The following is a 136,601-nucleotide window of genomic DNA, read 5'->3' on the forward strand; positions in this document are numbered from 1 at the left end:
CACATCCATCATACCTGCTGTACAGAGGCACCTGGGAAGGCAAGGCAGGCAAGGAGGGGGTTTGCTTGCTGCCTGTAACTTGTGAACACAAGCCCATGGTGGCTCTGTTTGCCAGCTGTTTTTTTGTCAGGAAGTTCTTGTGACTACAGTTCATTTACCCTCATTAGTAAGATGTCTTCATCCCAGTTTGTAATTGGTGATATAAGCTACAGAAATTAAGGTCTTTCAGTACTGTCTTTTACTATATACAGCAGACAACATAAAATGAAGAGTGATTTCTTGGTGAGGAGACTCATCCAGGACTTCTGCCCTGAATTTATTGGAGGGCACTCACTCTGATGAACTTGCTGATGGCTGGATTGACCTGGGTCTGCTCAAGAAGAAAAATATGGACGGCAGGGCACTGTATAGATAGAGAAGCTCTGTGCTGATAGTGGTAATGCAATGAATGTCAGTATGCAAGTGATGGGAAAAAGACAAAATAACCCTGTGGTAAGGATGCAGAATGTAATTTTTTGAGTTTTATATCTTATTTTGAGTTATATAACTTAGTTTATTTGGGAGTTTAGACTACTCAATTTTTATTACATTTAATTTTCTGTTAAACTTTGCATTATTTACAATCTGTTTAGTGGTCTCTGCTTGGAGGCAAGAAAAACAAACCTCTCACCTCTTTTCCTTCCAAGAGCAGGATAAGAGGTACCTGCCTTTGGAATAATACATAAATGAAAAAGACTACCTGCCCAGCAGATGTGCTAAGAAGGAGAGCCTGGGAACCACTAAGTATAGCAGAAATGAGAACTAAAGCATACTATTTCTAGGCTGGATATTTTTTATTTGATCACTGGATTTACATGCCTTTAAGCCAGATGGATCTGACAGAATCAGATAGTCCATATGTCTGAGTTTAATTCATCAGGTTGCGCTTTCCCAGTTTGAAACCCTGCCTTGGAAGGTGAGAATCCATAATCCAATTGTCATCAGCTCACACATCATGCCAAGATTTATGGAGCCTCCTCAGACACTTATGCACTTTTGCTAAATCCTGTTAGCTGTCATAGTTGAACTCTGAAAAATAAGGTGAAGAGTAAAGAGTGGGAGAAGTTATTGTACTTCAATCCTAAACAGCATTGGAGAGTTTTGGATGTATGCAAAGCAGTTAACTCCTGAATTTACCCTTTACATTTCTGGAAGCCTTATTACACCTCAAGAGTCCTACAGATAGATGTAGCCTACATCAACTTCAAAATAGGAGCTCTATAGTCTGCACTGTGGTAGTTAACTGTCATGACAGTAGTTGCAGAAGAAAACAAAAAGAACTTTGGAGCTGGCACAGATAGGTTTCCCTATAGTGTCCTACTAGACATAGCTACAAGAGTGAGGTCTGCAAACCCTGCTGAATTTTCGTTGAAGCCCATATGTTACTTGAAGGGCATTAGAAAGAAGCACCTGTTCCTAGCTGGAGAACTTGATAAAGCACCTTAAGCCTACGCATGACAATCTGTATCCAGCTCATATGTTGGCAGATGGAGCTTTAAGCTTGCAGGGGGAAATGAGGTTGTTGGAAGAGGAGGGGTTTCTTTGCCCTGTAAAATTTTGAAAGTTGCCTTTGTGCTACCTAGCAAATTTTGCCATCACTTTGTAGAAAGTGTAACCAGTGTGCTATCTCACCAGTTCCTCTTTCTGCTGTGAATAGCAGTGGCAGTTGGTGGTCAAGGCAGCTGGCCTGGGACTTAGTGGGGTTACTGAGAGGCAATCACTGATTGAAGACTGGAGAGAAACCGAGACGGTACCTTGGGGGAAAGCACAGTTCACCTTGGCAGTGACATATGTACACTAACAAAGGCACTAACAAAGCAGCTTGCCATGTCCCGCCCCCAAGCAGGGCTGGAAAGTGGTGAGACTGAGCAAAGCAGAACCCCTCAGAGCTCACAGCGCTGGGCATGACCACTACAAAAGCAGGTTCATCTCCCAGGTGTTGTTCCATTTCCTGCATGTCCAGACCGGCCCTTTGGCGTTACTGAAGAAGCCAGCCTTAGCTAAAGGACAGTATTCATGCCCAAGGTTAAGTGTAAAGTCTATAAAGCATTAACAACAGGATTTAGAGCCATTAAGCCCTGCCATGTCTTGCATCCTGGGAGCCAACCAAAGCTGCAGCATGACAGCAGCAAAGAGAGTGCGCTGTTCAGTCTAGATCTTGCTTGCAGGAATAAAATTTTCCCTTTGTGCCCAGAACACAGAGTTTGGGATCTATTAAACTGAAGGAAGTGAGCGATGAAGAGGGAGGCAGGCTTTCAAAGGAAGTGTGTGGTGGGGTGGTAAAACTCGACCAGAGCAAGTATGTGATCTAGAAGGGATCAGGATACTGATTGGATCCACATGTCACAACAAAGAGTAAGAGAAAGAAATCTGTCTAAATGTGAGCAGATTGAGCTGCGGTATTAGGGAGACCCAGCATGTTTTTCACACAGATCCTCATCCCTCAGAAGTAGGAATTCAGCTCCATCTCTTTAGGAGCTTCCTCTTAACTGCTCTGAAGCCTTAACCAGAAGCCTTCCCCAGTGTGTTCTGCAGACTACAGGCTATTTTAGTTGGGGAAAGATAACCAATTGCCACAAAATGTAAACACCTCACTTTTAGTCAGGATTCAGTGCCTTCCTGTTGTTGCTTTTCCTTGTCTTTTCTCTCTCATTACTTCTGCAGGGCTACATGGTCTCAGGAAATGGCTGGAGGGCATGATCCCATTAGAAGCAGAGAAAGCACCTTTTCTGTTCAGTGGTAGAATTTTAGCCAGAAATTCCAGAGTTCCCTTTTTGCCCATCAGAGACAGTTGTATGTGAAAGACTCAGCATTCTGTCGCAGCATCTATATAGTTTTACAAGGTGATGTAACTTTTTGTGGTAGCTTCAGAACACTTACCCCCAGGTTTTTGTGCTTAAGGAATGGTTTGCCTGTCTGCTTTGCAAAGGCAGTAATGACTTTGCAAAACATGAGGCAGAGGAGGGTTGAGACTTCGGTTTCACTATGCAGCTTTCTCAGAAAAATGCTACCTAACTCACTTTGCTGATACTTGGTGGAGTAGCAGCCGAATTTTATGTTGTTGGTGTATATTAATGAAAAATATATCCCAAAGAATACTGCATTGTACGAGCCTCTGCACCTCTTTGCCTAGTTGCATGTGCCACAGAAAACTAGTTAGCTTCATTTAGAGCTACTGAAAAGTACCACATAGGAAAAGATTGCAGTTTTGCTTCTATTATTCTTGAACAATTTGAATAGTATCATTTGTTCATGTTCTGTGTGATTTTTTTAACTAAGAAATATCTGTGTAACTTGAAATTTCACTGCCCTTATTACTATTTTCACCAAAAAAAAAATAATACTGCAAATGAAAAGTACAGTCAATTAAAGAAAGCTTTGAAAAATCCCAACCAGTAGATTATTTTTTTTAATTGCTTTTGAAGCAATTGTGTTTCAATGAAAATAATGCTATAGGAATTCCATCTCATGTAGTTCTGTATATTTTCTGCAGAATAACAATATTTTTCTTGTTTCTGAAACAGTAGCTGAATGTCCTAAGAATCAGAAATACTGACATCAGTAAAATAATAATCATTAATATTATGCTGAATATCTCATCAGTATAGCGATTCTAGACATAACAAGTGGTAAAGTGTCAATTAAAAGGATGTTTTCTTTTCCTGTGTTGTTTTCTAAATCCCAGTATGGTAATTCTTTAAATCAATGCATTTCATCTGTTGAAAGCACTTTGAGAGATGGGAAGTTTACACATTTATTGTTCAGTATCTCAGCGTTAAAAGTAGTAGTTATTGTTACAGCAATGCCACAAACTAGAGGGGGAGAAATGAATCTTGTAATTACAGCAAGCCTTCTCTGAAACTGTCTGTCTTCTGGAACTTGAATGCTGGCATAAACAGGAGTAAGTTGTTCTCCTTGGGTTACAGATCTCTCCTATTAAAAAGGCACATGAGAACCAAGGAGGAAATGGTGGTTTGGGAGAGCAAAACAAAACCATTTTGGTCTTCCAGGCCTTCTGTACTCCAGCAACACAGCTTCCAGGCAGAAGCCAGTTCTCAGCTAGGAAACCCCTACTGATGCAAGCAACTTGTTTGGCCTGCCAGCCAATGAACTGAAAATTAAGAGCTCTCCTGTTGTGTTGCATCCTTTTTCCCCTCTGCTTTAGTTGCACTTTCCAATAAAACAATGAAATGGCAAGAAAGTGATTTTCAAAAACAAACTGGTAGCTATTCCACAGACGTGCATTAACAACACATAGCAGTGAGGGAAGGAGGGACAGGGAAGTGTATGGAGAGAACAGGTTATCCAAGGCAGTTTGGTAAACTCACATAGTGGACATGAGCCAGATTTGGAAATGTGCACGAGGCAGAAGGAAAACTCCCAGGAGTTTTGCCTGCCTTCTGTGAGTAGTAAGTTACGCATTATCAGGAGGTGGTGTAGAAATTCATGGTCCTTGTCTTGAGCTAGGCTGTTGTGTTCAGCAGCTCTTGGTCTGGGACCCTCATTGTCTCTGGAAGGAAAGATGACCTTGTCATTAGCAAGTCAGTCTCTGTGTCAGAAGGCCAGAGCTTAAAAATGCTTAAATGATTTGCAAGTAGGTGTTTTCCTGATACAGATACCTAGTACAGAGAGCTCCAGTTAAGAGAGTGTCTTAACTGAGCAACGTTCTCTTGAGCAGTGTGTTTCTGAGGAAGCAACTGAGCACCCTCAGTGTCTGCTGCTGCCAGGACCTGGCCATCTACACCTGAAAGAGAAGGATGTGGGAGCCATGGGTTTCGTTCTCCCTATGGATTATTAGTTTCTGACTGTTAATAGTGATATGTAATCTCTAAAGAGTATTTGGAGAGGTGGGCTGGGTAACGTGCTGGATTAAACTTTATTTGGAGAGATGGGATGGCTAATGTGCTGGATTAAACTTTAATTAATCTTCATCACCTATTTCTTATTGTTTGAGTAGGGCAATTTGGGAAATCATGTCACTCTGCTTCACGTGAGTATTTTTCTCTCCCCTTTAAAGCAGATCAATTTGACAGCTTCAGAGGCATATAAAAAGAAATGTTTGTAAGGCCTTGTCCAGAAAGGAACTATTTGTGTACCACCATATGATATGATTTTTATATTCCCCAGTAAAGTGCTGTGCTTACTGTTGAGTAAAAATTTTGAACAATTTTAAAGACATCAATACTAGTAGCAGTGCCCCTTTGAGGATTTTGTTCCTTTGGATGAATGAAGCAAACCCCCTAAAGCTTTCTGGGTTGCTTCTGCTGGGTCTGATCATAATGTTTAAAGCCCATTGCTGCCAGATCCTATGGAGAGTAGGGCACATCAGAATGATGCTTCTGAGCTGTAGGTGATGAAGAAGCTGTCTCTGTAATAGGTGGTGATGGGAGCCTTTCTTTGTTCAATTTAGTTAAAATCAGGCCCAGCTCTTCTGATGAAACGTGGAATATGGTTTTGGTTTTTCTGCCTTCCATAGAAGAACACACAAGAAGTCTCATGGTAATGAGGACCAGCTGCTGGAGTAACGAATTTTTATGAAGGGCTTTCTGGCAGCCACATTAAATAATGTCTGTAGTCCACATATCAGCTCTCTGAAGTAATTTTTATATCATCAACGATGCAGACGGGTGATTTGTTGCAGCACTGGCTGCCATTTAAAGTCATGGTCTCCTACAACAAAAGGCTCTTCTTGTCAATGTTTTTGAGTTTACAGTTTCTCTTCCACTCAGGGTGATGCTAGTACATAGAAGAATTATGAAAGGGAGAGAAGGGAATATTATTTTACCTTCCAGAACTCAGTTATAATATCTGTTTTAGCACAAGTTGAATTTCTTTACTTCTTACTACTAGTTCTAGAGTCCAGGCTATCAGAGTTCATCATACTTGTGGCTTCTTTGAAATGGCCTCTAAAAATGAGTGTCACCAAGAGTTCACCCTTCAGTGACTGATACCTCAGTCCAAATGGGCCCATATGATGTCATTCAGCAATACAGAAGGACAAATGCTGTTCCCTTTATGTGCACCACCTGCATGCCTTCAGGACTCACGATGGGAAAGCTCTAAGTGTTGTAGCAGAGGTTGTGTGCCTGTAAATGAAAGCTGAATATATTCTGTAGAGTGCAGGGGAGGTCTGTTGGCAAAAACTTCTGGAAAGAAATCCCATAGCACTCAAGCCAGTAGGTTCATTTTATTATAGGCATGTTATATTCTTCTCCATGATGTTTATTGAAATATGAATTTTGTGGGTTTCACCTCAAACTCCATGGCACTGTAGAATACCAGAATCCAGAGTAACTTCATTCTCTAATCAAGTTAAATACGTAAAACTATTGGGGTGATCATTCACTGATGATGATATAACCACCACCCACTTTTCTGCCATTGCTTTTATTTCAAGAGGCTATGTCCTAATGATACTCTGCAGCTTGTCTTGGTGCTGTGAAGTCTGGTGGATACAGTTGTAGAGGATGCTCATAAACATTCTCCTGTTAGAAACTGGTTTGGGAAGAGTTTTTCTTTTCTGCTTCTATGTTTTGAAAGCACACGGAACTCTGCGTGTGTGAGACGCCCTTTGGAGCTGTGGATCATCTGACAGCTGCATAGAAATAAGCTGAATTTGCACTGAAGGGCTTATCCTGTAGGAAACAGAAAAAGGGAAATGGGGGCCTAGAAGGAAAATGATGCACATACAGCTACATAAAGCACTGGTGACAGAACCAGGAAAAGAACTTTGCTCCTTGCTCTCTAGTTCATTAGAGGTATCAATACCCATTGGCAACATTATCTCCAAGGTTTCACTAAACATCTCTTCCTTCACCCCCTCCAATGTCCACAACCATTCAGCTGTGGTTTTCTGCAGTTCTGATTTATATCCTCTGCAGGGTGGACAAGGCCTATGATGTTTATAAAACTGCAGTCCACTAGTCTGTCACATACTCTAGGAAAACATATGTAATCACCTACCTGCCTTTGCTTTTGAAGCTGTTCAGTGCAGGCTTGGGGTTTTCCTATGTGGGTAACCCAGAGACTTTTAGCAGACTTTCATACACATGGATTTCACACTGTTCCTTGCTGGCGTTCTTCCTGTTTGATTGCAGCACGGCTGTGCAGAGCTTAAACTGCAATAAAAAGGTTTAGTGAAAACTGTACATAGTGACTTCTGATTTCCTCTTAGGAACTTAAGCAGTCCCCCTTAATTATATTCTGCAGCCTGGAATTTTGTTGTTGCTTTTGTGGTTGGACTTCTTTTCTAGCCAGTCCGTCCTTGTTTATCCAAATGCCCTCCTTCCCTTTTCCAAAGCATAATATTTGAGGGCATTTCTTAAGAAGAGGGAACCTTCTTAGAGCTTTGTGCTGCCTTAGTCAGAGTACTTTTAACAATAACCTCTAATCTGTGTGAACGAGTAACATGAAACAAGGCCCATATGTCCCTGCCCATATGCAGACAGAGGAAGAAAAGGCTATGAGAACTTGAAAACAGTGTTGACTGCTCAGCAAAGGCCAAAACCCTTTTGGCTTTGATCACATCAAACATTTGTGTTTGCCAAGAGAGGCAGAAACTTCTGTATGACTATGTAGAATGCCACCTGCTCATTTGGCATTGTGAATTGCATCTAAGCCTACTGCTAAATTAATCCTGTCCTCAAAGAATGTTATTAATTTTGCAGGAGGAAGTTCTCTCTTACATAGATTATCCTCAGCAGTCTGTACCTGTTTCTTAATTTCTTATTTCTTAATCTGAATTTAGGGAAATTCTCCCCTATGCTGGAAAAAGGAAAGTATAGGCCTTTTGATCAATAGAATAATTTATGGTTATTCTTCAGAAATAGAGAGCTATGCTGATATATAGTTGCCCATTCCACTAACGGCTAAAATCAATGTTGTATTGAACTTCTCTAGGTGGAAGCAAGTGAAAATTAATTTGTGAAAATATTTTATTTACTTTGAAATATGAAATAGAAATCACTTTAAAAAAAATAACAAAATCTTTTTCCTACATGGTCCTAAACAAACCAGAATAGATGTATTTTGCCAGGTGCGCTTTCTTGTGCCTATAACAAGGCCTACTACATAGGTTGTGAGAGGTGTGAGGGTGCCAGGGGTAACATCTCCACCTCTGCCTCTTCTTTCTCCCAAACAATTGACAGATGAGCTGAAATACCTTGATGTAAAAATAGGTTTACTTTTACATGCCTTTTGAGCCTTAAAAATACATGTGGGTCATACATATATGCTGCTTCTTATAGCCATGAAACTTGGATAAAACCAAATGAAGGAAACCTTTGATTTTTTGCTTTATAAAATTTATTTCATTGCAAGGAAACAAATATTTTCATGCTATAACATTTCTGACAAAATCTTTGGAGCTGGCAAATTGAACTGAATTGCTGAAAAATGGCAGGACAATTCTGTCTTTTGTTGCAATATGAAAGGTGAGTAGAATTTTACCCAAATAACCCAGAAGACTGAAAATTGTGGCACTGCTGATTTCCAGAGACATGTTTTCAGATTTCTTTTATAATAACTTCTGCATTTAATTGTTGTTGTGTTTCTGAATTCTGGCACTGTGGCTGTGTCATTGCTTAGGTACAAGAAAGAGGCAAGAATTAATTAAAAAAAACCCAATGATATTAGAGTCAAAGCCCTTCTTTTTTAAAAAATTAGCCTTCTGATTAATTTCTCCTAATTGCCTGTTGTGCAGTGGTGTTTATCCCAGGGTTAAAGTCAGAGGTGATGAGAAACATCTTACTTGGCTGAGGTTATGCTCTGATAAAGTACTACAGCTCTGCTAAGTAGACAACAATAAAGCAATAATATTTAAACAGTATTGTAAATCTGTGGAAGATACTGCACTCTTCAGACTAAACGTCCTTCCTTTCAGCCTGTGTCCTACATACCCGTACTCATGTGCTCTGTCTGAAGTACTGTGTTAATGTTTAATAAGACTGTCTCTCAGGTCAGCTCCTGTTGATGTTGACCATGTGCAGTAACAGTTTGCAGAACCTGAATCTTGGTTTCTGGCAAGGTGCCTTTCCTTTCTATTATGCCATAAGAGGGGGAAAAAGCAAACTGCCATTGAAAGCCAGTGAACTGACACGGCAGATGAGAGTTGCAGTCCATCATGTGTGTATAAGTACAGCTGCTAAACCATATTTAGACAAGAATTGAAGTGTTCACTGTGTATTCTGTTTCAAGAACGGCTGTTTTGAGCCATTTCTGTTGCATGAAGTAACATTTAAACGGTTTTCAAATGACTGTTACTTACTTAATAGAAAGAAATACTGAAGAGTCAAATGGTATCAGTATAAGCTACTCAGCCTGCATGGTTTCCTTTGAGACTTGTGTTTATTTTCTACCCATCAAAAGTATTAACTTAATGGCAAGTCTTTGCAGTTACAGAGAATAGCAGCAGAAAAAACATAAATACTCCTCTACGCCACTTTTTTTTTTTTTTTTTCAGGAAGGTCTTAGCAGATCTTTGTGCCTATCGAAATATATGTAGCCAGGGCTTTTACCTGTCACTACAGAAGTTGGTTTTGCTTAGTTTTGTGTTCTGCCTTGTATGTATGTCTTCCGTGGTGAGCAGTACCTCCTGCAATCTATGAGCCCAGGGGCTGTTGTTCCAAGCTTTCTGGGAGACATACCCCATGCTAATAAAGGGGTTCGAGGCTGAGCACCAGCTATTTTTCTCTGTTTGGGTGTAGTAAATACTCCGTTATGTGTGTGTGTACGTGGGGGACAGCTCCAGGAGGGTTTTATTCTGCAGAGCTTTGTAATCCTCCTCTCCAGTGGAAGCTGGAAGGGGACAGCTGAGGACACAGCAGGCAACCTTTCAATTAAGCAGAGAGAGCAGGAAATCTTCCAATGACACTTTTTTCCCCTATTGACCAGACAATTCGCAAAACTCAAAAATGTTAGGAAAAAGAGTAGCTTTTGCAAAAACAATCTGATAATCTTCTTCTGGGGGGAGAATTGAAAAAGACTTGAGATTTTCTACTTAGTTATTTCTGAATGTTAAAAGTTGTGTTGGTTTTTTTTTCAAGCCAACCTTTGTTTTCACATGTTGGTTAATTTTTTAAATAATTCAAGATTTTTAATTTTAAATTTATGCTTCTAAAAACGGTATAAAATATGTTTGGGATTCTTGGTTCATGAACATGCATGTTCTGGGGTGATCTCAAATTTGTGTTATGGCTTGGGAGGGATTTTTGACATACAAATACTTGCAGAATAGGAAAGCCATTCCTCATGCAGCTGCCTAGGTGCTGTAGTAATAGTTTTGAAAATGTGGATCTGTTCTCTGGAACGGAGGTCACCCACCAAATTTCTTTACATAGGCTGTCAAACAGCTTTTATTTGTAATAAATCTTCCTTTTACTTCACTGACCTGCAACTGAACTAACACCTTAAAAGTCATAAAGGCATTGTTTTCTTAGTTTTCAGGACATCTCTTCATTTTTCTTGTCTTTTCTGTTGAACTATAAGCCTATTTGCAGCACATAATGGTGGAAAATACACCAGCTCCCTTCACAAAATAGCAAACACAGTGAAATTTGTGTGCATACTTTATCCATACTTCAAAACAAAAGTTGTGGTTTGTGAACTCTCTGAATCCTTTGTGCACTGGTTGTGGGTAGAGATGACTGAACTCTAGCCAAAGATTTTGAGAGAGCACTGTCAAGTTTATTAAACATCTGGGAGGCATACCAGGTTTCCTGCAAGTCATCTGGTACAGAAGCTTCTTACTGTAACCAGCACTTTGAGGTTTCTCTTAAGAGCCATCACTGCTGCAGGTTAAAAGGATCATTTTCCTCCATGACATAGTCTGGCATGATTGGTATGGTTGGAAGTGACAGGAGAGAATGTCTTTCAAGCTAATAGATCATCCATTATACCAGAGTCCCAGACTGGCTACATGCTAGGCGAACACACAAGAGAAATAAACCAAGTGCTAGTATAAACTTTAAGCAAGCATAGTGGGATCATTTTCTTATTAAAATGGAGACTGTTTTGTCCTTGTGATACTTGCAGTACAAGACTATGCACTCCAAAAGCAGTTCAAAGCTCTGCAGTTCCAGTTCAACAGTTCAAGGACGGTTTATGAACATTACAAAATTCAGAAGGATTAGCCTTGGCTTTGGGAGGAGGTGGTTTATTTATTTTAATTTGGGGCTTTGTTTTTTGTGGGGTTTTTTTTTGTTTGGTTGGTTGGTTTGGTTTTGTTTTCTGAAGACTGTTTTTGTTCCATTTCTTGTAGCCCAAATCCCAGCTGTACTGCGGTACACAGAAAGACGTTCAAAGCTTCACTGGCCAGAGATCAGACCTCACTGTCTGGAATAGCAAAAGGTGTCAGTTCATCCACGTAGGTAATCTGTTGCTGCAGCCACCCTGCTTCCAGCAGCCTTCCCGGGCCCCAAGGATGGCAAAATTTAGTGCACAAGGGTTTTTTTGGCTGCCTGTGTGAATGTAGTGAGTCTACAGAACATTGTTATTCAAACCCTTAAACCTGTGCCGCTCTGTTAATGTCTTAATGCTTATTCAAGTGTCAGGGAGTGCTGGCAGGTGTCAGCGTAAGTGGGAGGCTGTCAATAGGGAAATTACTTACCATTCACAGGGTGATTGCTGCAGTCTGTCAGGTAGCCTTAGAGAGGATTTCAGGCTGAAAGGAGAAAGGGTGAGGAGGCAGAAGTTGTAAATGTTTCCTTGTCTTGAGGGGGTGAGGGAGAAGCCTCCAGCAACAGCAACCATAAATCAGTAACTAAACAAATAAAGATCCCAGCATCCAGCTTTGGAATAATGCTACTAAAGGAGGGGTTCAGGGCTGTTAAAGCTTAAGGCATGTGGCACTGAGAGTCCAAAGCATTTGCAGTTATCCACAAGGAGCAGAACCCAGATCACGTTCATCAGTGCTCCCATTTTTCCTGTATTCATACATCACGTGTCTATCATCAGACAGCATCCTAAATGAGAGCTTTCACCTTTAGATAAGGACAGTAGTTGTGCAAGGTATGTTGTTTCTTCTGGATACTCTGCCTTGCAGTTAGGCATACTTGCCAGTCTATGAGGTTCTGATCTCCCAAGCCACAGAGGACTTGGGATCAGGATCTGCTCTTGGTGTTAGGTGTTAATGTGCTACATCATCTGCCTTTGAAAATGCCTCAGTTTCTTTGTCTTGAAGACAAGGTGGAATATTGTTCAAATTTGCAGGTAGCTGTAAAGGTTTATTAATTAAAATACTTTGGGGAATATTTATGTAAATATTCAGGAAACAGTTATTTCACTCTTGACAGTTTATTCCTTTGGGGACATTTAAAGAGAGGCCATCAATAATGCAAGTGATTGCAATGAATCAGTAAGTTCTCTTAGAGATAAAAATCGGGATTAAGGCATGCTGAGTTGGTATCGACTTTACCTGCATTCTATATCTCACAGATTGTAAAGGACATCATGCATCAAGCTACACTCCTTTTGACGTTTTTGAACTTGTAAAGTGCCCCGATAGTACTGGCAAAGTTATGTTCACTCAAAAGAAAACAGAGCCATTTGCTCCTTGTATAAATACTTACTTAAGGTAATCCTGACAGTTTCCATCATGGCTAGTGGTTCCACACTGCATCAACATCGAAGGATTCAGTGAGACTCAAGTAAGAAGGAGCCTATAAACTGTCCTAAATGAAAGAGTTGCTGCTTGTCCTTTAGAGCTTGAAGATGCTTTTTCAACCTAATTTCAGCCTTATCTGGCTTAATTTACAGATACCTTACTGTCATACTGGGCCAGACCTGGGGAAAGGTCAAGATAACCCAGTTAGATGCGATGAAAGAGAAAGTGAAGCTGTTTGCCCTCCTTAGACCAATACTGTGATAAGCCATTGGTATTTTCTTCACTGCTTGCCTCATGTGGGGGTTTCACAGGAAATAAAGCAGGACTTACAATGGACTGCCTCAGGACAGGTGAGCAGTGCTTCAGATAGACTTTCTTTGTAATTTGGGAGAGAAAATAAACTCTTCAAGGATGTCTGTTGTTCCTTTCTGTTCCCCCACCCAGTCAGTCAGGCTTAGCCTTGTCATTCTCAAAGGTGAACGGCTTTAAAGATCTATGTCCAGTTTCACACAGTGATTGTCACCCATTTAAACGATGGAAGTACCATGTCAGGCTCAGGTGTGTGAAATGACTAAAGACAGAGTTCTCTGTCTCTGAAGCACCGGCTCCTGGACTGGGATTCAGGAGTTGCATGTTCCTCTTGCTGGCCTGCCATATGATACAGGATTTGATACTTTCATGCCTTGCTTTGCTCATCTGGGCAGTGCTGACCTCCTTTGCAAATGGCATTGAGCTCCAATGGAGATGCCTCCGTTTGAGAGAGATCACCTACACTTTTTAATTTCTTCTGTAAGATTCCTCCTTAACTATATTATCCCAATACTCAATTTCCTCATCCAATCTTCTTTCTCTTCAACATACAATATTTGATCCTTCCACATTTTTGTCTGGTTTTTCCCTTCTTTTCACACTGTCTTGGTGCTAACAGGAAGGGCACAGAGAATATGGAAGACAGCTGTGGCACCCACTGCACAGAAGGGGGTCACTTCAGTACGAGTCCAGCTAAGCCATTGAAGCTTGGGACTGACCATGTTGGTCATGAGGTCTGTAAAAATTATGCTGACAAATTCTTACATGTGCTTGTAGGGCAGATATGTTTCAGAAATGAAGAGCTTGGCTGAATTCGAGCAGTTCTTGCATTAAAGGCAAGACATGAAAAGCAAATTACAGGGAGCATATTTCAGTTTTCAAGTCCCTGTCTGAGGGTTTGTCACAGAATGTTTTCCTTCAATAGGTATCAGTAACAAATAAAAAAGCTGTAGTCAACACAGGAACATGAACAATAACAGCAGATTTTTGTCTACCACCTTTTCAGAAGCACATAAATTATCTTATCTGAATTTTGCCCTAGCCTGAAGTAGGCACCTGCCATCAACACTTTTTTCTCCTATTGCTTAAATTCTGACAAAGTTGTAAAGAGCTAAAATCAAAGTCTCATCACAAAAAATGTTACAGGAAGTAGTGTCTGCTTACCAGTCAAGTGCCCTGAGTGCTTGTACATCCTAATCTCCACACACAACAGTTTCACTGTCACACCACGCCATCTAAACGTTGAAAACTGTGCTTGAATCCCTCTGTCAAATCACTGAAGTATGCGCATAATTTCAGACTTGAAGCCAAGGCAAGGTGTAAGTGATCTGCTGGACAGATACCTCTAATTTAAATGTTTACAGTGTGAATAGAATTAGAAGCAGGTTTTTGAAAATTCAAAGTGGTCAAGAGTTTGGTATCTAGTTCTGCAAATAATTCTGCCTGTGCAGGGTGTCTCAGTGATTTCACTGGGAGTTCTGTGCACAGCTTTAAATGTCTGCTAATATTGCCAGACTGATGCTTGCTTTCGCGTTTCAGACAATTGACTTCAAACTCTGAGTCCTTCCTTTCCCTTCGGTTGTATCAAGAGTGCTCTTTGTGTATGGGATTCTGCTGAGTACTTTTTGAAACACTACATATGTTGTGCGTTTTTTATGTAACATTACAGCGAGTTAAATGCTACTTTTCATTTACTTTGACTTTCCTCTTATTTAAAACCACAGGTTAGTTTTGGCAGGCATTAATAGCTCTTAAGTGATTTGTAATGTGTTTTTAATATGATCCTAGTTTGAGTTCAAAATTAATAAACATAGTGCTTAAATGAAACCTGATGTCTTTCTGCTTTATGTGGGGAAGTGCTACAAACCACAGGGTAAGGGTTGATGTATTTGCACAGCAATAAGTATTAAAATGAAAAAAGGATGTGTATTGGCTTTTTTCTACTAATTATTTGATGATCGTTTGGAGTTACTGGAGGCAGGGGCGGCTAGTTTAGCCAATGGTTTCACTTTACTCTGACCGAGAACTGTCCAGACCATTACTTGCTGAAACAAGAACAAATGTTCTCTCTTTATGTTTAAAATTCAGCATCACTTAACTGTTTTACAGACCGTTCTTGCATGACCTAACCAGTAAAAGATTACTGGGTAAACTGAGGAAAGTGGTTTCCGGTTTATCACTTGGAAGTTACGTGTATTTGGCTAGGGCACATAGCACAAGCACCACTGCATGGGATCAGGACAGAGACAGGCAGGGGGGTGGGTTGTTTTATCAGTAGGCAGATTTTTCAACCACATAACAAAAGTTAGTCCACAACAGAAGTTGCATAGAGTTAACAACTCTATTCTCAGTATTCCCTGGCTTGGTGCTTTTTCTAAAGCTTCATTTCCTCAAGTTGTCTGATGCCATTAAATACACTTTTTCTCCCTATTATTTATAACTTTTAATTTTTATGTCTTGGAGAAACACTGGATAGTATGATATGTTGATTTGAACCTTATCAGCTCAGCTGCTAGTCACCAGAAAAGTAAACAGAAATATCTTGGAAAAATACATTTTCATTCTATGCAAGTATTGAAATTTTGGGAGTTAAACTCCTGCTTCTTCAGCAGCTGATATTGGCATTGCTGTTCCAACCCCCCTTTTCTGGAGAGGGTCTGAAAGCCCAGGAGCTTGCTTACAGCTAGCCAGAACTGTAGTTTGTTTGCATACATGGGTCCAGAGATTTCCAGTGTCTACTAGATACAAAAATCTCTTCTCTCCTAAAATCCAGTTTGTTTTGAAGTAACACGTTCAGTTTTCATACTCAGATGAAAAATACAGTTTTATAGTAATAACAGAGATAAGATGGAGCTGTGGATGAAATTTTCCACAAGTTGAATACCTAGGCAAAGCAGAGGCCTGGTTTGCAGTCCAAGCCTGTGGTCTATATTTCTACCACGGTGGAGGGCTGCGTGTTAAAGCCTAGGTGCTGGGTTTCATGTCAGCAGATTGAGCCATGGGACCCAGGCCTGGTTTTTAGGAGAACATTGCCTGCACAGAACTTGTTTAGCGAGCATTGGTCTAATTGGTTTAATCTAGGTTTTTTAGGTTTTGTTTGTGCTTAATTCCTTTAATCTGCATTGCTGTTCTGAGCACAACCATATAGAAAATGGGAAGAATAAATAAGCAAAGCATCTGAGCAATGCAGACTGGGCATGTTCTGCATTTGAAACATTGACTCATAACTGTACCTCTTATATCCTTAGAATTTTTCATCTCCTCTCAGCTCTTGCCAAGTTACTCATAACTGCTTGCACTACTGTAAATGAGGCCTGAGCAAGGCCAAGCACAGCAGACAAATTACCTCGCTTGCTTAACACTGATACTTGACTACAGCCCACTGAGCTGTAGCATTTCGCAGTCTTGCAGCTACACAGCACTGCTGATTCACACACCCTGTTCGCCGCACCACCCATCACTCCTCTCTGTCAGGGAGCCCACAGGCTGCCTTCACTCTTGTTGGCTTGCACCAAAACAAACCAGGGTAAATGTGTCTGTACATGCTGTTACAGCCATAAAATATTTCTGCTTTAATCAGAGATCATGTCTGAGAATACCGGAGACAAGGGGAGGGAGGAGGGGGAACAAATGTTTGTCCTCAAATCTGAGAGGAGTGAAAGAAAAAAGGGAAAACCCTTTATCTGGATGAAGTTTAAATCTTTTCCTGGTTGTTTTCTGGTAGGTACGTCAACAAGAGTTTTCTGATGAAGAGAATGGTAGGGGTAAACAGGAATCAAGAAAGTTAAATAGTTATTGCATTGGGAAACCTGTCACAGAGAGGAAATGGAGTTAGAAACATCACAGAGCAGAGCATGAGGAAGATATGTAACACCATCCTCTGACATACCAAAAATGGGAGAAGGACCAGGATACGTGTGTAAGTGCTGTGACCTCTGACTTGTAACTGTGTCATCTTCCTTCAGGAATAACATTGGAATGTTCTTTTGTTATATTTGACGTTCTATGTGACACTGTACAAAGGGACAAAGTGGGCTTTTGTGTGAACCCAGAACTGGAAGACTTGCAAGTATTTTCTAGAATCCACAGTGAAATCACATGCGCATTTAAGCCCCAATTCCAGAAAGGGAGTTTTGTGAGCAAAGGCCCTTTGTGCAGGGGTCCCTTTATCATTAGTTATCTTGCCAGCACAATTATTTTAAAAACACATTTTTAAAGCATTTCTTTCTGGAGACTGAATTTAAAGAAATGTAAATGCAGGTAGGCAGGATTTAGTGGTGCCTCCAAAATCCTCCTGGCCAAAGGAACTCAGGTTTATGTGCTCCTTCTATGCTTATGTGCAGAAATAGCATCCAGAGGCACCTGTCTTTCAAGCATTTAACTACCAGGGACAGTTTTCTTCAGTTAGAGAAAGATCTGAGGCATGTAGCTAGCTTCACGTGTAAAGAAAGTACAGGCTCTGACCTGGCTGCTGCCACTCTGTTTGAAGATCTCGGTTGGGTGTTCCGAGGGGTGGCTCCAGGACTGGTGCCGGGTGGCAGTCAAAAAGGGAAATTGAGCACGGATGGGGAATTGCTAGGAGGGGATGGAGAGCAGGGAAGGCTGGCACACTGCTCTCCAAACCTGAGGTTCAGCTGCACCTTGAAGTGTGTGTGTGCAGCTCTCTTTCCTTCATCTCAGAAGGTTGAGAAGTACCGCGGAAGGCCGGTGAAGGGTAATAAGGATCGTCAGCGATTTGGACCCTGTTCATGGAGTGACTGGGCAGACCTGGACTTTTCAGCCTGGAAAAGTGGCAAGTGAGAATGCTGCGCAAGACATGGAGGAAGCTCAGAATGTGCTGGAGAGAGCATGTAGCAGCAAAGTGAGTGTCGCTCCCCGCAAGAGCAGGGGGACATCGGATGGAAGCTGGTATGAGAAGCAGCGGACGGTGGCTCTCTGAGGAGCTGTGTGGATCTGCGCAAGTCCTTTTCGAAGACCGTCGTGGATGGGCTGCAGGGGAGACTGGACAAGTACTGGAAGGAGAGACCTGCGGGCCACTGAAGAGCCCAGCAGCGCCGGGGCAGAAGCTCCCCTGCGCTGAGACCACCAGCCGGCAGCCTGCCGGGGGAGGCGTGCGCAGCCCCTGCCCGCCCGGGCGTACGGCCGCGGCCGGCGGCAAGGCGCAGGGCCGGCGGGGCAGGGGCAGCGGCCCCCGGCCACACGCGGGGGCGGTGCCGGTTTGGACAGCGGTGCTGCGACGCCTCCGCGCTGGTGTGCCCCCGCGGCGGCTGGGCCGAGCCGTGCCGGGAGCCCGCCCTGCGCCTCCCCCGCCGCCCCCCGCCCTTCCCGCGGCCCGGGGGAGGTGGCGGGGCGGGCCGGGGCGGGCCGGGGGAGCGGCGCCTCCCGGCGCTCCGCCCGCCGCCCGCCGAGTCCCACCGAGGGAAGCGGCGGTGCGGGAGCGGAGCCGTCCCGAGCCGCGCCGTGCCCCGGACGATGCGTGTCTGCGGGTGGTGAAGCAGCGGCTGGGGCCGGGGACGCCTGCGCCCACTTCCAGGTACGGTCCGGGGAGGCTGCGGTACTCGGATGTGCGTCCGTCCGACCGTCCGTCCGTCCGTCTGCTTGGTGGCCCCGGCAGGATGGTCTCTGCCCTCCTGGTGTTTATCTCCTTACTAGCTACCCAGTTCTGTGCTGGCAGAGCTGCTCGTTTCAGGGGGATCAGAATGCCGGGCAGAGAGAGAGACTTCAGCCCAGCAGAAAAGGTGCTTGGCAGTGCAGGTCCCTCTCCGTGTCCCCTTCCACGTATTAAGATGGAACAGGGTCCTAAAACCGTGCGGTGTGATCTTGCTGTGGCTGTAATCCTGGGAGAAGCTTTCCCCATTTTTCCTTATGCCCGTGGGTTCAATTGATGGCAGCTTTTTTGGATGGGAGGAGGGAAGAAGCATTCATTTGCCAGATCGTGATTGTAGGACTGCGTAAAATGGGTGTGTGGGTGGGACAGGTGTGTGTGTGTGTGGTGTCACCCAAGTGTGTTTACGAGCTTCTCTTTCGCTGGGCATCTGCTGCGTGTGACTGTTGTAGAACTTCAGACACCTGTGCTGAGTGAGATAGGAGCAGTACAGGGGCAGAAGGAGAGTAATGGCTGTTAAACGACCCAAGACCAATGTGTTGCTTGTCAGCTAAGTCAGCTAGGTTGTGCTTAGGCCAGACTGTAAACAAAGGCAGCCCTAATAACAAGCAGTGCCTCCCTGTCTGCTCTGTGTGTAAAGCTAAATACAGCACTGGGGGATGAGGAAAATTCTTTCAGCAGAGTTCCCCTGAATAGAGCAGAGGAGGGCTGACTTCTCAAAGGGGAAGAATGGCCTGAAAAATCAAGAGAGCCATGAACAAAGAGGTACTCTGTGCCTCAGTCAGCTATCCATCTAAACAAGGAGAGTTGAGGGGGTTGCTTTCAGTGAGATTGCAGCCGCAGCGTGCTGAGATAATGTGCCGTCTCTGGGAAATGGGGACTTGGGCAGGCAGGACTGGGTCTCTAGTCTGTCTCTTTATTTTGAAAGCCAAGAGCAGCATTGGAGGGATTGGTCCCTCGGGCTTATCTTGCAGCTTCCAAATGAGACGTCTTGGAGAGAAGCTGGTAATCAACAGAAAATCAGTGCTAAGTGTACTCAGGACAAGTAGCTAACTGGTGAGCTGTGCTGGAGAGACTTCGTAGGTAAGACCTAGCTCTGATTTTGGATTAGTGATAGGGATATCACTCCTTTAAACAGGCAGGACTGAAACAAGCCGCTGTAGGTTTTGTTAACTCTTTGTAAAAGAGGAAAGAAAGTACTGGTTTATGAAAGTGTTAAGCTCACAGCGGTGCCACACACTGAGTGAAATGGTTTTTTATATGGTACAATGAATCCTTTTTGGTTCATGTTCTTCATGCTTTCTTTCTGCTGAGGTTTTTGGGGACAGCACAGTATTTTATGACCTGTGCTCCAGTTGTATGAGTTATCTAAACAGTCTTCGGGGAATGCAGTGATTCACCGTACCTGTTCATGGTCTGCAGGGTGAGCTGCTGTCACACCGTGTCAGAAATGACAGGCACAGTTCAACACTGGAGCCCTATCAGTGAAGGAATGTGAAATGAAAAAGCTGAAAACATGGGAGTTTATTTTTGTAACTTGGAGTACTTAAAAAGTGATGTTTTCCTGGGGTGAAGATAAGAAGGAGCTGTGTGTGGATCATATTGACAGTTTGTGCTACATCACTGTAAGGGTCTGGTGTTATGATGACTCTAGAGCTGACAGAATTGTGTGGGTGGTATCTTTCTTGGCTACCTTTGACTACATGGCTACTTGGGCATTGGTGTTACCCTTGAAAAAGTGCTGCAAAGCTCCGTGGTTAAAATTTAGTAGAACTGGTACTCTCAAGCACGTCTGAGATGGATCATATGTGAAAGGGTTAAGTGATGTTTGGGACCAAAGGTGCTGAACTCTTTTGATAACAGAGGTGCATTGTGGCTCTAAACTTTTCTGAATATCAAGCTCTAGGTGTCTTGTGAAGAGAGAGGTGATGTGAGAAGTATTGGGTGATTCACACTCCAGAGATTTCCTATCTAAATCAGAGGGTTTAGAAACTTTTCTTTCTGCACAAGGTGGCAGTCAGTCAGCTAGTACTGATTTTAATTGGAGTGTCATTGTGATGGGAGCTCAGTCCAATCAGGCTTGTGGTGCTCACTTGACTCTTGCACATCCTTGATGTGGGTGTGTCGTTCTTAGCAACTGTGTCCCTGCGCAGTTTGTAGAGTTCCTTCCATTAACTGTGATCCTTCTCGCCCATTTGGAGAGATTAGTGTCAAAGCTCCAGCGCTGAGCAGGTTAGCTGTCATAGGAGATTTAATTTAAAGCGCAGTCTTCAGAAGACAGCCCTTGACTTTTGGAGATAGAGATGATCCAAACCATTTATTTCCTTTTATCTTTATGCAGTGTTTCTAAATGAAAAGCTAATTTTGCCTTTGTCTCAACATGTCCTCATTTGAGTGCTGTTCTGCTGTTCGGTAGCTGGTTGGGCAGTAGGGGAAGAAGCTGTCAGTTGGGAGAGGATGCCTGTGGTTCACTGAAGGAGGCAGAATTTGTGATTGCTCGTACTTAACCATCTTTTCCCAAATGTTAGTAGATACACAGGTGTACTCTGCAAGCACTGACAAGTGCCCTTTGCTTGGCGTGGGTTTGTGGGACTGGGATTGAGCCACATCATCTAATAAACACTTCATTAGAAAATAAGCTTGCAAACAAAAGTTCCAGAGTGTGTTTTGCAGCCGCAGTGAGGACAATACATAATTTACAATCAGGAGGCAAAGACTCTACCTCTAGCCAAAAGCTATGGCTAATTTCTCCTCTATTATAGCTGCTGTGAGTAGTAGTATTAAAAAAAACCTGTATCACTACAGTGACAAACGTGAATGGATGGTATTCAGTATGGCTGTATTTTTAATTAGAAAATGAGCAGGATCGTGGAAAGAATACAGCTCAGTCTTCCTACGCAGCTCTAGAATAGCAGTGCATGACTCAGATCCACGTATTATGGCTATTTTGGTTTTGGTTCATTAAAATGCGTCTTCTCCCCGGAGTAAAATGTTCCTCAGATCACCTGCCCCTCCCATGGGGTCAGATACTCTGCTTGCGTCTTGTCACATCTGGAAATGGGCAGAAATACCAGGTTACATGCCAGTAGAGAGGTGAGCCTGGGAAGTTGTGACTCTGCATCAGCCAGCACAATGAGACATTTAGATTCATAAGCAATAGGACAGAGGATAAATATGCTTGAGTCAGATTGGGGAGGGGTATTTTCTGAGGTAATTGCTGTCGTTGATAGAGGGCCTGGTGCTTTTCCACGCTGACCTGACAGTACCTGCCCATCAGGGCTGGGAGTTGATCCTTGCTTAAACATCCTGCAGGGGTTCAGACGCTATTAGCCCGTGTTTACAATGGTCCTTTCACAACCCAAGCTGGTACACGTTTGCTCAACACCTTACCTACTGTGAGTTGACTTAACAGGCGTAATTGTTTCGAGGCGAGGAGACGTTGACCCATCGATTGCAGAGCCCAAGGCGCCACCTTCAGTCGAGCGTGGGAACTGCTGCCGGGTCTTAAAGCCTGACACAAACCATTAGATGCAGCGTGTGAGGGGAACAGATTTCTGCTATGGCCCTGGCTAGACTAGGGGAAAAAAACCTCTTTTCAGTCAGTTTAGCTAGACTTGTCTTCTCCTTGATTTCCCAAGGAGCCAGTCAATCTGATTGGAGCCAACTGTTTTACAGGGCCCTCATACCTCAGACCCAGCTCTAGTCTAGAAACCACTGGCTGATATTCAGCCCAGGTATAAATGGGTGTGAGACAAGTATAAGTGATCTGGATACAGAGCTGTATTTGCTTGCTTAACTGCCAAAGTGGGACCATCCCTTTTTATCTTCAGCCTAAACACTGGAAGGTGCCTTTTGTGGTTGTTGTTGTGTAATTTTAACTGAAGCCTTTCAGTTACTAAATATCTCTGTAAACATCAGTAAAATTCTGTACTGTTCATTAAAACATAAGGTCTTAGCAAATGGAAAAATAGAGATTATGTGAACTGTTCGCCTTAAACCAGCATTTTTTCTGCATCATCTAGATGGAAAAAGAGGCATTTAGTGATGAGTATTTAGGTAGAATGAATTAAATTAAATTAGTACTGTTACTTAACACTATTACAGCTTGCTGTTGTGAATTATAAGTTGGCTGTCCATTATGATTATAAAAGGGAATGGTGTTCTCTTCTGAAGGTATTGTAGGTTTCACCAAAAGGCCAAGCATGGATGCCTGCAAAAAGCAACAGCTTTTGGATTCAGAAGGTGTCTTGCTTTGATGAGGTTGGAGAGGGAACCGTGTCAAGAGAGCTTCATGCTTAAGGCTAGTACTGTGCTTCTGGCATTAATACAGTGTGATACACCTTCTGCACCCCTTTTGAAAAAAGGTCTTGGAACTTAATGAAAGGAAATAACCCCACACTAATCCCTCTTTGTACTGTCAAGCAGAGGAATGCAGTAATGAGAAACTGAGTGACTTGACTAAAGCCACGTGAGGAGCTTGTGGCAGTCAGAAGCAGATCCAGGCTCCCAGGTCTAAGTACTGAAATGATTCTTTTTCTGTTGACTGTAGACAGATGTGTGAACAGTTCTTGATGAACCTGGTTATCACTGTGAACTAGTTCGGATCCACACTTAGCTACTGGCCGTGCAGATGCAGAAAGTTTATGTTTTGGCCTTGGGCACCTGAGGTGGATTAGGATTACAGAGGTTCGCATCCCTGTCACATAAAATGAATAATATTCCCCAGGGTTAGTGGGAGTCTAATACCACATTGAAATCAGTGATACTCTTTGATGATAGTGCAGGGGAAACTGCCTCCATCTCTATTAACATCATCAATTTTCTATTTCTTCTGTTTGAGGTACACAGGAGGCAAAAAGCATGCTGTGAGAATGATGGAGTGTCAGGATTCTGATTCAGTAGTGGGGTTGGCATAGCATGGATGACATCACAGGTCCCAGCTGTCCACCCCACCCCACACCCCGTTCCTGGACAGCTGAGCCACCATGAATCAGCTGCTGAATCACTCCATTTACAGCGTGATGTTTTGAAGTAAATCATCCCTGCTGCTTGCTTGCCTTAAAACTCCTGACTGAAAACTGCAGCAATTCATCAGCTGACTGATGAGCAGCCGCTCAGCTGTCCGCTCAGCAGTGCGGGAGGTTGGGATGGTAACCTCCTCAGGTCTGTAGAGCTCTGCACCTTGCTGGTGGATGGGAGCCCTGACGGAGCCAGTCTGCAGCTGGCTGAATAGAGAGGTGGGATTTTAATCTTTTATCACTGTAATATTTAAGAGCCCTCTGTTCCCAAGAGAACAAATGGCAAAACTCCTCTGTACTTCACTGAGTGCAATTAGGGGAATGCTGTGTACTTCTAAAAACCCCCTCTGCTTCAGTAAGTTAAAAAGCATAAGGCTTTGATAGTGTGCTTGTGTTTTCTTTGCATTTGATATAGTTGTACTCTTATTTCAAAGCTCTCAATTTTGCCGTCAGCAGTTCCAGCCAGCTTCTTAACACTTTGTGCTGGCTAGCTCATAGGCTGTCTGCCTCTCCTGATGCTATTTGATTTTGAACAAAATTTAACACGTAGGACTGTGGAGATCATACTCAGCTTGTGCATTGGTGTGGGTTTAAACAAAGTGCTTGGAAGTCAGTCTATTTACAAATTTTCCTAAAGGGTGGAGGGAATTTGTTTCTTAATACGGTCCCAGTATTAGTTGTCTATCAAAATTTCTTTGCTTTCAGTTCAGCTGTCTGCCCATAAATTTTGGTAGAAAAAAAGCAGCTTACATGTGTTGTCTGTTTTTTCAGGTGGATGGTATTTCATTGCTGGCTTTGGCTCATCTGAGGCCTTTGTGCATCCTTTTCCATTTCATTCATTCTGTAAATCACTCAAGCTTTACAGGAGTCACTATGGAGCATGAACTGAACTTTTCTAGAATTTCTAGTGGCTTGTGACATATAATTACTGCTGTGCTAATCCATCATGTCACTTATAAAAGATACTTATCCTCTATGGCTCATGTTTTAAACTTCTCCTCTAAAACCAGGACAAAAACCCAAGATATGGGACTATCAAAAAGATTTATAAGGTTAAAAAACCCCACATTTATAGAACAGCCTTATTTTGAACGAAAAATTGAATTTAAATGTTAAAAGGACATCATCCAGATGAAGAAATATACCATAAATTAAAAGATAACTTAGAAGTGAACTGAATAAGAAGATTAATCAGTCAGTGATGGAGCGTACTTCATATAGCATATTTTTTAATAATTGTGGCCTCCTCAGTTTTAACCTACAGATGGAAGTCTCAGCTGCATTGTGATCATGGTAAGGTACAAGTGTGTTGAGAAAGCTAGTATGTGTGGTGGTCTTTTCATATTCCATGTTTCAAGGTTGCTGCCTTTGTGTGTCCAGCAATACAGACAGATTGCTTTATATGTTTTGGTAGGAAAGCCGGAATACCTTGGCCCGGGTAATTTTCCTGCAGTTGGGATTTTTGCCTTGATGCAGTTTGCCTGCATGTACTTGCTTGGCACTGCAGCATTGCTGTGGCATGGCCACGCTCAGCATCGTTAGACTCGCATTGTTATTCCTGCCCCACAGAAGAAGAGCATAGGGAAGAAGGGGAGTTGATTCTTGGGGCTTAAGCCAAGGGTACATGGATTGACAACACATCAGCATCAAGAGGGACTTGTTTGTTTTGTTCCCTTTTTCCACCCTTGCAGATTTTGAGAAATTCAAGGCGTTCTTAAACTCCTGCACTTTTCCTAATGCTCCCAAGCATATGCACAAATGTATCCATCACACTTTTGCAGTTCAGTATTCAAGGACTTTGAGTGATTCAGGATCCACTAGTAAGTGCCAAAGTCCTCATATGTGAGTGATCAGTCAGCAGTGCTGCATGTGACCTTCCCACATCATCAGCTGGATCTATTTTTAGAACTAAGAAAGAGTTCCTTTGCATGTTCAGGAGGAAAATGCCTTTCATTGAAATTCACTTTCAGGTTTGTTCTTTGCTTACTGGGGTTATTCTTTTTCCTTTGCAGTCTATTGTTGCCTGGGTAATTTTTTCAGAACTTTAAGAAATTGTTCATCCTCTGCTGTTTTAGTGAAAATGAAGTATCTCAAGGCTCAGTCAGGTTTGTTATGCGTTCCTGAGGTCTTTGCTTGCCCTGCCAGAGTCTGCAATTCACTGGTCTCTGCTGCGTGCCGATGTATTTCTGCTGTTATGTTGCTGTCCAGCAGTATCACCTATGGATAGTTTTAGTCTCTGTTACTCTGTGGTGGATTCCTTCTGAAGTGCTCTTAACGTTGCTCTGGATTTCAGTCAGGAAAAAGCCCATGTCACTCCTCTTTCCATCTCCTATGTGAGTATGAAATACCATTCTGTACTCGGCCTCTTACAGGCTACAGTTAATAAGTATTTCTAAGGAGGACAACTTATGGGAAGGAACTGTAAGTCAAAGTTGGTGCTGAAGTCACATGGCCGTAATTGCATGGCAAATTCTTCATGGAAGAATGGAAACAAGAAGACTTGAACTGGGATAGTTCTGTGATCTTTGTTTCTGCAAGTAAGGTGTACGCAACACCAGTGTGGGAGTTTTTCAGATTTCTTCTCAATAGCTTAAGCGGTAGAATTTCACTTTTCAGTGCAAAAAACAAATGCTTTGTGAGCGAAGTAAACAGGCACAGGTGTATGGAATGCGACCGGTGGCCTCTTGTGTGGTGTGCATTTGTTTTGGGTAGCCTAGGTCACTGTGTAAAATACTCCACAGTTTTCAGAAACACTTAAAGCTGGATGTTGCTGGCAAGCACCTAGTCCATCCTTTCTTTCAAGATGTTAAAACCGAAGCTTGTTCTGACTTGCTCAGACTTTCCGAAGTTGGTGCAAGCTGTTAAAGATTCTTAGTCCTTTCCCCGGCAGTCTTTTGTTTTGCCATACCTCAATTTTCTAACAGTGGCCTTAAGAACCATGGGGGGTGGTAATCACCTGCTAAATGTGATTTGGGGTTTCTGACTGTATGGTGAAGCAGCTCTGAGGGGATGTAATTGCACACCTGAGGCTTGTATCTTCTATGAGAAGGTGTGCCTTGGGACTCAACAAATACAGTCACCGTTCCTCTGGTTTAGGGGTGTAGTATGGAAGATACCTGTACATAGCAGAGGAGCTGAAAGTGTTTGCCAGTGGCTTTAAAGACACCTTTTGTGGCTACTACTGAGCCCCTCAGTGGGTGTTCCTATAAAGGATATGACTATCCATATGGTTGCTTTTGTTTTATACACCTGACGTGCAGACTGAGCTCTTTAATGTAAATTAAAACAAACCAATGCAATTTTCCACTGTTGCTACTTGAAAACTTACCTTTTTTTTCCCTGTTGCTGAACGTAAAGGTTTGGACAAGCACTTGGCAGCCAGGAAGCTACATCTGATTCCTTTAGTTTTGCCAAACTGGAACTCAGCTCCTGCAAGGAAGTGGTGGGGTTTTGAGCACATTGTCTTTGGCTCTGGCGCTTTCTATTTACACTACTGTTATTTGGAAGGTTGAGACTTCTTTTTTGTCAGAGGCTAGTTAAAGTCAGAATTTGGACCTTAATGCCCAAGATGTCACGTTTTCCATAATGATACTAAATGCATAAAAAAATCTTTTCTTCCTCTTTCCACAATGCTGAGAGTTATCAACTTCTCTTTGTCACAGGAGAACATCACTGGTAGAGCCAGGAAATTATTGCATTGCTCTTTCCTTCAAATTGGTTCTTTAACCAAAAAAAAAAAAAAAAAAAAAGCCACTCTTTTCCTTCTTTAAAAAAAAAAAAGAGAGAGGAGAGAGACGAGTTTTCTGTGTTAGTGATAGCCAAACATTTCCAGAGCCCAGTTAAAAAGTTCCATTTTAACTCTGAGGATGTTTTTCACTAGAATCGTATTTCCTGTCTTTTTTTCTGATTGCTGCTTGTCAGACATTGTGTTGCTGTGGTTCATCAATATTTTTACATCCCAAGTCACTTCTGCTCTATATGTCAAGGCTTTGTGGACCAGATTTTGCTCTGTGACCAAATTTCAGTTCCGCTCAGGTTATTCTGAAGGCAGGGTTTGGTGTTAACTAAGCATGCTGCATTGTGTCTCCACCTCCTTATAAAATACAGCAAAAGAGTCAAGGTCAAGGTAATAAAGGAGTCCTGCTGGAAAAGCACGTGTTGTATGAATCATCCTGTTGGCTATGCTATATTTATCTCTGTCACACTTTGATATCATCCCTTTTCATCGCATGGAGAATGTGTCCTGTGTCTTGTTCTCTTACAAGCGAAATCCTCAGTGTCTGAACAGGGAGCATACAGAAAATCTCTTAGCTGGTACAACTTGATGTCTCACTGATGCAGAATTGAACCACCTCTGTCAAGCAGCTTCCAGAAATAGCAAACAAGTGAGCCAATACGTACCTTTTGGGGCTAGACTCTGGGGAATTTTATTTTATTGTTATAAATCAGTATGTCTACTAATGACCTAATGATTTATTTTTGTTTCCTCTTGTTGAGGCACTGGGAGGCTCTGTGTGTCTCAAATTTAGTTTTGTCTGAAGAAAGATCCGTGTGGTCCTGGGAGTAACTGTTGTGCTCAGAGTTAGGGGACTGCAAGCTTCAAACAGGTCTCATTCCCTTTGGGAGTTAGTTATTAGAATTTAAGTATTGCCTGCTGACCTGAAAAGTCTTGTATTTTAATGGGCAGTAATATATAGTGGGAATGTTTAAAATATGTTGAAGAAAAATCATTCTGTGATTCACACCTGTTCCAGTTCTCACTGTGCTAGAAATTAGTGGAATGGTGGAAGTGGAGGTTTTTCCCCAAACACTGTATCACTGATGAAATGAGATACTGCCTGAGTCTGCTTTGGGTGATGAGGGTTATATGAAATCAGAACTAATTGTGGACTAGGCTGGCTAAAACCACTGCAGATTCCAGCCTCACCCTGAATTGGGGTGTTTTGGTTAGTGCAAGATCTGGGTTGAAACAACTACTGTCGCTGGGTTTTTTTCTAGTGCCAATATTGATGTCAACTTGTTTAGCTCATGCAAACTAGCCTTGCTCACTTTCTCTGCAGAGTATTATCTGGGAGCCACAGGACTACAAATGTTTGGTGGTTGGCAGTGTTTACATGCTATCCACTACTGCTGCTTTGCTACAGTAGTTCAAAAGAGTCCTGAGTTTTGGTGCAAACAGAACATCTTTCAGCGCCAGTGAGCTGCAGAACATTCTGGATTTGTTCAGGTCTGCCATTTGTGAATAAAACATGGTAAACTTTACAGAGTGTGAAGACCTAGGAAATGCTGCAGAAGATTCCTGTCAGCTCCTGGAGTGTTTTGTTACTTAAACTTTGCTAGCCTTGCAAAGAGCCTGAAAAACCAAGAGTCTGTATCAGAATGCTTTATTGTTGCAGAGCATGATCGTGGTTGGGTTGCACCTCACCTGCCCAGTGGTTTGAACTCTCTCATACAAGAACCTTGTTTTGTTCAGTCCTGCACTTTGTGCTCTTATGCTGTGGCATGTGTATTTACTTAATTCTTCTCTTCCAGTTCATTGGGCTGGATAGAACTGAATGAAGGCAGGCTGAGAGAGTCAGGGCTGTTCAGCCTGGAGAAGAGAATGTTCCAGGGAGACCTTATAGCAGCCTGCCAGTACCTAAAGGGGGCCTACAAGAAAGCTGGAGAGGGACTTTTTACAAGGACTTGTAGTCACAGGACAAGGGGTAATGGCTTTAAACTGATAATGGCTTTAAACTAAAAGAGGGTAGATTTAGGTTAGATATTAGGAAGACATTCTTTACTGTGAGGGTGGTGAGACACTGGCACACGTTGTCCAGGGAAACTGTGGAGGATGCCCCATTCCTGGAAGAGTTCAAGGCCAGGCTGGATGGGGCTTTGAGCAACCTGGTCTAGTGGAAGGTGCCCCTGCCCATGGCAGGGGGTTGGAACTAGATGATCTTTAAGGTCTCTTTACAACCCAGACCATTCTATGATGATTCTGTGAATCGCTGGCTGAACAGCTGCATAGAGTGACTAATGTAATTTTTCAGACATGGAGACTCCTCACTCTTTCCTATTTTGATGCAGATCTCTTTTGGTATCTCACAAAGTGGAATAAGCCCAGGTCATGTAGACCGGGAGGCTCTCTTCACTGTCCCTCTCTGTCTTTGCAACCATTTTTGGCTCTGTCTTACTGTTTGCTTACTGAATCCCTCCATTTTGTGCTGGTTTGAATGCCTCCATTGTCCGGACCTGCTGCCAGCAGCAGCAAGTCTGTGGTTCTCTGTGTGGTGCTTCAGGTCCCCAGGAATCTAGCTAATAACTTAATAGCTTCTCATCTCCAATGCACTCCCTCTGAAAAGTCCTTTGTTTTGAGTGGTGGAGCACACAGATGGCCGCACGCCATTTATCTCCAGGCTGTCACATCACTACTTGTTCTCAAAATGGGGTGCCTTCAAAGACTGGTGTTCACTGAGGTCTGTGGCTTTAAAGAGCCTTTTCCCAAATAGGATTTGATACAATGGAGAGAAAAGCAATGGCATCTGCACTTACAATGATGGCTCAGAGGCATTAATGCTTTTCTCAGGCACACGTACATGCTCTGTCAACACACGAGCATGGCAGCCTGTGGATATTGTCTTCTCAATTTGATCTCCCTTGCCTTCCAGTTGTCGGGAGGATGGGAAGCAATATGTGATACCTTTTTGCATTTGATCTGTCTGCTCCCCAAATGTGACTGGTGCATTAGCACTCACAGCCCAGTAACTGCTGTAGTAGAGTTAAAACCAGCACATGCTTGTTAAAATTGGGCACAAACTTAGCTTGCAGTCAAGGCTATAAAACCCAGGTTCCTTTAACTGACAAGAACTGCTACTCCTAGAAGGCGAGGGAGGCAGGGGGAGGAGGGTATAACTCAACTCTCAAGTAATCAGAGAGATTTTATCTTTTGGTCTTTTCAGTACTCTGTCACCAAAAGAGCTCTTGGGTGGTCATATTCCCCTCACCACCCACCCACTACTCTGAACAGCTTGCAGCACTGACTGATCTTTTCCTTGGTAAGACATTGTTATTCCACAAGCACTGAGACACAGACTGTTGAAGAATTGCTTGATTTTTCCTTAAGTATTAAAATCTGAAGCTGGAAAACACAGGGCTGGATTTTTCACATTCTCACAGAACTTGGAGAGAGGGTTTAACAGATCTCTGGCTCTGCTCACATCTTTGGTATCATTGGTAAACTTGGACAACATTGGTAAGCAACTATACACAGGCATATTTTTCCAGATTTCTGTGGAGCCACTCAGAGAGTAGGTGGAGACAGATGTGCTGAAGTGTCAGGCTTTAGCCTGGGTCACACTTGTCACAGTTTAATTGGAAAAACTCAGTGCTGATTTACTAGGGTGGAGTTGGGAAATTGGAGGTTTTGATTGCAGTTACATGGCTGTCACGTTGCATAAGGAGACTGTCCTCACACATAACCTCTTTAGGGCTTCACTTCAGTCTCTCTCCCTCTGCACTGATGGGGGCTGCATCAGCCCGTGACAGCTCTGGAGTGTAGGAATCATCTTACATTGCACCTTCTGGTAATCATCCTGAATCTCTTTTGTGTGTCTCCTCAGGAAAGGATGCCACAGACACCTCCCTTTGCAGCTATGTTTGACAGCAGTGGCTACAACAGGAATCTGTATCAGTCAAAAGAGGACAACTGTGGAGGGCTCTGTTACCACGACAACAACCTCCTGTCAGGGTCTCTGGAAGCTCTGATCCAGCACTTGGTACCCAACGTAGATTACTATCCTGACGTAAGTCTTTACACCCAGCTAACTATGTGGCTAGGCCTGATGCATCTCATAAAGGGGAACTTTCACATGTGCAGCAAAAGCAAAATGTGTCACATTAAATTGCTAAGGAGGGGGTTCAAGAATGATAGCATAAACATGTGCTTCATGTGAGTGCCACATGCAGTAACTGACCTAACCTAGGAAGTCTAATGCTTGATTACTCCTGTTGTAAAGTGTGCAACCCTGGTGACTCATTTATGAAGTAAGTACCTAGTGTGGCTTACTGTTTGATGGATTGTATGTACCATTGACCTTTAAAAATCTGTCAGGTAAGCTGAGGACAAAGGTAAGACCACCAGCATGACAGGATGAATGCATTTAGTTTAAAAACAAACAGGTTTTATGTATATTTCCCATTGCTTATCTGAGGTCCACATGTATCCTGCAATTAGCAATTGAAGCATTGAACTAGTATCACACTGTTCAGAATCAGCACAGACTGGACATGAGAACAGGACATTTGTTATCTGAGAATTTTTGGCCTATCTAGACGCATCCGTGCATTGAGACATTTCCTATAATTCTTAGAAAACACAAATAATACCAAAAGATTAGGGGGGGTAGTTGGAGATGACTGAGGGATGATGAAACTGCATCTCAGCTCATTGAAAGGCTCCTGCTGAAGACATAACTCCACTTATATTCAGCTTGTCATAGATTTATTTATGTTTCCAAGATGGGATCTTTTTTAACTTGGGTCAGAGTTGATAGCAGCACAGGACTGTGCTTAAGCTAGTGCTTACCGTTAATTCTTAATATAAAATTTAAACATGTAGCAATTTAGATACCAGTTGGTCAAACATGATGATTTATTCCAAGTCCCTAGAACCAGAACATTGTAGAATCTTGTGGGTGCTGTAGATTCTTAACTACTGGCAGTATGGGGAGTGGAGTGGATGTTCTGAATATCCATCTCACAATGAGTTCAAATCATGATATATGGAAAATTAAAGCAAAATCAGGAGCCTCTTGTAACCTCAGAATGAGTTACTAAAGATGGCATGTGTGGTGAAATCAAGTCAGCTCAACAATCTGATCAACTGGCATCTATTTTGTTCTTTTTCTGAAGACTCTTCCTTTTCACCAGTAACGTGGTAGCAGACAAGATTTCTCGATTGGTATTCTAAGTAGCTTGGACTTGCAGCATTAATTTACTTCCATTGTTTGGCTATAAAGAGTTATGTAATCTGGTAATGGCTCTCGCAAAGGTTTACTGTAGAGCAAGAAAAGATGAGTTGAAGTTTTATTCTGAGTAAGCTTATAATAAGGCTGTGTGTAATAGGAGAGCTAAACCAGCCCAGCCCTGCCTTGCTTTGGTTAAATCTTGCATAACTTGGCTCAAACACGAATTTATAACACTGATTCTGGAGCAATGACAAGTGTTAAATTAAATGCTTACTGCTGTAGTAATAGCTCTTGGCACAGCCATGTGCAGAGTTTTCTTCTGCAGATAGTAAAGTATTAGGAACCAATCTGTTAGGAGCGCATTTTGAGAAAATATAAAACTGATGGTAATTTATCCCTTTCTGTGTCTTGTTTGCAGAGGACATACATCTTCACCTTCCTTCTCAGTTCACGCCTGTTCATGCATCCGTATGAACTCATGGCCAAGGTCTGCCATCTGTGCATTGAGCAGCAGAGACTAAGTGAGCCTGGCCTGGACAAGGTAAGACCCTCACTCTCGGGGAACTCCTCTTAGTGCCAGTCAAATATCTCTACCCTGCCCTCAGCAAAATAATCCTATTGAGGATACTCTTGAGTAGGAATAAACAGATTGAAAGTCTGATACAAGCAACTAGAATTTGACCCTTTGTTCACTGGCATTCATGGGAAATTTCTACAGTGCTTAGCCTGTCCTCTGTGAAGAGTGTTGCTGCTTCTGCAGTTTGTTTTACCAATACATGGGCCAGAAATAAAAGTGCTTGCTCTTAATGGCGTATCCTGCACTGGCCCTGCAGTGGTTGCTTTTGTTTCAGAGTTCCCAGCATCTTGCCATAATAATGCCAAAACACTGTAAAGACTTAATGATTAATTAAGCACATCAATGGGAATTACACTGACCTGTCTCGTATGCTTAAACTACAGTCTTGCTATAGTCTGTGGAGTGGCTTAGATTGCTGGCCCCTTTGCATGGGAATGCATGCTTCTTTGTGTGCCATGTCTAGAGTTGAGAGGGGGTAGGATGTGGATACTTGGATAGAACCTCCACTCCAGTAGAAAATGGAATGAATTAAATTAAGATATTGGAATAATTGCACTGCTTTCTCACTGTAAGGTATAGTGCGTGCATAAGGCTTGGCAGAGCGGGAGCTTATCACTTTCATTGTTGATAGTTAGCCATAAGTTATGGAGATACTGATAAATGTCTTGCACTGAGACACTCCAGATAGTGAGGAGAATCATTCTAAATATTTCCACCTGCCTGGGGCCTAATTTCCAGGTCTGTTAAGCCAATGAGAGTCTCTTCATTGGCTTCAATGGGTATTGGCTCTGGCTTGTAATCCAGTGCTGAATTAAATTAAGCTTAAAAATATATTGACCTTCACAGCCTTATGCTCCACAGTATCCTTCAGAAGGGAATTCTGTTTCCTTTGTATTAGGTATGTGTTGTATTGCTGTTACATGTAACCTTCCTCCTTACCATTTTCAAATAGAACCGCATACGAAAAATTGCACCCAAAATCCTACAGTTGTTGACTGAATGGACAGAGACATTTCCTTATGATTTCCGAGATGAAAGAATGATGAGGAATTTAAAGGAGTTGGCACAAAGAATAGCTAGTGGTGATGAGGTAAGTTGTCAGTGCACAAAGCTATTGGATACAAAGGCATTCCTTTAATGTTTTGATATTGCAGGTTTGTTTTTAACAACATAGTAAGGCTCTGGATGGCTAAGCTAACTTATTATGAAGGTGCTGGTAGGCAAAAAGTTCTCTCTGGTACCTAGGCCTATGAAGAAACCACACAGCATAAGCACATCCTTTTCAAAGCATAAACAAGGTTCACTCCATCCCTAAACACCTAATATAATTGCATATTGTGCAGACAGATGCAACTTGGTGGATGTTAGTATTTTCCATTGTAGTGATTCTGCTTGGAAGAAGCTGGATAAGATGCTGGGAAACTTTGCATATCTGAGAAAACCCTACTAATGTTGATAATTTTTTTCATTTGTGTGACTAAGGTGTGTTGGAATTGGGCCTCTGACCTGTAGGTCAATGGAAGAGTTATAGCAGGTTTGGGTAAAAGTTTATGAAAGAAGATTGGACCAGGAAGAATTGTTTTGAGCTTAAAGCATCACATACAGACTCAGAGGAAGTCTGTCATATTTCTTCCTCTGGATAGAGCACACAAGGAAATCACTTGACCTTTTTCTAAATCCTGGTTCTCAGGTGGAAGTAAAGTTTCACAGAGGTATTATGAAATATTTTGATGCTTAACTGATGCCTGTCTTATGAGTACTGAAATAAACTCAGCCAAATGCCAACACTTATATTCACTTAGAGGAAAGGCAATTAGCAAGGTTTCAGTAAACAGATCATATGTAGCTGGCCTAATACTAAGATTACAAAAGGCACTGGAACAGCTGGCATTTGGAAGAACTGTAAATGCAAAGAGCAATTGCTAAATGGCATCGTGTTTCTGATGTTCCTCAGGGGCTGGCGTTCCTTATGTAAGCTTTTGAATAATGATATGGACGAGGCAGCAAATGGCATGTTAAGAAGCATGTAGGTAAGCTTTACCAGAAGGAGTTGCAAGCACTGCCAAAGGCCTGGAAAGATCTTGAGTGCCTGTAAACAATGCTGGAAGAGAACCAATCTAAACTAAATTGGGAAGCTGAAATACATTTTGATGATATAACAGAGGAGAGGGACAAAAGAAGATGGGACGAGAGAGTGAGATGCAGTGCGAAATGCAAACGAAAAAGATACCAAATTCGATGGGCAAGCTTAGAGTTGCTCCAAGATAGTTAGAGGGGACTTTGGAGTCTGGAGAGGCAGTGGGTTTACCTTCACTGTGGAGATGCCAGGAGGCACCTTGCCCTGTTGCTTTGTTCCTGGGTATTCTTAATAGGAAGACAGGGAACTGAAGTTCAGTTCAAGGAAAAGGAATAAGATTGAGGACTCACATCCACTTGAAAAAAAAAACATTGGCACAAAAAGAGAGCGAACACTGTTTATCCTGGAGGAAGTTGAGTTGGTGGATGCAAGAGTGAAATGGCAACAGGGAAGAGTTGTCTACAATGAAGTTTCTGGCAATACAGACAGTTTAAACAGTGAAATCATCTATTGAAGGGAAAAGCAGATGTACAAACTGCTAGAAAATGAGCACTAGGAAGCAATCCTACTCTGGCAGCAACTGTAGAAGTTTTCTAGCTCTAGCTTTGAGCTTTTTTTTTTTACTTTGAGATTTCCTTTAGAAAGGCAAAGGGAAAGCAAGCATTGCAGTAAATTGACTTGTGTTATTGTGAACTGCTTGTAACAGTAAAATGGCAACTTCCTTGACCTTGCTTTTCTATAGACCTTGCTTAGATTTGTGAGTCATTGCCTTGAAGGATACAAAAGAAGCAGTATTTCCTGTTCCTGTTCACTACAGTTCTTCTACTTGTAGCTTCTTATTCCACTTCCCAAATTATTGTGCTCCAGTACTATTAAGAGCTATCAGCAAGAGTCCATCTAAAATCATTCACTACACTAACATATTGCTCCATCAAAAAAATGTCTTTGGAAAAACCTTGGTGGGCTTATTTCCACACCCACCCACCCTTCTCCCTCATTTTAATTCTATTCCTTCCATGTTTTCCCTCTCTATATCCTGATAGGGCATCACACACATGAGATATTTCTCAGTTGTTCTGATGCCTTTTACCACTTAACTGACCTTTGTTTCAAGTTATATCTTTGGAAACATTCCCATTAGCCATTGCCTCTCATCTCCTGATTAGTTCCATATAAACATTTATCAATGGCTTTTTCTATGAAACACTTGATGAGTGTATGCAGTCAGACCAAAACCACGTGCTGTATCCTGATGCCCTTTGATGTGCAGCCCAGCGTTGCACTGACCTTTTTTTAAAATTTTTTTATTATTATTTTTATTTTCCTCCACCATGATATCATATAGTGAGACTGACTGTGGGCTAATTCCTGATTTCTTGTTCTGGTTTGGAGGGTATCTGTGCCAGTTTGCCTTTTCTCTGGGGTTTTCCAGCTACAGAAGCAGATTGACCAGAATTAGGTGGTTCAACTTTTTATCTTCACCCATTTTCTCCCTGATCTTGCTGTCAGTTCTGGGTCGACATGAACCATAAATTCAGGCAAAGTTTATTTTTTTGCTTTGAACCTTAACCCACTGGCGTGATTTCCATCCCCACTATTACGTGAATTCCATCAGCAGCCAGAATTCATCCTGAAAACTTTAGATGTACCAGCTGGGCAACAAAACACTTTGTAAAGTTCTTTTACAAGGAATTTCAAAGAATTTGGAGGGAATGGGTCAGTAAGCAAGTCAGGGTGTGTGTCACCCAACACCTGTTTATGGAAGGGCAGCACCTGAAGTAATACTTCTGTGCCTTCCTGAGGAAAATGTAGTTCCTTTTCTTTAAAAGCTTGAGATCCTCCTAGTCTCTCCCCACCCACCCTGGTGAAATATTATGCTCTGTGTATTTGTCTAGAAAATCAAAATACATGTAAACAGAAAATAATTCTTTACCAAGTAACAACAAATTCAGCCTTGGTTGAACACAACTGACTTCAAAAATTAGTCTGAGTCAAGATAGTGCTGTTGTATTTGAGTAAATTTGGAAATCCATATAAATGGCAGCTTTGGAGGGAATGACGAATTCATTAGAATACAGGCAACATTCCTGCCTTGGACTGATCCCACTATGCTGTGCTGCTGGTAGGTTTTGGATGCTCCTTTTTTCAGCCATTTGGGTTTGCTTTAATGGCTTTACGATGGTATCTAGAATTTGGAAGAGTAACCACGCTGGGGTCAGTTACACAGATCTGTCTACTTAAGACTTGAGTCCTGCTCCTACTTAAATTTGTCACTCCTTTTAACTTAAACTGCCGCGTGGAAAGAAAAGCAAGATAGTTTTATTATCTTCTCCTTTTTCTCAGATTTACTGGAAGTTTTAACTCTGACTTCAGTGAAATTGTTCTTGATTTACTCCAGAGGGAAGCAGGCCTTTTTTTCATCATTGAATGAGCATATAGTGGTTTTTCTGTGGTCTTAGTCAGGAGAAAATAGTGTATTTTCATTTCTTGTATTTTGTCCAGTGATTGGTGGTACTTTACTTTTCATGCACTACATAGCGCATGTCTTTTCTGCTGTTCCTTGAGCTAACTGGGTCACTACTGAATCTCTGAGACAGTCAGTGTTTAAATCCTCAGCTGGATTCCCTTTGGTCTGATGAAATCCCAATATTGGAAACTCACACAGTAGAGCATATCTTCAAGTTGACCACACATACATATATCAGCATCAAACTGGTTTGGTGTCATGCAGACTTTTAATACTGTCTTCTTACGTTTTGAAAATGTCTCCCAATTGTTTCATGTCATGACAGATGTATCGGAAGAACATACAGCAGCTCCTCCAGAACCTGATTCGGAAGCTCGCCACTGTTAGCCAGTATGAGGAAGTACTTGCAAAGATTAATGCCACAACTACAGATCGCCTCACGGTTCTGAAGACCAAGCCCCAGTCCATCCAGAGGGACATCATCACAGTCTGCAATGATCCCTATGTGTTAGCTCAGCAGCTGACACACATAGAGCTTGTGAGTTGTTATACTTCGGACATGATTCCATCCTTCCCCTCTTTTTGAAATGCATGTTAACATAGGATATGACTTGGCTGCTTGTGTGCTTTATTTAGGAGAGACTCAACTATATTGGACCAGAAGAATTTGTCCAGGCATTTGTGCAAAAGGATCGTCTGGATAATGACAAGGTAATTGGAGCAGATCTGGAGCAGATCTGAAATGCAGCATTTACCATCCTGGAGCTCAAGTGCCCCATGAGCTGGAAGTGAGGTCCAGTAATAAATGAGGACCAGCAGAAACAAGCTTTATAGTGAAAATGCTTTAGTATTCCTCTTTAAAAATTTGCTGATACTTTCTCTTTCTGGAGGACAATTCCTGGAGCTCAGCCAACAAATTGATTTAAATAAAGCTAACGGAGAACTTAATCCTGTGAATGTTTTCTCCAGGCCACCTATGTGGTCTGCAGCTGGAAGAAGCTGAATTTAACTTTGGCTTTTACGTTACTCATTTTCAACATCCATTCTTTCTTTTAGTAAACTGAACTCTTTGCAGCAAGCTGGCAAGTGGGGCAATTTGCAGGTAGAGCACGCATCACAAAAAGGGGGCAGTGAGCTCTAGATTCATGTGAGATGAAGGGCAAAGACACAGTATTTTTAACTAACTTCTAGAGTTGTCATCTCCTTGAGTGCTGCTTTCAGGATGACTTATGTCGTCTTTACTCTGTAAATAAACTGTACTAAAGTCAGGCAGTTAAAACTTGAATTACTGTCCTTCCTAAAACTGACAAACAGAATAGAATGACTCAAGTTTACAATCTGATGTTCAGTCAGACAGTCTCTGAAAATTATTTTGTAGGTAGAGATCACTAAAACTGCTGCCTACCCCTTTTTAGACAACCCTGAGATGTGTGAGAGTCATTCCAAGACACTACTGAACAAACAACGCTGGTTAGGAAAGGGAGAATCCAATCAAAATGGTAGATCCGATCTCCCAGTTAGGATGCAGGATGTTAATTTGGCATCAACAACTGAACATAATGTGCCGAGTGAAATGATCTGGCCTCTATTTCCCATCTGCTCTTGCAGAGGTTGTAGTGTTGTCTCTGCTGTATCAGTGGGACAGGAGCAAGGACTGAAACAGTGCTCATATTCAAGGAAGCTTTAAGCAGATACTTAGCTTTGATTGTTTGCATAAGTTTATGTTAAGTCCTTAAAGCATCCCTGTAGGACTTACAGCAGGTGGGATTCCAGCATGCCTGCCTGAGTGCTTTACTGAGCCAACAGCTCAGGAAGAACTTACTCGTGCTCAATATTATCACTGCTACTTTCCTTTTAAGCTTTACATGACTTCAGGTAATTGAGTTATTCCTGGTTACTTGATAGTTTTTGGGGGTGGCAAGATGGAAAGCCAAAAGGTCTCTCTCAGGGAAAAGATTAAGATTACACTAAAATCTGCTATTCTTCTGTCTGCAGGGCTGCTACGGAAATCGAAAGAAGACCCGGAATCTGGAAGCCTATGTGGAATGGTTTAACAGGCTCAGTTACTTGGTTGCAACAGAAATCTGTATGGTGAGCTGGGGCTTTTTCTGCTAAAAGGTTTTATTTAATCTAGTTGTCTAAAACTGTGAAGCCTTTTCAGGTTTGTTGCCCCTTCAGTGCGCCCTTTGATTTTTCATTCTCTCAGCTCTGTACTTATTCACATGCAGATGAAGTCAGTGCAGAGCTGAAGAAGAAATAAGTTCCATATTTTCAGCATCATGCTTGTGCCTCAGCCTTGTTCATGTGACACAGTGGTGATGTTATGCTGGGTTAGCCCTTCTTGGCACAGAAGTGCATCTGCCTGTCCTTTCCTGTGAATGCCCCTTACGAATGGAGGTATCTTTTCTCTCCCTCTGTGCTGCTGTTCTTCGTGTTCTTCTTGGCAGAGCCTCTTTACTTGTTGTCCTTGCTCCCTACCTGCCTGGTATCTGGGTTGTCTTTGCTGTCCTGAGGGCTTTTGAACACAATAGTGTGGCTTCCTGTACATGTAAAGCCTAGTATGCAGTTGTGGTACATGTGGAAAGGACTTTTAACCAGGGTGGTGTTTCTTTTGGGGGTGGGTCAGAGTGCTGTTCTTCCTGCCGAGCGTAACACTCTGATGGCATCTCTTGCAGCCTGTGAAGAAGAAGCACAGAGCAAGGGTGATAGAATATTTCACTGATGTGGCACGGGAATGTTTTAACATTGGCAACTTTAACTCCTTAATGGCTATCATTTGTAAGTATGTGTCCCGAGATGTTTTGTCCCTGTTTGAATCTGGATAAAGGAAGCACAGTGCTTTATACAAAAGTCTCCTGCTTAGCATGCTCAGCAGTGTGAAGTTAGGAGGAGAAGTGGTGGACAATTGTTCAGTGTTATTGTAGCGTCATGTGTGTAAGGAATGATTTACTGCTGTAGTGTAAATTACAGAAAAAGTTTTTATTGCAGCTGTTCAAAGTTCTGAATCCCCACTTTTTGAAACCAACTTTAGTGCTTGATTGGAACAAAAAATCTTCATGTAATATGGAAGATTGATGTCTACCGTTGTTTCTGTTGCAGCATGAGTGTCCTAGTGGTGTAAAAATTCCACATCAATTTTAGATCTGATAGGAAAATATTGGGAATATTTTTTTTAAATTTGAAATGTGAAAACTTCATAAATATGTGTAATTTACAATGAAATATGTAAGAGACAGTGTTGAGAAAACTCATTTGCACTTTTCTACTGTATATTCATATTTTGTTAAAACCACGTTAAATAATGTCATATCATTTTTTAGAGCTTTCATTCTGTAAGAGATGTTGATTTTGTTTCCAAAGTTGTTTTTAACATTGGAATTTCAAGAAAATGATGAGTCTGATTTCTGAGTAGCTCTGTGGAAAATACTTGTTATTATTAATAGCTCCTTTGCTTTAGAAACACTTACTAGCCTTAGCTACTTGAAATATATATTTTTTTTAAATACTCCAACAATTTCTCTGTCTTTTATCAAGCGGGCATGAACATGAGTCCTGTGTCTCGGTTAAAGAAAACTTGGGCAAAAGTGAAGACAGCCAAATTTGATATTCTTGAGGTAAGTTTGGCCAATATTTGGACATGGGGCTATTAATAGCATTTTACTTTTCACTGCTGTAACATGCGAGTTTGGCTTCATTATGATATGTTTAATTTAGTATGTTTGTGCTCTTGATCGAAATTCTAGATGATGTAATAAAAATTGTTCAGCTGACTTGTGCTTTTTAGATTTGGAAGGAGGAAATTGAAGTAGTGTCAGGTTTTTTGAATTCCCAAACCCACCTCCTAAGAATTATTTTTTAAAAAAAATGTAGGTAACCTTTTGAAAGGGAGATGTATTTGAGAGGGATGGTGTGGATTGACCTAATGGAGTTCTGCCTTTTGAAAATCAAGTTGAGCTGTAAGGTGGCTGCCTTGCCCTTTCAGAGAAATTTGTCTTGAACTAATTGATTGCCACTTACCTTCAGGTAGCAGAGACCTTTGTCAAAGATCATGTAGGTGCAGCAGTGTATGAGTTTGTGATTTACCCAACAGATTATTTACCAACAAGTTATTATCCTGCTGTAAATGGAAATTGGATAATTCAGCTTCTTTATTAGTAAGATAAAGAAAATGTAATGTTTTGTATTTGACGCAAGCATGAAATGTTTATTAATATCATCAGGACAGTTGACTTGTGTTATGACAACAGATGAAAACTGGATGGCTGTAGCCGCCTCACACTTCCTTCACCTACCCTTGGGTGGGAAATAGCTTTCCTTGTGTTAAGAGTGCCTGCACAGCTCAGGAAGTTGCTCTTAAAATTACAGCCCTATTTCATTTGACCTTATCGTGCAGGCTGGACTTTGCTGGTTAAGGATGTGCTTTGTGAGCCGTGCAGTCATCCTAGTCCTTGAGGTGCAGCAGTCAGTCTTGGAGCAATGAGGTGGGGGCATTAACAGCTTTAGGTGTCTGATCTTACTTTGCCATTGCAAATGAATCGGCTCTGAGAAACCTGCATACTAGGAAGAGCCAAGACCACTGTTACCTTAGCTTCATGATTTTGGTTTTTGAATTAAAGCTGAGCTACCTCCTTTGCAGAGAGAGAAAGGAGGTCCATGAAGCCTGCCATTGCTTTCCTGCCCCTTCACTTGTATTGGATCCTTTGCTGTGCTGAGTGAACGTTTTTTAAAACAAAGTTCTCTTCTGATTGAACGAACAGATAAAGGGATACTGCAGTCCTCTAAAAGGCTGTATTTGTGGTGCTGTTCAGCAGACCTCTTGCGTTTTAAAATAGTTGCTGAAGTGAAAAAGAATTGTGTGTGGTGATGACACTAGCTCATTATTTACATTTTTTCATGCCTCGTAGCATCAGATGGACCCTTCTAGCAATTTTTATAATTACCGAACTGCTCTGCGTGGAGCCGCTCAAAGGTCCTTGACAGCTCATAGCAACAGAGAGAAGGTACGTTTACAAATGACTTGGCAGCAGGCAAAAATGAAGTGTGCTTCTTAAGTTGCATGGTAAGCTTTTGTCTTGGGATTCTGAATCTCATCAACTCTACCCCTGGTGGGCTTTCAAAAAGAATAAAAAGCTTCAAAACTTAATCCCTTTTTACTAGGAATGTCTAAATACTACCTGTAAGCTACAGAGAAAGTAAATGGAATATTTGAGGAAACCAGGTGGCTCAATGGAAATTACCATCTTAGGTCTGCCAGTTCAGCTTGGAGCTGACTGAAAGCTGCAAACATTAGGTGATTGCTTTGATTAATTAAATAAAATAAGTACATTGCCTCAGCTCATTTCTTTTTTGACAAAGAGCTTTATCTGACAAACCAGTAATACAGATAGAAAGGCTAAGGACTGAAATGAGGTTGCTACTAATTTGTCCTTCTAGCTGCTACTTGTGCTCAGTTTTAAGTGGTTTGTGGTTGAGGGTGGAAAAGCTTTAAAATTTACTCAGAAAAGGTATTCTAAAACTCAAATCTAGACAGAGCTTCTGTCTAAATTCTGTTGATTCCCCTTCCTGTGTACAGTTTTAGATAAGCTTTAAATATACTATGCATTTTTTTAGTGGAAATAGTGAGATGAATCAGGTGTTTGTGTACATTAAAATCCCCCTTCCAGTTTCAAGACTGGCTGTGAACTATGCCTTAGTAGAGGTGACATCTTTCTTTACTCTTTAAAATAAATAAGCCTTTGAGAAATAAACTGGATTTGGTCGCACATTAATGTAGAATCTCAGTTGTAATTCTTGTGGAAAGAAGCCAAATAGCTTCCTAGCTATTTGTAGTGTTCCTGCTTAGAAGCAGTTGCTCATCAACTGCTTTTAATATTAGAATTTCATACTATGTTTAATAAACCTGATCTTTGTGCTCATAGAATAAACTACCAGGAATGATGAAGCAGATCCATGTGCAGTCTACTGGTCTATATTGTTTTTATATACATGTAAATAAAAATGAGGATTATTTTTCTGAGTCCTAAGGATCTGTTTATGTACCATTCAAAGCACCAGAAGCTTAAATGTAAGATGCTTGCTTCTTCTCAGAGAAAAGTGAGTTTTAAGATTTGAGAGAAAGAACTTACAGATATTGAAATGGTGCAGTAAAGTCTTCCATGGAAACAGCGATAAGTGATATTTGTTTTAGCCCCAGCTGCAACAAGGATGTGCAGCTGTGAAAATTTTTATAGGATGCAGATTAAAATACAGACATTTTAAGAATGTGAGAATGCTCCAACATTCTCCAAAGAAAAATACTTTGATTTGTTCAGTTGGCAGGAAATTCTTCATTTTGAGCCAGTGAGTGCCAAGGTTCAATTTCTTGCATGAGTTTGGGGAATAGTAGTTTGAAAGCCATTTGTGCTGCTAGCCCCATATTTTCCGTGCTGTGCTTTAACATGCATCTCCCCTCATCAAGCAAGTTCCTGTCAAGAGGAAAAGCTGCACTAAGAGATACCCTGCAGGAATTACATGTAAGAAGTAGGCATCTCTGAGCTCTTATGTTGTGGAATCTGCAAGGAAGAATGAGAAAGTGAAAACAAGAGGGACATGACACAGAAATTAAATTAATTAGGCATATTGTTGTTCTAAACACGCCTCATAGCCACAGTTGACAAGCAGTGGAGTACCAACAGGTACTTTAATTGTGACCTTGAGGGAGCTACGTGCCAAGAAGGGTTCAAGGTAATGGAAGCAGGTTGGCACAAAGCTGGAAATAAAACCATAAGGATTAGCTTACCATCCAAGGGAGGACTTCCTTTATAGAGAAACATCACATGTTTCAAAACATAGTGAATGCAGAATTTTTGTGTCATGAACAGATCTTAGTCCTTGGTATTTTGCTTACCTTTTGTACCACTTGTCTTGTAGAGCATTATGTTTTGATTTCAGCACCAGACTGAGAATAATGTTGTTCTTTCCTTAGATCGTAATACCTTTCTTCAGCCTCTTGATCAAAGATATTTACTTCCTCAATGAAGGTTGTGCCAATCGTCTTCCAAATGGTCATGTCAATTTTGAAGTAAGTAGAGCACTGAATGGGGTATTGATACAGGGTCAGCTCCTTTAACAGAAAACTGAAGCAGATGATGGTTCAGCTTCCGCTGGATTCTGGAAGAGCAAAATTAGACTGGAATTTGAGTGTGTCTGTCACTTCTCACAGGAGCTGGGAGGTAGTCAGGAAAAAACAGTTTTATTGAAGATGGAGTGTTTATAGAAACCCTTTTGATATTCACAATTTTGTAGTGGGGAAAAAAGTAACAACTTTTTCTCAGTGCTCAAATCCATCTGAATATTTCAACGCACAGGTTTATTATACTGAATGACAAAATCATTCAAATTACTATTATAGAGCTTGTTTTTGAATTCCATATGTAAAAGTTCATCCTTTGTCAAGATATAGATGCAGTATTTTTGTACATGTAAGTACAGATTATCTCTGAAGAGACATGTGATAGAGCAGCAGTGAAGGAGCCCCTTGTCTTTCATTGTTCTTCTGCCTCCAATTTCACGCTTGTTATCTGACAGTGTGGATTACCCAATAATTTGTTTTCTGGTGCTTTCAGCTTTCAAGAAGCCTAGGTCACTCGCACAAAATTACAGTACGTTTCATTTGTAGATATTGGCCTGAATTAGCCTGTTTCTAAAGCTCTAGACTATGTGATGATCTGGAACAACCTTTTACTCCAGGAATCCATGTGCATTTGAGGCATGTTAAACTTCAGTTGAAAGAGTTTATCAATTAATGACATCAACATCCTGCATGGGGAATGTGTTTTTTTGGCATGAATTTCCAGCAAGAAAATGGAGCATTTCAGATTAACTAACTAAAATGGAATATCTGGATTTCAAAATTTCAGTATTTAGCATCTAGACACTTTTGATGTGAAAATTCCTAAGTATTTCACTGCAAAACAAAAATGAATGAGCATAATCGAAGTGAAAAGCTGGGCATAAGGAGTGGTATCAGCTCCTTGAAAAGCAACTGAGTGCAGATCATGATATACTATTTATATTCATAAATAACAATAATTTTACCAGGGTGGAGGGGTGGGGAGTCACCCCAGTTTGAAACAGAAATGTAGAAGTTAGAAGCCGAGTTGTGAGTCAGATCACATTCAATTCTAGCTTAAAAGCTGGGGAGAATCTAAGCCTTGGACTTAAAACCAGGATATATATATATTTAAAAAAAAAAAATTCTCAGGGTAAATAGTACTGTTCAATATATAGCATCTCTTCTGTTTTCTGTTCTATTCTGACAGAAATTTTGGGAATTGGCGAAACAAGTCAGTGAATTTATGACGTGGAAGCAAGTGGAGTGTCCTTTTGAAAGGGATCGGAAGATTCTGCAGTACTTGCTCACTGTCCCAGTCTTCAGTGATGATGGTAAGGAGCAATGGGCTTCCTGCAGGTCTGGTGTCACTGGCTGCTGCTTAGTTTCTCTCCATGTTAAGTTGTTGCTTCCTTACAGTAAAGAAAGACTTTGTCCTGAGGCATCTCTGTTGGGCAAGTAAAAAATGCTTTTCCCTTACAAGTGAGAGAGAAAGTACAATTTTTCTTTTTATGTGCACTTGGTCTGTAAGAATTGACATTATCGTTTTCTCTGAAATGGAATGAAAATATTGATTGGATATGTGGTCCCTACAAAATATCATCTGAAGTGTGTTTATATGGACTTTCCGGGTGCTTTACACTAAAGGGTGCTGCTTGAGAAAGAAAGTGGGGGTTTTGCTGGCTGCTTATAAAGCACCATGTCCCTGGGCTCAGTTTTTTCTTTTGAGTGTTTACTTTCACCCTTGTGCTTTTGCATTTTCGCTAGTTGTTTTTTTTCCCCCTCAGGGTAGTCTTTGTACTCATGCGCTGTTTGTTAGCCTTGTCTGGAGGTTATTATAAGCAATGCTATACTTCCTAATGGGATTCTGGAGCCCTAATCTGAGAGATAGATAATACAAGCCTGCTTCATTTAACTTCAGTCCACTCTCCAGGGAGAACAAATCTTAAAATGCCAGTAGGCCTAACATATTGTATTTGCTTCTGATTGCAGCACTTTACTTGGCTTCCTATGAGAGCGAAAGTCCTGAGAATCACGTTGAAAAGGACAGATGGAAGACACTAAGGTTTGTGTCAAAGGTTACCCGCATCAATAAGTAAAGAGAATGGGATACAGAGCAAGCATTAAACAGTTAAAACCAAATGGCACACTACGTGTTTCAACAGATGGGGCACAGCATCAGTGTAAATCCCCCCTCCAATATGGGACTCTTGGAAAAAAGAACAGTCTTTATCTTAAACCCTTTCAAGCCTTTTCTCCCTTAGGGGATGGGAATTAGAATAAGTAATTTTGTATCTTGATTTCTTGTGTTTGTCAGTGTAGGAAAAAATACTTTCTAAACTTCAAAGAAATCTCTACTTCCTTATCAGTACTATACAGAGCACTCTGGTTTCCGAGCAGACATTTCTGCAGCTATTGCATCCCTTTATGCACCCAGCCTTTCAGACAGGGATGAGGTTTGCCCAAAGATCACTCTGGGGCAAATGCATTGAGGAAACCAGGTAACAATGTAGAGTTCAGGCTAGGAAAAAAAAATCAGACAAAATCCTGGTTTTGGCTTTTCTTCTGCTGCTGGTTGAACAGCCTCATCACCTCTTTCATTTTACTAATTGTGGAAGGATACATGAACCATTATGGGAGTGTTTTAGCTTGTGCTTTGCCTATCAACTTTTTTCTAAAAAAAAAAAAAAAGCTGAATTCATGGCAGCAGACAAAACTAATCGGGTACATAGATGGAGACACAGAACTAAGCAGGTACATGAGTAGTCTCTGTTTTCACCCCTAAGCCATACCTTCACTTTAATATTAAAACAACCGATATCCCAAGGAACTCACCATTAGCCAGGTGTTCTTGTCACTGTTGCAGGCAGTGGCACATTAACACTTAGAGGATCCCATGGATATGAAATCCCAACTCTTCTGATCCACTCTGCAGCACCAGAGACAACCCTACACCATAGCCCTAAGGATTCTTCTCAGTCCATGTTGTTTTTTCCTGGCATACCACAAGGAGATGTAACAGTTCCATCTGATTAATCCCCGTTATTTTGGGGAGAGGACAGAAAGGGAGAGTTACTCACATCAGTGCACAGATACTCTGCATTACAGAGAGTCGCAAGATAGACGGTCAAAGACTCTGAGCTTGAAAATCTGTGATAACACAAACCTCGGTTTCACAGAATCCTTATCTGAGGCCCTCTGAAGCTGTCTGAGAAGATTTACATCATTCTAATGACTGTCTTTACTTATTTACAATTTCCCTCTTCCTTTCAGGTCAGCACTTCTGGGCAGAGTCTAGTGCACAAGATGGCTGCTGTTTCTGCTGTTGCTGTTATGTGGCTTACCAGGGGGCATGGCTTGGTTTGTTTTTCTGTACACTGAGTGGCATTCAAAGTGATGAAAAATGTGCAGTCAGTTGGGATATTGTGTCAGCAACGATGAAACAAGTTAACTCAAGAACAAACAGGCAGCTTCTCACATCTGACAGATGAGATAAAATCACAGCCCACTTGGCTGTGATTCAGGCTTAAGTATTGATTGAGGACAGCACTGACAGAATCCTTTGAAGAGCTCTATGCCACCTATGAATCATTTCACACCTGGATGGAATATTTTTCCTTGTCCTTTTGCTGCAGCTTGCTGCTACAAAGACACTGTAGAGTTGGTAGTAGATTATGGAGGGGAAAAAATCAACCATTCCTTTCAGTGAAACCCAAGTCTACGCTGAAGAACTGCCATTTCTAATAAGCTGAAGATAGCCAGGAACTTTGCCTGATCAGGATTGCTAAGAAGGGAAAGGACTGAAAACAACAAATTGGCTGCTGGGAAGAGTTTCTCCCCGCCACTGTAATGGTGGCTGCGGGTTTTTTTTTTTCTTTTTCCATTATGTTTTTGAGTTGGCTGCTGGTAGGCAAACTCATTATTATTCTAAGTTATTTTAAAAATAAAAAGTAATAAAAATCAAGGCTGTGGTAGAAAACACCTTCTACAAAAATATAGTAGCTGTATAGCTTGGACTATTTTACAGCTTCGTGGGAGGTTTTTCCTTTGTTTCAGTTGTTTACAACTAACTACTACATACTACAGATATTCTTATTTTTACTATACAATTTTGTTACTCTAATTTTCCATACTTGACCTTCTTATATTAGGTTGAATATGCTGACTTTTCTAGAATAGTCTTGGAGAAATTGGTGTACAAACTGCGTTGAAGTACAAAAGTATGTTTTTATTAAGTCATTTTTATAATTGCTTTTCTTGAAAGGATAACAGTGAAGAACACAACCCACTTTGACTGAAAGAGAAAGATGCCAAAAAGAAAAAAAAGATGAGGCTTCTTCTCTACTACAGCTGTGAACAAAACAGTATCCCTATGTGTTTGCTTTATGGATTATGTTTATGACTGTGAAGTAGTTCACTGTGTTACACATCTAATAAGTTTGAAGTAGCTCTAAATACTTAGTCTGTTTACCCTAGGAAGAACCCAAGGGGGGGGGGGGGGGGGGGGGGCGGGGGGAGAAACTGTAGCTGTAGATCACCCTGGATGCAAAATCACAAAGGAAAAGCACATACTTCACGAAAAAAGGAATTTGCAATTATCCTGCCACTGTTATTTAAAAAAAAAAAAGAATTAAAAAGAATAAATATGTCTATTTGTTGCACTGCATCTCTCGAGTTTTCAGGTAAGCTGTTTTTTATGTCTGTCCATGCCTTTTCAGGCAAGTATTTAATCTTTGAGGTCTCTAAGAACATGCTGAAATAGCCTTTGTTAACAGGCATACTGTCCTTTACTACAGCCTGTTTGCTGGTGCAAGGTGCTGGAAGTCACTGAGTTACATGTTCCATGAGCACCAGCACCAGGGCCTTGAGCCCTGATGGTGGAGGAGGATTCCTCTCTGCCTCTCCCATTCACTGAGTTAGGGTGAAGGAGAAAGAAGAGGGTGACTCTTTGAAAAGAGGATACTGCTTTTGCAGTTCACGGACTTGCCTCCCAGCTTTCAGGTGAGGTCATTCCCATCTTCCCCTCTGTGTCTTTCCCCTGTTGTTGAAGGTTATAGGTAGAAGTTAGTGTATATAAAAAGCTGGGGAAGATGGTGTATACCTCTTTGTCATGGTTTAACCTCAGCCAGCAGCTAAGTACCATGCAGCTGCTTGCTCAGTCCCCTGCCCCAGAGGGATAGGGAGGAGAATCAGGGAAAAAGGTGAAACTCAAGGGTTGAGATAAGAGCAATACAGTTACAATGAAAAGGAGGGAGAGGGGGAGAGGAATAAAATCCAAAGGGAAGGGAAAAAAACCCAAGTGATGCAGAATGCAGTTGCTCACCACCTGCTGACCAATGCCCAGCCAGTCCCCAACCAGCGATCGGCAGGCCCTGGCCAAGCCCCCCCATTTATATACTGGACATGACGTTCTATGGCCTGGAATACCCCTTTGGCCAGTTCAGGCCAGCCGTCCTGGCTGTGCCCCCTCCCAATTTCTTGTGCCCCTCCAGCCCTCTCGCTGGCAGGGCCTGAGAAACTGAAAAGTCCTTGACTTAGTATAAACATCACCCAGCAACAGCTACAAACATCAGTGTCCTATCAACATTCTTCCTACACCAAATCCAAAACAGAGCGCTGCACCAGCTGCTAAGAAGAAAATGAACTCTGTCCCAGCTGAAACCAGGACATTCTTCCACATCTTCTGGAAGTAGGATCATATGATAATAAGGTAATAAATGAGCTTCCATGATGCAATGTTTTCTCTCCTCATTAACCTACTTGTTTTACATTTTTAGTTCTAGGGAAAGCCAGAGGGTTGAACAAAGGGTTAACTTACCTGTAAAAATTACCTCTCTGTCCCTCCTGCACCATAACACAGTTTGACTGCTAGCTTGGTTGAGAAATGGGTTTGTTATTGATGCAGTTGGAATGAAGCCTTTGTAAATAAAAGGAAAAATAGCATTAAACAGCCTCTGTCCAAAGTGCAGGCTGTGTGGTGGCTTGTGGGCCAGCTTCTTGCCAAGAAAAGGCAGCACATAGGGGAATGATTGGTATGGAGGAGGAGGCAGGGTCTGCCTTGGCACTGAAGCTGGTCAGCAGGTGCAGGAGCCTGTGGCTGGTGCTTGAAAGGGAAATGCAAATTCCCTAGCCCCTGGCAAGCCAGAGGCTACTGCTGTAGGCATTAATGAACTCGGTGTTTGATGTTAGAGCCGTGTGAGTCTCATCGTGCATTGTACTCTGCTGCAGCCACAGTGCTGAGCTTTAATTTTTAACATCCTGAGCCACTGTCAGACTGTTGATCCGTTGGCTTGGGAACAGCCATTCACACCTGTCTCTAGGAAATGAGAGAGAAAATGACTGACTGCTCTATCACTAACCAGCTCCTAAAGGAAACATCACAAACTCTGAAATGAGGAGTTGCAAGAACTCATTAACTCTATGAGTTGAGTGTTCAGCCCGCACTGCAAATCTCAGCTCAGTGCTGACAGATGCTCAGTGCTTAATGGGGACAGAAGCAACACTGAAGTGTCCTGTATAAATGGCTCAAACATTACTTATTTCTTTGTGGTGCACTTTCTTCTTGTGGTGCAGAGACAAAACCTGTAGGTCTTATGGACCCCGATGAACCAACTTGTTCAAAAGAGTCCAGATGTCTGGCTAAGCCCGCAAGAAAAATACCTGTCCTTACATCCAAATACTTCCCTTTTCTCCTACTTGGATACAGCTTTGTGGCATCATCGTGAAAATGTGAATAGATAGTTGCATGCAATAATGTGCAAAAGCCTATTTACAGATGTCATCTCTAAAAGAGCAAGCAAGAACCTACCTCCATGTGGGTTTTGAGGGTTTGGGGTTTTTTTTCAGCCTTCCTAGACAGCCTGTTCTTGTTGGAGCTGAAACTGGTACTTGATCTAGCACTAAAAAGAACTCTTTTGGATAATAGACAAAATTTCCTATTTTTATTTTAAAAAAAAAATGCCAAGATTCCCATTCTTCCGGGGAATTTTCCCTGTCACTTTGGGTGGATTTTCTGGTACTAGTTGTGTGCAGCAGGACCCCTTGTGGGCTCGTTGCAGTATTTCTGCTTGGAAAAGTACTTCGGTAGTGCGCAAGTGTCTGTTTTTTCTCTTAGCCCCTCTCTGTCTCCACTTGGTCATGCTGAGCAGATTTTTCCCATGTAAAGGGAGCAGCTAATCCCTAGAGATGCATTCCCTCACAGCTGCATCTGTCCTGCTGCTGTCGGTCAGATCCAGACAGCCTGCTTCTACCAAGCAACTGTATCCTAACCTGCGCTTTATGGTCATGGGGTCCTGTGTCATCAGCTGGTTTTTAGCTTGAGAACAGGGCTGGTAAGGATTTTCAAGGGAACTAGTCTGTTTACAAGGTTACTGTTGTTAGGCATTTGCTAAGCTAGTGCTTCACACTCAAAACTGACTAAAGTTCAGTACATTTAGAAGCAAGAGTTTAGTGCCAGAAAGTGTATCATTTGATACCGACAGACACTTTGCCATTATTACACTGTGCTGCATTAAGTTGTTCTGGAATATGTTTTTGTCTTTCTCCTTTATTAGAAAATTTTAGCTATACTATGACCCAAAAGGATGTCTCCTTATAAGCCCAAGTAAATATACTGTCTTTCTTTCATGGCTGTTACTTTTCAAGAAGAAAAATGTAAAAGATAATGTGAATAAAGCAGCTGTTTTTTCATCAGTTATTTATGTAGCCAGAGCAATCTGAGTGCCAATGAGCCAATGACACTAGGGCAGGATTTTCTTCTTTCTGTTGGTGCTTTTCTTCCCTGGCCTGTGAAGTCCAGAGGTTGGAAGGGGAAGCAGTTCTTAGGTGGATTTCTAGCTGCAGTGGAAAGCAGCATCTGGAGCCAGTCTGTTCCAGAGGGTGACAAATGAAACAAAGCATCTGTGTTGGTGTTACAGCAGGATCCTCTGTAAGCACCCAAGCTTGGTCTTGTGGTCAAAAGGTGAAATAGCTTTCTTTAGAAAGAACCTGTAAGCTATAAACGAGTCCAGGGAGCATTAATAAATACTAGGGGTGGGGAAGAGCCCCTTGGTCTTTCAACTGCTTTTCTTTATTGTCTGATAACTCAATAGCATTTACATTTGGGATGCCTCACTGCTTTTTAAATGTGTTTTTCCTGGGAGAAAACTATATAGAAGACCATCACAAAGAGCTGTGGCTGAAAGTTCAATGCTGGTGATTCAGAATGGAGCAAATGATGTGGGCAAAGAAGTTCAAAGAAGCTCATCTTGTTGTCAAGTCAGACAGATCGACCTCCTTTGTACAAGCAATCCATCTATTGATAATGCTGTCTCTAACAGAAGCATGTTTTGAAGCTACAGTGGGAGGCATTAAAGCAGCCACCTCAATCCTTTGTTTTCTACTTAACCACAGAAGTAGTAACACATTCAGACAGCCAACATTCCTAGGCAGAGCCTTTTTTTTTTTCCTTTGTGTGTGCGACTGCAATAGAGGGTTTACTATTTCTCTAGTAATAAAGAAACACACTAACATTTTCTCTGCTGTGCCTTTCAGAACAGGGCCATCTTTCACACTTCTAATCTTGCCAACCTACCCAAAATTGGAAGTATGGAAACAAGACAGAACACGTGAAAAACTATGCTTCTTGCTGATCTTAACATATACAGGAGGACACTTTTTACTAGAGACTGGTAGAAAGTCAGAAATAATTAGGGCTGGGAGAAGTCAGTCATTTCAGAAGGAGTTGCATTTTCCTTAGACCACCTCTTCTCTGGACAGTTCAGACAGCTGCATTTCGGCTTTTCGGTAAGAAATTAGAGGAGGATCTCTAGGGAGTAATAGGAAAGAGGATCTGACAGGAAATGAATTGGCATCCCTTTCCTGAGACATCGCCTAATTGTGGCCAGTGGTATTGAATAGAGAGAACTGCAAGCAAACCAAGTTTAGGTTACAACAGTTTGTTTGACATGCATATGTTGAACTTCAGGTTTGCTGGCAAAGAGGCTCCACTTAGAAAATACCATAGCAACTGTCTTATAAAGGGAGTCAGAGATATGCTATATCTGCTAAACTGGGTAATATCAATCTTTTGCTTAAATGGAAATAACGTGACATTCCAACAAGAGTAACCTAATAATATGACAGCAGAAATTGGAATAAATTCAGAGCAATTATTAAAGAATATACTTACCAGTGTGGTTAGGTGATAGTTTAGAAAACTGGCATGTGAAACACAAGGAAAAAAAAGTACTGGGGTTTGTACATCATTATGTTTTACGGCAGCAGTTGCTACTGCTGCTGCCAAGGTAACAATCCACTCTGATGCTCACTATGAGCATGTTACCGTTTCCCCTTAATTTCTGTTTGAGCAAATGCATTACTTTTTTCATACTCATTTCTGTATGGCAGTTCAGAATCAGGCCTCGAGGAAATAGCAGGTGGTGTTCCTTGATCCCTGTGTAAGCCCAGCCAATTGGATAATCAACAGAACTATATTCAGAGGCTGTTTGCCCCGCATTAAAAAGTGTTTACAGCATTACATATTGTCAAGCAACATCACAGAGAACAGATCTCATTTGAAGACCCACCGTGAATTCTGAGGGATGAGCATTAAGGACATCTGATCTGCGAATCTCTGTTTCAACAGGTTTACAGTGAAAACTTGAAACTGCAACACATGTTGAGCTGTTTTCACAAAAGACTGTAGTGAAAATATATTCTGGAGAAATATTCACAGGGTATGTCATTATTAATTAGGTTTTGAGGAAAAAGGTAAATATATGAGAACAGTGCATCACAGTGTTAATTTTTTAATAGACAAAATTTTCCTTACAGGCCATAGAAAATAGAATATTTTCATCCCAGAGGTTGCTTTTATAATACAGAGCTATAGGACACAGTACATCTTTTCTTGGTGTGCTATTTAACACTTGTTATACTTAAGAAACAGTTGGTGACCTTCTTTAGAAGCAAAGTATTTCTGTCTATACAAAATTTCCATTTATATAACGGAAGCATATTTTATTCGGTTATTTAAATGCTGCTTTTCTTTGCAAAGAATAAAACTCTTTCCTTTTTATTAACTGCCTTGCAAAATAATAATGCTAGTTGCATAATGTCTTGGGAAGAGTACAGTTGTATATTTAACTGGTTTTCAATAATTATTTGTGACTATGTTGCCTAGTAATTAATTAGTATATCAGGGACTTGCCTTCTTTTAAACAGCTGCTTGGCCTCAGAGACCAAAAAAGAGAAAACTAAACAAGGGGAGGGAGACTATTTCAGGCGCAGTTCTCACTGGGAGCCTGGGACCTTGTCAGCAGGGGAGAAAGCCAAGTAACTGATGTCAAAAATGGTGTGCTCCACATAACCTAGCAAAATTGTTTTAAATTGCTTTGGCAGCTGGGTTGCTTGGAGGTCTGAACAGTTAACAGTGAAGGAAAGAAAGTGTTGCATTTCAGTTAGCTTCAGCATGACTGAGAGTGCATTTTCTCAGTGCAGTGTTATGCAGTTGTTTTGTTTATGTGCCTTATTTTTAGTTTACTTTTGCATTCGTTGTTTAAAATTACAGGAGCCCTCTTCCTACAGGGATCACGCAGAGGGGGGTGAATATTTCTCACTCCCGGGTGAGGAAAAGTCACTGCCTCTGCAGGTGTGACTGGCTGTTCCCCGTGGCTCTTACTTCTGTGCCCCTCTCCCTGTAAGCGCATGAGGACTTTGCTGGTTTCAGCTGTTGCCCTTCAAGCTGTGAATGGGAAACTTACTGCGGTCAGGTGAAAGGTGCCCTCTTGTTTATAAATGAAACAAATCCAGACATACGGGTGGGTGGGGATGAGGAAGTAAGACTGAAGGCCCACAGAAGAAATGTTTTGATTGTGTCTATACCCAGCAGTCAACAACTGCTTTATTCACATATTCTTCAACTTCTGCCGACACTTTTTAACGCAGCCCCCATAGTAGCTCCTTTCAACAGAGGAGCACAGGACTGGCACGCTGCAGGACAAGTTTCTGGGTGTTTTCCAGAGGATAGAGAAGTCCTGAGCTGGGTACGGGCAGGCTGCGAGCTGGAACAGCTCGGTTGTCCCGGGGCAGGGCGCCTCCGCCTGGGGCTGAGGGGGGCCGCGGCGCGCAGGGCAGCCCCGCCACAGGCGCGTCCCCCGGCCCGTGGATGGCTGCCTGAAGGCGAGTGGAACGAGATGGCATGGGGAGACGCTGCTGTCCCCTGCTGGCACGATTCGGTGCCCCGGGGCGGCCGTGAGGGGCAGTTTGTGAGGAAACGCAGCGTCTCCTCACGGGGTGGCCAGAAGGGGCGCGACCACCGCGGCGCCAGGCGCGCGGGAGCGCCGCTCGTGGCCGTTAGCAGCGGCGCCAGGCGGCGGGGCCGCCCCCTCAGCCCCCATGGCAGCGGGAGCTGCTGTCCTTCGGCCGCGGGGACGGTGCCCCCACCTCGCCTGTCGCTACACCCTCAGAGGACGCCATCGGCGCCGGCCCGGCCCCAGGCTGCCTGCGGTGAGCGCCAGCCCTGGGGCGACGGGGCCAGGAGCGGGGCGGCGCTGCCGCGCCCGCGGCGTGAGGGAGCCCCGCGGCGTGAGGGAGCCCCGCGGCGTGAGGCGGCGCCGGGGCTCACGTCAAGAGTAACGGTGAATGGCAGGGCATCGTTTGGTTCCCGTGGAGAGTGATGGGGAGTGCTTGGGAGAACAGGCTGGTTTCAGACTTGTGGCATGTGGAGCCGTGTCCAATGTCCAAATAAATCCAAATCCTGAAGAATTTGTTCAACTTGATTATGTTTTGGAGAAAAGAAGGGAAAGTATGGGAGTTCTCTGAGATCCTCCTGCGTTTCTAGGAACTGAGCACAAGGTGGATTTGAGATAATGCACATCTCTTGCGTGCTCACATACTGTATTCCTTATGTAGAGGTACAGCTCTGAGCATACTTTCAAAGACCAGCCAGTTCATCTCTATGGAGATAGGTCTAAAACTTGTGTTCCTCTTTGGGAAATAGCTCACCTGTCATAAAGATTTCCTAAGGTTAGTAATCTCAGTTAACATTCTCAGATTAGTTTTTTTACAAGTAACCCACGTAGGGCTTTGTTCTAGTTCTGGTGGTTTATTCCCAATATTACTGTATTTACTCATGTGTGAGACTCTCTTCTTAGAAGAACCGGAGGTATCAGGAAAATTAATTTTCAGTTTGAACATAACTGAATGTGGGGTAGATGATACCAATGGAAAACATGAAACGGGCAGAATGAGAAAGGCTCAGAAACTTTTAGTGAATTGAAAAGCAGGACAGACATCTTCTGGGGCAAATGAGTATACCAGGTGGAAGCCTTTGTGCCTTCCAGAGTCAGTGTAGCTTTTGTTTTCCTTATTAAATAGACAGTGTCACATTTTTGCCTTATATTGTCTACTCTATTAGTTCTAACTGCAGACTAGATTGGAGTTACGAAGAGCACTGGAGAACAAGTAGCTCATCTAAAGCTGAATTTGGTAAAACGTGATTCAATAATAAAAGCCAAATTTTCTTGAGCCCAGAGTAACATACTGCTGTAAATAACAGGAGATGGGTGTGTCATTACTATGTGAAAGTCCAGCGAAGTCAGACTGCAGCTGTAAGAAAATTCAGTTTCTGTAGAAGTGTTCTGTCCTGTAAATGTGTGTGGTCAAAAGGAGAGAGACCACAACAATGCTTGGGAGCAGTTCGTGAAAAGTGTACTTTCCTCTGGTTTTCTAGCTTGATTCTGAAATAGAACTCTTTCTATCATTATCTATTATCTATAGATATCTATCAAATTATCTATCATCTTCATACCTCACCCAAATGATCAAAACCATCATTGTGTGGAAGGGCCTGCTTATTTCTGTCTGCAGCATTAATTAACAAAATACAACTATGTTCCAGGAAAGGGGATTCTGAAGAGGCTTGTGTGGAAGGAGCTATGTTGTGGCTGCCGTTTCAGAATTCATACCTTGATTTGCATGGGGTCTTAAACCCAAACCAAACCACCTTAAAGATGTTTATAAGTAAGCATCAGGTACAGAGATGTCCCCAAAGATCTCTAAATTAAAAGTAATTGCAACAGGTACACTCAAACAACAGATCTACAGTGAGCTGCTGGAGCAGCAAAGGTGGTGTGCACAGGTGTGAGACATCTGCAGTCAATCTTTTCCTCCCTGAAGTATACTGAAAGTGGTCTTTGCCTTTCCCTCTGTACAGCAGAGCCTACACAGAAATGTAGGCAGAACCTGAGTTTCCTTGCTTTCCGAAGTTAAGGGCAAAACTCTCCAATGGACTTCAGCAGTGGAGCACCAGAGGCTGATGTGGAAGCATATTGGGAGAGGATTGATTGTTTCAGCAAAGGGCTATGCACAGCTGATACCACAGCTTCTTCCCTCTCCAGTAGCTGTTACTGTTTCCCGGGGTGGATTTTTGTTCACTGTGACAGTTCATCTAGGTAGCAGTAACTGAAATCAGTTTGGGTTTAATGTTCAGTCTCAAAGGATGAGCTGTTGTGACATTGGCACAGTAAGTTTGAATGAAAAAGAGAAATCGTGTTTAGGAAAAGGTTAGAGCTGAAATGCAAAAGATTGTGGAAAAAATATTAGGTGTTAATCCAGCCTCACTGGGTTTTTTTGATATTCAGACATTTTAGCATTGATGCTGTATATCAGGAACATGGGGAGAGGGGCAAAGTAAAAAAAAAAAATAAAAATATTTTACAACCAGTTAAGACCCATTTCAGAGCACAGATCTGGGTCAAGTGCAGGATGTAGAGCTCTTTGCAAAATGCAGCTATGAAATACTTGGTGGCCTGTGCTGCTTTTCAAACAAGGTGAAGCCGAGACCACTGTTGAATTATCCTGCATTTGCTACACAGAGTGTGGCTGTAAACCAAAGCAAAACCAAGAAAAGCAGCCAGCTCTGGTGAAAATCTACTTCTGTATTTTTTTCAGACTACAGTTTGTTTTCTTATGCATCCATATGAGTGACACAATTTGCTGTTGTTTAAGCCAGTTCTACCATTGCAAATTTACTGTTTACCCGTTGCTCAGGGTTTTGCTGCGCAGCTGCACTATGGGTCATGTGTGACATGGGGATGGTAGAGTAAGCAAGTCGGGAAAGCTGATTTGTCCCTCAGGTGTGGGGAGCATCTCTGCATGATGAAACATTCACTGTTATGCTGTTTCTAAAGGAGAGTTGTATCTCAAGAGTTTTCCAGATATCCGCTTCTGTTATAGGAAGCAAAGTAAGTTAATAGCTCTCACCAGCAAGCTCTCCAGCTTGCTTCTCTTGAGAATTCCCACAAGAGTCTGGCGTGATTACAAAGGTTGGAACTGAAACTAATTATTTCTGTAGCAGGGAACAGGGCATTTTGCTGAGATGGTTTCATATGCAGTCATGCATGGCATTTTTTTATGGTAGCTTTCCATGGGGTACTCAAACTCCTTCTTTAAGTAAGATATCGGACAATGATACCACCTGCAGATGAGACATACCCAGATTTGTTGTCACAGTGCTAAGGCAGTTGTCCTCTGATAAAGCAGCTCTAAAAATATTTAAGGAGGTCTCTCATGTAAGTGTCACAGAAAAAGCCTGCTTGGGAGTAGCCTTCCTGCAGAAGCAGCGAGTAATTGACGTCTTGATTGGTGATTTAATGGGTTTTGCTTGGAGCACTCAAGAGGTGCTCTCTGTTGATGCAATCTTCCTGAGTGTTTCCCTAGAATTAGGAATATTATATTCATCTCTCTTTGGGTTTTCTTTCTGACTGTGTTATCTGCGTTCCCCTCACCTGCCTCCTTTTTAATAGGCAAAGTATATGCCTGTGTGTTGCCTGTAGAGCAGAGGAACCTCCTTGTTCCTCCTCCTTGTCAGGTCATTCACTGGTTGTGACCCAGTTTGCCTGGTGCAATGGGAATCCTGAGCAACAGGTTGTTGCAGAGCCTAGAGGTGCCAGTGGCCAAGGATGCGATAGACATGCAGGAGGGACAAGTATCATCCTCCCTCCTTTCTCATTTAGAAAGAAATGAAGGCTGTACTGAAAAACATAAAATGTATCCAAGAAGAAGAGGTAGGGGACTGCAGGCAGCCTGAGGTGGTCCTCCAGGAGGGTCACACATATTGTCTGGAAATGCTGCCTGCTGCCAGCTCATCCGGGCTTTCAGAGGGGGGAGTAAAATGCAGTTGTCTGTGCTAGGCTGGACTGACTGAAATTGTTCTTTGCAATATGGAGCATTTATGATGCTTGCGGGTATGTTGCTTGCTCTGCAGATCAAGTCCCAAGCTGAAACAGCCTCCTCTCTGGCTCTGGGAACATTTGCAGAAGCAACGTGCAGTCTATTGGGTGAACGGCCTGCCCTTTCCTCTAAATACCCGGGAGCAGCAGGTCCCTGAAGCTAGAAGAGGGGATAAACTGAGTGGCAAGATAGAAGGGGAACAAAACCGAAAACAGATCCTTGCTGTAAAGCAGAGGTTTGTTTTCACTTAGGCCAAGGTGTAAGAAAAGCTTGTTCAGCTGCCATCACCGGCTCGACCACCAGATGTCCGCACTGAACAGAAAAGTGAAATGTAGCCCGGAGAACAGCTGGCAAAAGGAAAGGAGACCTAAGCGGCAGAGAGGGGAAGTGCAAAGGAACATGCAAGGGCTTATTGCCGGGCCTGGGCACACATGAGGCGGGATGAACCTCAGGCCCCTCTTGTCGAGCTTTCGTTTCACAGTCCAGGACTATATTCCTACCACTGGCGATGCTGAACTGAGATTGATCTCTTTGGAGAGTGGGAGGAAAAAGGGAGGTCCCTCCAGTTTCAGTTGCTGTAGGATGTGGTTGTGGGATGTGTTAGGGGAGCACTGCTGTGGTTATTTAACCTGGCTGCTCAGAGGTGGGTGCCTGTCTCGTCTGGTTACTTCGGCAGAGTGCAGAGGTGAGGGGTGCCCTGGAGACACTCAAGTTCTGTGGTGGGATGGGAAGCCACTAAGGACCTGGACTGACACAGCCTTGCCAAGTCCACACAGCAAATGTAGCCTGTGCCATTTCAGCAGTGTGGTGCCCAGGCTGGGCTGCAGCTGGTGCAGATGTCTTGGTACTGTGCTCCCCTAGTTCTGGAGTTAACCTCCACCTCAGAGCTTTTGTGCGTGCACACGTATGTGTTTAACAAATCTTCTAAATAAACTGCCTGAAAAGGTTAAAAGTATTTTAATTACAATTTTAAATACTCTTCCATCTATAGTGTTTTAAGAAATGCTGTCAGGTGTGATGAATTAAAGAAGCAGACAATTCCCTCACACTTTGTAACTTAGAAATTTCCAGTTACAATGTGTTTTTTCTGTTTGTGCTGTCTCTGCTTACGTGACCTCCTGTAGGACACAGATAGTTGGCTGTATCCCTGTGGGTCAAACAAGGCACTTTTAGCTTATATTCATTTCACTTTTTACTGGTTTTTCTTTTCTTTTAGGCTAACGGAAGGCTGCCACGCCACAGAGGAAGAAAAACCATGCATGGTTGTACGCAAGAGTCAGTTCTGCTAGTTCAAAGGAAATGAGCTGGGCAGCAGTGAAGAAAGCCGACATGGTGTTGTGGTTTAATCCCAGCCAGTAACTAAGTACCACGCAGCCACTCACTCACTCTCCAAACCCCAGAGGGACAGGGAGGAGAATCAGGAAGGAATATAAAATTTGAGGGTTGAGATAAGAACATTTTAATAATTAAAATAAAAGCAAATAGGGTGAAAAACTATAATAGTAATAATAACAATAATATTTATAATGAAAAGGAGGGAGAAGGGGAGATGAATAAACTCCAAAGGGAAGGGAGAAAAGTGATGCACAATATAATTGCTCACCACCTGCTGACCAATGCCCAGCCAGTCCCCAGGCAGAGATCAGCAGGCCCCGGCCAACTCCCACCGGTTTATATACTGAGCATGACGTTCTATGGCCTGGAATACGCCTTTGGCTAGTTCAGGCCAGCTGTCCTGGCTGTGCCCCCTCCCAATTTCTTGTGCCCCTTCAGCCCTCTTGCTGGCAGGGCCTGAGAAACTGAAAATCCTTGACTTAATATAAGCATTACTTAGGAACAGCTGAAAATGACTGTTAACATTATTCTCACGCCAAATCCAAAACACAGCACTGCACTAGCTACTAAGAAGAAAATTAACTCTGTCCCAGCTGAAACCAGGACACATGGTGAGTACACAGTCATATAGAGAAGCCATAGAAGGAACTATATGCATAATTAGAGACAGAAAAATGTGTGCCTGCACAACATGCTTAGATTTGTGATCTTGTAGTCTGAGAAAATTCTGCAATCTCTCTAAATTCTTTTTTTCAGATGTAGTAGTTATATTCCTTATGAGCCAAAACTTCTGGCTTCTGGTGGGGGGGGCATGGCAGGCAGGCTGTGGGTGCTACACCTGGACTGTTGTTGATCTGCTGGATTGCGATGGCCAAAGGACTCTGTTTTTCTGCTCTTCCCTTTGTCTCCACCAGTGCTGGTGTGTCCTGGTTGCACAGGCTGCAGGGTCCCGGGGGGGGAGGCGTCTCTTGAATCTTTGTACACAGGTAAAACTTTGGACATACTTAAAAAGCTCTGAGCAGAAGTGAGGCTGTAAATGCTCTAGGGCTTGTGGGAGGCTATTATAAGATAGATTAATAACTAGCATCAATTACCTTTTCAGGTCTCCAGCCCTGCCTATGTCTTCCAACTTAGAGCAATCCCTGTCACAGAATTAATGTATTTTTTTGCCCTACTTGGCCAGATTTGGTTGAAGGATGTTTGGTTGACATGGTTGAAGTGGAGAGAGCACCCATGCATTAGGTTGTGTCTCCCTTCCACTTACTTTCCTGCCGCTCTTTGTGTGTCCCTCTGTTTCAGCCTATGAATTCTGGTGGAGCAGCTGCAGTACAACACCCTGGGGAGGCTCACAGCCTGAGGGCTCCCAGGTATGTGAGGGGCTGCATCTTGAAGTATATCTGTGGTGATAAATCACTGGTGCCAAGTGGTGTCAGCTTGTAGGAACCTTGCTGAAAGTCAGCACTGGGGCTTCTAAATGAAAACTTAGATATTTTTGTACTGCAAATCTTGCCATTGCCTAGTTGGGCTATTTGTTGTTTTCAAAAGCATAGAGAGGGATAAGAGAGATTAAAGTATATCCTGAAGCTGCTGATAAATAGTGTGGCTGCAGTCCCTATTCACATGTCAGGTACCAGACCTTTTATTATTTCAAAGCGGGGGTGGTGATTTTTGGTTGCCTTTATTTCTAGCCAGAAGAGAGAGAACAGTTGTGCTGTCTGTGATTCTGATCTCAGGTCTCTGACAAGTAGTTCTGTTTCTAAAACAAACTTAGACAAAAAGCAAAGAAGGAAAATGGACTCTATTGTGGTATGACACAGGAAAGTGTAAGCTTCATTTCACTGTTTCATTTGACAAAGTTTTTATCGTTAAAGAAATGAGGCAGACCAAGCCAGACAGGCCCTGAAATCAGTGATGATGCAGTACAGACAAGTTTAACTGTTACAATCTTTTTTTTTCTTTACAGTGATAGAGCTTAGATGGTTTATGTGCTTTAGGTTTCAGTGTTTTTTTGTTTGTTAATTATGGGTCTGCTCCAAAGATGGTTAGTGCCCTGAGGTACTAGATGAGCCAAAACCACAAAAATACCACACACATGCACACGCGCACGCACGCGCGCACACACACGCACACGCGCGCACACCCACACGCGTGCACACACACACACACACACCCACACCCCCACCCCACCCCTTAGGGAATGCGGGGGGACACGACACTGGACATGACACCAACCCCAAACAAAACACTCTTTCTAGGATTACCATAGACAAATGGGAATGTTTTAGGTAGGAGCACATCGTCTAGACTAGTGATTCAACAGGCTAGCCACAAAATTAAGAACAAAATTCTTAGAATGCAGGAACATTTACCAAAGCATGAAAGAAGCAGAAGCATTGTTATTTTGTAATCCCTACCTGTTTGAATCTTGTCTACAATAACAAACCCCAGACATTTACCATCAATTTTGTTCTTCAAAATGTGAACTCTGCAGCAGCAAGGCACAATCTAAAGCCCCATCTTTTCAAGTTTCTGCTCCTTGATACTTCATGGCAATAAATGTCTCATCCCTTTTTTCTTAAGGGCCAGCAATACAAATGGAAAGGATTAAAAACAGGACACTCCAGTTGTGCTTTGTAGGTTTATTGCTGCCCCTGCCATTTGCAGATAGGCCAGTGGGAATTGCAGACTACAGGGCTTGTGTAATACAGTTGTACAGCTTTTTCTTTCAGTACATACTGTCCAGGAAAGACCAGAAAGCAAGAACTGAGTTGCTTCAGAGTGGTTTCAGCTCCTTGTCCCTTTTATGGTGAGGGGGCATAAGAATGCTGCTTGCGTCTGCAGGTACATCGCTCCTGCACCTTCTGCTTCTCCAGGCTGTCTGCTGGCACATTCCTCTGCAGAAACTTTGAGGGTGTTCAGGCAGTGTAGAGGAGCTCTGAAATGCCCAGGGCAACCAGGAATAGTGGAGGGCTTTGCTATGTACATGCTCTCAGAGTCCTTTTTTTAGGTCCTCCATGAGGCTGCTAGATCACTATCCCTTCTGCCCCTGTCTTCCCTTGGTGGCCATTCTCTTTGTCTTCTCAGCTTCCTTCACCAAGTCTCCCAGCTGATTCCTGTGCATCACTGCCAGTCAGTTAGCCAGTAGCCCCTTTGGGTGGGGTGCAGCCCTCTGCCTACCTTCTGCCTTGCCTTTTAAGAAATCACAGCCTCTTAAATCAGACATAAGACATTTATTTGGATCCAGGATGAGCTCTTTTACTAACTTCAGGTTGCACAGATGGTGGCTTAGTGAGCACATCAAAACTGAAGACAATGTATAATGCTGTAGTACATCTAAATTAGTAAGGTTGCTTGACATTCCTGTACAGAAGGGAAAGTAATCCCTCTGTTAGGCAAAATCTGAGTGAGACTGCAGATTTAGAGATCATAGAATCATTTTGGTTGGAGAAGACCTTTAAGATTGAATCCAACTGTTAACCTAGCACTGCCATGTCCACCACTATAACCATGTCCCTAAGTGCCATGGCTACATGTCTTCTAAATACCTGCCATTTAGTCATCATCTAAATGGATGGTAACTCTACCGCTTCCCTGGGCAGCCTGTTACAATGTTTGACAACCCTTTCAGTGAAGAAGTTTTTCCTAAAGTCCAATCTAAACCTGCCCTGGCGCAAGTTGAGGCCATTTCCTCTTGTCCTAGTGCTTGTTACTTAGGAGAAGAGTTTGACACCCACCTTGCTACAACCTCCTTTCAGTTGTAGAGAGCGATAAGATCATAAGGCAACATCAGAATGATGAGACATGTCCAAGGTCAAGCCAGTCCACAGGTTATGGCTAAGATCAAGTTCAACATTGCCAGGCTACTGGGAGGTTTCTACTCAGTAAGGACCAAGATCAAGCCAGGCTGAGGTCTGGATCAGGTACCTTAACAGCTGGTTATAGCTGTAGCTAAGCTGGAGGCTACTACACCACTGTACTTGAGAACTAAAACCTCCAGGATGAGTGTGAATAGGTATAGGTGTAGGGCACATAGTGGGGGTTAATCAGGGCCATTAAGGCTCATTAGTGTCCTGAGGGCCCCAGCAGCTTATACCTTTCAGACATCTGTTAGTCACTTCTGTGTGAGCTTGGGCAACTTCTTTCTCGTGTGGAACTGTTCTTCCACTCTCCTTGGTCACCTTGGCTATTGTAATTGCAAACTTTTAAAATAGGAACTGTTTATGCTGTGCCTGTGAGCAACAAGCATAGGAGGGCCTTCATCTTGGCTGAGTCTGCTGATAATGAAGCAGTAGTAGCTGTGCACAAGTGTGTTCCTGGTTGGATTCCTCCAAAAGCTTATGTGCTGTGCAAACAGTAGACATACCTCCTGGCCCAACACAGCCCCAAGACCATTTCTTTCACAGCCATGACTTCAGTACATTTTGCCTCAGGTGGGTTTTGCCACAGTGTTGGAACAATGCAGCACTGTGAAATCAGCGTGCCTGTGTCCAGCACCCCAGCTGCAGCTGTGCAAGGGTGTGTTCAGGGTTACTCTGAAGCTGTCACTGCAGTTGATACATGACACAGGTCTCAATTTATTAAGGGCTCAATTTTTGCCACTCCTAAAAATCTTGATGCAGGGCTGTTTCTTTGTGCATTTGAGATGAAAGCAGAGGACTGAGTGCTATTATATTGTTGGTTGGTTGTTTTTCCCACAAAATCTCAGTTTAACTATTTCAGTCATTCTTCATCTTCCTTAGAATAATCTCAGTTGGTAACATCCTTCATATGTGAACTGTTCACATCTTTTAAGTTCCAAACTGCTGTTGGAATCTGTAGTGGTATCTCCAGTGAGTTTTTTAAATATTTTTTTAAAAAAATTTCTAACAATGTAACTTACATGCCATGAACAGTACCAAAAAATCAGTAACAAGTTAAATGAAAATTTGCCCTTTGACTTCAGTGGAAATGGAACTTGCCCTTAAACCTGCATCAACAATAGCTCAGTTGCAACGTTTATTATCCAGAAGTTTAAATGAGATGATGCATCCACTGTAGCTGTGTACTTGCTGACTGTTGGGCTGCTGGTGAGAGAATAATTTCTGCTAAAAAAAAAAGGCTCCTGGTATGCAAACTGAGGGTACCCATTGCCTTTTTCACTTTGCCAACAGAGCAAGACCCCGTACAGCCCTGGTGTACTGTAAGCAGGGAGCAGTCTCCCGACTCCCAGCTGCATTTCTTATGGACTTTTGCAACAGGATAAGAGGGAGCTGACAGCCAGCCTTATGCTTCAAGGGAACCCGACTGAATTGCTGCTTCCCAGAGCAGCTCACTCTCAGAGAGTAAGCAGTTGCTGGGATGTGTTTTCTCATCACATGCTCCTCTGTTCACTGTAGTATTTGTGTTTCGAGGTCTTGAGTAGTCAGTGAAATACATGTAGCCATTATTTATTTATAATTTTGACTTACTGTCACTGAGAACTCCACTGGAAGTAAAAGAATGTGCAGCCCTTCTCAGGCTGGTCCTGTTAAAGTTTAAGAGAGCTGCTTCATCCCAGCTGTAGGCAGCGATTGTGGAAGCTCTGCTGAACCCTGAGGTCTGGTGAAGCCGAGAGAGGATTTATAGTTAGGCAGCCTGACGGTGCATCTGATGGAGTTGCCTGGAGTGTTTCATAGATAATCATTTGTAGACATTTTTCACTAGTGGGGCTGCCAGGAATTGCACGTAGGAGGGATACCAGCAAAGACTTTAGAGCAGGGGTCCTCAAACTACAGCCCACAGGCTGGGTACGGCCCCCCAGGGTCCTCAATCTGGCCCCCGGTATTTACAGACCCCCCCCAACCCCCGCCGGGGGTTGGGGGGGGGAACCAAGCAGCCACAGATGACTGGCTGCCGCTTCATCTGTGCGCCGGCTGCCTTTTTAAAAAGTTTGAGGACCCCTGCTTTAGAGACTACCTTTGGTATTTCTCCTCCAGCACTGGCACTTTTGATTAGCAATTTTAAGTTTGTGAGTGGGACAAGAAAGAATTTGGGGTGAACGTAGAGACAGTCTTAAAAGGAGAGGGCAAGTGTAGAGGAGAAAATTGGAAAGCCATTAGCTACAGGTTGGGGTCAGACTGAGTCTGCATGACAGCATCAGTCGGAGAGGTGTGCATGCCATCTTCAGCTGTTGTAAAATCTTTTCACTCATGGCAGGCCGCTTGGGCCTAACAATCCTTGATTTGAAGACACCTGTTTTGGATCACCATAAGGAGATGTGCCAGGAGAGAGCAGCCCTTGTGAAGCCTGTACTCTGCCAAGAGTCACCGCTGAACGGAGGCAGTGCTGCATTCTGGGGCGAGCCGGGCTCTCCAGTCTGGGTGAGGACAGACCCCGGGACACGCGAGGGACCTCGCAGGAGGGCTGGGCGGTGGTGCCGGGGGTCAGCTCCAGAGAGCAGGGATGCAGGCTCCCTGTGCAGGCGGTCCCGCCGGGGCCACTTCAAAGGGCAGGGGAGAGCAAGCTCGCTGTCAGCTGGGCCCCGCAGTCACCTCCGTGGGAAGCAGAACGGGCTGAGGAGCTCGCCTCGTCCCTGGCCGCCTGGGACGGGGTATCCGCCTCCCTGCCGAGCCCGACCCCGCACCGGCGGCTCCGCGCACGCAGCCAGCCGCTGCCTCTCCCCAGGCGGAGCGCAGCCCGGCGCCCCCGCAGCCCCGCACCGCCGAGGGAGGGGACGGGCGGGCACTGCCGCCCCCGCCCCCGCCGCACCTCCCGGCCGCCCGCGGCGGGCAGCGGCGTTGGCGCCCGCCCCGGCTCCGCAGCGAGCGCGGGAGCGTCAGCCCGCCCGGCCCGGCTCGGCTCGGGGCCCCGGCCCAGCCCGGCGCGCAGGTGAGGGCGGCCCCGGGGCCGCCACCGCGGAGAAGGCACCGGCGGGTGCGGGCGGGGACTTGGGGAGGCCGGGACCGCGCCGCAGCGGGCGGGGAGCCGGGGGGCGGCCGCGGCCTCCCCGGGGTGGCGCCGGGCTCCAGCGGGGCGCGGCGGCGGTGCTGGCCCGGCGGTACCGGCACCCCGCCGCCCCGGGGGGCTCCCGGTGTCCGGGCGGCGCTCGGCGGCTGGTGCTGGACCCCGGCGGGAGGGCGGGGGCATCCTCTTCGTCTGCGGTGGGGCTTGGGGCTACCCGGCTGCTGGCCTCGCTCTGCCTCTGGCAGACCCCTCGAAGGAGCGTGTGCGGTGCCCGGTAGCAAACACAGAGCATGCTCTGGTTTTGCCTTTTCTCATTACTTATGGCTAAGGATTGGTCAGACCCTGGGGGCATAAGGTTTTAAGTTTTCTGTTGGAATTAACTACTGTAATGCTAGAGTACCTGTCAGTCTTAATCCTTGATTCCTGCTGTATGCTTGGCCATGAGTTTCCTATGTTAGGAGCCAACGAAGGGCACCGTGTGGAAATAGGGATCTGTCAGATCTGACTGCTGGTTCCATTGTATGTTGACGATTAATTGCACATATACAATGGGAAGACAGAAGTTCCTAATGTTTTCTCTCCAGTGCAGTTGCTATATTATGAACTTTGATCATCATCTCTTTATGCAGTAAACCTGTTTCTGGAAGCCGTCTAAATAGTAGGGTTTTCAGTGCCCTGGGGCACAGAAATTTGTTTACATTCTCCTGTGCCATACAAATTTATTTCTGACATACTACCCTGTTAGTTATCAAGCTGAAGCACCAGCTGTCAAAGTGTATCCAGGAAATGGGAGCAAAAGAAAAATATGCAAAGTCACAATAAGCAAAACAGAGTTGGGAAGAAAGGAAAACTAGATTTGCAGTGTGAGCTACCTTGTCAAGTATTTCAATTCCAACCCACTGAAGGCTGCAAACCAGAACCAAATTGTGCATCTGTTAAAACTATGGTTATACTAGCTAGTAATAGCAAATTGCTGAAGCTTCCCAATTTATTTCTTGTTGCCTGATCAGTGTACCTTGTCAGGGGCACATTCTTATCTGGGTCCAATAAAATGGTAAAAGAGATTCACTTAAGCCACATCACTTGGGGTTCAACCTGAAAAAGTTGGACTTCATTTATGAGGCAGACTCACAGCTACTTTGTAGCCTACTGTTGGCACTAGCAGCATGATTGCCTAGTTAGTGCAACGGAACTTTTATAAAAATTATTAAAATAGCTTTTTGATGAGGCAAAAATCAGAGTGCAAGGAAACAATTTGCTGTTCTAAGGCAGGTATTTCCTGTGCTGTGGTCTTTTGCAATAGCAAGATGCGGTTGAACGGAGTTCATCAAGAGCCTGAGCAGGGGTTTTGGGAAAAGCTCGATGGGACAGTACAGCTCATTCCTCCTCTCCTGGTGGAGCTCTCCTTAGGCTTGAATAAACCAAACTGTAACCTGGCACTGTTGTGGCCCACTGATGGGATTTATAGGCAGGCATTACTCCCCAAGACTAATTCTGGAGTTAGTGATTGTTGAACACTAGACTCCCAAAAGCAATGCATGCGTATTTCCCTCCTCAGCTTATGCAGTTAATACAGCCTGACCTAAGCAGCACATACTTCCTTGCTCATCTTGAAATTATACAATAAAATTTACCAAAGATAGTGTCCAGGGAAGGAGGTAGGGTCATTGCAAATCTGCTGAAGGCTGCTAATTGCAGCAAGTGCTTGAAGCATAGGTATTCTGACAGAAGTTGAAACTTTTTTTTTCTGGTCACGTTTCACGAGTAGACCATGGAAGGGGGGAGTTTCCTGTGAAAGGTAATTGTTCCTTGACAGCAGTAGCTGCTGTTAATGCTAACAAATGTGAGCCAGTTTGAAATGATTAAGAGAGCTACAGGAACAGTGCCAACTGCCTGTTCTTGGTAGGAGTAAATTAGGTCTAACTTTGTGCTGCCCTGAATTTGTCATCAGCAAAAAGACAGCAAGATTGGTCAAACTTGCTGGAGTGATGTCTGTATAAGGAAGGACTGAATAAGCTAGGACCTGTCATTCTGGGAAAGAATTCAGGCATACGTTCAGGTACAGAGGTAGGACAGAAACTTACAAAATACTATGGAAAAGGTTAATAGAGGTAAGTCTTTGTGAAACTACTTTTCCTGACTTTGATATCCCTGGTTGTACTTGAAGAAACAAATAAAAGGAGGTAGTTCTTCATGCAAGAAGCAGACCTGTGCAACTCTTGCTAGGGTCCTGCCAGGGTCTGCAGATAGGAAGGTTACAGGGGTTAAGTAGGGAAATGGGACAAGTACTAGGGTTAGAGATCCCTTGAGGATTAAATGAAGTATATCAGGCTCAGGAAATCTGAAATGTCAGTCAAGCAGCCTGTATGCTCATCCTGTTGATACCCTTTCCCGGGCATCTGCTTATGGCCATGGCCGGAGATAGTCTACAAGCTAGCCAGACTCCTGTTCTGATCAGTATGACTGTCCTTTTATGGTCATAACCCTTAAAGTCATTTAAAAAAAAATATTATTAACACATATGCTTGACAATCACATATCCTTTATGCCAGGCATATATGCGCCCACCCCACTGGCCAAATCAGTTTGTGTGCTCAATAATTATTCTTCACTGGGGAAGTGACCCAAACTTTTTTTTCTTCTAAAAGTTCTCTTGCTTCAGTAGTAAAGCGTAAGCTTGTCTTCTGTCTGCTGTTTGTTTGTCTTCATAAGGCTGATAGGAGCTTACACATCTCTTCAACTCACAAAAAAGAACTGGTTGCCATCAAGTCTTTTGCTTTGTTTCCACCAGCCTACCTACATCTTCTCATTGCCTTTTACTCCTCTGACTTTCAGTACTGGAAAGGATGAAAACAATCAACTGTGTTTACTATAGTTGTCTATCTCAAAGTCAGCTGCCAGTTAAATACTAAATTCATTAATTTGCATTCAGGTTTTTTTTTCTTCTTGTTGGGGAATGAAATAAAACCACAAATTTATTTTCTCACCTAGGTTTCTGGACAAAATGGGGAATGGATCAGTGAAACCCAAGCGTTTGAGGCGGACAGATAGACATGTAGCAAACCTCTCTATTGGCTGTGCTGGCAACAATAAGTTTTTGAAGGACCCAGGTCTAGGCATCAATGTGATCAGTGGGCAGGCTGATGTTCTTTACAGCAGGGTGCTTGAACTGGAAAAGGAGCTGAAGAGAAAAGATCAAGAGTTGCAAGAGCGTCAAAGTCATGTTGCTGAGCTTCAGGAGCACTTGGCTATGCAGACTAAGGTGATAGCAGAACTCACCAAGGAACTTCAGAGCAAGTGTATACAGTTGAACAAGCTGCAGGATGTTGTTAGCACTCAAGGAGAGCACTCTCTTCAGCCTTCTCCATTTAAAGTGGCTTCAAGGATTCAAGCCTCTGCTGATAGGAGGAGAGGAGCCAAGGAAGGTGTATCTGCAGAGCCGACAACACAGCTATATGATTTGAACAGGCAAGCTACGTTTTCGTTTGAAAAAGCAAGAGTCCGAAAGGATTCCAGGTGAGCTCATTTCAGGGGGGTTATATGCTTGTGTTACAGGGTCCACTTTTATCACACTGATACCCTCTCCTTGTGATAAATCAAGATTCAAGTATTCATCTTTTTTAAACAGACTTTGTCACTGTGTGTGTTAGATGCTGGTTGAGTTTGTGTGTAACTTTAACCAAGAATCATCTGTGTCCCGCAGACTTGAAGATGGAGAGCGGTGGGTAGCCTCTGCATTTTAGTTGAGGAAATTAGTTAGTCTCTTTGGGATTTATCTTTACTGCCAGCTAAGCAGGACGTAAGCCTCTTCTCAGGTCTAGGTTTGACTAGTGCTTGCAGCTTAAGCTATACTCTGGAGCACTGATGAACAGAAGGCTGGATGCCTTCACGTGGGTTTGGATTCTTATTCTGATAGCATGGATGGCTTGGGAAGGAGCAGGTGGCTCCAACTTAGCTCTCCCAAATGCAGCATGGACACCAACTGTGAGTGTATACAAAGTTTTTCAGCCCAGTTTCGACTCAGTCTGGTGCAAAATATGAGGAAATGTTTTGTATGGTACAATTATTCTCTTAGCAGCTTCCTTCTGCCCTCCAGCTTCTGATGGTCATGGTGTAGGAACCTAATTTTACTTGTTCCTCTTTGAATCCAATTATACTTCTGGCCTCTACAAGAGCCAAAAATACCCATGGTCGCAGCTGACCTTGTGGACAGGGGTATGAGACTGGTATCCTTAAACATACCTTAGACCCTCTGTTGCCTTGCAGTGTAGACATAACCTGAGTATTTGTTTTAACACGGTGGTAGCCAGAATCTATCTGCACTTCAACCAGCAGCTTCAGTGTCTTAGACTTGTGAGGAGGTTTATTATTCTGTTAAGAATTAATGGCTCGTTTGAGGCTGTACTGTAGTAGACCTGAGAGCTGGCAGACTTGATTTCTCATCTGTCATGTCCAGCACTGCACATTAGAGGCTGTCTTGTGAACTAGAAAAGCTGCCTGAGTCACCATAAGGAGCTGAAAACTTTGTCTAGCAGTGTTTTCCCAGAGTAAGGGAACTGTATTTTTTATCACAAGTACCTGAGCAGTTTAAATAATTCTTTGGTTTAGAAGTGTTCTGTTGTAATTACCTGTCTTCTTGGCATGATCCTTGTGCTGCAGTCCACCAGATTGTTTTTCTGGAGTGCTTTCAGAGGCAGAATTGTAACAGCATTGAGGAGTGAACCAAAGGGAAGAGCCAGTTGATTAGCCAAGTGCAGCACAGACTTTGCCTTTCAGAAGAAAAACACATATTGTAGCTTAAATAACCTGAATGTAATGCTGATCATGTGATAGAAGCAGACCTAGAAATTTTCCTTCTTGATTCAGTGGCTCGGCACTTCTAAAAACATTTCCTTTTTTGTTGTATGCCGTCTCTATTTTCTTGTCTTTCTAAAAGATTTAGTGTAACATAACAGGGTAAAGGAGCAGTTCTCTTCCTCTCCCCTCCTTTCATCTCTTATAGTCTGGTTCAGAGATGGTCATCGTTACTGCTAGGGCTCCCATAGATTTATAACAACTTAGAACACACCATTCCTAAATTTATTCTGATGCATACTCCTCTGGAAACAACTGACCGCTTAAGCATGCACTGCATTGGCAGTAAGAGCACACCATTCCTCCCTTCTCCCCATTCCAGCTTTTCTGTGATTCTGCTTTGCTTTCTTCTTTTTAGTACTTGCACACTCTTGAATTTTCATTTAAATTCTTGTCTTCCATGATGGTCATTAAACTTGGATTTGTCTGCTAATTATTGTCCTTAAAGTAAGTAATTTGAGAGTGAAGTGGAACTCCTTATTTGTTTGATTATCTAGCACTAGGAAGTGTACAAACCTGGCCAGAGCAATTAGAATTAGAGAGTTGCCATGTGTTCTATACAAAAAAAGGAGTTGCTTCTCAAGCTTCAGTGTGGAACTAAGTAAAAACATTTTGGACATACAACCAAATCTTCAACTTTTAATACTAAAATATTAATTTAACATAAATATGTGACTTGTAACTGACTAAAGAACTCATGTCAGCATCTTTCATGGGAGTCAGGATTATGACTGAATAAAAACATACCTTGCAGCAGCCCTGCAGGAAAGGACTTGGGAATACTGGTGGATGCTAAATTCAACATGAGGCATTAGAAAAAGTAATTTCTAGGGTATCTTAAGTATTCAGTAGATCATTCCAGACATTACAAATATATTTTCTTGGACTGTTAAACTTCAACTTCATATTTTACCTAGTGTTTTTAAACTTCATTTTCTGCAAGTGACCATTTTCTAGCTTTAGCTCTTGGTGAGAAATGAAGTGGTAATCTTTCTGTGTTTTACATATAGGTCCAAGTGTGGTCCAGTAGTCAGGAAGACGATTAAATAGTGAAATATGGTCTTGTGTTATTGGCGTTTCAGCAGGTGGGGGTTTTCTTGTTGTTGGGATTTTTTTTAGTGATGCTTTCTATTAATGTTCTTTTTGCCCTAAGTAGTTAGGTAAAAGACAGTTCAGACTAGTTTTGGGTTTATATACAGTTTAGACCATCTCCAGGAGTTCATGTCTTTGAAACCTTTGGCTGTGGTTCTGAAACAAATCTGCCTTATTGATGGGTACATGTCATCCGCTTTGCAGTGATCAAAGTGACTTTGTTCAAATATCTTAGGCTTTGAAAGACTAGACATCTTGGATTATGTACAGCAAGTATGGGTGATGAGTTAATACATATGCAAGACACTAATGAACCCTCAGTTCCTGTGATGTGATCAATTTTAAAAAAACTTGGAACTCATACCCAAATGTCATGGTTTAACCCCAACTGGCAACTAAGTACCACAGAGCCACTTGCTCACTTCCTCCTACAGTGGGATGGGGAGAGAATCAGAAGAGTAAAAGTGAGAAAACTTGTGGGTTGATATAAAGACAGTTTAGTAAGTAAAGCAAGACCCGTGCACGCAAGCAAAGCGAAACAAAGAATTCATTTAATACTTCCCATGGGCAGGCAGGTGTTCAGCCATCTCCAGGAAAGCTGGGCTCCATCCCACAGAACAGTTACTTGGGAAGACAAATACTATCGCTCCAAACATCGCCCCACTTTCCTCTTTCTTCCCCCAGCTTTATATACTGAGCCTGACATTCTGTGGCCTGGAATACCCCTTTGGCTAGTTCAGATCAGCTGTCCTGGCTGTGTCCCCTCCCAATTTCTTGTGCCCCTCCAGCCCTCTCACTGGCTGGACCTGAGAAACTGAAAAGCCCTTGACTTAGTATAAACATTACCCAGCAACAACTAAAAACATCAGTATGTTATCAACATTCTTCCTACACCAAATCCAAAACACAGCGCTGCACCACATACTGAGAAGAAAATTAACTCTATCACAGTCAAAACCAGAATACCAAAGTATTTGTCATTTGCAAGTTAACATTTTTTTCCTGCCACAGCCAGCTTAATGTTAGCTTCTGCTCTGTGTCAACTCTTAGACCTGGACAGAATGCTTTTTTAAATTACCCTTATAGAAGATGTATTTCATAGACCAACATATATTGTAGTCACAGAGCGAAGAATTTATGCTTTCTCCAATAAATCAAGTAATAGTGAAAGGTCTTGCTCAGACTTCTGGGGTGGGGGCACATTATCTTTGGATGCAATAGTGGCCAAAGTATCGTTTGATTTTGAAACAGTTTGGAAGCAAACAGATGTGAAAAAAAACACCACAAAACTGTTTTAGACATAGCACTACTATGCCCCTCCGTTAGATAAGCCTATGATACACATACACTTGTTTAAGCCACCATCACCTTGCTGACGAGACAACCAAATGCTGGAAGGCGCACACACTGCGCTTCTTTACCTCGGCTGTAAATACTGTAGCAGGTCAAATTCAGACAGTTGGCATACATGTAAGGACAATGTCTCACCTTCACTGTCTACAGAATTCTGTCTACTGTAATTAAAAAATACTGATCCTTTAGCCTAACAGTGTCCATAGCAGTGCTCAGAGTTACTGGTATAGGTAGCTGCCTCCCCTTTACAGAGAGAGGACTTAGTGCAGCCCCACTTCTGCATAAGGCAATTGCACAGTGTTGTTCTGCAGTTGTGAGAAGAGCTGTTTCAAAAGGAGGGGAAGCTCCATGCTACATTCTTAAATTTGCATTGAGTCCAGAGTGTTACTAGTTCCTTTTAGAAACATTTGTAAAACAAATGGCACAATTTTATGCTATGCATTTAGCAGAATTTTAAGTGCCATACTTTTGTTTGGAGTATCTCAGCATGAATAATTTTCATGAAAGTTTTAGAAGTTTTCAATCGTTCTTATCTATCCCCTATGAGTGGATATTTTCTCATGTATATATGTCATCTCTTGAACTAGTTTGATAAATCCTCTCAATTTCCAAAAATAAGAGTTTTTCCTTAATGGAAGTTTGAGCATTGAACATTTAACTGAAGCCTAAAGATTTGAGCTTGAACACGGTATATGAAAGCAGATCTCTTGAACAAGTCTTTCAAATGGAAAAAATTTTAATCTCTTATCCTTTGCTGTGTTAAGTATCTGGGTGTCTCAGTATCCATAGGACTTGATTCTCCATTTTTCTGTGTCCTTCCAGAGCATGCTATCACCATCAGCAGCATTTAAGTTGTCTATATCAAGTCCCTTTTCATTATGGGCTCAGGATCATGACCCAGTTCTCTTATCAGCCGTTATTGTTTGGGGAGAAACTATTCTGACACTTGACATTGATATCTTTTACCAGTCAATGACAGCAGATAACCAAAAATCTCTTATTGTAGCAGACGGGTATATTAAGAGAAAGCAATGCTCTGCAAAGTATATCTTGTACCCTTGTACCTATGAGATGACATCTCTCTTATGATAGGAATAAATACCTAATCCTGTTCACAAAAAAGCCTTTCTTAAAGTGTCAAGTGCTATTTCATATGATTGACTGGGAATGCATTGAAAGAGGCAGGGGAAACATTTTCACAAGAGCTAAAAGCAGGGAGGGGAACAAAACCAGGAGGAGGGTGCTATGGCAGAGCTGGCCCTGGGCAGTGAAGGAAAGTCCTGCTAGTGGCAAGACCAAGAAATATCTCAACACCAGTACAGTTGTGTGGAGCTGTGCGCCCCCTTTTTAGCCATGCAGTAGTATTCATCAGGACAGTGACTGGCACCAATGCAGGATTAAACGTCTTCAGGACATCTGGTTATTTCCAGCAGCAGTTCTCAAAAGTGGGGCAGGTATAGGGGAAGCTGAGGAAAACAATGGAGAGAGAACTGTTAGATAGATACTGTGCTGCATGCACATGAAATGACTAAGCAGCTGATTCAGGAGCCTGAGCTATGGCTGTTGTACTCATGTGTCCTTCACTCTTTGGGCAGCAGCACTTTCTGAAAACAGCAAAGCCTCCTGTCCTGTATTAGTGCTCATTTTAAGTATGAGTTTATGAACCATTACTGTATTTTATTGTAGTATTGTATGCATGATGCAGTCCAGGGTGAATTAAATAAGCAAGGCTGGTTTTAGCAGAACACAAAGTTAGAGATTATATTCTAAAAACCCTGTTGCTTTCAGCAGAAACAAAGTTATGATCTCTGTTTCTAAACACAATCCTTACCATAGCTACCTGATTTTATTTTTCTTGCCTCATCTCATCACCTTTACTTATTTTCATTCATTATGCAGCTAGTAACATTGTAAGTCTGCTTACTTGCTTTAACTAATTGTTTGTTCCTGGATTTTCTTCAGGAGATTTCCCCACATAATCTAGTTTTGATGATAACCTTGCATTGTTCTATGAATACAAGCAAGAGTGAGCCTTAAATGCCTCAAAAAGCTGTTAGGGTGTTTATTTTGTTGCATAGCTTCCTTACACAGACATATTAAGAACACAGGGACTTCAAGGCAGAATTTATCTTTCATTTCAGCAGTAAAGGAAAAGCACTCAGTAGGTCCATAAAAGCTCCATCAGTGCAGCAGTTGCTTAATTGCATTCATTTCTGGCATGGATTCAAGGCACTGCTTTATAGGAAGCCCTTGACCCAGAACATAGACAAGTCAATCAGAGCTCATAGATTGCCTGGTACAGATGTAAGCCAGCTTTCTCTCTGATAGTTAGTCATTATTAGTGGATTCATCCACTGTTGATTTTTCCACATCTTCTTAAAATCCAACCACTGGGCTCATCCACTGGTGGCTCAGATAGACTGTTCTTGCCTTTACAACTCCCCCATTTATGTGTATTGCCTGCTGCAGGAAGTGGTGCAGAGGCTCTGTCTCGGGGAGCAGCGAGAACAGAGTTTCTCTGCAAGAGTGTGTGAATCAGCGGTGACTGCAGCACAGGCAAAGCCCTCACTAACCAAGGCACCATCCCACCAGGCGTGGACAGGACGGGGCAGAGCAGGGTGGTGAGAACAGGGTCCACCAGGAGTCTGGCAGAAGAAGAGACCACTCAGATGTGAGCTGTAACCAAGAGACCAAAACAAAGTACTTAAAATAACTAGGCCAATACCCATCCAGAGGACAAAACCAAATCAATTATTTCTATAATATAGCTCAGGCAAGAAGTGAATGCCCAGACGTAAGCTTAGGTTATAAAGACAGATGGGCAGAGGGTGCATGGGTGGTGGTCCCACGTGAGGCTGGTCAGGGTAATTAAGGCCTTTTACTGCCCTCAGGGCCCTGACAGGCTAGTCCTTGGTCACTGATTTACCTGCCTTTTGTCTGACTTTTATGGGTGCCCTGAACCATTTCCAAAGACTTTTTAACAAAACAGCTTGGGATGGGTGTAGTTTGTTATAGTATCACAAAGTGCGTATCGTGTAACTTTATTGCCTTGAATGCTGAATTTTAGAAAGCAAAGAGGTCCAGCATTAATGGCTGCATACCTATATCCACAAGCCTTTGTGTTATATTTTTACTTCTGATTATGCCCTAAAAACTCCTAAAAGCAGTAAAGGGCCTGCTTTGGGAAGGTTCCCTTATGTTTAGTCATCCTTCAGGAGACAGTATATTTGGCATCCCACATGAGCAGACTACTACAGGATTTTTACTCAGGTAGGACCATTTATGCTGTTTGTTGTCATCTGGGCAAAGGAAGCGGGCAAAGGAGAGGTGGAAAGAGTTCTACAGGGCAGTGGACGGAGGGCAAGAAGCAATATGGGAGGTATCAGCATGAACCCTCCACCTCCACACACACCTTTCCTGGATCCTGGACTTACTATGTGAGTTTTGGGACAACATTCAACAGGTACTTTGCAAGCTGACCTTGCGATCGTGTCCTGATCATAAATTGGCTTAGCAACTATGAACGGGGAATGCCACAGGATCAATGTTATTTTGCAGGTGGCAAGGGAAGTTTTCTGTAGTCATTTTCTTGATCACATTTGTTTACAACTTGCTTCATTTTTTCCACTACCAATGTCTTCTAACATTTTCCTAACAGCAGCACCTGTGAATCCTGTTTTTGCATACTTTTCTTTCCTTGCATCTTTCCTCACCACAAGGGAGAAACTCTTCATGAGGTCTTAGTACCATCAGTGTTGACTTTAACCTTGTTCTTATCATTGGTATTATGTTTTTGCTGGATATTATAAAAAATGTATTAGAATGTCGGAAAAGTGGACCTGATTTTGTAACGGGTTGCCTTTCCTGTACGGGCAGTGATATGTAAAGTCATACCTTTCATGTTTCTTACTTTCAGGTAAGCAAGGCTATATACCTTAGTTGTGCAATGGGGAAAGAATGTGGTGAGAAGCAGTGCAACACTTTCTGGGGAGCATGTCTTCTACTGGGGGCCTTTTTACATCTGACCTGATGCTTTCTGCAGGCAGGGTCACACAGGAAGAAAGAGGCCATAGCATGGCACAGCTAATGGGATGTGTATTAACTGCAAGAATTGTAACGTTTGTCAGTGGTACTGGTCACAAATGTGTTAGAATTGAGAGGGACCATCCTGAGAGGAATGAATACCTGGTGAATGATATACCCCAACCATGCCACATCTTTTAAACTTTGTTTTTTTATTTGAAACCAGTGAGAAGAAGCTTATCATGGATGCCCTGAATAAAAATCAGTTCTTGAAGAGACTGGACCCTCACCAGATCCGGGATATGGTGGAATGTATGTATGAAAGGACTTTCCAGCAAGGGAGCTATGTCATCAGACAGGGAGAGCCGGGCAATCACATTTTTGTGCTCAAAGGTGAATACTGCTTACTCATACAATGCACAAGCACAAGAAACAGGAAAGTAATTTAGAATTCTTTGCAGGAAACCACAATGATAATGTTTGTGCTCTTAAATCATTTATGCTGGCCCTGCTAGGGCAATGCACGTTTTACCTGTGACTTTTTGAAACAGTGAGAGCAACAAAAAGCACCTTAGAAACTTGAACCTTGATTTAATGCTATTTTGTGACCTCTTCCATTTCTGAAAACCTAGAGGCCAGCAAATCTTTTCTGTTGTAGGTATAGCCAACCCTTTCTTCTCTGAAGGAAGAGCAGGTATAATTTAAAGTACAGAAACCTGCTCAACAGTGCAGCCACTTCTGAAATAAAACTTACTTTTCAACATTCATGAGAGTTTATACCAGTTTTCTGTGTATGGGAAACTGAGAGATGAAGTCTGAGTTTACCATTCTCAAAGCTTAGATTTTTTTTTTGTTAAAAAAACCAGCTGCTTATTTTTCCTGGAAAAAACTCACAATACAACAAAACAAAAAACAAGCTGTAGGATAAGAAGACTTCCCTAAAATAATGCCGACAGGTCTGAAGTAATCTCACTGCAGTCGTCCATTTATCTGCACTGATTGCTACTGTGCTTACACTCAAATCTCAGATCACCCATAGTGGAGCCCAAGTTTTAGGAACAACTGAAAGTTGCTCCTAGCAGCAATACTCTCTTTCATCATCTCACTATAAAAAAAAGAAAAAAAATTAGTATTTGTGATTAATTTGCATACTTCATCAGTTCTGGACAATTAGAAGGCCCAGAGGCTCATATAAATCAGAGTTCATGCTGTAAAGAGTATGTTCTGTTGAGGCAGGAATATTTAAGCCAGGAGCATGCTGGTATAGATTGGAAAGCACATCTTCTGATTTCTGGCTTCATATGGATGGGTTAGTTTGAAAAATTCATGGTAGCTGTGTTAGGTTAACAAAGATGGTGCAGGGAGAAAGAGGGAGTCAGATTTGCAGTGGGGTAGCTATATTCTTGCTAGGCAAAATGATAATATTTTGAAAAACAGATTAAATATGAGGAAGAAGTTGCGCACCTGGAAATTTTTCTGGCCCATTAGACCTTTTTTGAGGAGTCAGCGGGTGTCTTTGAGAGAAGAGGGACAAACTTTCTGAACATGTTTAGGGGAGGGCTCTTTGGGGCCATAACCCATGAAGAAATTCAGATTTGCTTTGACTTTTGCTAGGTTCATAGTAAGGCTCAAGGACAATTTCTTAAAGGAAGATTTAATGCGCTTTTCATTTGTCTGCCTTCTCCTTTGCATTCTGCACATAAATACATATACATGTATATGAACAGACAAACCTTATGAGTAATTTCTCCTGTGATCATTATTTTAAGACTTGCTTGTCTACATCACACCATCTGAACCAGTACTGACAGTTTGCTGTAGAAAAGATTTATCCCATCAGGATTTAGAACAGCACTTTTCTATGGCCTTTTTAGTGTTGATAAGTTTTTCTCAGCTTTCCTTCCCTTCCAGACCAGATTTGTAGATTAGCAAGACATTTGGGGAGAGGAAAAATAATAATCTCTACTGGTTTAACATGTGGTTCAAAGCACTGTTTGCATCGTTGCTCCCATTCCTGTGCTCCAGGGAGTGCAAAGCCAGAAATATATTGATGTGTTTTCCCCTCTGTGCAGTTGAGCTCAGTTTTAATACCTGTTATCATGACGATTTTTGACAGAGGGCAGTCTGGAAGTCTTTCAACAGAATAAACTACTCTCCTCAATACCTGCCTGGACAGCATTTGGTGAACTAGCCATTTTATACAACTGCACACGGACAGCCTCTGTGAAAGGTACCTAAGGTTTATTATAACAACATTACTCAAAATGAAAACTATATACTTTTGTGAGGTCCCTGTTATATCCAGATTTTCTTTGAAGTTTTCATTTAGTAGATGTATGCATGTCCTGATTATCTACAGTAAGCTCACATTTCATTCCTTGAATTCTTTCTGCTTGGGAACTCTAATAATGCTATGCCATGAATATAATTCCATCTGTAGCATGACCTTTGATAAAAAATTAGGCATCTCCAAAGTATGCTGGTTAGCCACACCTGGACTAAACTAACTGTGTAAGGAAGGATTGTGTTTTAATGTTGAACAATTTAGTAGCAGCAATCGTCCTTTGGCTCTTATGTTCTTGTCAAATGTAACCCTGAGGCTGAAATTACAGTGAGTTTGAAAAGATATTAAACCATGGCATTTTTAATCGAGCAGGTAAAGCTTAATTCAAGAGGAAATAAAATATGTAGAAATTAGTTACTTTTGTACTTCTTTTAGTTCTATGTCATTAAGCTACTGAGTCTTGCCAAGATCCATTTGCATTTGGCATTTGCGACTGGTATTCAGGAGAAGATTTGAGTTTGATCTCAAATGTGGGAGAGATGAAGCTTCTAGTTGAGACGTACTGCTTCTCTGAGGCAAATACTGGCTCTTGATTTATGTTTACCAGCTGACCAGGATAGAGTTTAGCGTTGCTCTGATACAAATATCCCTATTCCCACATAAGACTCAGAATTCATTTGTCAAATACCCCTTAATTCCTTTTTTAACCTGCCGTAATTATTCTGTGACAGACCAGTAAGTGACCAAATATGATTAAATTAACCATTTTTCCACTTTCCACCATTCTGTAAGTATTACTTATGTCTGCAGGCTAATTTCTGTTCCTGTCTAAATCTGCAGGAACTTTGAACCACTAGTAAGTACGAAGAGTTCATGAAAAAGGAGCAAATGCAATAAAATGAGTTGTTTGCTTCAAAAGCTTCTGGTCTTTCTTCCTGCACCCAGTTTAAGCACTTAATCATTGCTAGCTGTGCAGATGGAAGTTATTACATGTAATCTATTTTTGTTGCTGCTTGATAAACAGAACTGCATCAATAATGTGATTATTTTTTTCACTGGCACACTGTTCTACTTCCCTATTTTTCTTTTTTGCCTGGTGTATAGTATTAGTGTTATAGTATTTCTGCATAGTAGGATGTCATGCTGCTTTAGACCTTTGTTAACATTAATTGGTTTTGTGATAGGACAAGAATCGTCCGATTACGGACAAGAAAAGGTGTCTGAATGCTTAAAATCACTGCGGAAACCCTCCCCACTCCAACAGCTTTCTTGTGCTGCTGCTTGTAGAGGAAGAGCAGTACAATGCCATAACTGAGCATGACTAGTAAATACATATGTGAAAACCCCTTCTTGATGCTGGATCTAGTGATTTCCTTTACCTGCAGCCTTTGAAAACTGACAAGTGAAGGTCTTAAGCCAGACAGCATTTCAAAGGCTGCTGCTACCCAGCAGCATCTTTACATGCAGTAGCTGTATTTGAAACTGGGAACATGATTTACTCCTATGTTTCTGAATTTCTCTGTCTCATCTTTGAGATTACAAGCTTTTTTTTCTAGCTGTATAATTGCTTTATTTGGTTAAGGTGCAAGGTACAGGAAAAGCATCGTGATAGCTTGGATACTTGCCATATTTTCTTCATGCAAAGTAAACCAAAAGGTGTTATTTAGGAGAAAACAAAACCAAAGCAATACCTTTGTTCTCCCTTCCAGCATCCAAAAATATTTTTTGAGCTAATTTGATAAATGGCAGTTAAGAGCATATGTGTATATCAGGTTTAAGTACAAAGACCAATGACTGTGCATGATTCTAAACCTGGCAGGTTGTTTTCCTGCCAAACTGATTCTATGTTTATAATAAATCGAGGAAATCAATCGCTCTAATTTTTTCTGTAGCTTTCCTTTATCCCAGAGAAAACAGTTTTGTTCCTTCTTATGACAGAAGGAAAAATGCTGAATATAGTGTAGCATCTTTTAGAAGAAGAGATTAAATTAAATAGAATCACCTTATTTTGCTTAAAAAAATAAGAAGTGCAGTGTGTTCTGCTGTGTCATTGATTGCACACAGAGGCTGCTTAGTGGTTTGCACCTTTGATGGTGAATCTTATAAATACTAACTGTGCTAATATTTTGATTACCTTTTGAAAGATAATCATTAATGTTTTGATTACCCTTTATTCTCTTATAAAATGGCTACACTGGAGGAAAACTGTCTGAGGATCACAGGATTAAATGAAGTAAAATGTATTTATTGACCTCTGTTATTTCTCTCACAAACATTTGCATGTAATCTGAATTAGAGATGGATCCAAGCCATAGTATTCAGCATTTACCTCATAGATTTTGGAAAACTTCAGCCAAGTTTTTGTTTCTTTGAAATCAGCTCCTTTGATTACATTGCAGCCTTTGAGTGCAATGACTGCTCACAATGAGGAGTAGATCTTCACGAGCGTTCAGCCCCGTTTGTGGCTAGGATTTCAAAGTTACTCAGCCTGCAGAGTTGCATGGAAAGCGTTCCGTCGAGGAACCATTTGGAAAGCTATGTCTTACTTTAGTGAGCGTTGTTTAAGTGGGAGCTGAATCCTTTTAAAAGTCTGACTGCAGAAAGTGCTGGATATTTTAAAGTCTGGCCTTGGGCACTTTGAAAGAGCTGGTCTGTCTTGTACCGTGACCTGATACTGTAATATCTTCCATCAAATCATACAGAAACATTGTTGATTTTGTTGTTTTCTTAAAGCGATCACCAATGTTAAAACATGGGCACTGGACAGAGAAGTGTTTCAAAATATCATGAGAGTGACCGCACAAACAAGACAAGAGCAATACAGAAACTTCCTTAGAAGGTAAAAATAATGCATTTCTAATACTGGTTTGGGCTGCTCCTAAGGTGCACAACAATACTGCACCTGTCTTAGAGAGAGGGAGAGGCACTCAATGCAAAGATCCTCAAAAGCCTGAATATTTACCTCTTGGGTTTTTTAGGATTCACAAAACTGTTTTTCCCATTTTGATTGTTTTTCTCCTGTATTACGTTAGGAAACAGTGATAGGTGCTTGAATGCTTTCAAGTAATGGAACAAATATATAGGAAGGATTACATGGCTAGATGTTAAAACAATATGTTAAATAAATCCTCCAACTAGAAGTTAATTTGCTGCTGGAGTAGATTAAGGAATATTCCTCATCCCTTGGAGACTTGAATATGAGAACTGCACATCTCGGTTTATGAACTAATTCCAACATAAATTACTAGGAAATCTGCAGAGTACAACAATGCTCTCTCCTGCAGGGAACACTGAGAGCTGTACAGTGCTTTTCCTTGGGAAGAAGGTCAAATTAGAGGTTTCAAACCATAGTTAGCTGATTTCCTATTTTCTGTCTTTAACAAAGAATGACCATTCTGTTACAGCTTCAAATTTAGATCTCAAGCCTGGCCATGCATAGAATGTCCTGTGTATTTTTGCATCCATCTCCATCTTTGATTCTATAAATACTTCTTTGCTGAGCCTGAGCAGCTAGAGACCTCTATGATTTCCTAACTTGTAGAAGTCCAAGTGCTCCGGATGGGAAGTTTTTTCATTCTTACCAGCAAGTTCACCAAGTCATCACTAGTTGGAGTCTCTTTTAATGGCTGTCCAAGTAATACTGAAGTCTCTGCAGTGCATTTGAAAATACATTATTGGACTACTGTAATGTCTTGGGTTTGCAGTTAATGGCTTCTATATGACTGAATTTTGAAATTAGGCCATGTACCTGCTAGAGTTTTTTTCCCTGCTGAAATACAAAGTTGATTTACAAACTGACCAACATTTCCCACATTTCTAAGCTGCAAGTTGTGCGAATTCAATTTATCTAAGGAACAAGGTGAGAATGTTTGAACCTTACAAAGTTTAGCTAGTTGTAAAATGTGGTTGTACAAATGTATGGATGAGAAGAGATCATGAAAAAAGTGTTAATGATAACTACTTCCCCCCCCCCCCCCTCTTTTCTGGAAGTGTGTCCCTGCTCAAAAACTTACCTGAAGATAAATTAACCAAGATCATGGACTGCCTGGAGGTGGTAAGATACTGTTAAGTTTTTCTAAATAGTATTCAGTAAGCTTTCAAAATAATAAAGATGAATAAATAAGTACAAAACCAAAACAAAACCGAAAAAACAACTAAGCTTTTTTTTAACATGGCAGGTTTTTTGGAGTGGTCAGAGTGGAATTCCAGACTGGCAGCAAATAATAACATTTAGTGGCATAAGTTACACTTTTGGCATCAGAGTCAAGCAAGTAGGTCAAGCAAGTAGATAAGAGGATCTATAATCTAGCCTTTATTAAAGTAGATTAAGCACAAAGTTGCTGTCCAAGTCTCTGACTTTTTTTTTTTTGGTAATCACGCTTTACCTGTTTGCAATGTGGATATGTAATACTTTCATATGCCTTGGACTACATAACACTGCAAAATATAAGGGAAAAAAGGCCTTAGGACTTCAACATACAAAACCATCAAAACATCTGTGTCTTAGGGCTCATCTGCCAGCAGCCTTTGGAGGTAAAGGCTTGGTATATAGTCATAGCTGTGACACTTTCCAAAAGCAGTGGTAACAATCCTTTTTGTATAGGGAAAGTCTGTAGGAATTCCAGTCTTGGAAGAGTTCTGCAGATGGAGAACAAATGTTCCTCAGGAAACAGCCTGGGTCCCAACAAGTTGGAAGAGGCAGGTAGAGTGATGCATGGCCATAGCACAAGGAGATGAGGAGACAGATCATGGTGCCAATTATGCAAAACAGCAAATGGCCTTAGCACACAGTATCCTAAGTAGCGAGTCTTTTTTTTGTGGGATTCCTGGCAATGGAGAACTTTTAGGAAATGCTTGGAGAAAGGAAGAAAAGATGGTTATTTATGAGGAACAGATCACAAAGCTGAAGGTTAACATGGAAAAAATGCTTGATTGAAAGTTGAACAATTAGGTAATAAAGGCAGGGTTCCTTAGCAGACACAGAGAACTTGGTGCTTTGGTGGCTTGCAATTGATGATTTGGGCATTCCCACTGAGGTGCCAAGCCCAAAATGACTTATGGAAATGGGATTTTGATTTAGAACTCTTTTAAGAGCTTTTGATTTTTTTTTCTACCTCATTTCTCCCTGCTTCATAGGGATGATACCAGTGTTAATATTTTTTTTTAACAAATAACGCATTGCTGCATTAAAATACATTACAGATTGGCCACCATGCCTTATATAGTAGAATGCTTGCATATTATTATGGAGTGCAACATATGCAGGAGATAGGAAGTTAAACATCAATTGAACACCCAGATGTGTTAAGAACTCTGCATAGTTATCAGAATTTTCAAAGAGGCTAATGATGTATTGGTCAATATTGTCTCTCTCCGTGGCCCCCTGCCCCCCAACAGGAGTACTATGACAAGGGAGATTATGTTATTCGGGAAGGAGAAGAGGGAAATACTTTCTTCATAATAGCAAAAGGAAAGGTAAGGTATAATAAATCTAACTTATAAAGTAACATATAAAAACACCTGTATTTCAAAAGCTACTTTGAGGGATGTGGTCTTCAGTAAAATCTGTGCAGAGAGTTTTTGAGGATGCTGTTAAGTTCACAGTACTGTGATAAAAGCCTGAAGCAGCATTCTGGAGACTTATGGAGCCTAATTTTCATTCACAATGAACCCATGTTATACTGTTCTCATTACAATGTAATTAAAGTATGTCCTGAAGTCTCTTGACACTGTAGTAGAGATATAAAGTCAATTTTTTTTGTAAATGAGGTTTGATCCTATGTCTTCTCCTGGATGTTTCAATATCTGATGGGCAAAACGTAGGCTTGTGAAATATCTAAGAAATAATGGAGTCCTAGGTTTAATGGAGAATGGCTTTCTTGGTGACTCAGGGTCTATTCCTTTCATTTGTTAGTCCCAGAGGAGTAAAGCAGCAGCTTTTACCATTCAGCTGTTACATTGGAGGCTGACACAGGACTCTAAAGAACCAAATCAGGAGAATTTTCTTCAATAAACTTCCCTAGGGGTTTCAAGTTTCCAAAATGTGTCTATGTCTGAAGATATTCTGGTTTGTTTTTTGCTAAAGGGTGTGGGCAGCAGCAGAATGTGTGCTACTGTGAAAGCGGTTTCATGAGGGGGGAGATGTTAATTAATGTTTCTGGAGGTTATCTGTTTAGCTGAGAAGACAGCTCATTTGATGCCTGCACACGAAGTATTTTTCAGTTTTTCATTAGAATGCCATTTATTTTGCTCTGTTTTAAAAGGTGTGAGGGGGGAAATCTTGGGGGGTGGGCATTAATGAGCATATTCATTTTTCCGTCTCGGCAAAAATCGGAGGTGTCAGGGAATGTCTAATGGTTTTGATCTTTCAGAGGAGGGAGTAAAATTACATGTATTTATAACTCTTTCTGCAGCATTATGAGTTTAAGACATTTATGAAATAGAAAAGAATGGGAAACCATGCAATACTTTGAAACTCTACCTTGCTAAATTTTGGTTCCTGTATTTTCCAGGTGATAGTTACCCAGAGTACTGCAGATCACTCACAGCCTCAGCTGATTAAAAATCTACAAAAAGGAGATTACTTTGGAGAAAAGGCTCTCATTAGGTTAGTCTGCATTGTCTTGATTCACAATGTATAGTATTTCAGTTGACCTATCACTATGTGTTGGATTATACAACTCATGGCTGTTTTGAATATAATCTTTGTTTTGATTGTAAAGTCAGCAGATGCAGGCAATGGCCAAATTTGTCGTAATGTTTTGGGTTTTGCAGAAAGAATTTGAAAGTATATAGTGTCACCTACCCTTGGTTTTCATTGAAAAAATCAAGCGCTGGCCCTCTCTGCATTGTTGCTTATTGTTTATATTTCAGTAAAAGCTGTGATGAAGAATGCTGTCAGGCTCTGTATGACTCCTAGCACGGATAAGTTCCATCATTACTGGACTTAACTGTTGTTTCTGTGCCAGTGCTCATGACAGTAAGCAACAGGGAAAACAAGTGCACACCAGATATGACCTGTGAGCCAAACAGTTCATATAACACATGTTTATGGGGTGGGTAGGGATTGTTTGGCCTCTGGAATATTTTCTACCTGAGGATCATTTCAGAAATAAGTAGCAAATCCTGATGAAATGCTAATTATGTTTCATCCTAATTTCTTGGAAGGTTGCTAAAGGAAGTCAGGATCAAAACCCTATTGAAACTGGAAAAAATACTGTGCTAGGCAATAATAATGACTAGTAAAATGCTATAATTTTGTGTTTGGTTCAGCAATATTAGTCCAGATACAGGCTGCAGAGGCCTTCAAGGAGTTTCACCTATAGCAGCTGTGACCCTCCATTAGTACAGTGTGAGGTGCTTTGAGGATATTGATATGCTTCTGAATTCTTCTAATCTGTTTCAATTCTTAGTGATGATGTCAGATCCGCAAACGTTATTGCAGATGAATACGACGTGGAGTGCCTTGTTATAGACAGAGAGTAAGTACAACGCTACAGTGTAATGAAAGATTTACATCCTCTTTTCAGTAGGTTAACAGTAAGATGTGACTTCACTGTAGGCACAATTGCAATGTTTTCTTAAGTGCACGAGTGGTTATGCTAAAAATACCCTGAGCTAAAAGCATGCTTTAGACAAAGACCTAGAGAGGCTCACAGAAGCTGCAGGAGCACAGAAGCTTAAGAGTAGTTCAGTTACTCTTTTCTTTCTCTCTTTGTGGTGGTGATGTTTCATATTTATTAAGTGCTATTCATTGGCTCAGGGAACAAGAAAATCCCCTGTGTGTCCCTCCTCTACCTCCATCCCTATCAGTCAGCTGGCCATCTTCAGTAAGTATCAGCCCACTGTCTCCTTCAGACCTCCTTTTGCTATTGACAACCTGACACGGATGTGAAAGTACTTGAGCGCATCCAGAAGAGGGTAACGCAGCTGGTGGAAGGGCTGAAGACATGTCCTATGAGGAACGGCTGAGGACTTTGGTTTTGTCCAGTTTGGAGCAAAGGGGGCTGAGGGGTGACCTCATTGCCCTCTCCAGCTTCCTGAGGAGGGGAAGTGGAGAGGGAGGTGCTGAGCATTTCTCCCTGGGATCCAATGATAGGACGTGTGGGAATGGTTCGAAGCTGCATCTGAGGAGGTTTAGACTGGACATTGGGAAGCATTTCTTTACTGAGAGCGTGGTCAAACACTGGAACAGGCTTCCTGGGGGGGTGGGCGATGCCCCAGGCCTGTCAGTGTTTCAGAGGCGTTTGGACCATTCCCCTAATAACATGCTGTAACTTTTGGTCGGCACTGAAGTGGTCAGGCACTTGGACTGGATGATTGTTGTAGGTCCCTTCCAACTGACATAGTCTTTTCTAAGTCTGTTCTTTCCACAGTGCTGTTGCTTACCTGTGAAATAGGAAAAGTGGTCTCAATCGCTTTGGCACTGCGTACCAAGGACTCTGTCCTCTGGGACAGAAGGACTGATAGCCTGGACTCATGCCAAGCTGGTTCCTGTGATAGGGATGGTGGAACCACACTTAATAGCCATAGTGCACTTGGGAAACAATTTGGAGCAGGCCAGGTGTACTTTATTTAAACATAACATGAAATGACCTGACCAGGTCAGGCACCATGTCCCCCTACCCTCTGGCAAAGTCTGGTACTTCAGCTGGTTACTGATTCTCCAAAGCTCTTAAAATTTGTACTCTCAAAGCGATAGTGTAAAGCTCAGTCTGGGTCATGACTTAAGAGACAATGTAAAGCCTTGGTGCAGCAGCACAAATAATGGTTTCTTTCTCTTTTCATTGTACGGCCGAGTAGTTTATACCATTTCATTCATGTTTTTAGGACATTTAACCAAACTGTTGGAACTTACGAGGAGCTTCAAACTTACCTCGAAGGTTATGTGGCTAATCTGGCACAGGCTGATGAAAAGCGACATGCAAAGTAAGTTGGATCATTTGTTAGGCACATCTTCAGTAGGTAATCATAAAAAAGGGTGTAGATATGTAAGTAAAATCATGGGTGGTAGTTAATGGAGATGGGCCCCTAGAAATGATAGCAATCACTATAATAAAACTGTCTGGATATGCTTATGGAGTCCAAGGATTTTTTTTCTGAAACAAAAATTACATAGAATCTCAGTATATTGACTTGCAACCAAGAATTCACTCTGTCCCAAGAAAACTGAGCATAGAAAAGCAGGGAAAGTGTGCTCATATAATTTTTTGGGTTCTGGTGGTAAATTCTTTGACTGGTAAAACCCCTAAAGCCAACTTTAACCCCTAATTGAGTTAATGAAACTGTATAACTGTACAAAAGAAACAGTTTATTTTGAATGTTTCAGTGTAGCACTGCTACTATTAAAGAGTTTGCTTTTAGCTGTGAACTGCATTATTACTTTATCTGACTGATTTCAGCCTAAGCACTATTGGAAGATTAGCAGAGTATGTTTTCTTGTTTAGAAAAATAGCTGCATTTTTATTTCTGAACATGCTACTGGAAATGGTACACAGCCTCTTCAGAAATTGGTTCTCCAACTTGGAGTGCCTAAAGTTTTGCAGCTGACTGTATAATAAGTAGCCTCATCATGGATCAGCTCTTGATAAAAATACCATTGATTATACTCACTGAATTTCAGTAGTATTTCACTTTTAATTTACTTCCATAGGATATCCAGAAAGAAGGTGCTTCTGCATAAAATAAAGATTCTGTTAGGAAATAAGAAGGCTTTTCTTTAACTTTTTTATAGGGATATTAGAGTACTGTGATACAGTTTGCTGGCAAGGAAAGCACTAACCAATGTTAATTTCCTTAATGCAGAGGAAGATCCTTCTGTGGACAGTTGACCAAAGAGGTGTCTTTGGAGATGATAGAGCTGAAGGAGAAAGTATCCCAGTTCCCTCCTTCCCCATTCCAGAATTTAGAAGTTGTCACAACTCTGGGTGTTGGTGGGTTCGGAAGGGTTGAGCTTGTAAGAGTTTGTTTTAAACATACTCAAGTAGTTCTGTGTTTCAGATGATTGATTTAACTGCTGAATATGGAAGATTTTAATATTCTGCATGCTTGTGCCTCTCATGCAGAGGTAATTCTATATAAAGTAATGCATAGTTAAAAAATATTTTCAGAGCTTGGCTATTCAAAGAAAAAAATCCATTCTTGTGTGCCTTTATCTCCTGCTGTTAAGAAATATCTTCCTGGTCACTAGACATATATTAATCTGTTTATCCATGTGGAGTTTACAGATGTGCCTACCTGCATTGTGTTCCCTGAATTGTAGGCCTTTTCCCAAGATGCTGCCTGGATCTAAGCTAATCTCCAGCATCACATAGTCTGTGTTGCTAGAACTGCTTCGGTATGCCCCACAGCAACTATAACCAGTATGATCTAGCTCCGATCTGTGTTGACTCTGATATTTCCAACAACTTGTAATGTCCCTTTTGAGTCATATTCAGTAGCATGAGCAGCTGTGTTTCTGGGATGCAAAGAGCCTCATTAGACTAAAGTCTTAAATTCCGCTCTCCTCTGGCTGAGTAGCAAACATCTGAAAAAAGATGTGAAGGCTTCTTGTGCAGGCTGCTGAAGGTAATGGTAAATTAAAGGAGACTATGTGATTTTAGTGAAGTCAATAATCCTCTACAGTACTTAGACCATCAATTGTTTTATTCCAATTCATGCTTTACAAAACAGATTTCCACACTGGTTGACTGCCAGCTTGGATGTTGTACAGCATCACCTGAACAATAAGCTGAAAACTGAATTCTCAGCCAGCTGTAGAACACCCATAGCTGCTTCCTTGTTTTCCTGGAAGCCCTGTTTTAACTTCCATCTTTTTATTGCATATTGGATAATAATTCAGTTAATGCAAAACCGTTCTTCATAAACTGCCTCTGCTTTTTGTTCTTTTGTATTATGCTAGTCTTTAGAAATCTTAAATTGAAATTAGGACCCATTGTGGTATAAACTCGTTGTAACATGGAGTACCTATCCAAACTGCTGCCATTTTGTATACATAAAATGAACACAGGGAATGTTTCTTTTCATTTTACAAATGAGGACTGGGACACTAAAAAGATCTGATGCTTGACTTAAAATCATACAGAACAGTTCTGCAGAAAATCTGGAATTTGTCCCTCATGACAGTCATCAATTTCAGTCCTGTGCTGTGTTGAAAAAGATGGGTATCAGTGTACCTCTTGAGAACACACTGGTAAAATGTCCTTTCTTTGGCTAGCAGAACTCATCATTTTTATTCCCAGGTTAAAGTGAAAAATGAGAACATGGCTTTTGCTATGAAGTGTATAAAGAAGAAACACGTAGTGGACACCAAACAACAAGAGCATATCTATTCTGAGAAGAAGATCCTTGAGCAGATATGTTCTCCATTCATTGTAAAGTAAGTTGACCATAAGGTTTCCTGGAAAATCGACCCCCAGTTGACCCACTGGACAGCATTATTATAATGAGGTTTGGCATATATGAGTTCTGGAGAAAATACATTGCAAGTCTTGTATTTTATTTTGCTTTTCCTAAATTGCTGCTGTTTGTCTCCGCAGACTATATCGCACATTCAAAGATAGTAAGTATGTATACATGCTACTGGAGGCTTGCCTTGGAGGGGAATTGTGGAGCTTGCTGAGAGACAGGTAACAGCAAATGAAGCAGAACTTTGTCCTTTAAAATCACCAGTCAGCTCCATATGTCTGCTGAGAAGGTTTTCTACTCAAGGGCTGGCCCATGAAAAGACGTTCGGTTCAGTTTTCAACCGCATGAGTGATGTACTGAATGTCAGTGCAAAAAAGTTGTCAATATTCTGGGTGTTATATGTTATCTGGTTAATAAGCAAGGCAGTTTTAGAAGTTAATGTCTGCAAGGATAGTGATTATTTTTGTTACAGAGGCAGCTTTGATGAAGTCACTACCAAGTTCTGTGTTGGGTGTGTGACAGAGGCTTTTGACTATCTACATCACATAGGAATTATCTACAGAGACTTGAAGCCAGAAAATTTAATTTTGGATGCTGAAGGATATATAAAACTGGTAAGATGTAATCCTTTTATAACATTATCCTTTTGCGCCTGTATCCTGTTTCCTTGCAGGGGGGAGATAAATAGGCAGCATGTAATTATAGTACCAGAATCCCAGAGTTTAATAACCCTTATGCTTAGTAGAAAAGAGGACAGGCTACTCATTGCACACTGAGAAACAAAGGCATTACAAGCCACAGACAGACCCAGGATTTACAGCCTCTGGGGAGCTCTTGCCACAGCACAGGTAGCAAAAATAATTTCTCCCAGCAGCCAATCTTAATGTAAAGGTAGGAACCACATTCCTCAGGTGCAGAATTACCTCCCTGTCCAGCCTCACACGATCACAGGTTCACATTATCTCTGTAGAGAGGGAACACAATAAAGAGCTCCTGCCATACTTGACTGTGACCATGAAAAGTGCAAAGATAATACCCTTCAAAGCGCTTGAAATACCCACTCTGAGGACAATGAGCAAGCCACCATTTTCCATAGGCTGTAAATATTGTGCCCTCAAGGAAAGCATGGTTGTTCTGTCCAAAAGGAAAATAAATGGCCCTGTTCTATAACATTTGGTAATCCAGTGGAATTAATTCTTTCTCCTTCACGACACCGCTGTGTAATTGTTTTAGCTGTAAATTGGCAACTCTGAGATCTCTGCAGGAGTTGAGGAAGCAGTTAAGACCTTAAGGCTTCCCAGTGCTAAACGCCTTTGCATTATGCATCATACGTTGATTTTGATCAGGTTGATTTTGGATTTGCAAAGAAGATTGGATCAGGGCAGAAAACCTGGACGTTTTGTGGAACCCCTGAGTATGTTGCTCCTGAAGTCATTCTGAGTAAAGGTCATGACTTCAGTGTGGATTTTTGGTCCCTTGGGATTCTTGTGTATGAACTCCTTACTGGCAGGTGAGTGCTTCCTACTCCAAGTCCTTACTCTGCTTGTTTTTAGAAACATTTTCAACGTTATTTTTAAAATAAACAGTTTGGGGGGTTTTCCCGTCAGTAAACAGGAATGACTTGCAAAACAATACTGATTTTTGCCTCTTGTGCATGTCTTATCTTCCACCATTTCAGAAATGCCATAGACAAAGTGTGGGCCACATTTTCGATTCTGGTTTATCCATCCATGGAAAGGGCCAGATACCGGCTCTGAGTGGCTGGTGTAGAGCTCCTTTAACTGATGGTGATGTTCCCTCTGAGGCACAGCTGACAACAGACTGTTCTTTTGCCCTTTAGTGGGTGACAGGATACAGTGGGGTGGGTGAACTGTAAGCAGTCCCTGTTCTTTACCTCCGTGCATACTTCGTGACAACTCTTTGTGTATGCTCAGTGGTAGTACAAGGAAGCTTCACTGAGTTAGGCTGGAGGCAGAGCTAGCTTAGAGGGTCACGTATGATCATGTGTTTTCCCTGGTTCCTACAGGTAGCTAGCTTCTCAGCTTCAAACCTTTCTAGTATCTTAAACAGACTGAAAGGCTGTGAAACGAGGAAGGTGGGGGTTTTTCCATGTTCTCAAATATTTGCTTTGATAAGAAATGAACACATCTGCTCTTGCCAGCCAGTCCATTTATCAGCATTGCTTTCTTTTTCTAGCCCACCATTCTCTGGAGCTGATCAAATGATGACATATAATTTGATTCTCAAAGGCATTGAAAAGCTGGATTTTCCTAAAATAATAACAAGGCGGCCTGAGGATTTGATCCGCAGACTCTGCAGGTAGGAGGGGCAGTTTGTGGCAAAGCCTGGGTGTAGGTAGATGTAGCTACTTAAGATCCAGACTAGAGTGTTGAATTCCAGACAACTTAATTTAAAATTGTTATGCCTAGCATGGTCTGTTCTGATTATATTCAGGACACATGCATGCCTCTGAGTGTGTGTCACACCTCTGAGTCTGCAGAGGTACCATCTAGAAATGCAGGCTCTGGGCGTTCTCTGTAGCTGCGAATTTTTTCTGAATGTTAGGGAAAACTTACTAAGTGTGGGCTGAGGAAAGAGCTAAAGAATTTAATTTTATTATGAAGTGCAGTGTTTTAAAAAATGCTTCCAAAATTACTTAGGCACATAGCTCCTAGTGAAAGCATAGGGCACCTACAGACTGACTTAAGGCCACTTGAAAATGTGCAAAAAAGCGGTATTTCAAAAGGACCGGCACAACTCGGAAGCATTAGTGCACAATGACATGCACAGCCGCTGCCTGGTGACACTGCTGACTTGGAACCTCCCAGTGCCAGTGGGATTTCATTAGTTCGTGTTTGTGCAGTAGGATTGAAAGGATCTTTGTAGCTGCAAATTTTGATCTGCCTCCTTTCGTAACTACTACCCAGACCTGTGGCCAAGAAAAAAATTGGTGTGCAACTAAAATTCAACCAGTTGATTTCCCTCTGCTGCTTCTCGCAGCAGTGACACTGGTTTGGCTTCCTGGAAGGGTTTTGCTGTCCTCAAAAGAAAGGAACAGTAACACCTCATCACGCCTCCTTATAAGACCACATGATGTATGCAAGCTCCATCCCTGTATAACCAATAACTGGAAGCAGTTAGACCTATAAATACTCTTTGAAAAAAAAAAAGAATATTTTAAAAATTCTCATCCTTATTCTTTTTCTCTTTTTTTAAGGCAAAACCCTACAGAAAGATTAGGCAATCTGAGGAATGGAATTAATGACATCAAGAAGCACAGGTAAGTGAAGGAGACTGCCAGTAAGAAATCGGGTTTTAATTTGAAAATAATCTTAGTATTTTAGAACCTGGTCCAGTAAACCCATAAAACTCCAGGCACTTCAAGGCAGATTGCATAAGGGAGATCTCTGTTGCTATTGAGTATATTTGCAACTATAGCAAGCAACGATATAAACATAAATCCTCAGCAAGATTATCTAGAAACATCCTGTTGTTTACTGGTTTCGTCACAGGTTGCTAATGTACGAGTTAAATTCGATTCTCAAGAAATCAATGCCAGTTCAGCATCTGCCTTTCAGACCTCCCCTTAAACAGTCGTTTTTTAAGAATGGTAGTTAAGAGCTCCGAAGCAATATTAGGGTTTTGTCCTCTTTCTTCTGATGAAGAAAGTCCTCTGTGGATTAAATATTTCCTGCTTTTTCTTTTTATCTAAGCCCAGCGGTTTGTGCTTGGAAAAAGAAGTGCTTTGGGTTTTCTGCTTGTCTCCCTTTTCTCATGTGGTTCAAAGAGGATGGGATTCCAAGGGGACGCACACATCTTTGCGTGACTGTGCTTATGCATGTATTAACCTGCCTGTCACTTGGGCACTTCTATGCGGAGGCGATGCAATGTGTCTGGTAGTCCTGAAGCTCCCCCTGCTACTGCTCCCTTGTATGGCAATGACAGGCTCAGGGCTCCTCCTTCTAACTGCTGTGTTGTCACACGGACAGAGGTCGTCATGAAAAAATGTCTTGCAGCCCTTGTTCACGTGTTTTTCAGCTGTTAATAGTATAATGACAGAAAACAGCCTGGCTTTCTCTCTTGGTCTCTCCCCATCTGTCTCTCATTTCTTTTTATCAGATGGTTGAGTGGTTTTAACTGGGATGGTCTGAAAGTGAGGAAATTAGCATCACCTTTAAAAAGAGAGGTATTGAATTTGACTTTTGCTATTGTAGTGCTTTACTAATACAAAGGTGCTTGGCTACAATGAAACAGGACAAGAGTGAAATTTCCCAAAGATGCATTTGAATTGGTGAAAACAGAATGAAAGAAAGAGAGACTGCAAGTAATACGTAACTTAATAATGGAAATATTATACTGCCTGTGTACTTTGCATTAGATTTTCACCATTAGTAGAATAAATGGTGTTCAGTCAGAAATGAATACTGAAAAACTGTATTTTCCTTGGTAATGAGCACATTATTAAGATGCACTGTTCACATTACTGTGTGGAGTATAAATTCCTGTATTCTCTTGCTATTGAGTTACAGCACATCCTTGAACAGGCTTCCTGTTTTAAACAGCCCATTTCTCTGCCCTAAAATGAAAAAAGATTAAGGGTAAAGAATTTGAACTCTCTTGAATTCGGTTTGAAACAAAAAATAATTCTGAGTTCTGCTTTGAGTAGCTACCCCACGAGTGTAGATTTGGTCTTAAACGAATTTGAATCAACATTGTACACAGTGTGGCCCAGGTTTTTTTACTGACTTTGTAGGGCTTTGGGTGAAATCTAGGATTTTATAGTATTTGGGGAGTGTTTTCATATAAGGAGGCTAATGCCATTGTTCTGTTTTACATTTTAATTACTGGAGGTTTGTCTTTTAATGAACAAGGAATTCCATCCATTGAAAGAAGTAATCCATATCATGCTAGCCTTTCATTCCTCCACTGGTAGCAATAAAAATGATGCATAATAAATGGAGACTATTTTCAAAAGGTACCTTCTGAAACAACCATTTGTTTGTGTTTTTAATGTCCTAGTTATCTGGACCAACTGATTACAGCTACTTTGACAGCTATCCACCTGAAGAGGGAACCCCTCCAGATGAACTTTCAGGCTGGGACAAGGATTTCTGATACTTTTTTCTTCCAGGACATTCATAGAGACTCATAGGCATCAATCCTAAACCTGCTCTCTTTTCCTGCTTAAAATCAAATTACGCAAGGTTTGTGACAAACACAGTGTTCCTTAAAGGACAGAAGACAGTACAGCAACCAGAACTTGTTTGGATAATGCACCAAGATGTGTGCATCTCTATTACAAGAGCATGCATTCCATCAGCAGATGTAACCTGAAGGGGTTTTGATAATGTCTCTACGAACATTTTCAGACACTAGGGATCAGATGTATGGTCTTGCTGTTGGAAACATCACTAGCTAGTATTTTTGATATTAATAAGGTTGCCATGTTTTTATTTTGAACAGAGAGGATGAGTATTGAAGACCCAATAACTCAGTGATATTTGTCAACAGCTGACACTATAGGCATTTATTTTCCATTTTATCTTCAGTCCGCTGTGTGTTTCACTTTTTCTCATAATAGCCAGTATTACCTTGATCTAGAAGCGTGTACAAAAGAGACTTTTACTGAAAGGTTGATTTGATCTGATGCTGCAGGAAACAGGGTATCACTGTGGAAGCTGCCTCTCTGTCAGTCTAGTTTTGCACAGGTTGAATATGTGGAACAGGGTATAACAGGTCAAATGAAAATCCAGTAAGAAACAATGTATATACATCATACAAGTTGCCTGGAGAAGCAGACTGTGGTATGTATTTGCTGTACTGCTTCAAAGCGTCATGTCCTTTTCTTAAAATATTTTGCTTTTACATAGTGGAAAGATAAAATAGATGGATAAAAAAAGAGGACAAAAAGCATTTACCTTGCAGGAAAAAAAAAAGTAAGTACAGAATCATATTTTTTGCTTCAAGTATATTTTCAGATTGCTTTCATTGGTATTTTACTGAAAGGCTGCATCTGTTCACATCAGTGCTAAAACTCCCACCCATTTCAATGTTCCAGGTGGTATCACTAGATATGAACTTACCAGTTCAAATCGTATTTCATCAGATACCTTGTTGATATACACGAGTTCTGCTTATATAGGAGGGGAGAATAAGAGAGCAAAAACGTGATTTTTTTTTTTTCTTGTTGAACTAATTCATTCTATTAATGAATCAGTTTAAATATTCTGTTTTCTTTTGACCACCTTCCCTTCTCTCTAAAGGCTACTAATGAGGTTTAGTAAGGCAAGAAATTCCAAGCTCCTGTCAAAAAAAACCATAAAAATATAATTGTGATTTGTAGCCCAATTTTTTAAGCTCTGTCTTCACCTACTTTGGTACAAGTAAGCAAATTGCTAACAAGAACCGTCAAACAGCCTGAGCGAGGGAGTCCAGCAAGCAGCTAAGATAGGAGGCTGGAGCACGTGCCCCGTGAGGGACGGCTGAGACCTGAGCTTGTTCAGCCTGGAGCAGGGCAGGCTTTGTGGGGCCCTTAGAGCAGCCTCCCAGTGCCTACAGGGAGGTCACTGGGGAGACAGAGACGGGCCCTTTATGGAGCTGCACAGGAAACAGGGATCATAAACTGGAACAGGAGAGGTGCTGACTTGACAAGAGGAAGGCAAGTGTTTCCCCAGTAAAGCAGGATCCCAGACAGGTTCTGCAATTTCCTTCTCTGCAGGTTTTCAAGACAGGACCAGACAGAGCCTTGAGCAACCAAATCTGAATTCAGTGTTGGCCCTGCTTTGAGCAGGTTGGACTAGAGACCTCCCAAGGCCCACCCCAGTCTGAGTGATTCTGTGATTCTAGGAATTGGTTTTCTGTCAACTGTTTTGTATAATCAGAATACAGCACAATGCATGTTCCCGTATGAGTTTATATATGCCTGGGCTTTGCCACTTAACCTTTAAAGTGTTAGAACAGGGGAATTAGTTTGAAATGTTGATTGGATAAGTGCAGTTGAATGTTGTACCTTCATGGTTTATACAGAAACATTCTGTTGATCTGTTATGAACCACAACTACTGTAGAAACAAGGATGTTCCTGGGTGTCATGCTGGGCTTATGGGTTCGATGCATCTGCAACCCCTGCTAGGACTTGTTTCAGCTCCCGCTGAGGCAAAATCCAATCAAAATTTTTATATTGAAGCTGCCACAGCACACTGCATGTCACATGCTGGATGGAAAACCTCCCAGGCAACTTGTGATGTGTGCTCAGGGTTTAGTTACCCACAACTGCTGGTTAGAATTCCTAGCTGCTGGTCATGGCTTATCCAAAAGTTCCATGGTTACAATTATTTTTTACTGCTGGGTAGGCATTGCTTTGACAGCAAATCAATTTAAATATTTTATATAGCATTCAGTCCAAATAAAGGCAGTAGAGTATTTTCCATTTAATTGAATGAAGATTAGATTGAGCCCTTGGAGGAAGACACTAAATGTTTAACGGGTTTTGTTTCCCTGCTTGGTTGTAAACTACTGTAGAAACTGGCAGCCAGCAAAGCCTGTGCCAAACAGTGGTAAGCACACACAGCCAGAGAGCGTGGGGGAGAGGCTGTAAGCTGGGACTGTAGATGCTTTAGACACTTGTGACTAACTGTTTAGCAATACCAAAGACCAGATTTTCTTTTCAGGATTTAGACAAGCACTAGGTATTAGATATGTGTGTCTTTGTCTTTCTCTCATAAATATTTTTATTACAGTCAAAATAATATTGCAGCAAGTTTTATAAAAAGCTTTTGAATGTATTTTTCCATTGTATTTATAGGTAGTTTTCTTCTATACATATATAAATATAAATTATATATATATATGATTTTTAAGTGAGGAAATCGCCATATGGTAAGTTTAGTGCAGTTAGCATTGTCTGTGCAACTGTAGAATGTTTTCTTTATAAAGCTTGTTTAACTTGCAGTGTGTGCAAATAAAGTAAGCTTACAGTGCAATGGGCAGGACATAATTTTTTTACATTCACGTTCCATGCAGCAGTCCAGATTCTTAGCCCTGAATTAAACTTCTTGTCCACATGATTCAGAAGACAGAAGCAGAAAAAGACTACCCTGAAAAGTTACTGATGTCATTTCTTGCAGCATGTTCCCCCACTCAGACTATGTTTTCCCTGGTGGATGTCAAGAAAATGAATGTGTAAGATGCTACAACAAATGAGGTCACAGATCATTTTGTATTTATATAGAGTTCCCATGTACATTTGATTCATTTTATTTCTGGCATGTATGCAGTTGACTGAGCTAAAGTTCTCCAGAAACAGAAGCTGTTACACTACAGGCTAAACATTACTTGAACTAACACAAACTGTCTTTAACAGACAGATGTACTTCAGACTTCAGCTCAGCACCAGTGGAGTTATGCTGTTGCAAAACAAGATGATAAATAAGCGATTCAGGCTCAAGTAGTTCGACAGTGCAGGAGGTCATAGGAGAATTGAATGGATGGTTATGATGATGATAAGATTATTCTTATTGTTGCATTTTCTAATTTAAGGTTAGTGAAAAACAGATTTTGACGTTGAGGTTTGGAGCATGTTGTGGATGTTAGTAATGTTCTGTCCTTGGTGTTCTTACCTGTGTTTTGCCTTTCTGTCTTGCCAGCTTTGCTTTTATTGTGTGGCTCCCTAAAGAACCCAGCTGCAGTTGTGCTTTTTCCCCTGTACTTCTGCCACAACAGAAGGTGCCTCAGGAGACAGGAGGAATGACAGCTCTTGATGGAAGACAGAGATGAGGAGCAGTTAGCCTGGGCTGGGTAGATGGAAGCACTTTTCCCCAGCTACCGCATCAGAGTGGAGGTGCTGGTGAGCACCTCAGAGAGACATGTAGGCAGAAGCAGCAGCATCAGAGTGAAAAAGAAAATTCCCAGATATACGATAGTTTTATCCATTTTTTAGTCCAAGTGATGAATTTTCACCATGTCCTCACAGCTGCCCCTTCAGGCTTTGAGAAAGGTGAGTTTGGCCACCCCAACGCCTGAATGTATCATCTGTTAAAAGAAAGGGAAAAAAGTAAACTCAGTGCCTCAGATCTTTGACTTTGTATATAAAGGGGCGTGGGATGGATGTTAAAGAGTGTAAGCCTGTAAGATTTTGCTTTGAATGAGAGGAAACTGCTGTCCTGACATTTAGAGAATCTGTGATTTCCAGGCAGGATGTAACAGGTCTCGCTTGCAATGAAAAGCATCTGAGATCCCTTTCTCCCCCCACTACTCAGTAAGCTGTCTCTGAACAGACAGCTTCCCCCTGCTGTGGTCCCCAAGGACCTTGCGGTGTAGTGGCGAGAACTTTTGTCTTTATTTGACAAAGTGGAAGCTGAAATCCTGAGAGATTGAAGCCCCTTGGTGATTTGTGAAGTCCCTCTAGAGAGCTGTGTATGCTTTTTAGGTTTAGACACCTTTGACAGTTTTACAATTTGGCTTCCTCAAGGCTACGTAGAAAGTGAGGGAAAGAAGAGACAATGAAAGGCAGCCTTCTCAACTGTAGCGTAGCACACTGCCCAGAATTCATCCTCCCTTCTCATTTTTTGCAAGGCAGCTCAAGGGCAAGACTGGCTCTTGAGATCCTTGTGCTTGAACATTCTAGCACAGTTATTTTGTTTCCTGGCAAGGGCTGAGCATTTCTAATTCATTTTACTTCTTGATCTAGGACTAAACAAACAGGGGTAGATCAAGTGATATGGACAGGCACACACACCTGAATATGCGTGTTACAGAATGCTGTTCCCCAGTTTGTTTCTCACCACTAAAGTGGCTGCACATCCACACCCAGATAAATGGTTCCTATGGACTTGGTGCTCTTCAGGTGTGTAACTGTTGAGGGGAAAGGCCAAGGAAAATGGATTTGCACCATATGTTTAACATATTTTGCATGCGGTGCAGTTTTAGGGAGAGGGGAGGCAGTGCTAAAGTCATAGAATGCACCATCAGTAAACCCAGGTAATTCCTCCCAAAGGTGGAAAGCAAGGAGGAGGTTGTACAGAGAGCATATGTGGTGATGTGAAATTAAACACATCATAATCGTGCACAGCCACAACTGGTCTTCCTCAAACCTTTATGTCCCTTCTGGCTTGGGAACCTGTGTTACTTCCAGGTGAGAGGGCCTGGTGTTACTCTGAGACTCACCACAAATTCACTCAGTAAGTGGGACCAGGAGGGAATGATCGAACAGTCAGAAGCATCTTTTCCCCTCAGGAGTCAGCGTCTCTGCTCTTGTCACCCTCTTGTAATCAGAGGCAAGAGGCGAGGACCTGGTTCTTCTGTACATTGTGTGCAAGATGATACTACACAGGGAGTTAACAGGTTCAAAGCAAATCAGTTTGCACACCAGCCACAGAGAAGGTGAGTAATTATTTTCTCTCAAATCCATGATCCATTGTTTGCCACATAAATATTACCTGGTGATTTATTTTGGGGACAGCAACAAGACAGCAGCAAGAAAGGGTGGTCAGGCATTGGAACAGGCTGCCCAGGGAGGCGGTGGAATCACCATCCCTGGAGGTATTTAAAAAACATGTAGATACGGTGCTTAGGGACATGGTTTAGTGATGGACTTGGCAGTCCTGGGTTAATGGTTGGACACTGATGATCTCAAAAGTTTTTTCCAACCTAAATGATTCTATGATTCTAATATTTACACAAGTGTTGAGGTGCATCTTTTGGCAGAACTCCCAAATGTGAGCTTGATGTCTACTGAAAATCCAAGCCCACTTCCAGCTTAGCAGGTGGCATCCCCCACGTGTCCTAATGACACCAGGCCCAGGAATGGACCAGTGGATTAAAAGGTGAACCCTACGGTACGGTCAGCCTGTGCACATCACTACTTCTGATGGTCCTAAAAGTCAAGACAGGAGCCCACACAGCCTCGCACCAGAGACACAGGCTGTTGTCATTACCAAGTAACAGCAGTAAAAAAGCTCTGTGTTTTCTGCAATCGTCTGTCTTTTCAGGCAGGGCCACTAGCATTATCTCAGCTTTTGTCTTCCATTTTTTAAGTCCATATGATTTGCACAGTGTCCGACTTTCTCCTGCCCACTGGCATTAGAGGAAGCTTGCAGATTTGGGCCCAGCCTGCCCAAATAATAGCTCAATGGTTTTCAGGTTCCTTCAGCTTAAAAACTACCAGGATGCTGCCATTTGTATTTTATTTATAGAGGCAGAGAAAACAAACAAACAAAAAAACCCCCAACCATATTCTCACTGTATCCTATCTGAATGTTTTTAAAGCTATCCTTAAAAAGGCCCTTAATGTTACTAGAGCTCAGAGGCCAGAATTTGGCCTGTCCCAGGTTTCACAGGCTGATGGCAGCCGGTGACTCGCTGGTTTCCCTGTGTGGTACTTGGTTTCCCATTTGCCTGCTGCAACAAAGGAAAGAAAAAATTTTGAAAAGGAAAAGAGCATAGTTCTTAAACCACAAGAACTGCCCTAGGGGCAGGTCTAATACCTACAATTACTTGAAATTCAGTCAATCAGAGAGAGTTTAAAGTAATTTCTGACTGTATAGTTTCAGTATAATGTCATTAGAGGGACCCTCCAATTAAAGTTTTTTAAATTACTCATTTGCAAGATGTTCCTTTAGCAATGCTATGATTAGAAGTGCTTTCAAAAGCAACCCAAAAGGCTTGCGTTCAGGGCTTTACTCTTTCCAATCTCTTTTATTTATTCTGGCTTGTATCTTTCCTCCAGACCTGGAGCCTCAGAAGCTGCAGATCAGCACACCTCTACAGGAAGCACTGAAGGTAAGTAGATCTGTATCAGCTGGAGGTCTGGTCACTGTTTTGCTCACTGGCAGTAGAGAAGAATGGTTGTATACAGAAACAGATGCACAGACTCGGCTGTAGTTTAAGAGTACACTTGCCAGATTTGTCAGTGTTTGCCTGTAACTCGGGTACCATCTGACCTTCTCGCTATCTTTCTTCTTGGAATCACAAGGAATAGAAAACCACTCACTGTTGTGGTACTCACAAAGGCTCCGTCTTTAGGATTTTTATTGAAGCAGAGCTCACTGTGAGGCCTGGCCTAAGACAAGGGCTGCCATCCCAGAAACATCCCCCAACAATGACACAGCTGTCACAGAAATCACAGGCTGAACATCCTTTGACTCAAATACATAGAAAAAAAAAAATCAGAGTGGTTAAGTCAATGAGGGAGAACAGTGCTGGAACATAACTAGATATACCGTGAATGATACGCATCTTTACTTCACTTGTAATGGTTTTGGAGCCTGGGATTTCTTTCAGCTTTGTCACGGGCATGAAAGGTTACTTTTTTGAGTGACTCTGAATGTTTATGTTTCAAGATAATTTAGCAAGATTAATGGAAAACAAATTTGCCTGACTAGACAAGCACGTGAATCAAAATCAAAGGCCAAAAACATCAGTCCAAACAACAAACCGCTAATAATCCAGCCTAGTTATGAAGTCTGGTGCTTCTGGGTGAAGCTCTCATCCTATCCCCTCAGAGGACTGAGCCATGGAAAGAGATACTTGCATTTAACAGTTGTTAAGATCCTTCTTTTGATTAATCATGACTTAGTTTTTTCTTGTTGGATGTCCATTGCAAGACTGCAGCTGTCATATGCGACATCACCTCTTTCCTTGGACTAAAATGGGGACAAGCTGTGTCCATACTAGTAATGCTTTTCAAAAAAATGTGTAAATGCTGGACCATGACTGGCCTGCCTACTTTAGTGATGCTGTTTCTTCTATGATGTGAAAAAGCTATGTTTTCAATCACGTCAGAATTTATTTCCCCTTAAACTGTTTGGGTTACGCCCATGTCTGTCCCACTGGAGAGAGACAGGTCAGGATCATTTCTCTCCCACACCACGCAAGAAGCTGTGAGATTGGGAACACTGGAAGGGACGCATCCGCTGACTGTGGCAGCACAAATATTACCAACTTGTGAATCCTCATGAGGGAAGCAGGTGCACTCATGTTCATAAGCACAAGGTCTAACAGGAGATTCACCATCCCTCATCAAGAGAAGTAAGTTTTTATCTGCAATAGGATTCACTAGTTGTTAACTTGCTTTACCCATGATTTTCTTTTTACCTTAACCCTTCAGCCATGGTTGTTCACCTGTTAATTTTTTTTTTTTTTACAAGAATAAGGGGTTCTGTCTTTCCTTTTCATGTACATGGTAATGAAAACAGTTGAATCAAACATATGCAACATAAAGCTAAAAATACCCTTTCTACTGCAAGGGATCACTGAACCTTCTGTGCTACTGAGGGAACACTATACCCATGCTATAACATATCTCTTGGTAGGTGCTTAGATATTTTGGCTGATGTTGAGGGTCATATAAACCGCTTTCTGGATGCAAAGCATGCAGTGTTGAGACTCGGTTTGCCACGGTGATGGCCAGGCATCAGGGTCAGTTGCATCCTCCTGGCTGCGACACCCTGGCTTCCTCACAAGGGGCTTTTTCAGTGCAGACAATGGTACAAGGGAGCAGCCAAGCAGCAGAAAGGATCAGTCCGAGGCAGAAAGGATCAGTCCGAGCCTGTGTGAAGAATGCGGCCCCAACAGGCAGCACCAGGGGACACTGACACAGTAGGAAATGTCAGGTGAGCGCTCTGAGGCAGGCAGGCCATGCTCCAGGGCTATCTGGCAGGGTCAGGTACGCAGGAGCATCTCAAACACATGTGAGCTGAGGAACCTGTGCCTGGCTGTGGCTGAGGAGAAGTATGTGCCTTGCTTGTGCCTTCTGGTGCTGGTGCCAGTCCTGGCTGTTGCAGGGTGGTTTGGGGCTGGCACCGCTCCCAGGAAGCGGCCCTGGCTGCAGTGAGGTCGAGGTGATGGCCATGGCTGTGCCTCACGTCTCTGTTGCGCCTGGCTGTTGCTCGGGAGGGAAATGACTTCGCCTGTGGCTTCTGTCTGCGTTGCATGTCCTGCTGCAGGGTGGTTTGGGGCTGCGCCAGCAGCACCCCTGGGCAGGGGTCCTGGCGGTGGTGGGGGCAGGTGCCCCATGGTCCTGGGACTGGTTGCTGTGGGAGGAGGCTGAGGGAAGCTCTGGTGCCAGAGCTGTCCCAGGGCAGCTGCCCCCAGTGCCATCAGCCACCACCCAGCCCCTCCCTGGCGAGCGCTGGTGTGGCTCTCAGCCACGGCTGGGCCAGGGACAGCCCCGTCCTGCATCCCTGCGGGGCTTCTGGTTGTTCTGGGCCCCTCCTGAAGTCCTCCTGGCTTGGTTCAGCTCTGTCTGATGTACAGCTCTTGGCTTTGCCAGGCCCAGCCCTGGGTGGGAATCAACCACCCCAGCCCCAGCGTGGCTCTGTGTCATTCTGTGCCCAAAATGCCCCTCGCTGAGCAGGGGGGTCTAGCACAGCGCTCGCTCTTGGCTGCTTTTCTGGGGAGAAACGTGTTTTCTCAGGCTGAGCCCCAGGCTCTCCTGTTGTCACCTCTCCCTGCCCTCCCCAGTGAGGGCAGCCTCTGCCGAAAGCCAGGCGTGGGCAGGAGGGAAGAGCTGTCCTTGCCCATGACGGGCATCTCCAGTGGGTGTTGTGGGGCCGTGCAGGGCACTCCAGGAGCTCTGACCAGCCAGTTTCACCCTTCACAGATACAGAGGAGACACCGCTGCCTCGTGCTGATACTGTAGGAATTTTATCAGTGTGTTTAACTGTAAAAATTGCAACTAATGTATCTGTTACAGGCATACAGGCCGACCTTTACAATGCCACATTATGTAGCAGAAGGCTGCATTGTATAGTTTAGCTACTATGTAGGTAAGAAGTGGTCCAAAACCAAGACATGAGCCAAGAGTGTTGAAACAGGGCCAGGAGAAAGTCATCAAAAGGGAAAAAAGAGAAAGATGAAGAAAGGATGATGATGTCCCAAACAACCACCAAAGGAGCCTGACCCATTGGGCCACAGATGCATAGTAAGAGTGTAAATATGATAAGTAGTTCTTGGAATGTAATGAATATGCTAAGTTTCTCAGAAATTTCATTAATATGTATAGAACAGCCAGACAAAATAAAGCATGACTGCTTTCTAACGCTCCAAACCAGGTATTGGGGAGTTCTGTCTCAGATTTTTAGGTATCAAATCGGCAATAAGGATGGGGGCCCTGCTTCTCCTGCTTCTGAGCTCGGACCGAGTACGGGATCACAGGATGCCCAGCCGGCACTGAGGATTTCTCAGGGACAACGCCATCCTGGCTCTGCCAGTCTCATGAGTGGAACCTCACTGGTAAGATAAAGGCATTATTTTGATTTTGAATTTTGATTTGAAGTCCTACGCATAAGTTGAGACGTGTTCCTGGTGTTGTAAGATGTCCCACAGAGTGTGTTAGGTGCACCTCTGAATTTGGCAGGGTCTGTACCTGTGTTCACATGGGTGACACGGGCACCTGAATTAAGACTCTTTGTTTGTTTGAGTCTGTGCCTGCGTTCTGTTATTATTACTTGGCTGTTACATTATTATTTGTGACATTTGTATTTGTGAATTTCGGTTGGATATAATATACTAAGAATGGGATGCAACATGTCTAAGCTGGAGAATGATATAATAAGGAAATCCCCTTTGGGGTGTATTTTACAGCACTGGAGAAATATTATAGGTCCACTGAGAGGTAGCACCAGGTGAGTGGACTTGATTAAATACTGTAATCAGCGGTGGCCACTTTATAAGTTAGAGAACAGCTATAGGTGGAACTTCAGATTACGTTCCTTTGTTATAATTGATGTTTTTTTTAAGAAGGGAAGTAAAATGGCACGAGGCTATATACTCTGGTATGGTTTTTACCTTACATAATCATCCCAAGAGGCAGAAAGTATGGAATTAATTTGGCACCGGGTGATCCTTTAGTGCTGTCATTAGAGAATTATGAGTTAATTTGTCAGGAGACCTCCAAGGAGATGTTGTTTGTCTTGTAATATAGGACAGAGGTGTTTGAAATTGGAAACTGGGGAAGAAAAAGGAAGGGGGGGGATGTTCAGCATTATAATGTCTGCCTTCCCAAGTAACCATTATGCATAATGGAGCCCAGCTTTCCCAGAGATGGCTGAGCACCTGCCTGCCATGGGAAGTGGTGAATGAATTCCTTGTTTTGCTGTGCTTGCATGTGTGGCTTTTGCTTTACCTATTAAACTGTCTTTATCCAAACCCACAAGTTTTCTCACTTTTTCTCTTCTGATCCTCTCCCCCATCCCACTGTGGGGGGGAGCAAGCAAACGGCTTCACAGTGCTTAGTCGCTGGCCAGGATTAAATTATGACAGTCCTTTTTGGAACCCAGTGTGGGGCATGAAGTGTTTGAGATAAGGACAGATTTGTTTGGAATGTGCTAGTTTGAATTTATAGCTGTTATTGCTGTTCAATTGTGTGGTTTCTGTGCTTGCCATGGGGCTTGCCTGCTGTAGAGTCTAGCGCTATTTGTGGCTGCTTTTTGCTTTCGCTGCTTGCTGTACTGCTTATCACCTCACAGTGCTGTGCCCAGGAACATTTTGATAACAGCAGTGGTGATGCACCTGGGCTGGCAAACAGCCAGGACATAGCTGCTGTGTCCATGCTGCTGTACTGGACAGACTTGAACCCCAGTGTGACAGAAACCACCTGAGCCACTGGAGCTTCTTACAAGAAACAGTGCAAGTGTATCAGTGACCTGACTGGAGCTGACTTTGGTACCCAATAACCCCATAGAACACACCACCTCTCTGCTTCTGAGCGACCCCTGTAACAGACAGAGCCCAAAGTCATGAACTAAACGGCATCTGTGGATAGACATTTTTCTAGGGGAATGATATCTGTGTATAACATCAAAAGATGGGAAAGAGGTGGTGGTCGTTAATGAGGTTGTCTTAGAAATTGTGACATGATGTAAATGGTATAGAATGTCTGTCCCGGTTTCAACTAAGAGTTGATTTTAGCTGGTGCAGTGCTGAGTTTTGGATTTAGTGTGAGAACAAGATTAACAATATAAAGTCAAGGACTTTTCAGTTTCTTGGGCCCTGCCAGCGAAATGACTGGAGGGGCATGAGAATTTTGGAGGGGACATGGTCAAGACAGCTGACCCAAACTAGCCAAAGGGCTATTCCATACCATGTGATGTCATGCCGAGTATAAGCTGGAGGAAGATCAGACAGAAATTAAGTTTTTGGTAGATACCGGGGCAACACATTCAGTAAACAATGGTATTTGAATTGTTGGTGCAACAGGGAAAGCCAAAGCAGCATCGTTCTTTACACCAATATAATCTAAAATAGGAAAACTCATCGGTTTTTGTATTTGCCAGGAGCCCCCAAACCTTTACAAGCAACAATCAAATTTAAGGGTGAAGATGTTAAAATGATGACTCCTGAAGGTAACTATGTTCATGTGCTGGTACTATTTTTACAGGAGGATAGAAAAGAGAATGGGGAAATCCCGATGGAAGTGGAGGACACAGTGATTCCCTCTGGTCTGGGCTGGAGAGATACGAGGCCAAGCCGGGCTAGCTGGATACAGTGTCAAGAAACACAACCCAGACTGGAAAGCAGACCATGAAGTACCTGGGGTTTGATATTTCCCAAAGACAACAAGCTCCCAGTGTTGGGCAAAAAGAAACAATTTGCCAACTCCCAGAACAACGGACTGTTCATAAACTGAGAATGTTTCTGGGAATCCTGGGATGATGCCAATTACAGATGACTGACTATGGACTATTAGTAAACCATTTATACGGACTCTTAAATAGATCGATGGGATCACATCTGGAGTGGAATGCAGCAGGAAGGACAGCCTTCAAAGAAGCTACACAGTCCCTCATGAATGCTCTAGTCCTTGGTCTTCCAGACTTAGAAAAACCTTTTGAACTGTTTGTTTATGAGAAAGAAGCCATTGCACTGGGAGTACTGACATAGAAATTAGGCTCCTTCAAAAAACCTGTGGCGTATTTTTCTAAACAACTAGACAACACGAGCAAAGGATGGCCCAGATGTTTGAGGGCCGTGGCTGCCACCATTCTGATTATCCAGGAAACTCAAAAATTTACTTTGGGACAAAGAATCACAGTTTATGTACAACATGACAGAAAGGGGAAACTGGAAAACAGATCTAGCAGCATGGATTGCAGCAGAAGAGAATAATCTGCCCTTGTTAGCCCTGGTTCCCTTACAGTCTCCACAATTACCTGAAACCCCAGTGTATGACAGAAGATCAAAAAGTGATTGATACCCAAAGGGGCACAATAAAAGAAAACAGGTGGGCCATTACTGAAGATAATAGAATTGTTCTTCCGCAACAAATAATGACTGAATTAGCCCAGAGAAAACACACTCACTTGGGAACTGAAAATTTAGTTAAACGTCTACAAAGATCAGTTTTGAGTAAAAATATGTAGAAAATTGTAAGGTCAATCACCAAACAATGTAAAATATGCCAAAGAAACAACCCAAAGACAGAGAATGGGATTCGATTTGAAGTTACCAGACAAGGACACTCTCCTGGGGACTGCTGGCAAATCAATTTTACTGAGGTACCCTGAAAGGAAAATCATAGATATTTACTGGCTTTAGTGGATACCTTTTCTGGGTGACCAGAAGCCTTTCCCTGTCGCACCAATAAAGCTAGTAAAGTAGTTAAGGTATTATTTAAATAAATTATTCCTTGATTTGGAGTTCCACAAAGCTTATCATCAGATACAGGACCACACTTTTTTGCAAAAACTGTAGAGCAAGTAAGCAAATGTTATAAGAATTACTTGAAAATGTCATATCCCATACCACAATCAAGTGGAAGGGTAGAAAGAATGAATCATACACTAAAATTGCAACTTCGAAAAATTTGTCAAGAAACAGATTTAAATTGGGTTTAGGCCTTACCAATAGCTCTATTAAAAATTAAGAGTACAACTAGGTAGGAAATTAAAATAAACCCCTTTGAATGTATGGAAAATACTGTCAGGTCCCAGATGTACCAACAAATGCAGTAATGGAAGGGGAATTCTCTTTGAAAAATTGTCTGATAACTTTAGGAAAAATAATTTTTTAATTTCAGAAATCTGTTACAGGTACCTGAGACAGGACTGGATTCTCCAATACTCCCCTTCCTGTCAGGAAACTGGGACTGCTTAAAAAGCTGGATGCTGGAACGATTGGAAAAAAACACCGAAAGGACCATATCAGGTATTGCTGACCATGAACACAGCAGTAAAATTAGATGGAAAAGGGCCTTGGATCCATTACTCCAGAGTAAAAAAGGCCCCTACACCCTGAATTGTAGAATAACAATCACCAATGAAGTTAAAATTTAGTAGACCAAATGTATAATCAGATATTATTAACTATAGAACTTGTAACTCAAGTGATCTTGATGTAGGGTGGGATGAAAATTTGTACCTAATGTTGGTCCAAAATGTTACTGATGCCTTAAACAGAAGCGATTGCTGGATTTGTACTCAACTGCCAACTTCAGGGAGGGGGCAAGGCCTACCTTTAATGGGAGTGCCCATACCAACCCTAATGAAATTAACAATCCAGAGTATGGCAAAGGACACCCTAAGAATCCTTGGTGGCAGAGTACCTTTCAAAAGAGAGCAGGGAAACACAGGTTACAATGTTGCTACAGTCAAAACTTGACCCTTTGTTTATACGGTCCAGGCAACAATTCTGTAAGCGCTAGTGACTTAAAATCTGGAGATGATGGGTGTAATAATCATGTAGCTAACAGAAACTATGAAGCCTTTATAGGCTGCTTCCCTCAGTGTAATAGAACCAAGTCATTTTGGAGACCTACATTAAGCCACAGGGACAGAAAAAATTAACTTGGTCTCCCGGTCCTGGCAGGAAGTGGTTGGTACTGGCCATGTGGAGAAACTGCTTATAAAGCATTACCCCCAACTGGCAAGGAGCATGTGCCCGTGGAGCCTTAGTTCCCAATCTCACAATAACAGCTCAATAATTGGATTAGAATCTTTTTCAAATGAACCAGAAGATGACTAAATGCTATTGCAGACAGACCCACAGCCTTCCATAGCTTTGCTAGATAGTTAGGAGTAAGTGACCTAGAGAAGACAATCGTGAATATATCAGCAGTAATACAAAATACTGAGAACAGGACCATGGATGCAATACAGGCACTGCAAGATGAAGTGTCTAGTTTATCAAAGGTAGCTCTGCAGAATCAAATGACTCTTGGTTTATTATTAGCCTCACGGGGAGGTGTTTGTACAGTTATTAATACAAGTTGTTGTACGTATGTGGATTAAAGTGGCAGAATTTCTACCGATTTACAGACAGACTGGGAAAAAACTAAAATTTTACATGAACAGGCAACGATGAGACTAATTGGGGATTCAAAGAAATTTGGCACAAACTCACCTCACAGCTACCTAATTTGCCCTGGTTAAAAAATTTGTTTATCGTAATTATAGCCGTATTGGGAATTTGCCTTCTCTCGTGTTATGATTCAGTGCTGTTAATTTTATGACAGAATTGTGTTGAAGATGCCAGTATAAATTAATAGTTTAAAACAGAATAAGTGTTACAAGGAGGATGTTTTGTTTTACACAAATCATCAAAAGAAAAGGGGGGATTGATACCGGAGGAATTTTATCAGTGTGCTTAACTGTAAATGTTGCAATTAATGTATTCATGACATGGCTGAGCTGTACAACAGCATATTATGTACTTTAGCTACTAGCAGAATGATGCATTCTGTAGTTCGCTATGTAGATAAGAACTAGTCCAAAACCAAGACACGAGCCAAGAGTGCTGATGCAGGGCCAGACAGAAAGTCATCAAAAGGGGAAGAAGAAGAGGAAGATGAAGAAGAGGATGAAGAAAGGATGAAGATGTCCCAAATAACCACCAAAGGACCTCTGACCCATTAGGCCACATGTGTAGTAAGAGTCTAGATATGATAAGTATAGTTCTTGGAACTGTAATGAGTATGCCAATAGCGTCTCAGATATGCCATTAATCTGTATAGATCGGCCATATAAAGATAAAGAGCAAAGCCTGTATGCACATTGGGTGGAACTTATCCCCTGCGCATCCAGCACCAAAAATAAAGCATGCCTGCTTTCTAACACTGTCTCCGATTTTTCGGTATCAATGCCACCGCCTTACCTGTGCGCTGCAGCCTGTGCCCCCTCACAGCATGGCTGCCTGGGAGAGCTGGGGGGAAGAGGCCAGGCCAGGCTCCTCGCTTGCAGAAGGACAACTCACCTCCCTGCTGCTCCTGGCTGTGAAGAGCTCCTACCTGCACCCACCTCAAAGTATGGATCTGGTTGATGGACACCCTGACTCCAGGTAATTTCAGCTCCAGGCAGGAGACATTCCTGCTTATAGGCACTCCTTCCTGTTACAGCTGCTGGTTACCTCAGCTCTGGCTATTAGAGGCTGCGGAGAGCAGATACTCCTCTGCTCTAACATGCTGAGAGTGCAGTTGCGGCTGATGGATGCCACAGCTTGTTGCAGCCCCAGCTAGTGGGCACTGCCGCTGTACGGCAGCTCTAGCACAACTGGACACTCCAGATAAGAGATGCTCCTGCTTGTTACACTCTTGTTGACGGACAGTCCAGCATATTATTACTCACAAAGCCCAAACTAATTTCAATTCCTGCTTCTTGCAGTTTTGGTTCCGGCTTCTACATGGTTTGTAATGAGGATGCTGCCGCTGCTCATTTCAGGTTCAGGTAATTTCAATTTCAGCTACTGGCCACTTCAGTTTCCTGTAGCTCTGGCTTCTTTCAGTTTAAGGTAATTTCAGGTCCAGGTTGTTGAAGCTCCAGCTTTTGCATGGCAGTTCTGCCGCCTTACAGCTCCAGCTGATGGCTGCTCGGGCTTGTTTCAGCTTCAGCTCCAGTTCATTCCAGCACTGGCTACTGGACCCTCAGGGTAAGAGATGCTCCTGCTTCATCCAGTTCTGGCTGATGGATGCTCTAGCTTGTTTCAGTTTCAGGTAATTCCAGCTCTATATTGCAGCTTGTTCCAGCTCACATTATTTGAAGCTCCAACTTACTTCAGCTCCCGCTTCTTACAGCTGTTTTCTTGAAGCTCCAGCTCTACGTTCCAGCTTGGCTACTGCACAGTTGGCATAAGAGATGCTTCTGCTTCTTAACTGCTGCTGCTCATCACAGCTCTGGCCGATGGACACTCGGGCTTGTATCAGTTTCAGATAATTTCAGCTCCAGCTCTATACAGCAGCTTCAGCTATAAGATCCTCCAGTTTGCTCCAGCTCCAAATGATGGACACCAGCTCAAATAACGTGAAGCTCCAAGTCATTTCAGGGCCTGCATCTTATCACTCTAGCTGATGGCTGCTCAGCTTGTTTTAGTTTCAGCTCCAGCTCATTCCAGCTCCACTTTGTTGAAGCTCCGCCTCCAGCCACTGGACACTTGGAATAAGAGATGCTCCTGCTTCTTACAGTTCCTGCTGATGGATGCTCCAGCACGTTACTGCTCAAGTTATTTGAAGCCCTAGGTTATTTCAACTCCTGCTTCTTGAAACTCCAGCTCTACACAGCAACTCTGGCTACTGGATGCTCCAGGAAGAGGTGCTTCTGCATCTTACAGCTCCAGCTGATGGGTGCTTCAGCTCAAGCTCATAGACACTCTTACCGTTGGATATTCTGGCGTGTTAATTGCTGCTCCTTCTTGTTACAAGCTAATTGCAGCAATCTGGGCTTTTGGCAAGGTTGTAAATCACTGTCATGACTTAAAATATTAATGGTCATAATTGTATGTTGTCTAAATATTGACTAATTATTTAATAACTATTCCAGTCATTGTACAAACCTTGAATAAAGAGTTAGAAAAAAGCATGTTTCCTCCCAGACACTAGCTCAGATGTTGAGCGGTGCCTTGTGCGCACCGGCCTCCTTAACTTCAGGGACCAATGCAACCATACTCCCACCCCCTCCATGTACCCTGCCCACCTGTCCCCCAGTGCCCTCCCACACTCTTGTCTCCCACCCACCCGCCTGCCCAAAGTTCCCCCCAGGCTTCCATTCTAGGGGCTGAAAACAGCACACAGCCTCCATTTCCACGTCCCAAAAATGCAGCACTTCTAGGTTTTTTTTCCTGAGTCCCAGAAAAGCAAAACTTGGTCTGCATTTTCAAGTTATGAAAACGCATGATGTAGTCTAAGCTTCAGAAATGTAATGCTTGCTAACTGGTTTTGAGCCCCCAAAACACAGCACTTGGTCTGTTTTCAAGCAGTGAAAATGCAGGACTCGGCCTTCAGAGCTTCAGAAACACAGGGCTGTGCTTTTGAGCCCCCAAACCAGCCCCCAGAGCTTGTTTTAAGGCTCCCAACACACAGCGCTTAATCTCTGTTTTCAAACAATGACAATGCAAGACTTGGTCTACATTTTTAGCCCAAAACCACAGCACTTCAGGGTTTTTTTCTGAGCTCCAAATCCACAGCATTTTACTGGGTACCCATGAAGAACATGTGCTCACCCTTGCCTCACAGTTCCATGCAATGACCTTTCCTTCTCTTGCAACAGCTGCTGCACAGGATGCAGAGCTCTGTGCCTCTGCCTGAAGGACAGCAGGACTCTGACCCCCACAGCACTACAAGCCACCAGCCCACCCCCGTACCCATCAGCTTTTCTCACCGAAGCGATGCACAGCAGTGTTCTGGACCGCACTGGAACTGGCTGGGCTCTGAGGCAGGCAGCCTGGGCAAACGGAGCTGCAGCTGCAAGGCAGCGGCCACAGAGGCTGCACCCCTGCTTACAGGACTGCAAATGCCCAGGACCGTAGGGCACTGGCTGGGCCCCGCGTTACGGGGCAGCACTTATCCCAAAGGCTCCTTCTCTCCACTTGGGGCACCCTGACCTGGACCCCCACGAACACGGCAATCACCCCACAAGAGCTGCCGGTAGAGCACCAAGGCTCCCAGACCCACAGCCTGCCTACAGGTAGACACACAAGGGGCCAAAAAGCTCATCCTTCCCCTCCAGCGACAGGAACACCCCCCAGCAGCCAGCCAGAACCCCAGCCCCGATGACAGGGAGGGCTCACCCAGTCCCACACATCTTGGCCCCATGCCTGTGAACACTGAGGCCAAAGATACCCACCTGATCACATGGGGTCCCTCCAAGCACCCCCTGCCAAGCAAGCAACACACCCCCCAAGGATGGGGCAGGTGGCCACACAGATGGAGACCCAGGCCCTGACTACAGGCAGGTCACTGCTCCCACACTCCTGTTGGGTGCCTTCACTCTGTCCAGGGAAAGAAGGGACAAGCCCAGACTCACCCTCCACTTGCCCCTGAGGCTGCAGAGCCCTTCTTCCTCTCCTGGGAAACTCAAACTAAGCTGCAGCAACTTGATCGGAGGCCGAAAGGACGAGCTCGCTCGCTCACACTAACATGGACAAGGGCAAAGGCAGGGACAATGATGACTTTCCAGAGAACAAAGAGAGCTAGCTCAGTGCAGCGCCCACCCGGGGACGCAGCCCCCACCCAGGGACGCAGTCCTAGCTGTGAGCAGGGAAGGAGCCTCAGACTTGCCCCAGGCTGCCCCGAGGCCAGGGCACTCGGCACTCAACGTGCCAAAGGACTTCACAGGTGGCCAAAGGGCAAATGCCATGACACATGCCCATGACATCCCCATAAGTGACACATGGGACATCCCCAAACCACCCTAGCGACAGGAGTGATGCTGAGCACGCCCCTCAGTGACAGGCAGAGCATCCATAGCTTCCCCAAATGACACAGAGGGTATCCACAACCCCCCTCAGTGACAAACGGCTCACCCAAAAACCTCCTCAGTGACACCCAGGATACCCAAAACGCCCTGGGTAAAGCATGAAGCACACATGGGGCCCCAAGCTCCCCAGGGCTCCCCCACCCACAGCTGCCAGGCATGTACCACAGCTTCTTGCCTGATGCCCATCCTGTCCCCCTGCTGCCTACCTAGCCTCAGCACCCAACAGTGCTGGGCATCTTTGCCGCACCAGGAAGTCTACAGCTCCCCGGAACCCAGCTTAAGGCCAGAGGCCCCCTCATTTCCTTTAATTGTCTTCTTTTTTAAATTGAAACAAGTGTTCTGTGTTCTGATATGATTTCCCCGGGGTTTCAACCACATGCATCCACTCAAGGCGATTTTTACATAAAAACACCCCATTTAATTTTTCTTACATTCACCTTGCCAGTTCACAGGCCAAGCATTCTAGCACCATCGTTCCTCTGCAGCAGCGCCCTATCCTGCATAGGAACAAGCAAGGAGCTATGAGAAAGTGAAGGAAATAAGGCTCTTCCCTGCGTGTTTTTAAGCATTTAGTTCACAGATCTTGCATACCTTTCGAGCTGGACAGGGGCTGCCATCAGTAGAAGGAAAGCGCACATTTTCCCTTAATCCAGGTCAGATTACGTGCCTGCAGGTCACCCCGAGGTCTTACCTGCTCCCCCGCCATGGGCTGCCACAGGTGGAGAAAGCTGCGGGAGCCCAGCCCCAGCAGCCCCTGGCCAGCACAGGCACCGGGCTAAACCATCTCTCCCTCCAAAACATTCGCAGGAGCCTCTGACACCCCAAGGCCGGCTGCTGACTGTGCCCTTTGGCTCACTCAGGTGAGTGACCACAGGAGGGAAAACTTCCTCCAAGCCTTCAGTCAGAGTAAAATTTCAATACCAAGGTGGCATTTGAGTATGCGTGTGTGTCACCATCATCCCTCCCAGCGCAGCAGGTGGGAAACGGGTTGCACAGAGACTCTGAAGACCCAACTGACTGCAGCAGCCCGAGGGCAGAGCAAAATGGGCTCTAAGTCTGACAGGCAAATTGGGGACCTATCCAGAAAGTCTGCTCCAGGGGACCCCAGGCTTGGGCTGTCAATAGCCAGGAGCCTTCACCACAGCCCCAGCAAGGCTCAGCAGGAACCCACAGCTCCATCATGAAGTACCTTCCCTGGAGAGCCTCAGCATTAAGAGCAAAATGGCCAACTCTCAGTGGGACTGGAAGCTCACATGCAGGCCCCGAGAGGGTGTCTTGCTACCAAGTTGCAGGTACCACACCACCCTAAAACACAGAGCCCATAAGTTCACTCTGCTGACCCAGACGTGCCTAAGAATTTATTTATTTTTGAAGGAGGAAGCTGTGTCCCAGCAAGTTTATGCCAGGCTGTGCTCCTGCAGCCGACACCGCCAGCACACACACGCGCGCACACACCCCTGTGCACATGCCCAACAGGACTACAACCCAGCTGTGCTTTGGCCTGTACATCTTGATGGCCAGGCAACCCAGTAGCCCGTGGCTCCAGCACCAAGCAATGCTAAACCGTAACCCCCTACAGCCCTGCTCCCACAAAGCACCAGAAACTTCACTGATGGCAACAGTCTGGAGGAGGGGACACCTTGATAGCAGTTGATGTGCAGGTACCAGCACTGCCGTGCCACACCACACCTGGCTGAGATGCCATCTCACTCTGTTTTCTAGGCCTGTGAGCAGGGAGCCCTGCACCTGCCAAGGAGGACATCTGCTTTGCAGGGGGCTCTGGGTCCCCCAGCACCATTGCCCAGACGATTCAGACAGCTGGCCATGGGCTTGCCAATACAAAGCCAAAGCAGCCACCCCAAGGCTTGCAGGGCAGGATGGCTCATCACTCTGCTCTGGAGTTACGGGGCAGAACAGCCCCCTGCAGCCCTCCCCAGGCAGCACTACAGCCCCACCGAGGCCTCCCAAGCTAGGAAGGGGCAAGGGGACCCTGGCAAGGAGCTACCAAAATGCACATCAACCACTGCTGCCCTACTGCCTTTTGGAAGCACCCGCTTTCCTCAGGCACCAGGCCTGCTCTTCTACTGAGGGCACTGCAGCACCCTGACTCAGCGCCGCCTGGAGCCCCACGTCCCCTGCCTGAAGCGCCCCCACCCCTCTGGGCACAGCTCCCCCACCCCTCTGGGCACAGCTCCCGCGGGCACAGCAGTGCTTCCAGGAGCTCCCAGCCTCGTTCTCTGACACCCACCCCACCCCCGCTTTGTAGCCATTACCTTACAGCCACCAGAACTTCACGACCATCCCACCCTACCCAGGTAATTATTGAATTGTCCAGCCCACAAAGCCCCAGAACCACCGCAGGACTCAGCACGCCTGAGAGTGCCAAGGTCCGCACCACACGCGCCTGCGTCTCCTTGCAGCAGCCCCGACGGCACCGAGGGTCCCTCACACGCAGCACCCGGGTTCCCCCCCACACACAGACACAGACACACACACACGCGCCGCCCGGGCTCCCCCTCACAGACACACGCGTGCCCTCACACTCTCTCACACACACGCACGCCGCCCGGGCCGCCTCACACACCGCCCATGCCCCCCCCACTCACTCGCGTACTCACACACACACTGTAACTAAGGGTAATTTGCTGATCAAATGAGGTTTTAACAAAAAGAATGATCTTGCTGCAACAGACTTGAGAACGTTCTGTCTGGCGAGAAAAGACTTAACCATGAGATTGCAAGACGTACTTTCTCCAAGGCAAATGTTAAACCATAATCTCATGTTACTATGACAACTTTTGCCTTTGTTTAGACCTTAGTGTAAAAATAGTTTAGTTTTGTAATATGCAGCTTCTTGCTACGGGACTGAGCATAACTGTTTGCTTAAAACCGGCCTTGAAGCTGAGCATAAAAGCGCTGTGTCACTTGTCGGAATTTGCGAGCCTGCATGGAGCTGCGCCTCCCCAGCCGCCCAGCGCCGGTTTTGCTTTCCTGCCTTAAATGAATACTTAGAATTTATTTCGGACTCTAGTTATTTCAATTCAACTATAACACGCGCCCTCACACACACCCACGCGCCGCCCGGGCCCCCCCACACTCACACCCCGCGCCGCCCCCCCCCCCCCCCCCCGCACCCAGCCCACCCCCCGGCTGCTGGGAAGCTACCTACAGGCGCGCCCGCCGCCCCCGTGCCCGAGCGGCCCCGGCGGGAACGGGCGGCCCCGGCGGGAACGGGCGGCCCCGGCCCCGCGGGTGCGCAGCGCCGGCAGCGGGGGGCTCCGCCCCGCCCTGGTCATTGAAGCGCCGCCCGCAGCGCTCTGGCTGTGCGGGGGTCGCGTTCCAGTTCTCCCTCCCCAGCAGCTCCGCTCCGCTCGGTTTTGTCTCCCCTGGCCGGGGGGAGCCGTTCCCGGCCGCGCCCAGCCCGCAGGGCACCAGCGCCGGGGCTGCTATCCCACCGCCGCCACAAAAGTCCTCTCCGTTGCCCTGCCCTGCCCTGGGGGCACGGGTATGGGCGGGGATCTCCCCAAGCCTAGAGGGCCACATGCTGCCCGAGGGTGCGTGATGTTGGAGCTGGGGATACACGTCCGGAGGGTGCGGGCTGAGGGGGCACAAGAGACGGGGGACAGGAGGCCGGGCCGCATCTCCTGGGTGTCCCCTGGCATGGGACACGCATGGTGATATAGTGAGAAAACCTAAAACTGCTGCAGACAAGCTGCACAGATAACAGAAACATTAACACCTGAGAAAGAGTGAGAGAGGTGCGAGCTTAGCACTGCGCTTCGAGAAGGGACGGTTAGTACCGATGTAGATGAGCTCAACAATACACATAACCAGCCTTCTGACCAGGACGTGCTAACTGCTAAAAGAAAACAAACTTAGGGTAAAATAATGGTGGTAGTAGTAGATCGGTGACTTCCTCCTACTCAAAAGATCCTACCCCGAAGAGGGTGGATCCCCGCTCGGGGATCATGCTGATACAGATTAAAACCAGCCCAGCGGGCATGTATCAGCTTGACATGTTCAGAGTGGGCAATAAGGAAGCAATCGTTAGCTGGCAGATGTTTTAAGATAGCAGAAACTAAACAACAAAGACTGCTAATGTATGCAAAGATAAACAGGAGCTTCAGGCAACTGCCCAAGAAGGTGAAAAGTACATCTTGAAAAGGCGCCAGAGGGAGGAGATCCTGAATTTTCGGAAACCTTACGTATATCCATGGTTTTGTATAATAAATACCCGGGTGCTAGTTGAAACGGTGTGCAAGTTAGGAGGAGCGATCCCCCTTGCACCCGGCGCCGCAATAAACATATCTGCTTTGTAACTCTCCTCCAGTTGTAAGGTTCGACTCCGCACGTCAATGGGCAGGGGGCTTCTGGGCTCCTGCTCTGCCGGCACTGGCGCTGCCGCAGCCCCCAGCACCACCCCGCTGGGCACCGCTGCAGGCGGGCAGGTGGCCGTGGCACCGCCGGGGCCGGGGGTGCTGAGGCCACCCTGGGACGCCTCGGTGGCAGCGGTGCTGGCGTACGCCTGGCTGCCGGCTGGGGACACCCCCAGCAATGGCATGGGGTGAGCGGCCCTGGCCGGGGCTGCCCAGGGGGATGCCAAAACGGTACAGAGTAACTGCTCAGAGACGAATTTTGTCTTTAAGCAGCAAAGGCATTTATTTCATGCAACGTTGGGGAGCTAGCCGATTCGCACCGGACAAACTAGCTCCAACGTTTTCAGTGAAAAGTTAGGGAATTTAGAGTTTTCGTGAGAGGTTACATCTTTACATACATATTCATTTGATTCTGACACCTAATCGTTCTATTCATAATAGGTGGGATCTAGGTGGAGTAAACCCTTCAACTTTCTTCACTCAACAGTTTCCTGACTCATGGTCTCCTTATCTCCTTCAGGTGCCCACCTTATCTTTTCTCATTATTCAGAGTACATTCCTTTCTCAACACAAGCGGAGCATCACCCAGAGCACGGTACCAAACTCATCCTGACTAAGCCTTTTAAGACCTTGCTCTGGGTCAGCCCAGTGTTGTTGCAGGGTTTCTGTGCTGGCTTATAAAGGAGGTCTTGGCTCCCTGCTGAGCTCACTGGGGCTCCCAGCTCAGCACTTGTCCAGTCCATGACTGGGCTGCCTCTGTGGCTGCTCCCACGGCCAGGCTGAGGGTCCCTCTCCCCTGCAGCCAGGGGCTTGAGTAGAGCAAGAGCTGTTGGGGTCCAGCTCAGCAGTGGCTGGGGGCTCCCTGGGCAGCAGGTCAGGGTTTGGCCTCAGGTACCAACAGCAGAGGAGGGTGGTGGGCGAGCCCTCGATCCCCTCTGGGTGCTACCCCCGCTTCCCCCCCTCAGCAGTGTACAAACATGGGTGTAGGGAGGTGGGTGTCACATGGGGAGCACCAGGGCACAGCAGTGCCTGTGGAAGCTGGCACAACCCCCCCATACCAAAACCGCTCCTGGGCAGTTTGGGGGGCTGGGAGCTGGGAAGGGAGTTCAGGGAAGGTGTAGAAGGAGCTGCTGGGATCTGACCCAGCCGCATCCCACTCACAGTGGAATTCCGACAGGTTGGGACCTCAGCCACAGTGCTGCTCCCCATTGTTTTGCGCTTTAATGCACCCCACTTAGCAGAGCGGTTTGAGCAAGATGCTCTTTCTTACCTGCCCTTCTGGGGAGAAATGCGACTTTTCTGGCTGTGGAAGGGGACAGGCATCTCCTGAGGGGTCTGTGGGGCTGGGCTGTACACCCGGGAGCTCTGACTGGTCTCTCCCCTTCACTGGACAGAAGAGACTGCTGCTTTGTGCTGCCACCTAACCCACGCTCCACAGCCTGCACCCCCTCGAAGAAAGCCTGTCCCAGGAGAGCTGGGAGGACCCCAACCTCACTTCTGCCCTGGGGAATGGGACTGGGAGGAGACAGACATGTAGCATGGATATAAGCCCCCACAAAGCTCCCTGCTGCTCCTGATTCCTTGTTGGGGACATCCCTGCTTACACCTGCCTCAATATGGATCTGGCTGATTGTCACCCTAGCTAGTAGATGCTTGTCTTTGTTTCAGCCATGATAAACTTAATTTTCTTCTCACTAGCTGGTACGATGCTGTGGTTTGGGTTTAGTATGAGAATAACACTGATAGCACACTGATGTTTTTAGTTACTGCTAAGTAGTGTTTATACTAAGTCAAGGACTTTTCAGTTTCTCAGGCCCTGCCAGCAAGAGCTGGAGGGGCACAAGAAATTGGGAGGGGGCACAGCCAGGACAGCTGGCCCGAACTGGCCAAAGGGGTATTCCAGGCCATAGAACGTCATGTCCAGTATATAAATGGGGGGGCTTGGCCAGGGTGGGCTGATTGCTGCTTAGGGACTGGCTGGGCATCAGTCAGCAGGTGGTAAGCAATTGTATTGTGCATCACTTGTTTTGTTTATTCCTCTCTTTCCTTCTCATCACAATTATATTTCATGTCAATTATTAAATTGTTCTTATCTCAACCCATTTTACCTTTTCCCTGACTCTCCTCCCCATCCCACTGGGGGCAGGGGAGGAATGAGCAAGCAGCTGCATGGTACTTGGCTGCCAGCTGGAGTTAAACCGTGACAACACTAGCGTTGTCCTAGTGCTTCTGCTTCTTACAGCTCTGGCTGATGGACACTTGGGCTTGTTTTGGTTTCAGGTTGTTACAGCTCACAGAAGCTTCAACTGCACAGAGCGGCTCCAGCTACAAAAACTTCCAGTCAATGGATGTTCAGGCTTGTTTCAGTTACAGGTAATTTCAGCTGCAGTTCCGAGACAACTTGACACTGCAGCAGCTCCAGCCCAAACACTCCAGCTGCGAGATGCTCTGTCTTTTTAATTGATGCTCCCTCTTGTTACCAGCAATCTGAGCTTTTGGCAAGGTCATAAATCAATCACTGTCACAATTCTACATCGTCTAAATATTAACTTTATAACTGTTCCAGTGGTGGTACAAACCTCGAATAAAGAGCTGGGAAAAGCACATCTTTCCTATCTCAGACATTGAGTTTGGCCTCATACATGCCAGCATCCCTAAATTTGGGGAACAACGCGACCAGACCCTCACCTCTAGCGCAGATCCATAAACCCTGCCCCCCTTCTTCCTGGCCCTAACACCCTCCCCACCACCCTCCTCTGTCTTGTACCTGCCTGCCAAAAGTCCCTCCCTGAGCCTCCATTTTGGGGGCTGAAAATGGCCAACTAAGCCTCCATTTCCAAGTGCCAAAAATACAGCACTTGGCTGATTTGGTTTTTTTTCCTGTGTCCCAGAAACACATGACTTAGCCTGCATTTTCAAGCACTGAAAACACAGAATGTAGTCTTTCTCTGAGCTTCAGAAATGCAGTGTTCACCCTGTGGCTCTGAGCCCTGAAAAACAGAGGAATTCAGCTGTTTTTTGTGGACTCAGAAAAAAACAACCAAAACCAAACCCGCAGCGTGTATCATGCATCTAAGTTTCAGCAAGTACTTAGCCTCCCTTTTCAAGTGCTGAAAAGGCAGGACTTCCCGAGTTTCAGAAACGGGGCTCTGCCGCTGCTATGGAGACCCATGACCAGCCCCTAGAGCTCCTTTTCAAGGCCCTAAAACCGCAGCATTTTTCTGTTTTCAACAACAGACTCACCAGACGCAGTCTGCATTTCTAGCTCCCAAGACACAGCACGTAGGGGTTTGGGGGTTCCCCCCTCTCCAAGGCCCAAACCCACAGGACTTGGTCCATTTTCAGGGTCTGAAAATGCAGGACTTAATCTGGTTTTAAGTCTCAGAACCGCAGGACTCCCGCTCCGGTTACGAGCCCCGCCGTGCCCACCCCCATTGCGAAGGGTGAAACCCCCGCGGCCACCGTGCGGATCGAGCACCCAGGGCGCGATGCGGCACCGGGCAGGGGCAGCCCCCCCCCCCCCCGCCGCCCCCGGGAGCTGGAGAGGGGCACCCTGCCCTGCGCAAGCCGCTGCCGGACAGCACGAGTAGGGGGTCTCTACTGGACCGTAAGCCAGGCTTTACTGGGGCAGCCTCCCGCGAGGAGCCGTGCCTGGGCATCCCAGGAGCAACGTTCCCGGCCGGGCATGGAAGGCACCGACCCCTCTCCAGGACATCCCTCAGGGGAGGAGACCTCCTTCAGTGACATCCCCCTCCCTCAGAACGCCCCGCTCCAGGCGACCCCCTCCAGAGAGCCCCCCCGCCCCCCAATCCTCCAGGGACTCTCGGCCGCGACCGCCGCCGGAGCCTCGGGGGCCGCCGCTGCCCGACCCGCGCCGGGAGCGGGGCCAAGCGAGGGCGGGACGGGGCTGCCCCCGCTCCCCCCGGCCCCGGGACCCCCCGGCCCCCGCCAGCAGCCCGCGCTGTCCCGGCGCCAGCAACACTCACCCGAGGCGGGACGGTGCTCCCCAGCGGCGACGGGAAGGGGGAGGCCGGAGCCCCGCCAGGCTGCGGAGCGCCCACAGCCACAGCCGGCGCCCACAGCGGGGGCTGGGTGAGGCCGGAGCAGCCCCCCACGCCGGGGGACAGCGCTGCCCGTGGGGTGGCGGCGGCCACCGCAGAAACGCCGCTGGGAGCCGCCCCGGCCGCCGAGGAAGCCGGGGGCAGCCGCGGGGGCAGCCGCGGGGGCAGCCAGGGGCCCGTTCGGCGAACGGGTCATATTTGTAACTTAAACCGCCCGCCCACCCGACTTTACACACGGGTGATTGGATAAAAGTTTCTGGCCACGTGGGGCCCGTGCCGCTGATTGGTGGGCATGCTGCAGGCGCCTGACCGGAGTGTGCCGCTGGGGGTGCGCTGACGCCGCGGCTCCCAGGACCTGCGCTGCACCTGGCTGCGTGTTTGTGCGGCTTGCTCTCCTTCTCACCCTGCTTGTCCCCAGGACGATCTAAAGCTGCTCTGCAGCTTCACCTAACAGGCCTGGGTTGTCCAACCCAGACAATGGTAACATATGTCCTCGGTCCTTTAAAAAAAAAAAAATCCCTCTACACTGTGATTCCTTCTATGGAGCAACCGGAATGAAACACGTTGTAAGATAAAAACTTTTACTAATGTATGTAAGATCTGAAGCGGGGTGGGGTGGAGAATCAAAGACCCTGTGAAAGTGTTGAAAGTATTGGGGTGAGTTTGTACAAACCCCCGTACCCCCTCGAAGGTGCGGCTGAGTCCTGCTGGACGCACGGCAGGGCGTTTGCTGTTTGCCTGCAAAGGCTGATATGTAAGAACAGAGACTTAAAGCAACAAGGAGCAGATTTACATTCAGGGTAAGAAAGAGTTAAAACAGAAGTGCTGTTGCAGAGGCAGGCTTGTGTAACCTGCAGAGCAGGAAGAGCATCTCCTGCCCCGAATCCTTCTGAGGGTGAGGAGGAGGGAGTTGCTGTTGCTGACAATTGAGCAGAAGGACCTGAAAACGTTACCCCAATTGCTGCAGCGTTTGCAGTACAACAGGACCGGTAACGGCCCCTTTAGGGCAAGCTATGGGTCTGAGAAGAATAAAGGTGCATGACTTTGGTGGAGCGATCCCCCACGCACCCAGAGCTGCCGGATAAAGATAACCTCCGCTCGCCTGAATATTGCTGACTGATTCTTCAAATCAACACGCAGCCGCATTAGGTTAGCATGGCCGCAGCCGTAGCACTGGTAGGATGAGGGGTTCGCTGGAGGGCAGAGGTACCACTGGGAAACCAGCTGCACTCAAATCCACATGCCTGCTGTCCTCCCAAAAGGAGGCTGCTACAGGCTTCCTAGAAATCAGGAGTTGTCTGGGGCTGTAGCGACTCATACCAATCAATGCTCAATTCATTTAACCGAGTGTAAAAGCCAGGCTGACATGCCATTGACCCCACGGATCCCATCACAAGCTTCTCATTAACGCTGGCTGCAAATACATGCTCTGTTTCCACGGGTAGTCAAGAACATTAACATCTTTTCCAATGTAGCACTATCGATTCATCTGCCCGGCGCAGGATAAAAGCTCGTGTCGCATGGTGCGTACACTGTCATCTGCCCGGAGGTTGCTTTGGTGTGGGTTTGTTCTAGGGCAGTTCTTGCAGATAATGCTGGTCCGTGCTGCTGGCCAGCTGGAGGCAGGGAGAGATGTGTGAATGGATACTCATACCCAGCTGGCAGGGAGCAGAAAGCCATTATCTGCCTAACCAGCGTGTGAGCGTGACCTCCTCTGCTGGGCAGAAATGCAGGATTAATGGCATGCATGCGTGAGTGCTTCATCAGTTCATACATGAGCACCTGATCCTTTTACACATGAACGCCCCATGAAATTATGCATGAGCATCCAATTATTTCACAGGAGTGCCCTGAAAGTTCATGCATTAGTGCCCAATTAGCTCACACATGAGTGCCCAATTAATTTATACCTAAGCATTCAATTACTTCATGCACAAGCACCCAATTTATCTATGCATGCGCACTGAGATAGCTCACGTGAGCAGCTGATTAATTCGTGCCTGAGCAGCCATTTCTTGTCTGTACCCCATCAGCTCATGCACGAGTGCCCTTCTAGTACAGGTACGAGTGCTGTGGGGGACAGAAATGTCAGGGTCCAGGTCGCTGGGTGCATCACGTGATGAAAAGCCAGCTGGCAAGGGAAGCCCGCAGCCCGCTGCTGGGATAGAGCTGTGGAAGGGGGGGAGCAGTGAGATGAGGTGCCCTGTAAGGAGCCATGCAATGAGATATTTGGGGAGGCTTGGGGAAGGAGAGGCTCCTGGGGAGATGCACAGCTGGAGACATGCGCCTGGGCGGAGATGCTCCACGTGCTGGAAGGGTTTGCTTCTGTGGGGTCTTGCAGCCCCTGGAGGACCCATGCTGGAGCAGCGATGGCAGCGTGTAACCCCAACCTCCTGCTGGCTGGCATCTCCCTGCAGGAATGGCGATGTGCTGTAGGCAGCCTACAGCATTTTTGCTGTAGGAGATGGAGACTGAGGAGGAGGGGAGAAGTGTGTGGCTTGAGCTGAACCTGGAAAGGGGGAGGAAAAGTCTTTCCTGAAATGTTAAATTGCTTATGGTTTTGGTTGTTTGGGGTTTTTTTATCTCAATACCTGATTCATTAATTAGAAGTCTGTGTTAACTGGCAAATAAGTATCATGTTAAGTAAAAATTCAGCAAGTTGAGACCATTGGGCCAACAACACCTTGCTGTTCACATCGCTTGTGCTGAACCAGCACATCACACCCCTTCCACATGCTTTGTCCTCCTCAGAGCTGCAAGGACTAAATGCCTCTTTGCTGCCCTGAAGGGACCAAACTGCTGCCCCTGCCCGGGGATCTGGCAGGGCCTTGGTGCCACAGTAACACTCCTGCCCTGACTGACTGCACGGCTATGAGACAGGCAGGAGGGGAGCTGCCACTTCTTGCTGCAGGGTCATCTCAGGTGCTTCTTCACTGAAAATTGGTTCTTTTCAGGAGCATCAAAACTATGTTCAGGGTCTTTATTGCAGGGCAGCCCACAAACATCCCTCCTGCCCCCCCAGAGCACTGAGGGGCTGAGAAACATAGTCCAACAGGGCATCACTGCATCTGCTCAGCCCTTGGGAAAAGGCAGAAGTGCCTTTCTCTGCCCGTGTGCCCAGCACTTGCCTTTTGCTTGTAAGAGTTCAGTACTGACCCCATCTCTTGCCATTGCCTTTTTCAAGGGCTACACTAGAAGCCATTTTCTTTATTCCTGCCCGCAGGAGCTGGGGAGGTCTCTAGTGAGTGTGGTTTCTCTTGCAGCATGGGGCTGGGCCAGGTGGCAGCAGGCATCACTAGTAGGTGACAAGTTTTCATAACTGGAGCTCACAAACACTTCGCCTTGGCTGATCCAAACAAATAAGGTGTCCACTCTCTTCTCCTAGTTGACTGATTGTGCCCTGGGTATGTCCTGCGTCTCTGTGTCTCAAGTGACTGTATACTAGGCAAGTTTTAAATTGTGGTTGCAAACCAAAACTTCCAGGTGACTAAATTGACACAAACTGCATATTAGACTACTGATGTGATGCACGTAGGCTCTGACTTCACTGTACGCAATTGCCTCACTGTCACAATCTGCCATCCTGCCATATTTATGCTTCCCAGCTGAGGTTTAGGGGGGGATGTGCACTGCAGAGCATTGTGGTGAATGGGGAGAGAGAGAAAAATACAGGTATGTATTCACATCAGGTCAGCTACTTCTTAAAAACCATCCCAAGAAAAACTCTGGCTTTAATTAAATGCAAAACAGACTTTTTCCTCTTTCAGGAAGTGAAACAAACTGCCTTGACTCGCTTGGTGTTTACCAGGAGGTAGGAACACACCAGCAGGCAGTGACTGTGCTTCCAAGGGGATCCGGTCCTCGCTTGGACAGACACTCTTTGGGCAGAGACGAGGAGGCAGAGGTCCATCCATCCAGCTGCCCACCTACCATGCCTGCAGCATCCCTGGCATTCCTAATGCCTGCAGGGCAGGGGCAGAAATGGCATGGGGTGTGCAGGAAACCCCAGCTCTTCTTGGCCAGCAGTCAAGGGCTGGGTGGGATACCCCCAACACCACACCGGGCAATTGCTAGATGCATTGAATAGCTGAATGCCAGTCACACCAGTATGCCTGCCTCAGAGAGCTGGGTGTGGGCTTCTCCGGGACTCTCTTCACTTGGTCGCTGGGGAAGGTAAGACATCCCCACTGGCTTAAGTAGGATCCGTTTCAGGTCACCTCTAAATTCCTGAATATGTCAAGGGGAAAAACAATTATCATTTTTTTTTCATTGCAGGTGCTTTGCTTGGCAGTGTTTAGTAACTTTCTGATTTTCAACAATTCTCTCCCCTGGGAAACTGAAGGATTAAACAGCTATGATTTTCCCCAAGTTTTACCAAAAAATTCTAAGTCATATACACATTCCTTTAGTACTAGCAGAACAACTCTGTAGGCAAAAAAAAAAAAAATGGAGCTGCTCAGGTTGCCCAAGCAAAACAGAAAGCAGAAGTAGAAACCCCAGCCACAAGTCATCATGAATTTATATCTTAGCCCCACAAGCAATTACTTTGGCATTCAGCACAATCACGGGAGCAAGAAAAACCTGTGTGGGAGCGGAAAGAGCAGCTGGGAGTGCACAGGAGCTTCCTGAGACAGATTCATCACCAATAAAAGATCCCAATTTTTCCATGCATCCTCGCAGAGACCGTGGTTGTCTTGTCCATCCGTATATTCCTGGCTCCCTGTGACCACTTGGATCCCGGTCTCCAGTCCTCCAGCACGTCACACCAGCTCTCCCTGCCACCAGGCTTTGCACTGAAGGAATGTCTGTAAGGGGCTGGGGCCACAGCAGCCCTCCCTCCTCAGCTGCCAGGAGAGACACAAACAGCAAGACTAGGAAAGCTGCTCTGCTTTTTCTTTCATTCCTTCTTCTTTTCTTTTTTCCTTTCAGCAGTACCTGGTCTCAGCAGTGGATTTACATTTGCTGGCACCAATACCTCATGAACTTGAAAACTTAACACAAGCCCCTCTTTCAACCATGGTATTAAAATGACCTTTTGAATTTTCCCCTTCTCACACATACAAAAACTATTTTCTTTGCTTTCAAATGCTTCAGAATTATATAACAGATTTAAGGAGAGATTTTTTTCTTCATTGCAGGTAGCCATTAAGAGAACTGAACACACTCACAGCGAAGGGGACAAGGAAGGCATCATCTCAAATGGACAAAATGAACCTGTGGTTTGGTTTCCCCCCTCTCCCTCAACACTGCAGCCTAGATCTTCACTTAAGCTTTAACAAGCTGATGATGTGCTTGGCTTCTCAAGGACAGATCATACTTTGCTTCACCTCTTTCAAAATTGGAACAGATGAGAGGTAGCTGATGGAGCAGTACCTGCTGGGGAATGCTCTTGTCCTGAGAAGGTGAATACAACTAGGAGTCATGGGATGCTACGGTTCTTCTCCTGCACACTCAGGATGAGGGCATTAAAAGTCTTATCACTCGCCAACAAACAAATTTTGGTAAAGAACCTGAAAAAGCCACTTGGAAGAACAGATGACCTCCAAACCATGGCACTGACCCTCTCTCTCCCTCAAGCCGTGGTGCTGTTTTTTTCTGACTATTGTTGAACTGTTGCATGATGCCACTGCAGGGTGTTGTGCAAAACTGCCCAAATGCTTCTCTTCTAAATCCCAGTTGCTCTTCTAGTCCCAGTGCAGAATGTTTTAAAATCATAGAACCATAGAATCATTTAGGTTGGAAAGGACCTTTGAGATCATCAAATCCAACCGTTAACCCAGGACTCGCAAGTCCGTTGCTAAACCATGTCCCTGAGCATCGCATCTACGTCTTTTAATACCTCCAGGGATGGTGATTCCACCACCTCCCTGGGCAGCCTGTTCCGGCACTTGAAAATGTCTCTTAAGGTAGCAACACAGGGAAGTACATTCAAAAAGTTAAGGGTTTGACTCAACTGCATGCTGTACATCTTCCAGGAGACTTTGTACACCCAAAGCCTTGCAGATACCTGGCATCCATCGAGCGCTCATAGCCCATAAACATTACACCAGCAGAACGAGCTCCCACTGGTAATAACCCACACCGAAGGCACTACCTTACTCGCACAACTGTAACTTCCCAAACAAACTTATTTTACAGAGGCTGTTTGTACTAACATTTTTCTGAGAACAAATGAGGGATATTAGGAATCTTTTCATGCCTTTTATTGCATATGTTTAAAATGTTAAATGCCATTGTTCCACATCTAGGGTCTGACGTTTTTCTGAAACCACTGCAGAAAACAGATGAAATTTAGTCCTGAAAAACAAACCCCTCTGACACCTCTGTTTAGCATGTTTTCCAGTTACACAGTGAAAAAAACAACAAAACAAAAAAATCGGTAGGCTATTAGGCTTACTATAGTTTTGTCCATCTATTTCTGCAGTTCAAATCCATGAAATGTTACAAACAGCAGAAAGTTGCTGAGGAAATTAGTTTTCTTATAAGCAGTTAGCACATGGGTTTATGTGCAAAAATGGTTCACAGGCTGGTCCTTGTAAAAGAAATACCAGATCTTCAGCATTTTTTTCTATGCTCAGACTTTCAAAAAACTGAGAAAGGTTTCCATGAAGATGTAAAGGAAATACAGCAAAATTATTCATGACGGCTGCAATAGTTCTCCTACGTGTTTTAATAGTCATCCTTCTCCTAGTTATGGCAGTAATCCTGACATGAATTTCTAGGATCTCATTGGCTTCCACCCCTTGTGTAGTACCAGCCCCGAGAGCAGCTCGGAAAGCCCAGTGTCATTTCTGTCCAGGACAAGCACCGTGACGCAACTGCAGAGGTGGAACAACCACGTTTCACACACCTTTGCCCCAGACCTGCACAAACCCCATGTAGGGACAGCTCGTCACTTTGGCCAGATAACAGCAAGTGTCATAATTTTCCAGTTGCTTCTCTGTCAAAAGAGAAATTTTGGGCCAGCCAGTGATGCCGACCTGATTCAAAAACAACTAGGTCATAGAGAAACCTAATCATCATGTGTGTCTGTCCTCAAATGTCTTTAGAAAAGTCTTCCTTTTTTAGACGCTTCTGCTCCTCGTAACTTCATTTTCAATTTTGCTATCACACTGTTGGAGCGGACACATACACAAAAATAATTGTTTAGAATATCACCTCAAAGAAAAACACTGACATTTGTGAGAAACCACCTGATCAGTACAACCCAGCTCTTTCACAGCTGCCAGTGCTTCAGCTGCCGGTTGCTTCCCTGCGTCTTTGCTTTACCCCAGTGATTTGCAGCAGCCAGGGCAGTTCTGCAAGTTTGCTTACCTACCAGATAATTATCTCAGCAGATGATGACAACCAACCCCATTGTTTCCCGTTAAAAAGTGAGTGCTCTGGAGACATGCACACACAGGGTGCTATTTTGTAATTACTTGCAATTACCTGCTGTAGGAGGCGGCTTGCTGGAAGACCTCTGCAAGAAGAAGTTAACAGCCAGTGCAGCCTCCTTGCACCCATCATGATCACATTATCTCACAGGAGTTCTAAACTTCAGCAGTTAGGGGAATACCCTGTGCTTTGTTCAATGAGGAATGCTGAGATTCTCCTGTCAAGTATGCCTTCTGGGTGATATATCCATTATAAATAATTCAAATCTCAAAATCGAGTCTGACTTGTGAAGCATAAGGGAATGCAAGCCCTTTGCATGTCCCTCTGTAAAGTTGCCCTTTGACTGCGTATTTTCTCCCACTAAAGGAGTGAATGCACTGTAGACTTAGGTCCCCAAGCAACTGAACCAATCCTCTGCCAGCTACAGCTAAAACTAATGAAGCAAACAAACAAGCAAAAAAAAAAAAAAAAAAAGGAAGAAAAAAAGAAACCCAAACCCCTCTGCTACCACAGTTCCTGGGCAACTGAAATGGCCAGGTCTGTCCATGGAAGCATCCTACTCACTTGTTTTATTATCTTGTAAACCGAGACCATCTGCCTGACCAACTGATGCCGCCTGTTGGTACACACTGAAGTGCTCTTACCCCTCCCAGGAAGGAAAGATGCAAGTTCTGTCTCTAACTACAAATTGCTGGTTCTTTTTGAAGAGCTACATTAACAATGCTACCTTACAAAAGGTGCGCAGGGAACTTTGCCATCTCTTAACTTAAAGCACAAGGTTAGAGTACTTGGGTGATAGACATTTGAAGTGAAAACTAGCCCTGGGCTTCCACAGATGTAGCACAGAACGGTGACAAACCCAACTCAACTACCCTCTTCCACCACTCTTAAGCAAGGCGGCATGGCGAGGGCATCATCTGCCAAAGGCGATTCCTGGCTGAGAAACCGCAAATTCCAATCTACAAGGCAGAAACCCCAAGGTCACTAGAAAACGTTCCTCCTCATTGCTCATGAGAGCCAAAACGGAGAACCAATTGGGCTTAACTTCCCGTACATCTGGAAACCACACAGCTCGGCTAAATAAAACACTTTGTTGCTCATGCAGTGAGAAAGCAAAGCTATGCAGCAACAATGACAACACACCGAGAGAAAGCCGACAGCTCCTCTTTCCATCGCATTTGTCAGGAAAGTATTCAGACACCTGCTTTCATGAGACTTCAAAACAAAGTTTCATTTTTCTAAGGCAGTAAGCTAACGACATTCAATACTCGCATGTTACTCGCTCTCCTTGCTAAGCTGGGTGTAGCCTTACCAAACACCCAAGCAGCAGTTGGTGTTGCGCAAGCTACCCCTTCCCCCCAACACAAGCTGCAGACAGTGTTCAGGGTGTCATCCAGCTGCAGCTTGAGAAACAAAAAGTTACCTAGGGATGTTCCGCCAGTAAGTCTATGCAGCAGAGCCGAGTCGCTTTCCATGAGAAGTTTATGCGCTGCTCAGGGACACAGTAAGCCATCAAGAACAGGAGCTGCTTTCACAATCCAGCCTTACATGCACCTACCATTAATACTTACTCGGTGTGCGCTGGACATGCCTAGCGCAGAGGGGAAGCTGGACAAAACTATCAACTTCACATGTCACGGGTGAAGGAACAGAGACCAAGGACAAAAATTACATTCCTATAGTGAAATGCATTTGAGAACTTAGGCAAAGAATGAAAAATATAAGGGCTTAACACATTTATTATTAGTAACTGCTGGCATGTAATGTAGAATACGCTACAATCGCCATATACAAAGAATTTATGGCAATTACTGGCCCAGCATGGCAAAGCACAAGTTAAATGGATGGAAGCTGAAGCAGCATGCACAACTGCCTCTCCACGCTTATTAAACTGTTCTGAGCATGTAAATCCACCTCATACTTGTTCGATCAACCCATTTTCAGTCCTATTTAAGTACTACAAGGACCAACCTTAAGGATTTAAAAAAGGACCCGAGACTAGCAGCTGTTTGCAAGCGGTAGGAGGCAACTCCCATGTGAGAATTCCCTCCCTGCTCAGGGCTTAATTCCACACAAGAATGAGCAAAGTTCACAAGAAACCCCAATTTTCATCTCTTACTGCAAAGGGAATGGCAGATGCATATAGAACAAGTCATACTTCTGACACCCCTTTTTTTCTGAAGGGGCCATAAAGACAAACCAACAATCTAACACAACCCATTTGGTTACAGCATTCCCTGTGCCCTCACTTGCTCATAGAATCACTATGCTAGTAACAGAACACTGTTCATTTTCAAGCCAGCTAGCCAGAAACCTCCCCTTCCAGCTCTACGTTATATTACCTTGGGCTTTTTTTTCCTATCTGTACCTTACCTTTCCCAGCATCAGCAGATGCTACGACAACGACAGGGTGTTGCATACCCTAAGAAGTACTACCAGGCCATCAGACCACATGCTGACATTCCCCACAGCTTTGACTGTAATGTCTGTTCTTGTCTGGAAACTTTTCACATCAGATTCCAGCTCAGAAGGACCATCAGGGGATTATTACAACCTATGTCAACTTCACTGGAATCAAACGTTAAGTAGGGTAAAACCCCTTCTTGTTTGGATACTAGGCAGATTGTGCTCAGCTCCACATCCTTTAACTGCGATGCAGAAATGCAATTACCTTTACAGCTCTATCCTGGACTAACAATGAATCAGTGCTGTGCAGAGCAAACCTTTAATGTGCACATAGGTGGGAGTGCAGAAGCTTTCATTCAGTTTTCAGTTCAGTTTTTAAATGTTACTCTGCAGTAGGCCAACCTGTAAAACCGGCTCGTAGTACTTCTGCTGCAGCAACAGAGCAGCAGTTTAAATGCAGGTCTGCCATGCCGAGAGATGAGAAAGTATC

At 43.8% G+C, this 136,601-nt stretch overlaps 2 protein-coding genes and 1 long non-coding RNA gene across 8 annotated transcripts; 2 read left to right on the forward strand and 1 right to left on the reverse strand.

Moving 5' to 3' along the window:
- Positions 1-18,305: 18,305 nt before the first annotated feature.
- Positions 18,306-48,695, forward strand: RASGEF1B (RasGEF domain family member 1B). Its single transcript, XM_056359034.1, has 14 exons — positions 18,306-18,482; positions 31,174-31,356; positions 32,939-33,061; positions 34,050-34,187; positions 37,967-38,179; positions 38,278-38,352; positions 39,637-39,732; positions 40,317-40,419; positions 41,176-41,255; positions 42,546-42,641; positions 44,606-44,701; positions 45,942-46,065; positions 46,724-46,796; positions 48,005-48,695. The coding sequence occupies exons 2-14, from the start codon at positions 31,180-31,182 to the stop codon at positions 48,027-48,029; spliced, it is 1,419 nt and encodes a 472-aa protein (XP_056215009.1). The 5' UTR covers positions 18,306-18,482; positions 31,174-31,179; the 3' UTR covers positions 48,030-48,695.
- A 19,069-nt stretch (positions 48,696-67,764) lies between these two features.
- On the forward strand, positions 67,765-101,268 carry PRKG2 (protein kinase cGMP-dependent 2). 2 transcript variants are annotated; one of them, XM_056359017.1, is made up of 19 exons: positions 67,766-68,125; positions 71,192-71,716; positions 79,749-79,915; positions 81,639-81,752; positions 84,540-84,645; positions 85,797-85,860; positions 87,204-87,281; positions 88,319-88,413; positions 89,219-89,287; positions 90,636-90,734; positions 91,611-91,761; positions 93,047-93,183; positions 93,344-93,433; positions 93,685-93,826; positions 94,559-94,722; positions 95,409-95,531; positions 96,430-96,492; positions 97,332-97,398; positions 98,232-101,268. In XM_056359017.1, exons 2-19 carry the CDS (start codon positions 71,205-71,207, stop codon positions 98,325-98,327), a joined length of 2,337 nt encoding a protein of 778 aa, XP_056214992.1. In that variant the 5' UTR covers positions 67,766-68,125; positions 71,192-71,204; the 3' UTR covers positions 98,328-101,268. The 2 variants fall into 2 exon arrangements, with proteins under 2 accessions (XP_056214999.1, XP_056214992.1); XM_056359024.1 differs by lacking the exon at positions 97,332-97,398 and having other exon boundaries at positions 67,765-68,125.
- A 142-nt stretch (positions 101,269-101,410) lies between these two features.
- LOC130158457 (uncharacterized) lies at positions 101,411-121,129 on the reverse strand. 5 transcript variants are annotated; one of them, XR_008825309.1, is made up of 2 exons: positions 121,061-121,129; positions 101,411-102,241 (listed from the first exon to the last, which is right to left on the reverse strand). It is a non-coding gene; the product is annotated as an uncharacterized LOC130158457 (long non-coding RNA). The 5 variants fall into 5 exon arrangements; XR_008825298.1 differs by lacking the exon at positions 121,061-121,129 and adding an exon at positions 120,817-120,955; XR_008825315.1 differs by lacking the exon at positions 121,061-121,129 and adding an exon at positions 118,329-120,058.
- Positions 121,130-136,601: the final 15,472 nt, after the last annotated feature.

The sequence above is a fragment of the Falco biarmicus genome, chromosome 1 (assembly GCF_023638135.1).
Source record: "Falco biarmicus isolate bFalBia1 chromosome 1, bFalBia1.pri, whole genome shotgun sequence".
NCBI classification, from domain to species: Eukaryota; Metazoa; Chordata; class Aves; order Falconiformes; family Falconidae; genus Falco; species Falco biarmicus.

Bases quoted from the DNA above. Each gene is read 5' to 3' on its own strand.
- RASGEF1B (XM_056359034.1), top strand. From the start codon at position 31,180: ATGCCACAGACACCTCCCTTTGCAGCTATGTTTGACAGCAGTGGCTAC. The intron at 38,180-38,277 runs GTGAGTTGTTAT...TGCTTTATTTAG, and splicing joins AGCTGACACACATAGAGCTT to GAGAGACTCAACTATATTGG. The intron at 46,797-48,004 runs GTTTGTGTCAAA...TCTTCCTTTCAG, and splicing joins GACAGATGGAAGACACTAAG to GTCAGCACTTCTGGGCAGAG.
- PRKG2 (XM_056359017.1), top strand. From the start codon at position 71,205: ATGGGGAATGGATCAGTGAAACCCAAGCGTTTGAGGCGGACAGATAGA. The intron at 91,762-93,046 runs GTAAGAGTTTGT...TTTTATTCCCAG, and splicing joins GGTTCGGAAGGGTTGAGCTT to GTTAAAGTGAAAAATGAGAA. The intron at 96,493-97,331 runs GTAAGTGAAGGA...TCTTTTTATCAG, and splicing joins AATGACATCAAGAAGCACAG to ATGGTTGAGTGGTTTTAACT.